This window comes from Anopheles stephensi, chromosome X (genome assembly GCF_013141755.1).
Source record: "Anopheles stephensi strain Indian chromosome X, UCI_ANSTEP_V1.0, whole genome shotgun sequence".
Classification (NCBI taxonomy): domain Eukaryota; kingdom Metazoa; phylum Arthropoda; class Insecta; order Diptera; family Culicidae; genus Anopheles; species Anopheles stephensi.
This window is the reverse complement of record NC_050201.1, coordinates 16,234,810-16,377,997: the sequence shown is the minus strand read 5'-3', so window position 1 is coordinate 16,377,997 and position 143,188 is coordinate 16,234,810. Positions and strand designations below refer to the sequence as shown.

The following is a 143,188-nucleotide window of genomic DNA, read 5'->3' as shown; positions in this document are numbered from 1 at the left end:
TTATCATAGGATCGAGCGTGCGGCACAGAACCTCGGGTTGGAGATTAACGAGGCGAAAACCAAAATGATGGTGGCACCACCAGCGGCCCTGCTAACAAACACTTATTTACGATTTTGTAGAAAAGAATTTTGGTAGATTGTGATCATGGACAACACCCATTTGTTTAATTATTACACGCTGTACATAATCACCTTTTGTTTTACTTTTTACATAATACCTTTTGTTTTACTTTTTTGTAGGGTGGACTTCTTTAATAAACCATCATCTAACCCACTACTCATTGTGTGACGAAGTATGCGGTACCGTGTTGCGCAAGGTTTCGTTTGATTCTTGCGTATTCTGGTTTATATTAGCTGTTTCTTAGTGAGTCATCGTTCATTTAATAATTCAGACTTCTGAGGTAAATCCACAGTTAACTAACGGTACCATCTCACAGCCCACTAAATCACTGATGAACGACCAGGCCGATTAGCTATGTTTCATACATGTTGTTTGACAGAAAATAAAACTAACGTAATTTTATTGTTTAATAGGAACTTTAAGCGTTTATGCATACAAATTTTATGCTACAAATAGCATATCTTTAACAGTATAGGTTCCTCTTTTCACTCCAATTCCCCTTTTATACCCTCAATCAAACAAACCACCTGGAAAGTTCCAAATAGTCCTTCTCGTTTTCCTCGGTTCCACTCACTCCATCTGCTGCGGACGCGACATAAGAAAGATAGGGAAAAGTAAGATGGGCATAAGGAACGAAAAAACATGCAAAGGAAACATAAATAAAAAACACAAAATCACTTCAAAACCGTAACCAGCGTAACAGCCTTTGAGAAGAAATTCGATATCTTATCCCTTATGCAAGAGAATCATGTCATGGCAAGGTAACAAACTATATGATTTAGATGTTCAGGAAAACTAGCATGCCAGCAATTACCATAAGACCCTAAAGGAAGACGAGGGAACCCAAAAGAAGGACACTTGAAATCGACGCCCAAAATTTAGATACAGTCGCCGCAAGATCATGTGGGTGACCTAAAACAAATGTTCAAGTACGAAAGGATTCTAGGAAAAAACAGGCCTTCAGCCAAGAAACTCGTAATTAAATATTTAGGCTATGAGCGTACGTGAATCAAGCCGGGTAAGGATGCGCTTTTTAAGAACATCTAAAGGACCAGGGTAAAATACAAAAGGCCAACATGTGGTAACACTTGAAGATAAACTACCTACAGTAAGAACTATTTTCAAAGAGTAGATAGAAAGAGTTCTATCTCTTTCGAACCTTTCTATCTCTTTCTAACATTCAAACTTACGAGGATATTTTAGTATATAAGAACAGAAAATTTTCAATAAACTCGACTTGTAATCTTCACTCCATACGAAGCAGACTTGTGCTTTGCGGCTTGTGCGGAAGCGATTGATATTCTCTTTTTCAAGAAAATATCAAAAGGTGTATGTTACTACCTTAAAAATTAACATTGGTGGATCCAGAACGGATTTGTAATCCGCACGTTACAAATTCTGAAACAAACCATGAAAGAATAATTTCAGCAAGGACACGGACCGAACCACGAGGAATTTTTTAATTCTAGGTTCGCGACCATTCATAATTTCGAACAACGACGGACCGAACCACGAGGAATTTTTTAATTCTAGGTTCGCGACCATTCATAATTTCGAACAACGACGGACCGAACCACGAGGAATTTTTAATTCTAGGTTCGCGATCAATATCGTCAATCTTAATTTGGCCGAAATCATACCTAACTGGTAGCCGTAACTTTGAGGACTCAAAATCAATGGTTTGTATCAAAAGTGATTGAACGTTGTGAGTGAAAATATTGGTTACAAGGTCATAAAAAGGGATCGCCTACTTGATCTTACGGTCCGCAAATATAAATCGATAAGCGAACGTTGCATCAATGTTCTGGATACGCCCGACACTGTTGTTTTATGTTACTTCAAGGTAAAAGAAGTTCTATCTCTTTCGAACCTTTTCTTTCATTCTAAAAACCTAAGTTTCGGGATTGTTTTAGTATATAAGACAGGATTTTTGAGAATAAAATTAACTTGTAATCTTCACTCCATACGAAGCAGACTTTTGCTTTACGGCTTGTGCGGAAACGATCGATATTCTCTTTTTCAAGAAAATATCAAAAGGTGTATGTTACTACCTTAAAAGTTAACACCATCATAACATCCTATCTGCACATATCCTTACCCTGACCACATGCATACAGGAACACCGGATGCAAGAAAGAACAAAGGATTACCCGGGCCAATCGTAAACAATTTGCGAGAATTGAGCTGTGTACGCTTCGGTCAAGGTGCGTAACTGTTCATGCCTTTGGAATTTTTGACTCTCCTTTGGATTGCGGACTCTATTGCACTCCTTCAACAATTTCCCTATGCAAAAAGGACCCTTATTAGCCAGTTGTGCTCTAACCTTCGTACGCTTAAGTTGTGCTCTAACCATAGTACAGATCAGTTGATGAACATATCTATCAGTTACGCGTCACACCAGTAAATAAAGTGTTTAATGAAAACCAACCCATATTGCTTCCTTCATCGTGTCGAAACAGGAACAACAGGTGTCTTGCATGCTATTTTTAGCATACGGCTTTCCGGATACTTTCTCATTTAGAAGAAGAAGAACGCTTTGAAAGTATTCATCATTAGCTAAATTATCGTTAAAAACTGCTAGCTCTGCTTCCGATGTGAGAAATGCTCCGGCCCCTGCATTGTACCTGCTCCATGAGTTGTTTTCTTATGGTGATCAGTCAAATAATTCAGCTCAGCCCAGATTGTTGCAACCGACTTATTCAATATACTTAGTTGCTCGCTGGTTTGATTTTCAAATGCTGAGCTTGTAGCTGGATTTGTCCAGCGCGGCATCCAGCATAGATTTTTGTGTACTGCTTGATGCTACAGACACTGTCTCAGGAGATGTATTTATGAGAATTTTTGGCCGGTACAATTTTCCCGTTTTCAAATTAAACACTTTTCTTTCTCTGAAGCTGCATCGATGAAGGAAGGTCCCGGCGTTTTGACGTTGGGTGTTGGTCGATATATTTCAACTGTATTGAGCAGCATATGATTGTACCGTGCGATTGTTGCTGGGACCGGTAAATATAAGTATGTGGTAAGTATTAGTTGGTATAGTTTTGATAAAAAATATTGAATTATATTATGTTTTATTGTTTTCACGTATACCTTTGGCTGGAGCTCCGTTAAAGCTGATAGGTGGAACAAATCGTGAAGGTGCTGTACTGGTTGTTGCTGAAACATAAATGAGAAGTATTAATTGGTATAGTTTTCATAAAACATATTGAATTATTTTGTGTTTTCATCTTTACAGGTATACCTTTGGTCGGTGCTGCAGTAACGTTGATCCTGGGTGATGTTGTGCTGGTTGGAGTTGTAACCGATGCTGCCTGTGGCACAATTTTGTTGGCCCTGATGGTGAGCTACGGCAGCCTGAACTTTAAAGCTGACAACGTGCAACTTTGTAACGATTGAAACGTGTTTGCCGCTTCCCGAAACATGTTTTCTACGAAAGATGAAGTATCGTTCACCATTTTATGTACGACGTAAAGCACCATTTTTCAACTCACCGTCCTGTTTTTTTTTTTCTCTCTCTCTCTCTCTCTCTCTAAAGGAACTCTGGCGCACACGAAGAGAACAACGTAACACTAGTTTGTATAATAAATCAAAATTCACGAGCGTAATATCACAAGGTAGTCTTAAACGTAATTGTTTGATTTTGTTTTGATTTGCGCTGTCATAGCGCCTTTGCCGTATGACAGCTTGGACTCGAAAAGGATGAAAAAATGCTTAAACCAAGTGTTTCAACTGTTATAATTGCCTAAATCTGGTGCATTTTTAGACAAAATTTAGTTTCGAGATTTGGGGAACGCTACTCGAAAGATGCTATTAATCTGCTATAAAATGTCAGTTGGGTAGTGTATTCGAGCAGTTTTGGCCCCTCAGACGTCTCGCATACATTTTAGGTACGTGTGAAGAATCATTTAAATTTTCGTGATGCATCCCGCACTTCCTCACTGTTTGGTCCTCAACCACATCCCGGCACAATCTTCATGCCCCCCACCTCAACCAACCCTCACCCCCGCTACTGATCATCCATCCGCCGTCACCAGACAAGTGCAACAACCAGTTCAACATATACCACCTCATTATTCCTTCGCCGCATGCACAAGATGATTCGAGTTTACACCACGCCATTGAACGCATCAACAGTGTCGGTGATCTGTATATACGACCACTTACACCTCCACAGCACCTGAAAACACTCAACTTACCACTATCACATCACAAATCAAACGCTGTTCATTTGCCCATACAAAAGTATGCTCAATGCCTAAAACACATCAAACTTCACGCACTACGCACACCATCCGGCACCCATTCTCCATTATTCGGCAAAAAAAAATCCCGATACGCCATTGCGAAGTTTAACTGGAGAGACCGAACTAATTTACCGCCTTATGACCAGCGCCTTCTATTGTTAGGACTAAAAACACTACAAAAACGACGAAATAAGGCGCAAGCGTCACATAATGCTACACGAAACTAGACATAACACGCGATATGGCGCAAACGGACCTTTGTGCACTATGACGCGTCGTTTCAACGATTTGGCAAGCCGCTTTAAGAACACGATGTGTTAGGAGACAGGAAAGATGAGCACCAAAATTAAGTATTTAAATTAATTATAAAATGGAAAATTGGTAAACTTGTTAATTATGTAACGCTCTCGTTAAGCTTACGCAACGCGATCGAAGCTTACGTACTTAACTCAACGAATTCTCTTTTGATGTTCTCGTACTTACCGAGACTTTGCTGAACGACACCCAACCCACTGCTCCCTTTTTTGATGAGAAATTTTCTTGCTTTCGCTATGGCTGATCCACTGTAAATAACTCGAGGTCTCGAGGCGATGGAGTAATTATTGCCAGTTCCTCTACACTGATATCCAGACGGGTATCTACTAGCATCACTTCGTTGGAGCATGTATGAGTTTGCATCGAGTACCTGAACACGTTGTATGTAAGCGCTGTGTATATGCTATCCGCTAATGCACAGTAGCGACACACCTACTAGTGATGGGAAAAGTACCGAAAAATAAGTAACGGACCTGTTTTGCCAGAAATAGTACCGATAACGAAAACCTGATTACTTGGGACCTGTGTGTTGAAAAAGGTGACATGCATTTTAGCGGGATTTATAGTGAAATTTTACAAGGTGAATGCGAAAGAAAACCAATTACTTGTGTTTGTACACAACCCTGACGTGTTGACAGTCGACGAAAGCACGATCGTACTTTCGTTAAGTTGGGTCACTCGCGTAGCCAGGATTCGTGTTGAGTGCAGGGGCGCTCACACGAATAAAAGTATTAAATATAAGTGCATTAGGAGAAATAAACCCTCTTACCTGCGAACTTCCAAGCAACACAAACGACGGTAAATATTCACCACTGCAGCAAAAAAACCACATCCGAAAAATCCCGCGAACGAACAACTTGTTTTTACTTTTTTCGAGAAATATAAAACCATTTCACTTTATAAGTACCATTGACTTATTTTGGCAAAAGATGTATAAGTAAGAGAGAAAAGGAACTTTTAAAATTCACCTGGCACAGACCTTGATAGTAGTAGCTGCACTCTCCCTCAAACCGTAACAATGAACACAAGTGAGTGTCGAACTGAGCTGAGTTCCAGAGGTAATGTGGATCTGAAAACACATGACTTTCAACTTGTATTTCACTTAGAGCTACAGAGGGTGTAAATCTGCAACTATTCATGATCTATGCACGAACCCATCACAAAACACTACTCCATACAGTTAAACAATTAAATCGAAGTTTTAGTTTAATTCACATCTACTTACCCCTATTTTTTTATTCATAAGAAACGGCCTGGCCGTATTGCTACTTAGCCCTATAAGTAGATCCAGATTTTTTGCAAAACACAATTCCATTACACCCCTACGCCGCACGCAATATCATTTTGAAAAAAAGGTTGCATTACTCTTTCTGGATGTTCCTCGTGTTAATCCCTGATTAATCAAATGGTCGTTTAGTTGTTGTATAATGATTAAAATATCTTGTCAAAAATTTCCCTAATTCAAGTGGTTTACTATACAAACACACCAACTACCATCATCACAACCACAAGCAGCAATAGACCCGGACCAAAACATCGAACTCCAACACAACCACCGCAATAGACCTTGACCCCCACACCGCAAGCTCCACTCATTCACAGCCGAGTATGCGCAAGATAAGGCAAAAAACAAGGAGGAAATGCCTTCTTAATTGTTGGTTTTTGTCATTTTCTTCTTGAATTTGAACATGCGGTGTTAACAATACGGCGCAAGCCATCTTGCTTGAATTATAAATAAAAAGGTAAAAAAAAACAAGCAGTTTACTTCTTCATTGCATGCATTTCACCAGATACAAATAACGATCCACGTTTTCATTCCCAGTACAAATAATTGGTCGTAGCCAGTGAATTTATTTTTCAAAATATCTAGTGTTTTTTTGTTCATGAAGGACGGTCTGGCGGTATTGCTAAAAATATCTAGTATTATTGAACCAGTATTATTGATTTTTATTAATAGTAAAAAATAAAAATGAAAAAATAAGATTTGTCCCAATATTCTAACACAATTTCTAAACTCTATTCAGGAACAGGGATAAATTTGTACCTGTTGTACACAGGTACTTTCTCTTCACTAACATCTACTATCGCTAAGTTTCGCGAAAGCCAGCTAACAAATTGGTTACCCTCGGTGTTGTTGCTACGGGAACAACAGTGGACGTAAAACGTCCCCGTTGGTGAACCGGCCACGCGAAGGTATGGCCGATTCGGAAAGGAAGTCGCGCACCTTCCTTGGGGCGTTGAATCAACGGATGCAACGTACCTCGCACAGGTCAGACAAGTGGCTTCATTCCCGGATTACCGGGCGATCTTCCAAAAGTGGACCTGATGGGAGGGGCGGTCGCGATTCTTCCAATTCCTCCGACGGAGCAGTTGGTACTACTAGAGCACCGGCCCGAATTCCGTAGGGAGGACGAGGTCGAATCTTCCGCTGACCAACGCTTGGACACTGGCTTCTCTCCTAGCTTCCGACGAAGTGGTAGACACCGCTGAGGTGTCGGATCCGGTCTTCGGAGGGAAGCAAGGGGAGATTTCCGGAGGCTTCTCACAGTCACGATTCCTATTAATTTCCGTTGGAGTGGTAGACACCGCTGAGGGGTCGAATCCGTTCTCCGGAGGGAAGGATTATTTCGGATCTCGTGCCTGGAAAGAACCCTGAAACTCTTACGACGCGTTCGGTTCGCCGGTTAAGAATTGTGTCCTCTTTATTGAATAAGTTGATTTCTTATATACTAATTTTGGGGTACCTTAGAATGAGACGAAAGATCATTCTTTCTTGTTTAACTATTTCCTTGTGTTTACTATTCCAGCTTGTGTTTACGTATCCTTTATGCTAACGCCGCATTATGCTAAAGTTTAACTCACTATCGTGGTCGCAAACCACCAGTTCAAACCCATGCTATAATGTTTGTTCATTGATCAGGAACACTTGCGTTTTACATAAGGTAAACATTCATCGCGCTGGACGCACTTGCCGTTTGTCACATGCTGTAATGTAAACGTTAATCGCGCTGAATGCGCATGTTGAGGCGCGCATTGTTCTATAAACATTTTCGATGCTCTAGCACCGCGCTAAAGGCGTTGTGTACGCCACACTGTATCATAAACATTGGTCACGCGCTGCTAATGCCTTATCCGCGCTGATTTGCTGCCTAAGCTGAAATCTTCTCGTTGCGTGGGACATTCTATCGAAAGAATTGTTTCTTTCATGCAACATGTTTAATCAAGATTTGGTTTGATTATGCCCAAGGTTACCTTCCTCTGTCCCTAGCGCTGTCGCGTTCGCAACATACCGCCCCTTGTAAAACTACAAGTTTTACCAAATAACGCGACTTATGATTTCTAGCGTGTAATAGCTATTATGACGTGCCTTGACGTGCATTATTATTACTATCGTTATTCTCTTTCAAATAGCTTAATTGAAATCATTTCACTCTCATCTTTATAACAAAATTATTTGTATCTTGCGCACGCAACTATACCACGATGAGTTATAGATGTCCAGACGCCTGATGAGTGGTCGCAGGTGAAATGTTGTCTTCGAGTCTCGCTTGGTCGAAGCGAGTTTGCCCATACTGTTCTTGAAGATCTATCTCGTGATGCAATTCAGGAAATATCTTCTTCGTCTTCTGGTTCGGTCTGCGCACTGGCTGTTTATTTTCGACTTCCGCCTGGCTGTCAATTACGGTATTGTCTTCCCCGCCGCTCGCCTTTCTGCTTTCTCTCATGTGGTTGCGATGAGATAGTAGATTCGTAAGCGAGTCCCAGAACGAGGCTAGTAGTTGCCAGCCGATGCCGTAGATATCATACAGTATTCTACCGTGTATGATGGTGTCTACTATGAACTTGAAGCTTCTGGCGATTATGTAGACACCCAAGGCTGTCGAGGTTATATTACCTAGCCATGTCGACCATGACACCAACTTGTTCCAGTATCTGTTAAAGGCACTATGGATAAGATTCTCCGACATTAGCGGTTCGAAGGAAAAGCCTTGCAGATTTGGGTGCTGGCCGGTTATCATCTTGTGTAACACCAAAGACGCGATTCTTTTGTCCTGCTGTTCGTAGACCATGTTCTTCATCTTCTGCAGGTTATCATAGTCGTAAACCCCACTTTCCATCAGGCTCGGTAAGGGTGTGTACGACCAACTCGTAACGATGTCTGATGTCAACTCTTGCGGGGGTGTCGTTTCTCGGAGTTTGTGGTCCGTGGTATACCATCTTCCACCGATAGCGAATTTGGCGGGCAGCAACGGTGTGCAATCGATTTGAGTACCTCTCAGCTGTAGTATTCTGGTAACCGGCGCCATGAACATGGATTGGTTGTTGTATTTCACCGGTATCTCTTGGTAGCAGTCGTGCTTGCTGTCGTAGGTGACGTAGACTGGTTTGCATTCTAGGATGTACAAAACCTCTGCAGCGACTACTGCGGTGTATCCGGGACGTTTGACCAAATTTGAGACGAACTCGCTAGGGTTGAGGCGTGCGAGTGTTAATTTGGTTTCCAATATGGCTTTATCGATCTTGCACATTTCGGTCATCACCGTTGTGTAGACGTCGTTTAGCTGTTGCCCCAGGTAACTTTCCACCAGCGTAATCTTGGAGTTAAAATAGGTGAATAAATCCAAGTTCCTCCCGTTCTCCGCCTTACGCTTGAACGGCGATTGATAACCGTTCAGCTCGAGTATGAAGATGCGTGGGTGGTCTGTGACGTAGCTGTCGAAACCGCAGATTTGTCTTGTGTCGCGTGCTCTTATGGAGAACATGTGTTCGGGTGTAACAAGAGTGTACACTGCGGTCATTGAACCTCTGACGTCGTCGCTGTCAAATGTCTTGTTGACCGTACCTTCGTAGATGATTTCAAAGTCGGTTCCTTCGCACGGCATTTGGTGATTTTTCTCCCACGTGAAGTAACCGAATTCTGCATCCAAGCACCATCCAACGCTATATGAGCATACGATCCCATTTCGTAAGGTGATTTGATCGCTCTCGATGTTCGTTGTTGTGAAGTAGTCGTACATGCTGATCTCGTATTCGTAGAAGACAAGCGCGTTTTCCCAGGCTTGGGATGAAGTCGCGTAGAGCCCTCCGACGCAGGCTGAACCCTTGATGCTGCCGGTGACAAGCGTCATTCCTCTGGTGGTATCATTGCGGCTTAATTCCCTAACCTTATAATTCATGGAGAGTGAAATTTCGCCTAACGTTTGAGCGGTTTTACATTCTTCTGGAGTGAATTCCTTCACAATATACGCGTAACCGTTTTCGTACTCAGAGGTGTGGGACCACGCGCCACAATGTTTTATCGAGCGTTTGATTACTACCTTGCATTGGTGAACATGAACGAATTTTTTAGGGCTTTGTTGCAATACTTGAATTCGCGACTCGTTAATGGTTATGTTCTTTGTCGGGGTTTCGCAAGAGGCTACATTTATGAGAGAGTAACTTGTGATATTGATGTTGTCATGCGCACAGTCATACGCGATCAAACCTTTCATCGCACTACCCATGGCTTGAGCTGAAATGAAGAGCAAAATCATTAGTACCAAGACATTGTGGTTGAGTAAATGCGCCCTTGAACCCTTCGATTGAGTTCGTGAGTGTATTTCTGCTGGCATATGCCCTCGTTTGGTCGCAGTGGCGATCTTCGAGTCAGCTGTTACAACATCAGTGTACCATGTACACGGATTTATTTTTCTTTTACGGTTCCCCCGTTTTGATGGTTTACCGTTTAAAATTTTATTGGTGGTGTTTTCTTCGTAATGCACACCCGTGAACGCTTGTTTTTCTAGCTTGTCTTCGGGGGAGACTTTATTAGTTCCCGTTGTAACTTCCGGATTGTGTTTGTTGTATACATCTAAAACAGCTACCCCGGTTACTGGGCGGTTATATGTGCCTTGTGCGGTTTTCACTTGAATGGACCTTATTTGTTTGTCCTGTCCCTTATGCACTTCTACCACTCGCCCCTTCAGCCATGTTCCCCAATTCGTGGCATAGTCAGTTATGACGACGATATCGTCGATTTTAATCGAGTCTGTTGACTTATTCCAGACGCTGGGCGATTAATGGAAGATATTGTTTCCTCCACTTATTCCAAAAGATTTTCCCATAATGTACCATCAGACGCCAGTGCTTTCGTTCCAACTGGTGTGTTTGGAATTCAAATGGAAGAGAATAATCCCCTGCTCTTCCAATCAACATATGGAACGGTGTCAGCGCTTCATCGTCTTCGTCATTCAAGGGAATATTTGTAAGCGGACGCGAATTTAAAATGAATTCCGCTTGTATTAGTGCTCCTCTCAATACTTCTATTGGAGGTGGGCGTTGTGGTCTACAGTGAATCATTTCATTGAGATTAGATTTAATTATTCGGATTAATCTTTCCCAAGTTCCCCCGAAATGAGGTGCCACGGGCGGATTGAAGTGCCATGAGAGGTTTAACTTCATGGCCTTTCCATTCTTCATTACAGAATTTATCTGTTTGATTAATTCCTTCAACTCGTTGTTTGCACCAACAAAATTCGTTCCATTATCGCTGTACATATGCGACACCGCCCCCCTTCTTCCCTGGAAGTTCATGAAACACAACAGAAACGAATCTGTGTCCAGCTTTTCAGCCAATTCAATATGGCTCGCTCGGGTTGTCATGCACGTAAAAATGACGCCCCATCGTTTTTCGACTGAACGTTTTACAGTTACCTCGAAAGGCCCGAAATAATCGACTCCTGTGTGCGTGAAGGGGAAAACGTATGCGTCTGTTCGGCAGGCAGGTAAGGGAGCCATTATAGGTGGTACTGGTTTCGCCCGGGCGTTCTTGCAATACTGGCATCTTGCCTTTACGTATCTAAATGCCACATTAAGTCCTGGAATGAAATACCTTTGTTGCAAGGCTGCCAGAACTATCTTATCCGATTGATGGTTGTACATTTCATGGTACCATTGGATAATTAAATGTGTTATGTGGTGGTGCTTCGGTAGTATTACCGGCACTCTAGCTGCCCTTGGGAGGTTTTGTGTGTATTCCAACCTACTCCTGAAACGCATTACGCCATTTTCGTCTAACATGGGCGTTAGTTTTGATAACGGTCCTATAGTTGTCAATTCTTTGTTTTCGGCCAGATCTTTCATCTCATCAGGGTATGCATCCGCTTGAGCCTTTCGGTACAGGATATTCTCTGCACGAATTCGGTCTTTTACCGTGTAATCCTTTGTAAATGAATTCCTTCTCAGCCCGTAGTCCACGAATTTCATTACCGTGCAGACTCTGCGTATTAGTTTCCACCAGTTCGAAAACTTATGTTCCTGTATGTAATCCTTTTCTTCTTGGTGGATATTTACCGAATGAATTTCTTCAGAGGTCTCCACGATCATTTTCGGAGGCCATTCATTTTCCGAGTGTTGCAAAAATTCCGGACCAGTCAACCATTTTGACGGTTTTGTGACTACCTTAGTCGCTTCGTCTGCCGGGTTTTGATCTGAAGGAACCCACCTCCATTGATCCGTGGTCGTGGCGTCTAATATTTCCCCGATTCGATGAGCCACGAATTGTTTATATTTTCTGTGAGACGAATTTATCCAGGCCAACACTGTTTTTGAATCACTCCAGAATGTTGAACTGGCGATCTTCATCCTCGTCTCTTTCCTGACCGTTTCCCATAATCTTACGCCGAGCAAGGCGGCTTGCAATTCCAATCGGGGAATTGATAGTGTTTTAATTGGGGCCACTCTAGTCTTAGCAACGAGGATTTGGACGTGTGGTTGTCCGTTGTTCTCGCTTCTCGCGTATATTATAGTTGCGAAAGCCATATCAGACGCATCCACGAAAATGTGTAGTTCCATTTCCGATTTCGGTGATTTTAACACCCACCTTGGAATTCGTATGTGGTTGACCAGTTCAACACGAATGAGCCAATCATTCCACATTTTGAACAGCTTATCTGAGATCGAGTTATCCCATTCGCTTGTTTCTTTGTGCAGTTCCTGCATCAATATTTTTCCTTGTATCGTAACATGGGATACTAACCCGAGTGGGTCAAAAACGCTCATGACAAACGATAACACTTGCCTTTTAGTTGGAGGCATTAATCTATTGAATATCTCCAGTGGTAGGTCCTTTAATTTTGCTTGGAATCCGATGTTGTCTTTTGTCGTGTTCCAGTAAATTCCCAAGATCTTTGAGGGTTCACCATCCTTGCTGTCCAAAATTTTAATCTTGTCAGCTTCGACCCTGTCCTTCGGTATTGTGCAAGAATTTCCTTGTCGTTGGAACAGAATTTGGTTATGAAGAACCCGCCCTCTTGATGCGCCCTAATCACTTGATCAATCGTTTCCTTGGCTTCTTCCAGGGAGTTAAAACTGTCGTTGTAATCGTCAACGTAGTGTTGATTGATTATGGGTGTCAAGGCTAAGGGATATTTTTCTTTCAATCTCTCGGCGTTACTATTCTTTGCGGCTTGCGCAAATGACGGTGAGCACGTTGACCCAAAGGTCATGACTTGCATGACGTACATATCAGGGTAACGATTCTCCTCACAATTTCGCCATATATAACGCTGCGCGTTTTGATCTTCTTTACGTATCCTCACCTGGTGAAACATTTCCTTGATGTCACCGCAAATGGCATACCTTCCTTCACGGAATTTGATGAGAATTCCAAACAAGGAGGTAGTGCTATCGGGTCCTGATAGTAATGCCGAGTTGAGAGATTGTCCCTTTGCCTTGGCGGCCGCATCGAAAACCAATCGAGGTTTAGGTGGGATGCAATTTTTATTTACGACAATAAAATGTGGCAGATAAAACAACCGAGGAACGTCTTTTATTATTTCCCAGGGTTCCAGTTTCCTAGCGTATCCCTTTTCGACGTAACTCTTGAACGTCTGTAATGCCCAATCTTTTAATGCCGGGTCTTTGTTTAGTTTTTTTTCTAAACTGACCAGCCTTGACATGGCGTTATCGAGACTTACGGGAAACTCGTGGTTATCGTTTTTCCACAATAAACCAACTTCATATCTTCCGTCCTTATATCTTAAGGTTTCCTTTAAGATGGCCTTCGCTCTGGCTTCATCTTTGGATTTCGGAAGTCGGGCAACTGGTTTGACCCCAAAGTCTTCCACTGAAAAGTACTGGGTCATCATTTTACGAAGGCCCTCTTCACCTTCGTTTATTACCATAGAATAGTCTGCCTCTTGATTCTGATTTTTCCCATAAACCAACCATCCTAACCGCGTCTTTACTGCGATTGGGTCACCTTGCTTTCCATATCTATGGTGGAATCCCATCAGCAAGTGATTGTGCCTGATGCCAATAATTATGGTGGGTTGAACCATATCATAGGATTGGATTGGTAAGCCTTTTAGGTAAGGGTGCCTGTTGCTCAGGTCCTCATAATCTAATGATTGAATAGGCAATCTTAGATTTTCAATTGTCCTAACATCTTTTAGGACGAAGCCCTTCCTAGTTGTGCCCTTTATCCTCAATTGTACACTTTGGCTTTTTTCATGGTTGACCTTCTTTCCTTGAGTCCAAACCAACTGTAATGGAATCTCCTGACCATGGAGTTCGAGATTCCTTGCAACCTTGGCATCTAACCGCGTCAAGGATGACCCAGGGTCCAAGAATGCATGAGTATTTACCCTTTTGTCGTTGTTTATTAACGTGACCGGTAATACTTGATAATGTGTCATTGGAGCCCTGTGATCTTCATGATGATTGTTCACACTTTCCCTTTCTGTCGCGGGTGGAGAGATTTTTACATGGAGCATTCTATGGTGCTTACCTTTGCACCCGTATATGCCGCATGGCCGTGTGGTCTTGCAATCTTCTATTTTGTGGTCATTCGCATTCAAACAACCATGGCATAAATGCTTGCTTTGAACGATCTTCAATCGTTCTGCTGGAGTTTTTGTGGTGAATGCATAGCACTTGACCGTAATGTGCTGTTTATTACATATCAAGCATCTCTTTGTACCTTTGGATTTCCTTTCGAAATCCTTACCCCCTTTTATTGGTTTCGATAAACCCTTTGATGAGGTTGGTTGCTCATGGAGATGGACCCCCCCTTTTTGAGTATGTGCTGACATTGTTTTCAGCATATTGGCCGTTTCTGCGTAAGGCTTCAGCCAGTCGCATAGATTGTCCACTGTTTGGACTTTCGAAAGTGACTCCGACTGAGTCATATATCTGGCTCTTTTATTTTGTAGGGGTTGTGGTAATTTCGCCACTAAGTCCATTACCAACGTATGGTCCCTGAGATAATCTGGTTCGTTTATCAGATTCACTATCTGAATGAAATTTTCCAGAGCGTTCACCATTTCCCCAACTATGCCTTTGGGGTCTCCTCGGATTTTATACAGGTTGTTTCGTAACTCAAGGTATACGAGGTCTGTTCTTCCGAAAGAGTTCTTTAGACGTGTCATAATTTCTGGCACGTTTTCTGCGTCCATCATTAACTGCTGGACACTCTTTAGCGCCTTTCCGTGTAGGGCTTGTCTTAGGCGGGAAAGATTTTCCAGATTAGAAAATTTTCCTTCCTCGTTTGTGGCGTCAAACGTCTGCTTGAAATTTGGCCACTCTACAGGATCGCCTCCGAATTTAGGCAACTGCATCAGTGATTGCCTTTTCAATAGAGTTTCCATGTGCGTGCCCTGTTTATTGTTTTCGACCAGTGTCGTTACAACCTGCAGGAAGGCTTGTAGTTGCTCTTGGGATTGCTTGGTGTGACCCACTATCAGTTCCTTGAAACTTGTCTCGAGTCCCTCTGTATCCTTTGTAACCTTGCCCTTATCTGTTCCTGATATTTCAAACGCCTTGAGACGATTGATCTCGTAAGCGATTTTCTGGCACTTCACACATAGCCAATGCTCGCTTGGCTCAGGTTTGCGCGTCAATTTTACGCAAACCAAATGGAAACTCCTATCACATTCGGAGCAGTCGACCATTATGTTGTCGGAAGTGTCTTCCCTCTCACACAACCGGCAACTGCCAAGTGGATTCATCACAAACGCGTAAGGCATTTTGAACGATTTGTATTTTCCCGGATTATAATAATGGAAAGGCCTTCACTTACCGCGATCCGATGTCGGGCTTCTAATACTTTTCCTATGTGGTTCCGGGATAACTACGACGATAACCGTTGTCTGCCTTCCTCGTGTGATGTTTCACTGCCCTTTACACTTCTGTCGGAACCAAACTTGTTCACGTTAATGCGCCTTGTTGCTGTGATATTCGATTTGAATCGTTCTGTCGAATAATTCCACGATATTCACCTTTCACTGCTGTTCTTTTAGGCGACAGCACGCCTCGACTGCGATATTCGATCGGGTGAAGTTACAACGCGCGCGATCACTGTAACCTCCTCTCTGGAGCCACCATGTTGTTGCTACGGGAACAACAGTGGACGTAAAACGTCCCCGTTGGTGAACCGGCCACGCGAAGGTATGGCCGATTCGGAAAGGAAGTCGCGCACCTTCCTTGGGGCGTTGAATCAACGGATGCAACGTACCTCGCACAGGTCAGACAAGTGGCTTCATTCCCGGATTACCGGGCGATCTTCCAAAAGTGGACCTGATGGGAGGGGCGGTCGCGATTCTTCCAATTCCTCCGACGGAGCAGTTGGTACTACTAGAGCACCGGCCCGAATTCCGTAGGGAGGACGAGGTCGAATCTTCCGCTGACCAACGCTTGGACACTGGCTTCTCTCCTAGCTTCCGACGAAGTGGTAGACACCGCTGAGGTGTCGGATCCGGTCTTCGGAGGGAAGCAAGGGGAGATTTCCGGAGGCTTCTCACAGTCACGATTCCTATTAATTTCCGTTGGAGTGGTAGACACCGCTGAGGGGTCGAATCCGTTCTCCGGAGGGAAGGATTATTTCGGATCTCGTGCCTGGAAAGAACCCTGAAACTCTTACGACGCGTTCAGTTCGCCGGTTAAGAATTGTGTCCTCTTTATTGAATAAGTTGATTTCTTATATACTAATTTTGGGGTACCTTAGAATGAGACGAAAGATCATTCTTTCTTGTTTAACTATTTCCTTGTGTTTACTATTCCAGCTTGTGTTTACGTATCCTTTATGCTAACGCCGCATTATGCTAAAGTTTAACTCACTATCGTGGTCGCAAACCACCAGTTCAAACCCATGCTATAATGTTTGTTCATTGATCAGGAACACTTGCGTTTTACATAAGGTAAACATTCATCGCGCTGGACGCACTTGCCGTTTGTCACATGCTGTAATGTAAACGTTAATCGCGCTGAATGCGCATGTTGAGGCGCGCATTGTTCTATAAACATTTTCGATGCTCTAGCACCGCGCTAAAGGCGTTGTGTACGCCACACTGTATCATAAACATTGGTCACGCGCTGCTAATGCCTTATCCGCGCTGATTTGCTGCCTAAGCTGAAATCTTCTCGTTGCGTGGGACATTCTATCGAAAGAATTGTTTCTTTCATGCAACATGTTTAATCAAGATTTGGTTTGATTATGCCCAAGGTTACCTTCCTCTGTCCCTAGCGCTGTCGCGTTCGCAACACTCGGGGACTTCAATCCACCTACCATCGAGTGGTTGTGTTCGCTTTCAACTCGGCATGTTCCGGCTCACCGTCACGCTCGCATTACAAATCTAGCACCACTTCTACAATCGGAGATTTCTTAATTCATACGCAACAGCTGTGACCGTATACAGGATCTTGTACTGTCTACTCTTTATGCTTCATCTTTATGCACTGTTGTACTAAGTACCAGCTCAACGCTTTTACCTACCCATCTGCATCATCCAGTGCGTAATTTTTCGTTGTTCATCTCTTCGACGCCTGCTGCTTCATTTAGTCAGACTCCTTCGTTCTTTCTTGACTTCAAAAGGACAAACTATAATAAACTGCAGGAGACGCTTGCCCGTTCTGATAGGTCTTTCCTTTCGGGTTGCTTTTCAGCAGACGAGGCAATTGAGTATTTCACAAACTAAGTTAATTCCGCTCTTCACCTATGTTGTCCCCGTTTTAAGCCACCATGGTCTGGACCTGGAAAACCTCCCCGTACGTAGGGCTGACTACTTTGCTACGAGTAAAATCAAGTCACAGAAAACCAGAAATGGTAGGCCGAGACCTCTCGAGGTTGAAGTGAAAGAAGAAGAAGCTTACAGTTTCTCCTGGGGCCGATGGTATTCCTGCCTTCGAACTGATAAATTACCTTGAAGTCCTTGTACCGCACCTTGGCACCTTGAAGTTCTGACGATTGTATTTAATTTATTTTTAGTGTCGCACACATCCCCGCTCCTTTCCCCTTATTTGTCAATGACGTCTCTTCCATTCTTCTCACTGACGGTCATCTGCTTTGTGCTGATGATCTCATAATGCGTCTCACTGCAAATCCGCATCAACTCTCAGCGATAAAATAAACTGTAAAAAAAATCTCAGCTCAAATTGAAAGATGACAGGGTTTACCTAGTGGCTTTACGATTTGAACGGTATACTTCGTTTGTCTTGATATGTATTTCCTTTTCTGTCACGTAATTCCATTCCATCCGAATCTATTTTATCTCTTTTATCCAAAAATTCTTGCTCTATGTAAAGAATGGCCATATTGTTTAATTTACATTATCCCATTGAATTCCGCCGGACTTGACAATCAGTTCGGTTCTAGAGCTCGTTCGACTTGTTTTACTTCGTACTCGTCAGAAAAAAATAAAAGTAAGAAAAAATACATTAAAACCAGTTCTTCTTCTTCTTTGGCCTAACGACCTCTTCGGTCATGCCTGCCATTTCTGTCTTACTAGACTTAAAGATACCACGTAGTTAGGTAGTCAGCCCTCACTACGGGGGAACGTTTCGGATGGGATTTGAACCCCGGTCCTGCCGTATGAAGTCCAGCGCCGTTGTCGCCTCCACCACCGGGTCGCCCCACCAGTTGAGTTAATCCAGATAATTAAAATTAAAACCATTAAATTAATTAATTAAAACCAGTTATAACCAGCGGATCGAAATGTCGGCGGAGAACGTGTCCACGATCAAGCTGGACCTGATAACCTGAGCACATCATCAACGTGTGCGCACGTTGAACTCAAGGATCCAACCGTAGCGTTGGAAATCGTCGAAAAAAACGACGGGTGGCATGTTATTGAGTGACGAGAAAAGAACTATCCGATCGCCATTTCTATGGATGATGGCTCAACCATCGTGAAGATCCATTTATCAAAGAAAGTGTCAAACGCCGATATTGAAAAATATTTGAGAGATTATGGATAAGTAGTGTATGTCACCGAAGGTGTATGGAGTACAACATTTGCAAGTGCTGACCTACTTAATGGATTTTGGTATGTAAGGATGATAGTAAAAAAAAATCAATCCCGTCGAATGTCCGTATAAACGGCGAAGCGACATACAGTCCAGCAAACGACATTCCGAAAATGCGAAAAGGCTGTACACCATGGCATGACTTGCGTACTGAATCGCAAACTAGTGTCACAAAAGACCAACATTAGTGATGGACTAAACACATATGCAAAAGTCGCACTAACACACATAGTGCAATAGAACCGTACACACATAGTGCAATAGAACCGTACCAGCACCTAAGCCAGCACCAGCACAGACAAGAAGCGGCTGTTAAGCATCCTCACAACCAGGCACATCCAAGTAACAAAACAACACGACAACAGCTATCACTCCATTGCTGTCAAGACACAGAAATAAAGAGCATACGAGACAGTGACGTTCACTATCTGCTAAAAAACAAGCTGACAAAAAGTTGACGGATCAAATCAAGTTAGCAAAAAAGGAAGAATGCGTTACACGAATATTTCGGCATCTGACGCAGAAAGTGAAAAAAGTAGGAGGGAAAGTTCCTAGGGGAACATTATTTTAAAACCATAAGCAGGTAAAATGAATCAGAATCACATGATATCTACATCATATCGAATCGCATCCATAAACATTGCTAACATCTCTAGTAGAACAAAAAGACTTTAGCCCAAAAAAGATGCCTTAGGAATCTTAAATCTCAGTAATGCACTCCAAACACGATATACCATTTACAGCTCGTAGACAGCTGGTATATTCTTAAAAAAGATGTCAAATTTACTCATGTTACATCTAACACAGCTTCCAGGATTGATCGATTATATATTCCCCAATACTTGAAGGAAGCACTTCGTACGGTAGTTTTTTAAACCGTGACTTTTAGTGATCACAGTTGACAACGCAAGAAATAATTGATGAATTTCGTGAAAACTGGATAAAATGGACAATACACAAAAAAATGGTAAATGGACAAAATGGTAGACAAAATTTGCAAAAACAAGGATTAAAAGCTTCTTTAAATGGAAAAATTGCCTTTACTATAAACAAAAAAATAGGGAATATTAACGTCTTCACTGACGTCTTCAAAGCTGAATTAATTAATTTTCAAAAATAGCAAACTGAGAATTATATGACAATAAGTAATTCATACATACTTACTTACTTACTTATTAGGCGCTACAACCGCTTTGCGGCCTTGGCCTGCTGCAACAATCCTGTATACCGCCCACGGTTTAGCGCCGTCGTCTGCCAATCCGTTATCCCAGCCGTTCTGGCGGACGCATCAACGCCATCACCCCATCTCAATTTGGGCCTACCATGCCTCCTCTGTCCGTGTGGACGGCCTAAAAGGACTTTACGGGCTGGGTCGTCCGGTGTCATTCTCATGACGTGACCAGCCCACCGGAGCCTGGCGAGTCTAATTAGCTGCACGATGGTAGGATCATCGTACAGCTCATAGAACTCGTCATTGTAGCGGTTCCTCCACACATACGGGGCCAAAAATCCTTTTGAGCATTTTAATCTTCACGCGGCTAAGAGGGCTTCGTCAGTTTTGGACAGAGTCCATGTCTCAGAGGCGTATGTGAGTATTGGGACTATAAATGTTCTGTAAAGTCCTAGCTTCGTCCGTCGCGACAGGTATTTAGAGTGGAGAAGTTTCCTCAGGCTGTAGTATTGGCCCAGGACCGGTTGGCAGCCAGCACCCCTGCGCGTAACTCAACATCAATGTTGTTGTCGGTGCTGACTTTTGACCCCAGAAAGGTGAAGTTTTGGACAACTTCGAAGGTGCGGTCACCTGTACATCTGTACATCACCCCTGCGTAAATCAGTGTTTGTTAGCAGAGTAGAGAGAACCTCAAACCAATGATGTTTATGTCATCAGCGTATGCTAGGATCTAGATTGACTTATAGAAGATGGTCCCCGAAGTTTCCACCTTCGAGTCGCGGATGGTTCTTTCTAGCGCCAGATTGAAAAGGAGACAGGCAAGCCCATCTCCCTGGCCATCTCTTGGTGGTAGCAAAGGGCCCTGAGAGTTTTCCATCCACCTTCACCTGGCATGTGATGTTGGCCATTGTCATTCTTACAAGCCTGGTAAGCTTGGCCGGGATTCCAAAAGAGCTCATTGCGTCGTACAGTTTTACCCTGGCTATGCTGTCATATGCGGCATTAAAATCAATGAAGAGATGGTAGGAGTGGAGCTGCTGCTCCGCCATCTTCTCCATGATTTGCCGCATCGTGAATATCTAGTCAGTGGTTGATTTTCCGTTTCGGAATCCTCTCTGATAGTCTCCAACTATCTCTTCAACGAATGAGACAAGTCGATCTCGTTAGATTAGAGAGAAAATCTTGTAGGGTGTGTTTAATACCACACCGTAATACCCCTGTAATTGCTGAACTCTAGCCTATCTCCCTTCTTGTATGAGGAATAATTTATTTATTTATTTATTTATTTATTTATTTATTTATTTATTTATTTATTTATTTATTTATTTATTTATTTATTTATTTATTTATTTATTCATTTACCTTTTTCTGCTACCTGGCTTAACTAAGATGAGTGAACCTAACCTAACAGCTAATAAATTGCACAATATTACAAAAAAAACAGGAAACAGAAAAAAAAACTACCGAAAGCTCAATGCTGGAGAGGAATAAAGGAAAGAAGGAGAGAAGGAGCGAACAGAAAAAAAACACTAAGGGACATGAAGAGAGGATAAAACACGAAACCAGAAGGAGCTTATACAGGTATTAAAATCGAAATGAACATAGAATCGATTAAACCATCGGAAACAAGAGAGGAGTGGGTCATTAAAACATTACAAAAACTGACGCGTTTCTAAAGATAAAGGATCGCGAGAACGGAGGGCACGGGAAGGATTTATATGCTCCTTAGACAAGGAAAAGCAGATCCGGAGCATCTGTAGACCCTCGAAGCATGGCGCCAACGAAACAAGCCTGAGCAATGTGGCGTCCCAGATTTAAGGAATCTAGTCCAAGGAGTCGATTCCGAGTTTCGTAGGAAGTTAATGATACATTACCATTGATCCGTCTGAGTGCATCTCTTGTAAAATATTTTTGAAAGCTCTCAATACGGTTGCAACCCTCAGAAGTACATGGGCTCCAAATAACGCAGGTATACTCTAAATGAGAGCGTACCAAGCTACAATAGAGTGTGCGCAAACAAATTGGATCGCTGAACTCTTCCGATAAACGAAGGATGAAACCAAGTGTGCGGTTAGCTTTTAACAATAGATTGTCGACATGCTCCTTAAAGTTCAACCTGCTGTCCAGTATAACCCCTAGGTCACAAATAGAGGATACACATGAAAGACGAGTATTAGACAAAGAGTAGTGAAAAGTAACAGGAATACAAGAGTGAGTAAAGGAGATAATAGAACATTTATCGGGACATAGACAGATAAATGTTGACGAACACCAATCAGAAAATAGATTTAAAGAATTCTGAAGAAGGAGACAATCAGCAGAGGAAGATATAGTACGAAATATTTTAATGTCGTCAGCGTACAGGAGACAGCCATCAGGGGATAAAATAGAACATACATAATTAACAAACAGAGCAAACAAGAGGGGACTAAGTACACTACCTTGAGGAACACCAGAGGAGCAGGGGAAACAACGAGAAACATGTGGACCAATTTTAACACAAAAAATGCGACCCTTAAGGTAATCAAACAACCAGTACAATATGGGGTTTCCAAAAACTATTTTATTCAATTTCGCTAGTAATTGCTCATGAGAAAGGCTGTCGAAAGCTGACCGAAAATCAGTGTAAATATAATCTATTTGACTGCCAGCTTCAAAGTTACAGAAAATAAAAGAAACAAAAGACATAAGGCTGGTTGGCGTAGAACGACCTGGCATAAAACTGTGTTGTTGAACACTAATAACCGACTTAGAGCTGTGAAAAAGGCTAGGGTAAATAGCTAATTCACGAGTTTTAGCCGTAGCACATGTCTTTGTTATCCCGCGATAATTTGATACGGATGTTCTGCAGCCTTTTTTTGTGAATTGGAAAAATCCAACATGATTTCCAGCATGAAGGGAAACAACCAGTAGAAAGCGATAAACTGAAGAGCTTAAGAAGAATTGACGCATGTGACCCACGACACATTTTCAACACTGAGGTAGGAATGCCATCGGGGCCAGGCGAAAAGGATGATTTTAGTGTTGAAAGAGCAAACTCGACCATTTCAAATGGTATATTAATGTTAGGCAAATCAACTAGATTTTCGAGTGTATACAAGAGTGCAGGTTTTCAAGAGTTAAAATCAATGACAGGATCAGTAAATACACTAGAAAAGTGATCGGCAAACAAATCACAAATATTCATTGGTGTGTTAGCTAAGCGCGAGTTACAAAATATTTCGTTAGGCAAAGCGTTCGACGACCTACGAGATTTAACGAATCACCAAAATGACAAAGGGTTAGAACGAAAACGCAACTGCAGCCTACTAATGTAAGAGTTGTAACGTGCACGGTTGTATAACCGATATGAGGAAGCTGCATATTTAAATAGACGACAAGTGTAAACACAAGGACGACGACGATAAGCACGACGATACCTTCTCCTGTCTTGTTTCAGACGATGTAAATGACGATCAGACCATAGAGGTTTAAGTGGGGGACGGAAGATGGGAGTGCAGGAACGGAGAGCAGAGGTAACTAGGTTATTAAAAAACAATACAGCCTCATCAACTGATGTACAAGCATAAAAAAACCAGTCAGTATGAGAGAAAATAGAGTTGAGCTTACGGTAGTCCGTACGACGATAATTGAAGTTATGCTTGTTAGATAGATCAATAGAAGACGATGTGTGAGCACCTACTCGGACAGAATTTGGGTTCTTTAACACAATCAGAACTTCTAAAGAAGGGTGATGAGTGTTTAAAGGCAGCAATGAGGTAATAGCCCGGGATACAGAATAGCAAGCAGCAGCATGCAAATTGGCAAGCGTCAAATCCAACAGATGATTCATTGTGTTAGTCACTCCATTCAGTTGATAAAGATCATGCAAATTAATCATGTCTAAAAATGATGATCTGGTCGTTGCAGGATTGTTAGCAGGATCGTAGTAATGCATGACAGGAAATGAATTTATACTGCCAAGAAAGTCCATCATGGTGTTGTGTTCAGTCACATTCCAAGTGATAGCTGCTTGATTAAGGTCGCCCAATATCCAAAAGATGATCATCTGGATTCATAAGCGATACAACATCACCAATGCACATGGGAAGATCATCCAGGAACAGTTGATTAGAGCTAACAGTTGGCGGCACATAAATAACTCCAATGATAAAACGAGATCCAGCCAGATCAACACGAATCCATACGGCTTCCAAAGTAGAGTGAGTGGTTGGTAGTAACGATGAATGGAAACAAAAAGCACAGGCTATGAGCACACCACCATCACGTGAACAGTTGCTATTCAGGATACTGCGATCACAACGAAAAACGTTGTAAACTTCGCTGTCAAAGATTATAATGATGATACCAAGATTCCAAGGCATCGATTCGCTATACCATCTTCTTCTTCTTCTTCCTTGGCACTACAACCTCGGGAGGTCTCGGCCTGCCATTTCTAGCTTTCTATGACTTGATTTTACCCGCAGCAAAGTAGTCAGCCCGGCGTACGGGGAGGCGGTCTGGATGGGATTTGAACCCCGGTCCTGCCGTGTGAAGACCGGCGCCATTTTCGCCTCGGCCACCCGACCGCCCCATACCTCAGTAATAATTTGATGAATTTCCTGTTCGAGTGCTGCACCACCGTTTTTGATCAGTTCGGCTACTATTCCGTCGGTGCCTGGTGCCTTGTTGTTCTTGAGCCGACGGATGGCCATTCGTGTTTCATCTATGCTAGGTGGCAGTAGCATGATATCATCTGCTAGTGGAGCCTCTAGCTGTTCGTTGAACCAATCATTTAGCAATTCGTCAAAGTACTGAGCCCACCGCGAGAGGACCTCTGGCTGGTATCTGACCAGATCCCCATCCTTATTCCGACAGCAGGTCACCTTTGGTCTGATGTTATTTCGGCGACCTGCTATCTCCTGGTAAAACTTTCTTCCTGGTCCGTAACTGTCATAGCTGTCAAATGACAGCAGGCAATAAAAGGCAGTCGGGGATTGAAGCGCAAGCAGAACACACGTGTGGATTCCTCTTGTTCCGAAATACAACAGTTGGCGACGAGGCTGAACCAGTTCATGGAAGAGGAAAAGAAAAAAAACAGTGTTTGTTCAAGTCTACCCGTAGAGGAAAAGTTTATCAAAATGAATAATCCGACTCATAATGTCTACATTGAACCATACAACAAAGAAGTGTTATCATGGAAGAGATGGGTAAAACGGTTGGAGACAGCAATGGAGATGATGGATTTGCAGCCGGAGAAAAAGAAACCAGTGCTCTTGCATTACATGGGTATGGAATGCTACAACACCCTGTGTGATTTAGCCTTACCCAAAGAACCGGAAGGTTTGACCTACCAGGAAGTAGTGGATAAATTAACTTCCCATTACGAACCCAGACCATTGGAAATGGTAGAATTGTTCAAATTTTGGCAACGAAAACAGCAAGAAGGTGAAACGGTTGCGGAATACGCCAAAGTGCTCCAGAAAGAAGCAAGATTTTGTGGGTTCGCCGAATACCTGAACAAGGCGTTAAGAAACCAATTTGTCTTCGGATTGGAAAACAAAGCCATGCAAACCAGGCTGTTGGAAGAGAAGGAGCTTACATGGGAAAAGGCAACCACATTGGCATCAGCTATGGAAGCAACGCAACAAGGAATAGGCATTGTGAGACATGAAGCAGCCGCAGCCGAAGTGAAGTTCGTAGAAAAATCTCAGAAGCCGGAGCTAAAACAAAAGAACTACAAGCCAGCATCGCTGAAATGCTATAGATGTGGTAGTGATGGGCACATGGCAAACATGTGCAGACATGCCACTACTACTTGTTTAAAGTGCAAAAAGGTTGGACATTTGCAGCGTGTGTGTCGAAACAACACGAAGAAAAAGGTTAATGTCGTCGAGGAAATTCACGACAGCGAGGAGGAAGAAGAAGAAGTAAATACAGTTGTAGTGAGTAACATAAAAAGTGAAGATTCTGTATATGCACCAAAAATATTTTTGGACTTACTAGTGAACAAACAAGTGATTAAATTCGAAATAGATACGGGATCCCCAGTTTCAATTATCAACCTTCAAGATAAACTTAAGTGGTTTAAAGATTATTTAATGTTGCCGTCAAAAATAAGATTGAGCAGTTATTGTGGAAAGGAAATTGAATTATACGGAACCATTTTGATCGAAGTAGGAATAGGAAACACAAAAACAAAACTCAGATTATTTGTTGTAAATTCTAATAGACGCCCTTTATTGGGACGAGAGTGGATGCAGTCCTTAAAGTTGAATTGGAATGAAATTTTACTCACCCGAAAGGTACTAGTGAAATCAATCGGCACACAATCGGAAGAAGTGAAAGAAAAGCTTATGGAAAAATTTCCAAGAGTATTTGAAGAAACAGTAGGCAGAATAACAAATATGCAAGCTTCACTTGTTTTAAAACAGAACGCTAGACCAGTTTTTCTTAAATCACGAACCTTACCTTTCGCGTTAAAGGAACTAGTAGAAACAGAAATAAATAAGCTAGTACAACAAGGAATATGGACAAAAGTAAATCAAAGTGAGTGGGCCACTCCTATTGTTCCAGTTAAGAAAACTGGAAATAAAATAAGACTATGTGGTGACTACAAACTAACGGTGAATAAACATTTGTAAGTAGATGAACACCCATTACCTACAATAGAAGAGCTGTTTGCAAACATGGCTGGTGGAAAAAAATTTACGAAGCTAGATCTAGCTCAAGCCTACTTGCAAATGGAAGTCCATCCACAAAGTCAGGAAATCCTAACATTAAATACGCATATGGGACTGTTCAAACCTAACAGATTGATGTATGGGGTTGCTTCGGCACCAGCTATTTTTCAAAGGCAAATCAGTTCAATACTCCAAGACATACCTGGAGTGTCTGTTTTTCTAGATGACGTAAAAATAACAGGATCCAACGACGAAATGCATATGCAAAGACTAACTGAAGTTTTAAAAAGATTTGACGAAAACAACATAAGAATAAATGTAAAAAAATGTTTCTTTTTTGCAGATAGTATAGAATACTGCGGGTATGTAATCGACAAACAAGGAATACATAAGATGGAATCAAAAATAGAAGCCATACAGAAGATGCCAAGGCCAAAAGATCAGGATCAAGTGCGTGCTTTTATGGGACTAGTGAACTATTATGGAAGATTTTTGCCGAACTTAAGTACTTACATGTATCCAATTAACAACCTACTAAAAAACAAGACAAATTTTAGGTGGAATACAGAGTGTGAAAAGGTCTTTAACTGGGTAAAGTCAGAAATACAGTCTGAGAGAGTATTGGTACACTACGATAGTACCCTTCTATTAATATTAGCTGTAGATGCTTCACCGTATGGAGTAGGTGCTGTTCTTAGCCATATCATGCCTGACAAGAAAGAACGTCCGATACAATATGCATCCCAAACACTCTCAAGCACACAACAAAAATATACTCAAGTGGATAAGGAAGCGTACGCCATAATATTTGGGGTAAAAAAATATTATAGATACTTGTACGGAAGAAAGTTCATATTAGAAACTGATAACAAACCAGTATCACAAATATTCTCACCAAACAAAGGTCTTCCTACGTTATCGGCATTACGAATGCAACACTACGCAGTGTTCTTACAATCTTTCGACTTCGAAATCAGACATAGACCTTCGCAAGATCATGCAAATGCGGACGCGATGTCACGACTTCCACTTTCAAACAAGGGAAATGACTTAACAAGCAAAGAAATAGATGAAATTGAAATTAATCAGATAGAAACATTACCAGTAACTTTGAAAGAATTGAAGGAATGTACAGAAAAAGACGACACAGTACAAATACTCATGGAAGGTTTAAGGACTGGCAGAACAGTAGAAAAGGAAAATCGTTTTGGAATAGATCAGGAAGAATTCACTTTACAAAGCGGATGTTTGATGAGAGGGTCAAGGGCATACGTAGCACCTTCCTTAAGAACAAAAGTATTACAAGATTTGCATACAGGACATTTTGGAATTTGTAGAATGAAATCAATGGCCAGAGCATATTGTTGGTGGCATAAAATAGATGAAGATATAGAAAAATTATCTAAACAATGCATTGGATGTGCGAAAGTTAGAAAAGATCCACCAAAAATTTCAACGCATATCTGGGAAAGACCAACAGTTCCATTTCATAGAGTTCATGCGGATTATGCAGGGCCGTTTCAAGGATGCTATTTCCTCATTTTAGTTGATGCGTTTAGTAAGTGGCCTGAGGTAAAAATAACTAAAGACATGAACACTGAAACAACAATAGAAAAAATGAGAGAAATTTTCTCTACATTTGGTTTGCCATCCACATTAGTAACAGATAGAGGAACACAATTTACATCTGAAAGCTTTCAATCATTTTTAAAAGCAAATGGGATTGTCCATAAAATGGGAGCGCCATATCATCCAGCAACAAATGGGCAGGCTGAAAGATATGTACAGACGATTAAAGAAAAGATTAAGGCTTTGAATTGCAAGACTTCTGAAATATCTAAGCAACTGCAAAATATACTTATGATATATAGAAAAACGGTGCATCCATCTACGGGAGAGAGTCCATCAATGTTGATGTTAGGAAGGCAGATCAGATCTCGTATAGATGTTATGTTACCGCCTAAGGAGAAAGAGTACTCCACGTATGAGGAAAAACCTACAAAAAGATCATTCAACCCACAAGATAGAGTAACTGCAAGAAATTTCGTACCGAATAAAGAGAGATGGGAATTCGGTACAATTAAAAGTAAAATTGGTAAATTACATTATGAAGTCGTATTAGATGATGGAAGAATTTGGAAAAGACATGTAAATCAATTAAGGCCAGGACCCGAAAAAAATCAATTCGAAACAAGATTTACATGCCCAGAAACAGAAGTAGAAGAACGAGAAAGCACGGATAGTGACATGGTATTACCAAATGATGATCATGGTAAGAACTCGTCCACAGATAATCACGAAGCAAGAGATAATACATTGCGAAGATCTATAAGAATAAGAACATTACCAGCTAAATTACGTTAAGTTTAAACTTTGTTTAAGAACCCATAAATAATTCTTTGTAAAGGGGAGGAAAGTTGTCATAGCTGTCAAATGACAGCAGGCAATAAAAGGCAGTCGGGGATTGAAGCGCAAGCAGAACACACGTGTGGATTCCTCTTGTTCCGAAATACAACAGTAACGCACTCTGATATGTTGAAGTTCCCGCACCCGCTGCTCATCTCAAAGTTTTTTTTCGGTGCGGTGAACTTTTTTCTCTTCTCTCCTGAACCGTGAGTATTCCTCTGCGCATGTCCGCGTTCTATGCCGCTGCTGCATTACTCGGCATGCGTAGTTTTTACGTTCGATCATTTGTCTACATATCCTCATACATAGTAGGAGAAAAATGTGTACGCTTCATTTACAGAAACAAAAAAAATGCGAATATTTGTGAGGAGAATAAGCGATAACGATAAATTTATAAGTGAAGAAAGTGAAATTCATAGATTCATTTACAATCATTTGCAAGAACTTTTTTCCAAGGAAGAGATTTAAAACAAACACTAATTAAGACTAGAACAAACTTTCTGATGGCTGTATCTTAAATAGAGATTTTTGTCAAGATATAGAAGCAAAAGAAATTTACGAAGCAATTAGAAACGCATCCAAAAATCGTATCCCTGGGTCAGACGGCTTACCTATGAATTTTATAGCACGTTTTTTGACGTTAAACACGAATAGTTAAATTTGATTTTAAACGAAATCTGCAATCTACAAATACCAGCAGAATTAGCAAACGGCGTAGTAGTCTTAGTTTACAAAAATAATAGAACAGATAACGACAACATAGATTCTCTGCGTCCATTACTGCGAACATTACTGAACTGTGACTATAAAATATTCTATAAAAATTTACTACAAAAATATTATATATATATAATATAAAATTATTAATATGAGTGTATAAATATTATAGAAAAGAACCACCTGCTCACCAACTCACAAAACTGTTCAAATAAATCTAAAAATATTTTTCAAGCTATTCTATCAATTAACGATAAAATAATGGATCTAAAACACAAACGAGCGATCCGGTGGCCGAGGCGATAGCGGCGCTGGTCTTCACACTGCAGGACCGGGGTTCAAATCCCATCCAGACCGCCTCCCCGTACGCCTAACGGCTAACTACTTTGCTATGAGTAAAATCAAGCCAAAGAAAGCCAGAAATAGCAGGCCGAGGCCTTTTGAGGTTGTAGGGCTCAGGAAGAAGAAGAAGTGCTTGATATTTGCCTACAGGTCAAAGGGATAATGGCGGCAGACTGTCGCATTCAAACGTATGGTGCTTAATGCAAAAAGGGGGGGGGGGGGGGAATCAGGTTTATGGAAGTGTGCGTAAACTTCGACTCATTTTGGGTTGTTAAGTGGGTTTTCGACTAATCCCGTGTAAACAGACCCATCCCAGGTGACGATAATAACTCAAAATTGTGGTATTATGAGCTTTAATATGCGTGATAATAACGCACGATTGGCTAGGGCACTAGGGCTAGCCTGGTGCGGCCGAAAATTAGTGCGTAGCCCCCGTAAGCCAAAATGAATTTTCAGAATTCAGAATGGTCAGGATAGGAGGGAAGGGGGTATTAATCGAATAATAAGCAAATTTTCATTCTGCTTTTTTCAACCATTTTTGACCATACTGAAAGCACACTGTGCACCTTTCGCGACGTGTACGGCGGATTGCATACATTTCGGCGTATATCCTATAGTTCCATTACTTGTCCTACAAACTGTGTTAAAAAATTCTCAGAATATTTTCTACATTTCATATTTCATATGCATGATTTCCTTTCTCACACTCCATTCATAAAACATTTCATTCATATCAAAAATGGGTTCGTTTCATTCTTTTTTATGAGTTTAAAAAATCTGAGCTCAAAAATGTCCACAGAACACCCCTTAAAATATGTACGACACTTTACGAAATGCGTCGATCACAGGTAATTAAAATCTTAGGTATTACTACACGTAAAAAAAAACTGTATTATTGCACGGGTGTGCGACGTGTTTAGCAACCCTTTGGATAAAAATGTGCACAGACTCGCATCTCTCGTGTGTGTATACCGTTACAGGTAAAACCCTAAGTTTATTGAGTTTCTTTTTGCTTTTCTTTTTTTTTAATTAGAGTTAAGGTGACCGGGTAAAGATTCAAAAAATATATTAAGAAACGGGTTGCTTTGTTCAACAATGCAACAAAACATTTGTTTCAATAAACACACACGAGAATGCATATTATATCAGATAAATAGCATCTTTTTTAAAAGAAAAAAGGGTTTATCTTGAGTTAGTGAAACTATTTATTACAACTTTGCTATTGTTCATGCCCGTGCTAGTTGTATGTTTGCTGCATCCATGCATGTTCATGTAGAATTGTTGATATATTTTTAAGAATCTATGGACTTAATTCCGATTGAAAATTAGATTGGCATGGTAGCCATTCAAATTTCCGGCGTTGTACCAACAAAATCAGTTATTATAAACGATAGGAATAATCAAGGATGAGCACTATGGTACAAGCTAGGGGCTTTTGTTTACGTTTGGGAGTTTGGATTGTTATTCGGTTTTTCTAAACTAAACTCCCGAAAACGACCGATGTCGATTTCGATTTTGTTTCGTGCTTGATATTTGCCAACAGGTCAAAGGGATAACGGCGGCAGGCTGTCGCATTCAAACGTATGGTGCTTAATGCAAAAGGGGGAATCAGGTTTATGGAAGTGTGCGTAGACTTCGGCTCATTTTCGGGTGGGAAACTGGGTTTTCGACTAATCCCGTGTACACATACCCAGTAAGATCAGTTTGGTTTGTTGGATTTTCTTTCATGCCTAAGATGGTTTAACCATTTTTATAGTGTTTTTGTATACGTATGTGGCCACCGCACCACGGCCTTACCACTGTTCGGATCTAACGTAACTAAACGTTGTAACGTGTAGAAGAACATCATCCTTGCGTTGTCCATGCACCAGAAGAATTACTCTCTTCAATTGCGTTCGTTTTTTCAGTTAGCAATATTACGCACATACTGGAACTTAAAACTGGACAGGTTACCTTTATTTCCTTACTTCTGTTTTATGACATTTATTTTTCAAATTGCAATACCCTTCTTGCTGTAAACACAATCAACGTTCTCTCTGCTACTCTTAAAATGCTTTTAAGCTCAAAATTCTTAATTGCTGCCCATGCTGCGGGCTTGGGCAAAACAGACGCCATCGATCGCCTTGTAGTTCTTATCGTTTTTCTGGTGTACATTTAGCCGACATTTCAGTTGGTTCCTCCTTGCCGGACGGCGCTAACGGTACCACGCTGCACATTGTAAAGGGTACCGAGGAGGGAAATACATTCGATCCCGTGTACATCGGGTGGGTGGTAATGCGAGGTCCTTTCTCCAAGGCACGTTGCTGCTGCTGAGTCGTCAAGGTTGCTGGTGGTGGTAGTAGATTGTGGTAGGGTGCCGTCATTAGTGTAGAGTGCAGTGCGCTTTGTGCAAACGCCAGTGATGACCGATGGGCAGGAAGGGTGCAGGGTAGACGGGACATCGCTTGAAACTGACCATCCAACGGGATGCTACCCATCTGCTGTGGCTGAAACAGCCACTGGGCGATAAGTTGCGCCTGCTGACGTTGTTCACGCTTGTTGCGCGAGTCTTGCTGCTTTTTAAACTTTGTACGTCGGTTTTGGAACCAGGTTTTGATCTGGGTTTCCGTTAGTCCGAGACATTGTGCCAATTCGAAGCGTTTGTTCACGTTCAGATAGATGTTGCGCTGGAACTCGTCCTCGAGACGTTCGAGCTGCATTGCACTGTACGCCTGTCGTGGTTTCCGTTCTCGGTTCTGCTTCCGGTATCGTTTCACCATAGATGAGGCTGCAAAATAGCAACATGCAGAGGATTTTTTATTATTCATGTGTTCTACCCGTAGACTTGTTAAACTTCAATACAAAATCGTATAAGGATCGTTATAACGAATTGTTAGAAGATGGCTTCAATGAAGACGAGTGTTGTGCAGGCTTTAATGTAACATTTTCTAGTCATTTACAAAGACCTAGACAGGGGGACGTATGGTAGGCCCAGAGTAAGTAAGTAAGAAATTATTTATTTTCAATTATGACGGCTTGAAGCCGTATGATCATAAGTAAGCAATGATCATACGTAGCAAATATACACGCTACGTACTAAGACGATTGAAAAGATCTCAATATACTTCTGCCGCATTGATCACGTTCCCTGCTACTACGCTTCGAAACATTAGATAGACGTAGAAGAAATGGACTATTTTGGAGTGCTTTGCCATTTGAGTTTATAATGTGTTGCACCTATATCGATGTCATAATCCCATCCGGGCTGTACCCCCGCTCTGAGGACTGGCTACGGTCAATTACGTGGTATCAATAATTTCTTATTTTTTATTTATTTAAATTTGTCTGACGCTAGACTTTAACAAAATTTGTTTTAATTTTTAATGAAGGAGGAGTTATATTTTGGATAGGATATAACAAAGGGAAGTTAAGACGAATTGAGAAGTCTTGAACGTTAGTGGGAGAGGGGGAGGTTGTAGTCAAAAAGATTGTGCTAATTTGTAAATGCCGTACATGTCTTAATGGCCATAAAACGATTGGTGGGAGGGGATAAAGATAGGAGGTCTATCACGAAGACGACGAGAAGGAACATAAAGGGGTATGGAAGACAAAAGAGACGGAGCATCGAATCCGGAGGGAAGGATACAAGCAGTGAAGTAGGACTGGGCGTGTGAATGATGGTATAAGTGTGCACAACGGTAGAGTTGCCATGGAGAAATCCACAAAAACCTCGTCTGGATACTTTCGATTCTCTGCATAGAGGTGACTCCATAGCTGGTGTCCACAGTTCGCTGGCATAGTTCAAGACGGACATAACGTTAAACCATTGACAGGCAAAAATGGCAACCATTACCAAAGCGAAGAAGTATCCTTAGGCCAAGAAGAAGAAGATAAAGAATTTGAATTCTAACTTAAATTAGATATCTATCAAACGGTCATATTGTACCTCGAGGAAAATGTTCCTCTAGAATACCAACCGCGACAGACGTAGCTAGGACTGTATATAACATTAAGTATGGTCCCAGTACGGGGCGGTCCGGTGATAGATGCGACAGCGGTCTTCACACGACAGGACCGATGTTCAAGTCTCATCTGGGCCGTTTCCTCATAGTGAAAACTGAATATCCAACTAAACAATACAAACAATAACTCTAGCAAGTCAATAATGGCAGGGATGGTGTTTTCACCATCGTGCAGCGAATTAGACTCACCAGGCTCCAGTGTGCGCTGGTCTTGTCATGAGAATGGCACCGGTCGATCCAACTCCTTTTTGTCCTTTCACGTGGTAGGAACAAATTGGAATGGATTGATGGCGGTGATGTGTACGAAAGAATGGCCGGAATTGGTAGACGACCATTTGGAGGCTTTCAGCACCAAAGCGCCTGATTAGTAAGAAAAGATAATTGAACATTGTCCAGCGATACAAAATTGGATACCCGAGAGAGCAAATTTATGACCCTTTCTATGCTCGTTACACTACTGCGTTAACCGGTGGTAGCACGATTCTCTCACTTCTGCCTATTATGACTAGAGAGCACTCTGCCAGACGTGTTTGATCAGCAATTATCTGTTTACACATTTCCCATTCAACTGTACGAACTGTTTCACGTTTAAACATCATTCGCTTCTTCCTTCTAAATTGTCCAACACTCTTTCAGCGTTGGTTGGCCTAAAATGAAAACAGGTAATAAAGTTAACAACAAGCCCGCAAACACAGAAGGATACTGGTGTGATTTTTACCACTTACGACATCGACAACGAGAGACACTGGGAAAGATGACACATCGTGACAATACTTCTGGCAGGCTGACTGGCACAGACCCTGCTGCCCTGGGACCACAACTAAACGGCAGTGTGTAATGAGATGGATGATGATGATCGTGTAGGGGTTCAACGGAGCCGAATGCAAACAACAGTGCGTACCCCCAACCAACTAATGTAGAAAAAGCACCGTAATTAACACCTTATAAAATTCCACACTACTCAATGAGCCGCGAGAAACAGTTGGTAAATAACACGAGGAGAGAAAGAGATCCTTCCACACACTGTGGTGCATAGGTACCCTTGATCATCACAGATCTCATACATCCATGCTTTCACTTCCACAGGGCAACAGAGCAGTGCAGTTTGTAACCGTGGCCGAAGATGTTTTGCTGAACAAACCTCCATCCAGGGCTACTAATAATCAGGCAGCAGGAAAAAAAGACGACGGTTCACACCACTGCTACAGGCATCATTAAACAGTTTTCAAATCCGTTGTTTGTCATTTACTTATCGCCGTCTCGGATGAGTTAGCCTCTCCATGCAGTTGATTGCTGCCTGTGCATGTGAACTGAGACGCCTAAACAGCGTTTATTGACAGTCAATAAACGAAAATTAATTTTCAGCAGAAGAGGCTCAAGCTCGCACTGTTTGCCCGGCGTGGCTTTTGTGTGTCGCGACGACCGGCGACGTCTTATTCAGGCTCATCATGTACCATCGATTAGAGCACGGCTGAACAGTGGATGTTAGGACGCTAACGAGGTAAGTAAATAGGATCGCGTATTGTGGTCTAGCTGTTGATTGTGCTTGATTTTTATCACATTTCGTCTATTGCTTGTTATGTTGCTTTGTCAACGGTCGCGTCACACATTGAACAACGGTCTGTTGCTGTGTGTACATCCTAATTGCTTGATGGAGTGGTACCCCAAGCCGTGAAACCTTCACGAACGCTAATATCAAGCTGCTAAAATAATATTATCTAGCCAAAGGCACACGCATCCAGGTGCGTGCCGTGAGTCTGGACCGGAAACACACAACAGCCATTAATTATGTTAATAGACACAGTTGCAATACTGTGGAACACACAGAAATAACACATGATCGTACACCATTAATCGACAAATAAAAATAATAATTTGCATTCGATTCACAAGACTATGCCGAATGTATTCTGGGAGCCAGAAAGGTGGTTGATACTATTATTATGAAGCACACCTGTTCTTATTCACACACAAAATAATCCCACATTTAGTTACAGTTAGCGTTCAATTAGCGAAATTATTCGAAATAAAAAAAGCTAGATAAAATCATTTGTCTACATTGATTAGTTGATTATAAAGGAAGCATTGTAGATCTCGATGAGACAGAATTCGAATGTCGGAATAATTCGTCTGAATTTAAATCGTCACGACTGATAGATATCCATCCTTACCATTCATTTCAGGAGCATTCGGAGTACCCAAGATATGGCCCCGAAGTTTTCAACATCCCCTATGTAGATATCTCTTCCAATTTTTCATCGTTTATTTACAGAGGCTTTGGATAAGATAACCATGTTATCAGATTCCTTCCTTACACCGTGTGATTTCTCTTTTTCCTTTCAGAGATGCGGTTTGAGGTGACCCTGATATGAACCTTTGAATAGAATTACATGAACATTGAAGTTCAATATTAGTCAAAAATTCAAACCTAGTTCTAATCATTCCTTTTGAGGAACGGAACGAAGCTGTCAGGTTTATTTTAGACCGCGCATCTCTATTGTGCCTCAAACTAGTTCAAAGTAAGATGGAATGGGTTCACAGCAAACTTCACATTTGGTAAGTCTTTTATCATTTTTGAGCGGAAGACGGTTTTGGAGCGGAAAACGGGTATTAAGACTTCAAAAACTCATCAGGAATCAACAAGTTCACGGAAATTGCATACTCAAGTTTAGATACAACAGTCGCTGGTAGTTGTACTAAGGTTGATGGTATCATTGCTCATTCGTACTAAATTCAGTTGTACGATTTTTTTTTGTAAGGGATTTGAGGAAAAAGGTTGGATGACGAGTTAGATGTCAAGATTAAACAATTTTGATTTTGGTCGCTCGACTTAGATGTGTACGGTTTGTGACACCAGGCTATGTATCAAAATGTGCATATTTTAGCGGCTTTCCAGGATCCCTAGGTCCCTAGCAATACGGCCAACGGGCGTCTTTGATAAATAAAAAAATAACACATGTCCCTATCAAAGAAGCAAAAACAAAACATTTTGAAAAACGGTCTTTTAATCCAACATGGAATGTGCAGTATGGGGTGCAGTCTGATCAAAATTTTACGCGTAAATAAACCAAAGAGGCGTATGAGATGTCTCAAAACCCAAGAGCCACTGCAAAAAAGCGACAAAAAAACGCCTAAATGGTCTGGTTGGGTAAATTTGGCCCAACGTGTCATACTTTCAAGATAGCGGTAGGCAAAGTGTGGATCCAGGAGTTTGCTAAAGTTTTGTAGTTTTGCGACATTTAGAAAGAGTTTGCTTTTTATTTCGATTATAAACAATTTTTATAATCAATTTTATTTTTATTCATGCATTTCAAAATATAAAATAAAATCAGATAGTTGAAGACAAACCGTTATAATTCGACGCGTCCACAAAAGTAAAAAAAAAATGAAACCAAAAATATTCAGGACACCGTCAAAAAGCTGCTACGGGACAGCGGATTTCGACAAAATCTTCGAGATACGCTATCGAGATACTCTTTACCAAAAATAATCGCTCGGCTGTTTTTCCTCAAGATTCATTTGCAAACGTTAACAATTTAAATGCTGTATAAAGCCGTTTTTGTAAATCACACAATTTAAAAACAGGGACCTGTTCTTATGATCGCTATTTAAGAATATATATTTGCTGTATTTCTAACAGGTGCTCTGATGTTAAGTTCGGCTGCTAAGTCAGCTTATGGTACCTGGCCCACAGATTAAAAAAGTGTGCCGACTAGAACTTTTCGTACTGAATAAGAGTGAGTGAATAAGCTAAATCCTGCTAGATAAATTATGGTCATATTAAATCAGCACGAAGATTCCATATGACTCTTTTCATTATTCACTATTTACTTTTTATAGCTCTATTTTTTTTTCTTATTTTATTGGAACCTAAATAACAGATTAAAATTCGATTCGAATTCGATAGGAATCCGAAGCCGATCCTGATAACATTGGCATCGATGGGATTGAGATTCGAATAGGATTTCATTGGGATTTCATTGCGAATCGATTGGGATTCGATTGGTATTCGATTGGGAGTCGATTTTGAAGCAAGGAATACACAATTTAAAAAAAATTAAATAAATTTGGCGAGGGTAAAGTGAAAGATTAGAATCCGAAAAAGGGAATAACTATTCGGCACAGAATGTGAGTGAATATAATCGAAAAAGAATGTATCGACACAGAGAATGAGTGAATAAGTGATTATAATCTAAAAAGAGCGAATCATTACTCGGCACAGAGAGTGAGTCATTATTTTTTGAATCTTTAAAAAGTAAGTTAAAGTTTCAAATAATTGTAACCACTTTCCTTGATGTGATTGCAATCACTATACGAATGATTGTTCTCATCTCTAATGCCTTCCACTCGGCTGTACGATTAATAAAATATTAAAATGCTGGAGAATGAGAATGCTCCCGCAATGAGAATGAAAATGAGTATGGAAAAAAAAGTTTGTTGTCCGATACGGCCCAAAAAGTAATCTCGCGATCGTCGAACGAGCGATCCTATTTACATTTTTTTTATACCCTTAAAGCATATGTCCATGCACCAAACGTTCTTTAAACGCACTTGAAGTATTATTGTGTGCGAGTCGTGCTAAAGAAGTTTTTACCTTGTTATCACCATCATTACGATTTTCGTGTGGAATTGCGTTAAAAAGGCACTCGTTTTACTTTTTCATGAACAGAATTGTACTAACCAAAATCGTGTTCCAGAGCAATACGGCCAGGCCGTTACTGTTGAATAAAACAAATCGTGTCCCAGTCGTTATCGTGGTTCGTACATTATGGAGTACGAAGCATCGGATACACAAAGTTATTGACATATTACTGTCGTGAACTGAGTGTGTTAGTATTTCTTATTTTCAAAAATGTTCAAGGTTCAATACACAATTTGTCCGCCTCTTCTTCTCTGGACAGTTTTAGCCACAAACGCCAGGAAGTCGTAAGGGTCTTTAGGTTTCCATATTTCTAGCTTTCTTTGAACAATCGAAGGAACCGTTCGGAAAATAGATGACACTCAGTTCCTGCTGTTTGGAATGCAGCTGCCACTACTATCACTACCATATCACTGAGCTGCGTCCTACCATATCCAATGTACAGTGACGGACAAAAGAATTACATCACCTACATTTTTTTTAAATTGTAAAATGTCAATATTATGATGCCGGCTTCAACGAATCAATTAAGTTTTTTGTAACAAAATTTAGCTGAAGGTCCTTTCATTGGATCATTGGCTTCAACGAATCAATTTAGTTTTTTTGTAACAAAATTTAGCTGAAGGTCCTTTCATTGGATCATTAAATTGTCTCTATGTTTCTTTTTGCCATTCTCATCAAAATATGGCCAAACATATTATTACACTGAGGTCAGTTTCTATAGCCGCACAAAATTTGTTTTTGTGTTTTCGTAGCTTTTTTGGTTTAAATATACCTTTAACATATTTTACTAAATTTTCATCCAAATACTGGTCACAACAGCTTACCAGTAGGACTTTTAATTAAAACAGTAAGAACTTCTTATTCTTCTTACTTGGCACTACAACCTCGAGAGGTTTCGGCCTGCCATTTTTTGGCTTTCTGTGACTTGATTATACCCGTAGCAAAGTAGTCAGCCTTACGTACGGGCAGGCGGTCTGGATGGGATTTGAACCCAGGCCCTACCGTGTGAAAATAAGCGCCGCTTTCGCCTCGGCCACCGGACCACCCCCAAAACAGTAGGAAAAGCTTAGTTAATGACAAAGGTAGTGGGCTTAGCTGGAGCTTAGTGGATATTAAACTTAAACGTTATTTATTCAGACTTTAGCCATTAGTGATAGGGTCTCAAATGGAACCATTTTAGTAAATTTTGTAAAAAATCAGAATTTATAATAGCCCCCTTACAGTTAGTGTATAGCCAAAATAGCACACAAATTGGTTCTGAATGTACCCATGTTATTTTGTAACATGGAATGGAATGTAAGGTTCAGTTTTTGAGTCTAAGGCCGATTTATGAACTGCATGCACTTATTTTTTACATTTTTCCAATCGGTCTTAACTGATTTATATTTTGAATTATTTCCAACAATATGTGTTAGCGAAGATCCTACTTTCGCATACACTTCCTTTCAGGAAGAAATGGGACGGTCCATTGGCCGAGACGATAACGGCGCCGGTCTTCATACAGCAGGGCCGGGGCTCAAAAACTCGCCAGACCACTTCGTCGTACGCAAGACTGGCAAAATCAAGTCACAGAAAGCCAGGAATGACGGGCCGAGACCTCACGAGGCTGTAGTGCCAAAGAAGAATAAGAAGAAGCTTTTAGGAAGTGATTCGATAAGTACGGCCATAGAAAATAGTTGCTCAGATGTAGAAAGAAAATATAAAAATGTCATGAAATTTGCAGAACTTGTTTGTTTAGTTATAAGAAAACCAAAGACAAAACAATTTGCACAAAAATAATATAAATTATAATTGTTAAAAAAACAAATGTAAAAAGAGATTGAGATGCGGCCATAGAAAGTGATATCAGTGTACAACCATAAATAAGTCTTACGACTAATCATAAAATTTAAAATTCGATCAAATTTGTTTTAATAGTTTTGGAATTTCATTTTTCTATATTTTGATTTTACAACAATCTAACTTTGCTGTTATATAAAAGTTAGAGTATTTAATGTCGATTTTTTCCGACTTGATTTATGGTTTTTTCTAATTAGTTTTACGCAATGTTTTGGAAAAGTAAAACTGATATAAAAATAGTTGATGATGCTTCTGCCAATTTTTGGTATAGTTATGCGAAGTATCAAATCTTATTGCTTGTGCGTCGCTGAATACTTCACATGTTTGTACAAATAACTCTTGCCCTGCAGCAATACGGCCAGGCCATGTTTTTGAAATAAAAAAAAGACTCTTACCTTGCAAATGAAAGTACGGATCGCTGGCATTCATGTTGAGCTTGGCGAGGTTCGCTTTATGCGTCGGACGGTCTTGCAGCAAATGGGCCGCCGACGGGGTCGCCCCCGATTCCGGTGGCCATTTTCCGTACGCTGCCACGAGATCCTGCGTGACACCGTGGGCGGACGACAGCATCTTCCGCTGTAAGCGGTTCAGGTTCACTTCCAGCGTTCTACCTTCCGGCCACGCTATGTACACGGCGTTTACCTTGCGCGTTCCTCCCGGTGGCATTGATTGTGGCTGTGACGTCGTTGTTTGATTGTAAACGATTGAAGCGATGGGACACGGCCGATTGTACGACGGTGATGGAACATCATCCAGGCGAACCTCCGGCAGTGGGGACACTAGGGAAGAGGACGCACCACACCATTCCCGTTCGCTGGTAATGGAGATAGCACTACCAGACGGTGGTGTCGAACAGAGACTTGCCGGTGTTCCATCGTTTGAGGTAGTGCGTTTTTTGCACCCACTCAGCTTGGACACGTTGGAAAACAATGTTTCCACCAGCGGATCCTCTTCCACCAAACCCGTATCGTTGGACGCAGGAAGTTCTACCGATCCACCGAAACCGAGCAACCGTTCGATGTAGAAGCTTGGAAGTGATTTTTGATGTGCCTCGGTAGACATATTAATGCAACGACTGTCCGAGAACTCGACAGTGCCAGGTGCTGATGACCAGTCGACATTTTTCTTTCTCAACTGCTGCAACCCCTTATCGATTGGCAAGTCCTTTGGAGACTCAGGCTCTTCATGATCGGAGGAATCCGACGATGTGATTAGTGTATTATTATGCAAGAGGGAATTACTATTCATTGCTATATTGTTTGCCCTCTTCACACAAACCCGCCCACAGGTTCGATTGATGAAGCACTACAATTGATTGTTTGAGTGTAATACGCACACACAGTGGTAATAAAGCTATAATTTCTTAACGCTCACAGAACTTCACTTTCCATAGGTCTCGTTTGGCAACCACGCAAAAATCTTCCCACACGCACAACACTTAATCCACCGCAGGTAGATCACTTCAAATCGACAAATAATCAACCGCAATCAATCGCCGTCAGCACGTTTTGCATAATGATCCAAACATCCAAACTCCAGACAGCTCATGTATCACCTCCTATCCAACCCGAACAAGGATGACATTATCGTATAATTACTACACTGCAACTGCTGCTCATCACTGAACCGTGGAACGGAATGATGTCCACGATTAGCCGGAACACACTGCTCTCGGTACTTTGCCGCCAAAAGGTGAGAAAAAGCGTGTCCTAAGAAGTAAACAGAAGAAACAGGAGGACCGATCCCGGCGATCGGAGAGCGCGAACGAGATGGATTATCCCCGAACAGCATCCAAAAGAAGCAAAGCAAACACAACCCAACGAAGCGTTTAGCCAGTGATCTCTTTCGCCATGACGGTGCAGCAGCAGAGCATCCACCGGGAGGAAAGACCAATCGTAGCACGATTCATTCATCATCCATCCATCCTTTACATTCCGCCCCGCAGAAGAAACGGTCGTTCGGGCCAGCCCATCGTCGGCCATGAAAATACGCGCGATGAAATATGAACACCTTTGGCACAGAGAGAGGGTCTCTCTGTCGCTAGTAGCGCGCACGCTATATAGGGATGGTCGTCTTCCCTATCTTCTGTTCAGTTTGATTCACCACACACACACACAAATGGAGGGCAGACCCAGACAAGCCGGTGCTTTTAATGCTTTCCAGGTGTGAGATTTCGTCCGCCGGACAAAACGTAGTAATTCGTGTCCGCATGCCCCAACTGGCCCTGCCCGTCCAACAACACGCAACACACCGTGTCGGGTGGTGCGCGCCTTAAGTTGATTCCCTTTGTTGTTGGAGGGAGCTGACGTGCGAGTTAGCACCCATTTACTGGCCCCGTGACTGCGAGATCCACGGGAGGTTCAACCAGTCAGTCTTAACTATCAACTTTGAGAAGTTGGTTCCCGGAACGCCGAGAGTGTCATAAAGGATGTCTCGCGCAAGAAAGCAACAAAAAAAAATCACACAGATCACCAACAAAACCTCAACCTAAAAGTTACATAAAAAATCACTACCCTAAATATTTTTCTGAGTGAAAATGCATCCTCCAGCGTTCCCTCCATCCACCTATTACATTATGGGTATTTAACAGTTGCGGTAACAAAATGCTTTCCGTCATTTTCACCCTCCAACATCCTCCAAAGAAAACTCCCCCATCCAGCAAAAATCCGTAACAGTAAAATTGGTCGACTCATGGTTCATAAACTGCTTTCCAAGGTAAAACTGCATAACGGAAGATAAAGAGCCTTTCGATACCTTTGGGTCGGCGGGGGTTCCTTACGTCGGGGTACGGGCGGGAGGGGCAGCAAATGTATTTGATTTATCCAATTTAGTTAAGCACCCAACCATGAATCTCACAAATATCCACAACAACACCAACAACCTAAAAAGCGAGCAAGAAAAATGGATTCTGTCACACAGTGAGCAGATTGATTACGGGTGTGCGCGCGCCTCGGAGAATAAAACTACGCGGGGGGGGGGGGGGGAGGACGGGGGGAAGGCAACGAGATGGTGGTACCGGCGTGTGAAAATTTGGTGGGAACGTGCACAAACGATGCGGCCTAATTGATGTTTACTAAGGAGAGATTCCTTTTCCCCTTTTGTTCCCAGCCAGGCGTTAGTCCTTCCTATGGCTCTCCTTCCTGGGGGAGCTGCCTTGGTGCTATAATCCATCGTAAATCAAGAAATGTATCCCTCCCTTTTCATCTCGACTCTACTGTGTACAGCAGCTTCTTATCCTTCGTGTTGGGGTGTACGAGCGTGCACGCGCGCGTGTACAAAGAACGTTTCCGCGTTCATTTACACACTCCTCCGCAGATCCCCAGAGGTAAGAACTACGGCACGTCGAATCGGTTGGTAGACTATGCTCAAAACGGAAATTGCTATAAACTATAACATCATCATGATGAAGGACGTTGTTCTACTTACGTACGAGGTAAAACTGGCTAATAGGACTGTTATTTATTTTAAAATCAATTTTGATAGATCGCGCTCATCAGCTGGCAGCGACAGCGATGGCAGAATTTGTAATATTATGCCTTCTAGTTGTTTCCCCCACCACAAGGATATAGTTCTGAGCACTTTCCATTCCCGAGCCCTATCAGAGCCGCGCTCATGCACTTTAATGCAAAGGAAGATATGTTTCTGGACGACTGCTTGTACCGTGCTAGCCAGGATACGCCGAAACTACAAAAAAAAGGATAGTAAAGCGAAATAAGATAATGAATGTGGACCAACGCACAGCCAATACTAACCTCCAAACACTGATCCAATATCCATGGATGCTGGTTAGCGTACGGGAAAATCGGTTCGCTTTGCACAGACATGCCTGCAGGCAGATATCTCGCCGCCGTTCCGTTCCACGCTTTGTGATGGTATCGATCGAATCAACTACGTACATTGCCAGCTGATTAAGTTCACGTGCCCTAGCCGACCCCTCCACGTGCAATGCACGCGCAAATCGGCGTCCCTCCTCCTCTTCCACCTCCACCTCCGAAGTGGTCGGCAGTATCATCATGCTCGAATCACTTTTCGTCATCGTGATGCACATGATCACCTGCAGTATAAACATCCCGAACGAAAGGTACGCGAGCGTTGTAAGCGCAATATCGAACAGATCCTTCAAACCGAGCAAACTCTTGTCGATCGGTTTTTCCTCGTACTCCACCACAGGGGCCGCATGGTGGTGGTGATGGTGGTAACCATAATCACCGCGTGAAGCTTCATAACCATCAGCTTCTTCGCCTTGCAGCAGACCCCGCTGGTACTTGGACTGTCTGAGTTGAAGATCGTGCTGACCACCACCGTACCGTTCGTAGTTCGAGGAGGAGGCACCACCCTGCTGCAGACTTCCAACATGATCCGGCTGCATCGCGAACCCGGTGATGATGCCTTCATCGAAGTACTCCTCCTGCCCTAGTCGAGGGTTCGAGGTGGGATGATGTGATTCGGACACCCGATGCAGAGTGGCATGATGAAGATTGCGATTTAGTGTATCATTTGCCAGCTTGCGCGTAGAGAGAAAATTTTCGTATATGTCATCCAGTGTAGAAGTCCTGTGTTTTCACGCAGAAAGGAAGAGGAGATATATAGCTGACGATAGACTGTAGTAGTGTCACACTACTTACTTTGTGAGCCATTCTTTGTATCCGGAAGAGCCAGGATCGTACAGCATGCCGTCCATAGTATCCTGCGGTCCGTTCATCACTAGCGAGGAGGTACTACTGTTCGGCATCGCCGAGCTCATACGCTTAAAGAGCTGCGATTGTGTCGGATACACGTTGATGATACGCTTGGCAAGGAAGCCCTTGCAACGATAAAGATTTATCATGGTACTGTGGGAGGAAAGAAAACCGTTCTGTAAGTTGTACACACAGGAAGAAACTTTCTTACCACAATTTTTACAATTACCGATGAAAATCTAGCATGGATAGGGCACTACTGTAACTTGCATCGGTACCAAGATCGTTCAATGGTAGCTCCCCTGCCTGGTCCGATTCGGTACGACTTTCAGCCCCCTTATCCTGCGCACAGCCGTCCTTCTGAGTACCCACTGCACAAGCACCATCCATCATCAAGTACGTTATCGGCATCAACTGCTCGTTCAAAATACCCTCAGCAGAAATCGTTAGGTCAGCTTCTATTCCGATATCACCACAACGCGCGACTAGTGCTCCCAGTAAATTCATCACCAACAACGACAACAAGCTAGCAGTAGTACCAGCCATCTTCCGATCACTAAAGAACATGTTTTGCTCACCACCGTCTGCTAACAACTGTCTCTCGACACCTTCTGACAACGTTTTTGTGTAGCCAGACACGAATTATGTCGCCAGAGATTTTGCATTGGATTTGTGCAACCTGTGCATCGATGCATTAATATGGAACCAACTGCCGTTTCCGGTAATGCATTTTTCTTTACTCTCTGTGTCTTGCATATCTGAGTCTCAGCATAGACGTTGGTTCCGTTGCCCTAATTGTGTGGGAAAAGTGTAAATAATTACATCCAATGCATGCATGCACATCGCTGTAGCTTTTTGCTCGGAAAACAGCAATATCGTGTAAGGTAGAGCAAATCCAAGGTAGTGTGTGGTCTTTGGCACCAGCACGTTAGGTACATTGCTTTCTTGCCCTAAATTTACTCGTAGCTCGATACTCAGTTCAGCCTACGAATGGACAGTCCGGATGTGATACGGTACCCGGCCCTGTCTTGTAAAAGATCGACGCCGCTATCAGTGTGCCACTGGACCTCTCCAACCGTCAAGTTAAACAAGTCAAAAAATTAAAGACGATTATGTAGAGCAGACACGTCAATCATACAGTCCCTTGTACGATAACAGCGATTACATTGATTTGTATAACCAAACTAGATTTAAGCAATACAGTTTCTTCTATTTTGATTTTGTTACCTCTAGCCCTTATGTCAATGACCGCCTACACGGGTAGGTTTTGCAATTTTATTTCCTAATATTTTTTGATAGGAAAGGTTTAGAAACATGAAATTCATAGAATGCCTAGAGAAATACAGGGCGTAACAGAACAATAGGGCAATTAGTTTTTTGTGAATAACTAGAAAAGTTGGAGACATAGTTAAAAATGATCTTCTGCAAAATTGTATAGAATAAAAAAAATGCGTTTTCTCCTATTTTTGCATATTTTTACGCACACTTATAGCTATTTCTTTTTTGTGTTGAAAATTGCTTCATGTATCATAACTATAGGGCCAATTACGAAAATCCATCGTTTATGATAGAAATCCACATTTTAAAATTCGGTAAAAATTACAGTTAGTAAGAATAGGTTCCAAATAATGCAAATACATTTATTAACAATGTTTTATAAAGTTAAGTGATCCCTGCAAACCCAAACTCCGAATTAATAGTTATATTAATACGTCGATATGACTCAGGGAAGTCAAAGACAAACAAGAGAGAGGCAAACCTCTGATTATGTAGAGATGGTTCTGCCACTAAACATAGGAGGATATGTATACCTCTCTCATATAGCGAAGAAGAAGTGATCCTTGAGATGCAATTATTGGAGTTTTTATGCAAAATGTCAGTTATTATGATTTATTTATTTTTTTAGTTTGGCTTTTTATGGTCCCATCTTTTTAATATAAAGCTACTAAAATTACTTTTCAAAATATGCATTAACATCCCAGGCACAGTTCTTATAACATAAGCGGGAGCTTAATAAATGTAGGGAAAAATGTGTGTTTTTGCGAGATGATGACTGCTTTAAGAGCGTCGTGAGTTTCGAAAACAAAAGATGAAATAATGCAAAAATTTGAACATAATGTGAAACACCAAAGAATATCAGAAATATTTTTTTCAGATTTTTACTGCGATCAACGGCTGCTGCGCACACCCCTCTTTTACTGCAAAAGAAGCGCGTTCAACTGTTTGCGAAAACTATCGATCCTCCTGCAATGTTTTTTTTTTATAGTTATCTCGTCTTTCTTATCCTCTTATCTCTATTTCTTTCTGTCATGCCCAAAACTATAAATAAAAAGTACAATTCAATACAAAGCAACCGATATTTTGATTTGAGAAGTGTAAGTTATTTAGCAAAACAGCCTAATGGTTTCATTTTTGTACATATGTGGCACATGTTAACAAATATTTCCAAAGCTCTGACTTCATATCCCAAATGTAATTCTTTCAATTGATGGTTAGTTTTCATGTTCTATTTATTTCAACCTTATACGGTATATGCCGTTGGTTTGACAAACACGTTCTTGGATTTGTTACATCAATACCATTGCATTGAATACATCAGCACTTGAATACATTGTCATCACAACAGAACAACACAATAATACGCAATCTGTCTGATTATTATAAATGATTATAAAGGTTAACATTCTCAGGAATATTCGCCAATATTCGCCAATATTCACATATTTGGATAAGATCCTGTAGACCTATAGCAGTTTAGTAGAAGCCATTAAACTGAAAACAATCTTAGATAAAGACTTTCACTATGCCTCGTGGTTCGTACTTAACAGAACAAGAACAAAGTACAATCTTGCCCATCGTTACACTGGACTTAGTATACGAAAGATGAGTCGTGTATTGTTAGAAGTCGAATCGCAAATTGACAGCAGCCTGCCAACCCACATACATACACACACACCACTGACAGAGCGCCCCAAAAATAACACAATGAAACAACCGGTTTTGTTTCGAACCGAACGCCAGGGAGATGGGCTTGCCAACCTGGCGCTAGAGAGAGCCATCTGCGACTTGTGGCAGATCTGCGGAAACTTCGGGGACCATCTTCTATAAGTCAATCTAGATCCTAGCATACGCTGATGACATAGACATCATTGGTTTGAGGTTCTCTCTGCTCTGCTAACAAACACTGATTTACGCAGGGGTGATGTACAGATGTATAGGTGATTGCACCTTCGAAGTCGTCCAAAACTTCACCTATCTGAGGTCAAAAGTCAGCACCGACAACAACATTGACGTTGAGTTACGCGCACGGGTGCTGGCTGCCAACCGGTCATACTACAGCCTGAGGAAACTTCTCCACTCAAAATACCTGTCGCGACGGACGAAGCTGGGACTGTACAGAACATTTATAGTCCCAGTACTCACATACGCCTCTGAGACATGGACTCTGTCCAAAACTAACCCTCTTACAGCCCTCTTAGCCGCGTTCGAGAGGAAGATGCTCAGAAGGATTTTTGGCCCCGTATGTGTGGAAGGACAATGGAGGAACCGCTACAATGACGAGTTCTACGAGCTGTACGATGATCTCACCATCGTGCAGCGAATTAGACTCGCCAGGCTCCGGTGGGTTGGTCACGTCATGAGAATGACACCGGACAACCCAGCCCGTAAAGTCCTTTTAGGCCGTCCACACGGACAGAGGAGACGAAATGAGATGGAGTGATGGCGTTGATGAGTCCGCCAGAACGGCCGAGATAACGGATTGGCAGACGACGGCGCTAAACCGTGAGCTGAATCGAGGATTGTTGCAGCAGGCCAAGACCGCAAAGCGGTTGTAACGCCTGATAAATAAGTAAGTAAGTAATCTCGGCCCGAAAGTTTCTTCGTTTGCCACAGCAACTTTTCCTGTCTCGCTGGCTGAGCATGTGGGAGGCGGACGAACTCGGGCGATTCCTTTTCTCGATCTCTCCGCAAGTGTCCCTGCGGCCTTGGTTCGGTGGGCTCTCTGTTGACCGGGCATTCATACGCATGATGTCTCGACTCATGTCGAATCATTTCGCGTTGAACGCTCATCTGCAGCGTATAACTCTGGCTCAGACGAAGGTGTGTGGCTGCGGTGACGGATTTCACGATGTGGATCACCTTCTGTGGTCCTGCGTGGAGTTTGAAACCGCAAGACCCTCCTTGTTGGGTGCAGTCGAGAGCATTGGCAGAGGATCGGGTATATAAATTAGAGAAGTGTTGGCGACCAGAGACCCCGCTTACATGAGGCCCATCTACCGATTCGCCAGAGACAACGGTCTTATCCTTTGATTCCGCATCCCTATTATCCTTCCAATCCCAAGACTTTTCCCTTCATTCCTTTTTTATTATTCGTTCGTTCGATCCGCTGACGGAGCAACAGAATCCGGGGTCAAAGTCGACACTGACGTTAAAAGGGAGGCAGGCTTTCCCGTAACAGTGTTCTTCATCTCTGCCCAGCTTTGATAGAATGAGTTCGGCCTCGTTGACGTTCGGTTCGGAGGAGGTCGGCGGGTCCAACTTCGTAATTAGCAGAGACCCTGCTATTATGGATTGGAACTTGCCAATAGTTTCTGAGTTTGGAGCTGGCCTGGTCTAGCTTGGAATATCCAAAGATACAACTTTTTTAATATTTAAATTTTTAGTATTTTTGATACGATACGGAATGAAAAGATTTTAACAGTTCGAAAAAGAACAGAACGAAATAAAGTGTTCGAACCGGAACGGCCAACACTAGGTTTGCTCCTCGGTCCTAGACGTTTCGCAACGTGCCCCGAGCCCGTTCTAGCCCGAATGAAAAAAATATATTAATAAAATTAATTCAGGCTGCTATAAATTATTCTATATCTTCATTTAGCAATTAAAATCATTCTTAGCAACACGACCAGGCTGTCCTTTATAAATAAGAAAAAATCATGATATGCTACACGTGACTTAAAACCCTATAAAAAATCGAAATCCGCGATTATCCCGAAAGTTTTTCTCAATAATTAGTTACATTAAATTGGAGGGTCTCATAGCAAGGGCACGGGAGAAGCAAAACAATGCGCTTCCTGCGAACATCGTTGATAGAGCTTTCATATCAATCTGTAGACTAACCATCCCTTTCTCGCAACATTGTTCAGTTTTGTTAAACAAGTTAGTGCTGTTTAATGACAATTTTTATAAATAAATAAGTAACAAGAGATCATAAGATAAAAGTTTTTTTTTTATTCATAAGGAACGGCCTGGCCGTATTGCTATAAGATAAAAGTATTGTAACTGACCAATCGCGAATGGGATCAATTTGTTCAAGCTTGTTCTATTAAAACTGGACGTGCGTTTAACAACGTGTAAATTTAAGTAAACAGCATTGTTGTTAAATGAATATGTGCCGATTTGGTTACAGAACGTAGTCTGTGGTAGTTTCGAATTCATTTTTGGGAACTTACGGTTGGCCTTTGGTCCAGACCGATTGTAATCCAAAATATGTACGACAAATATGTATGAAATCAAAAGATTACATGTAGTTTTAAAGTTTAACTTAAAATATTTATGATGGGTGTTGGTGTTGGGCGCTTGGAACCCGAACCACCTTGTTCCGATTCCGTAGGTGGAATCGATACCGATTCCCAGTTCGATTCGGAACCGGTTCTGAAATAGAATCTGGACCTACGGAAACGATTACGAGAAATTCGGAGCGCTCCGGAACCGATTCCGTCCAAACCACTTACTTACTTTCATTATTAGGCGCTACAACCGCTTTGCGGTCTTGGCCTGCTGCAACAATCCCCGATACCGCTCACTGTTTAGCGCCAAACCACAAAGGTAAAATATATCCATCACTAGATGCGTGGTTGGGCGCTGAAGGAGTAACACTATTTTACATGAAAATTGGAACATTTTAAATTCTAGAACCACACTCCTATGAGTGGCGCTTGCCGTGATAATTAAAATATAAATAAATAAAATAACACTCCTATTTATGAATATCTAATTGAATAGATTTTAGAAGAAAAAAAAAAGTATTTTCATCTGTAGTTCACCAGTCCACCACATGCATATTAACGATAAAGACTGTGTGTGTTTTACAAATGCCCAACATCCATAATTTCGAAGAGACAGAACCGCTGTAGGAACGCATAACGGTGTGACTGCAAGTTCACTAGAGCGTATCAAATCGTTCCATAGAAAACTTTTCTTATGACAGTAGTTATCATTGCACGTTTGCTGCTTTACTTCGTGAAGCACCAGTCGGTTGAGACTAATAGTTCTATCCACATCTACGAGTGAAACACAGGTTAAGCGATTGGCACCAGACGACGCCGTTGCTTTTCGGACAGTATTTTTCTTCTACTGTGCGCCCCAAGTCAAGTAAGTAATGGTGGTTTATAATATATCGCAATAATTCATCTTTAATCGAATGATAATACGTACTCTACGTTATAATTGAAAAACAAATAAAATATATCCTTACATAGCTCACATGCACTCCGGGGTCCCCTGCTCCCTTGCTGAAGCTTTCTTTCAACTCCGTTTTCCTTCTTCAGCCATAACACACACACCTGATTCGCGTCACAAACACCACTAGTACACACACTCATCATCATCACAATTGCGAGCAGAATGTTTGGATGGATAGCAGGTTAGCAGACTTGCAGTAACCACATTATCCGACCGGAAATCGTCACTCTTCGGCGTGCGGTAGATTGCGATTCGGAATGAAACCACCTAGCTCCCGGTCACCACCTAGGCTCTGTTCGTCATCACCACCACCCCTGCTGATCGTTGCCATCACGTACACGATGCACACAAAGCCCAACAGCCCCGTCGCAACCAGGAACCACGTCTTTCGCCAAACGGGCCGTACGGACGGTGCGTACAGCCGGCGGGACCAGCGGGAAAAGATTTCCTTCGGCGTGCGTCGCTTGTACTTGTTGTCGTCCCGATCCGATCCACCGATCGGTGGTTCCCGAGCGAGCAGTGTCGATCGACGGCTGTTTGCTGCAAAGTATCGGTATTGTGGGTGAGTAAGTGAGCGGACGGCGTGTGTGTGTGCGTGTGTCTGTGCTGATTCTTACCAATACTAACGTACGGATCGAGATTTAGCACCGAATGAGGTGTTTCGGGACGTTCTTTACCGGACGACGCATGATTCGTACTGCTACCGATGCTGCCACCCATTACCCGATTCTGAGCCATTGCCATCCCGCCGTGCACGTCACTGTATCCGGAAGTGGTCGTCATGGTGCCACCGTTCCGCTGATTTGCCATCAACTCCACTGACGGTTTCGATGTAGCATCCGGGTGCTTCTCATCCAGCATCTGAAATGCGCCAAAGTATCCGGAATGAATTTGTATCTCTACCTTCCGTTCTGTACGCTGGTGTCTGATGTCTACCAACGATAAGCCTAGCTCATTTCGGCCCCAGTTCACCTGGCCAAGCCGTACGCGCAGCACGTCCGCCACCGGCGACACCAGATTGCTGGGCGGAAACAATGGTTCACTGCAAATCGGACAGGTGTGGCCACCGGGGGCCGTATTTGGGGGTAGCATTTGCTGTCGGGCGTTAAGACATTTCCAGTGAAAGACATCTGTACGAACGAGAAATGCATTATGAAGGGGCAACCAAAAGGGGACTAGATAATAAAAGCTGATGGGAGAAAAATACGCACGGTAGCATATGAGCCGAACACAATCGTCACTGTCGCGTGGACTACCGCAAAGGGTACAGTTGGTGTCGAAATCGCTATCCTTCAACCACTGAATGTATGACTGTACGGTACACTGTCGAGGAAAAAGAGTGTACAAACGAAAGCATTAATGTTTGTGGGAGAACGAACGATTTCCTCCCGAGGAGCATATGCCGCTGCCGGACACAGTGTCAATGTTTACCTTCGTGTGGTTCACTACCATACAGTTTTCACATACGTTCACCCGATGCTCGAAGCAGAATTGCGTCGTTACCTGTCGCTTGGGACACTTGCAGAGACCCATATTTCGCTTTGCTAAACTCTGTTCGCTGTGATGCCTTTCAATGTAATTTCGGTTTGTTTCTGCGGCCTGATTGCCACTCAATTTTAATTCACATCAATACCGTATATTGCCTCTAGCCACGTCTCGTTCAATGTTTCTGCTACAGAGATTATCGTTCACCGTCATTGAGCGGTTGGATCATGTGTGATTTTGACAGCGAGCGCTGTCACTCGCGATGAAAAGAAAATTGTGTAAACATAACTGACAGCATCTGGAAGCCGGTTGCTTTTATGTAAATATTCTGGGGGCGTAAAAGTACACGCGTAATTTTACATACCATCATTTAAAGTGTAGAACACTGTGAAATGGCATTATATTAGGTAAAAATTTCGCAAGTGTTTTAAATAAAAGCATTTAAAATTTCGTCTTCATATCCGATTTGCCGCAGTTTGACAGATGATGGATTGGAGTGGTTACGCGGAGTTCACACTGCCACATTCGTTTTGCCAGTGCACAAAGCCGATCGAAGGGCGTGTCTGTATCTGTAAGGGCTTCCTACTTAGTTATTATTTAGCATTATTTTTTTTAACTGAAAAGTTTCATAAATGATACAGAACAACTAATTTTTATGCCTGCTTAGGTAGAAGTGTTTAATTTTAAAATTAATTTTGTTTTTAGTTTAGGGTAACTGTACCATTTTTTGGCAGAATATTACTGCTGATAGGCAAAAATTTAGAATAAACTAATAAATGTCCATAATTTTCGTTGGAAGTGCCATTATTTTGGTTGTTAAACTATCGGATAAATATTTTTTGGCATACATGGTTTAAATGATTTAATAAGTTTTCATATGTTCCTATTTTTTACAGCGCAAATACACGATTTATTTAAAAAAAACACTCTAAAAGATGTAATTAATCTAGGAAAAATATTTTATATATTTTTTCATTCTTACCTTACTAAAATTATTGATAGAAAGTAGTTGAAATTTATTTTACGTGGCCCATTTTGAATATCAAACTGCCAGATTTTAACGTCTTTCGAAAATCGCTTTGAAGTTGCACAGAATTGAGCTAGAAAAAAAAAGATTTACCTTGTAACTATATTTTCGGCAGCTTTTAAAAAGTGAAAAGTTAATCATTTATCGTATTTTAAAAACTCAATGAGATTTCAACAATTGTTAAAACAATTTTATGGTAAAGAAAATCTCGCAAACAACCGAGCATGCCCGGGGTAAGGCAAATAACAGGGAAGAAATGCTTTGTTAATTTTTGTGGATTTCTAATCGTCAACACTTGCGGTGTTGACAATACGACGTCAAGCCGTGATATTTAAAATATAAATAAATAAATAAATACAATCGCAACCCATTTTTTTAAGGCGTTAGTTTGTTAAATCATGAAACCAGCCCAACTATTGGCACTAAGCAAATCGATCGAAATGTTTTTAGCTTGGCACAAATATATCAATATTTCTATAAATATTGATGTAAATGAGCCATCCACTTCGTAAGAATAAACAATGAAGTTTGTTTTTAAAGTAGTCGAAAGAACATAACTTTTACAATTTTTTCCATTATTATGCTATTTTTGGGTACCTGTCGAAAATAGGTACACTGCCGAAAACTGGTACGGTTACTCTACTGATTTTCCTGTAAAATATAGTTGTAGTCTGAACAAAGTCTTCCCATCAACTCACGGGCACTCACTTTTCGCAACTGAGATACCTAAAATTTACGTATTGATTTAGCTCAAATGAAAAAAAAAATGTTTTAATAATAAATTATTCACATAATAATTATTAAATAGAAACAATAATAGTTAAACAGTCTGAAAAACCAAACCAATTTCCAAGTGGAGTGAGTGGACTTCTTTATTTAGGCTTAACCACGAAATATTTCCTAGGTTAACTCTTAACAAGTTTTGCGCAGGTCAGTGTAGAGCCGTATTCAGTAAAAATTAGCCTGAAACCCCCTTGAAATAATATCCCATAATCCAAATGGGGTTTTAAAGAAATATTCTAAAAATTGGAAGCATTGGCTTTGTTTTTATTTCCTACAGACTTAGTTCCCTCAATTTGGGGAGATGAAATTTTGACAAGCGAAATTCCGGAATTATTCCAACCAAATTATCACGTGTAATAGGCCTATAATAGAAGATAAACTTTCTACTATTACTTTGCTCAAGCTCAATATCAATAGTAATTAAATATTTTTTTTTTTAGTTGTCCATTTTGGGTTATCTGCTAGATCTTGTGACATAAGACAAATCACAGCTCGTATATCACATATAACACACATCATATCATATCATATCATATCATATCATACGATCATATATCACATCATACGATATAACACACGATGATATAACACACATCAAATATTTTCTTGAACTGTACTGTCGGCCTGTAGTATCGAACTATCGGCACAAAGCAAATCGATAAAATGTTTGACGACGACGAGTGCACTTAAGTTTTCATATTTTAGGCAAATTTTAAAGAAAAATGAGCCAAAAAATCGATTTTTAACAAGGAGCTTTTCTATAAAATTAGTTAAAAGAACATGTCTATTGCTATGTTTCATAAGTATGCTTGTTCTGCTCACCTGCCGAAAAAAAATGGGTACACTCTGTCAGAAACTGGAACACTTACCCTAGTTTGTTATTATTCGAATAGAATTAGAGCCATGGAAATTATTGCACTAATTTTATCGATTAATTTAATTTTATAATTTTGTTTAAACAGTTTTGTATAAAACATTCATTTTATCCGCATGTCATCTTATCTGTCCGTGGCCATGTAGAGTCACATACTTTAAATAGAAAGGCTTATAGAGGGAAAAGTTAAATGGGCTAGAAACCATTTAAAAAAAAAACTCTCACATAAAACAATCTTATTCAGTTCAGTGGGTTAGCTTTTATTCATACAATTTTCATGTAATCTTACTTGAAGGCAATTTAACAATGTATACACACATGTTTAACAGTTTGGAATGAACGTTAACTTAATATGGCTCAAATCAGCAATTTTTGCGATCACAAATTAACGGTATAGTTCTGTTTCTCTTTTGCGCATATCACTCTCTCTCTCTCTCTCTAAAATTCTTGTCAAAAATAAGGTAAACATTTGGATCTTAAAGCTAAAAACAATCAAAACGTTAAATTTCAAAAAAGTCCTAAGTTCTTCTTTTGCAATTCAATAAAGAAAAATATGCATTACCTTACCTTGTCCGTGAGGAAAATAACAATTGTGCTAAAGGCTACGCGTTTCAAAAAAATAAATCCCCACTAGGCAGAATGTCATCCTTATACTGGCTGTAGAGAATACTCGAATACCACAGTATTTGGCTAGCGAAATCGAACCCTCCAAACACATGGCCGATGAATGGGGAGTCGCGTGTTCTGTAAGGGGGGGGTTAGGTGGAGAGGTGTTTGGGCGAAAGAATAGTTTGGTTAAATTAACACATAATATGATATAATATGGGTTGATCCCAGCATACCTCTTCTTGAAGCTATGATCCACCAGCGTGATGGCCCACCGTAGGCTGGACCGATCACGCTTTGGCTCACACCCAATGTACGCCGTCATTTGGGTGAGATCAATCTTCATCACCTCCTCGTACCCTTTATCCTTCTTTTCCAGCTTTTTCAACACCACCAGGCCACGTCCGATCAGTTGTAGCTGATAGTTGCGCAGGGCTTTCGTCTTCCGCTCGGCAAACTTTAGTTCCATCGTGGGCGTAAGGACCGGTGCCTTCTGGATGGTACGATACACATCGTTGAACGTGGTCGTTGGTTTGAGCGTGAGGTAATTATTTTTCCGATCCGCTTCGTCCCAGTACGTCCATCTGTGTGGTGCGGAAGATATCCGTTAGTCTTTTGTTCAATACCAAAAAAAAAACAACACAAACAGCAAACTCCGACTGGGAGAACGTACCGAACAACAATCTCCAGCACTTTCTCGCTGTAGTGTATTGGGCGAACGAGCGCATCGTTCGCAATCACCTCGTACAGTGTAAGCTTATACCAGGGATGTTTGGTTTTTGCTGCCAGCTCCTTGCATATGTCGGCAGCAGTTTTCGTAGGATTGACGTCTACGTTCACTTGCGCTTTGTCCTGTCATAAAGAAAGGTAAGTTAAATTAAATTATGATTTTCAATAATTTCGGTTGCATCGATTTATAACGAAAAGCTCCTATCGGTGAGAATGCTTGTTGTGTCCCAAAGAGTAGAAAAGGGAAATGTGAAGACATCCCAGCTTTGTACAACGTAACATAAAATTAGAATAAATTGGTGCCATGGCAAAGCACTTGGAATCCCATCCGGATCATCTCTGACTATCCAGTAGAGATGTTCCAAATGAACAAGAGAACCGAGCAGTTCGTTCAATTATTTAATGTTAATAAGCGAAGTTTCGCTCTCCAAAAACCTCTTAATGAACTGCTTAGAATTCTGTTCAAAGCGCAAAGCATGGAAGAACCAAACGGATGAACTATCTAAGCTAAGGACGTGCTAGAAACCAAACAATCGTGATTCACGGCTTCTTCTTTGGCTTAACGACCTCTTACGACATGCCTGCCATTTCTGGCTTACTAGACTTTATGATACCACGTAGTTGGAATGTCAGTTCTCACTACGGGGAAACAGTCGAGATGGGATTTGAACGCCGGTCCTGTCGTGTGAAGATTGGTGCCGTTATCGCCTCGGCCACCGGACCGCCCCATTTGTCAACTTTAGGAATTGTTGGAATAAACCATTCGAGGTTGTAATCCAAAAAAAAAGAGAAATACAATATATTGAACGCCTAACGCATGGCTAACTTACCTCCTTTCCCACACCATGTTTTCTCCCAGCAGAACCATCACTACGCAGGCCTTCCTCCTCGGGCGCACTGTCGCAATCGATCGTGATCCATACCTTCAAATCACCCGAATGTTTAACAGTGTCCGAAAGATTTTCTGCCGCAGCATGATACTTCTTCAGCACCGACAGCATCAGCTGCTCGCGGTACAGCTCTTCGGCCCCGACCGGAAACAGGCTGCTGTATAGTCGGATCAGATCCGCCACCACGTCCGCATCCTGCTGGTGATACCCACCGCCACGCTCCTGTACGGTGTTCTGGCTCGCGTTGGCAAGCAACACGGATCCCCAGATCATCGCAAGGTTCGGCACACCCATCCGATTGTGCTGCTCGAGCGATGCTATGAACGCGAGATGGCCTAGCAACTTTTTCAACGTGCAGTACTCGATGCGGGGCAACCGATCGAGCAACTGCCGGTACGAATCAAGCTTGAGCTGCTGTTCGTCCTGCGCATCGCCGCTGAGCGTGCCGATCGCAACGAACGATGCCGCGTAATTGCCGAAAAATGAGGTCGGTAGCTCGCGAATGAATTTTTTCAACGCACCCGCCACATCGTACTCGTTGTACTCGCTCCGCGTCAGCTGGACGTTGAACGCGTCCTCGTTGAAGAGCTGCAGGATGCGCACTACGGATGACTGGGAGCCTGACTTCCGGTAGATACCCTCCGACATGGAGCCGTGCGCGTAGATGAAGTTAATGCATTTGTCTATCAGCACGGGCACGTCACCCCGCGTTAGCTGCTGGCTGTGCAGTGTAGGTCCGTTTTTGTGCGCCACCTGCCGGATCACCTTGTGCCAGATTTGTGTTTCACGCGGTGATCCCATCACGAAGTAAAGTGTCGTGTATGGCGGACAGTCGATGAACAGGCTGGGCCCGGACTCGACGTATAGATTGCCGATCGTGCTCGGTTCATTGTCAACCACCCCGATACACCGTGCCTTACGTAAATCGAGCTCTTCCAACCGATCCTCCGGAAAGCTGTACAGATACAGTTTACGTTTCGCTAGCAGCAACCACGCACCGGACCATGCCGCCGATACGGATTTCTTCACGTAACACCAACCCGCCCGTAGAAACTCACGCAATAAATCACACTCGCTCCCGAACACATCCGTTACCGATTGGAGAATTTTCGCCATCCACAGATTCCGATCGGAACGTTTGTGCGTGCCGAACATGTACGACTGACGTACGAGTTTCACGTTTGCTGATGTACCACTCGTAATCAATAACTCCGGATTGGTGGACATGGATGCGGCGGCCAGTGCCGATGAACCACTGCCAGCCGATCCACCAGTCGACGAGCTGACACCCTTCGGCACACCGAGCACCACCTCGAAACAGTGCAGATCGAGTCGTCCTTCGCCGGCAAACTTGTGCTGCAGGATGCTCTGTACCGAGAGGATGTGACGGAGATGGATCGCTTCCTTCGGCAGGGTTTGCTGTGGGTCGAGATAGGTTTGGAAGATACGCTCGCGCAACACTACCGACCGAGGAGACAGTTCGTTCAGTACGTCGCCGATCTTGCCGGAGGGAAATTTCAGCACGTGTCCTTTGTGTGAGATGAGCCGCTCGGTTAGCTTCGGCTTCGGGACCATCTCGAGTGTGGTTAGCACGGTGGAGGAGGAGGAGGAGGAATGTTCGCCAGTGCCACCCTTGTTAAAGCTGGGCTTCCGTTTTAATGCGTTCAACAGCTTTGTGGCAACGCTGGGGGACTTGATGGAGGCCGCAGCACCAGCGGGAGATCCAGCCAGACCACGCTCAAAGAGTGGATCCGTTCCACCGATTGCTTCGAAATAGGTGGGCAGATAGGACGTTCTTGGATCATCCACTGCCGTTGATGGCCCTCCACCTTCTTCCTGTGCCACAGGCGGATTCTTTGAAACCTTCGCGTTCGGATCGGCAGTCTCATTAATGGGAACAACAACACCGCGTTTCCGGAACCGATCGGCGTTGTTAGCCGCTACCTGACCTTGTGGAACTTGCCGTTGCTCCTCATCCGCAACGTACCAGCTCGTTTGTGGTTCTCGTGGATAGCTCAAATCAACCGGACCGTCTTCCTGCACATCAACATCAGAGCATACGGACGAAAGATGTGGTTCAATAAATCGTTCCTCCAGCTCGACCAGGTTTTCCACACTACCGGTGGGAAGGTTTAGATTTTGATGTATGATTTGACTAACAGTTTGCTCTGCAGTACTCGATCTGGTCTTTCGACGCGCCGGCTTAGCAGGAACAGCACGCTCTGGTGCTGCTGGTACTGCTGCTGCTGCTGCTGCTCTAGTTGCTGTTGCTCCTACGGAAGACGTTTCCGACACAAACAACGAATCGGAACGTTTTGGCGGTTTCGGACAACGATCCGCCATTGACACACGCTTCGGCATCCGACTGTACGATTCCTCGCCGAGCAGATTCTCGATCAGCGCCAAATTACCGCACGGTCGCTGGATGTTGCCTTCCATTGCCGTACGACTACCGCCAGCACCAGCCACCAATGGATCAAACTCGTCTATAATGTCCGCAATGGAAACCTCGTCGTAATCATGCCGCAGACGGTGGATGCTATCGTCCTCACCGATCGGTACCGGTTGCAGCATTTCGAGCTGGTCAGCTATTGGCAACAGCCGGTATGGTTCGACACTGTTCTCGTACACCGGTTCCGGTGTGCTTATGTGCGAAAGGCTGATCTCCTCCTCCTCCTCTTCTTCCTCTTCATCTCCCAAAACTCCTGCTGAACCTCCAGCATTGGTGCTTACGTCGTAAAAGTTCCATGATTCCGAGCGTAAATTCTGTTGCGGTTGCTGCTCCCCGACTGAAAGACGCCGTGAAAATATACGATGGCGCGACGGAGAAGATGCACCTGCAGCAGTGGGTGCAGTAGTTTTGGAGTTGGTAGTTTTTTCCCGTATCTGTATGTTTTCATGGATGGTCGTGTTGTCCTCTTCGGAGCCACCACCACCCGACACCGAGCTGCTGCTCGAGCTGGAAGAAATTGTTGGCCGAGATATAATGTTTAACTTCCCGTACAGCCCATCACTCGCTTCGGTCGCCTTCGGTGGTCCAACGTAAAATATTGACTCGTACAGGTTTGATTCGCTTTTGTTTTTGCTGGTACGTGTTAGTAGCCCTGGTGGAGGCATTACGGACTCATTATTGTTGATGCCCCGGTTCCGCTTCGGCACGATACGGCTATACAGACTTTGGCTAGCGGGAGCATTCCGTTCGAAGCGACCGCGAGCACTTTCCACCCCAGCACCACCTTCCGACGATGCTAAACTGCTGCTGCTAACACGCACGCTGCTATTACCACCGTTTGATGACTGTGCCGGGGAGGAAGATGCCGAATCGGGTGACCGTAGCACGAGGCCACTCTTCTTCGGTGTATCGTACGTAGCTTGCACGCGAGTGGCATTGTTCATCAGTGGACTATCGAAGCGAATCTTTCCCATTACACCATCCGGCGACGCTAGGGACCGTGGTCTTGTTTTCCCGGAGGCCTTCGGACTGCTTGCTTGCTGTTGCTGTTCCAATGATGATGCTCCTCCCGTCTGATGGTCTTCCGGACGTTCCGCCGGCTTCTCCGGCTTGCTACCAACACCTTTAAGTAGCTTCCCGGCAGCACTCTTGCGCGATTCCTGACCCCAAGCGACCAGGCTTGTGCCAGTGTTGCGCACGTTATGGGCAACCTTCTTCGTCTTGTGCGCAACCCGCTCACCAATCGATTCGGTTAGCATACGCGACGCGGTGCCGATCGTTTTGAACAGATCGCCCGGTGAAAGGGTTTTGTATTTTCCATCCCCACCGGCCGTTCGGTTTTCTTCTTCCGATTCACGAAGCTCACTATTAAGCTTCAAATCCCGCAGGTTGTCTGTGAGCAATATATCCGGCGCCGTACGGACGTTGGTATTCGCTTCATCCGAAGGACGATCTTTGTTTACCGGCTTATTGCTATTACCTTCACTGGCGGGTTTAACCGGGCTTGGTGGTGCCGGACGTATGATAACAACGTTCTGATAACGCTCATCATCACATTCCGCGGGCGTGCCATGCTTCGATTTATGCTGCTCCCCGTCGTCAAATATTACCACCTTCGACCGCTGTCTCGGGGCCGGTACGGGTGCGTTAATCGATGGAGGAATGTTCGGTTCTACTACGGCAACGTTGATATAGGCTGTCGTTTGCGTTGTTGCGTCTGCCGGTTCCAGCTGCTTCACATGCTGTCTTGGGCGCGGTAATGGTACCGGGGTTGGCTGAGCTGGTTTGCTCTCGCTTAAGTTGTTCTGTTGCTGTTGCTGCTCCATCATCCTCAACTCTAACGTCTAGACTAGCGCATGCGCGGCTGTGGCGGCGTCTTGTCTCGAGTGGCAGAGAGAATCTAGTGAAAGAGAAAACAAAAGAAATGAGTATGGATAGTAGAGAACGCATTACATACCATCTTGGCATGATAAGCTACTTGTGCACGATGAATCATCATCAGCTAGAGGAAATCATTTCATATATGACTATTCTGCTATGACAGGCCTGTGCGTGTGTGTCTGTGCGTTATGAAGGGAAAGAATGTTTGCCTTCAAAAGGTTCTACAAGCTGTGCTGGTAGCCGTTCAACTTTATCAACAATGCTTCTGGTTTACGGAAGTTTATTATAAACAGGATGCCTATGTTGTCCAATGCTAATGTTGATCATAAGGAATTCATACGACCCAATCTAGTGGCTTGCAGTAGTGAGTATCAAAATTGCTAGGAACTTCAGAGCCTGAGTATCGTCGGAACCGGAAACCTTCGGAAAGAATCGGAACCGTCTGGAATCGTAATCGACCAGAGTGAGATGACCTTAAACTGAAAATTGATATAAAAATATCAATATTCTTCCGTAGTGTAACCCGCCCAAATTATACAGCCATTTATAGTTCCCAACAGCTTGAAGGCTAGCTAGCTAGCTAAGCGTTATTAAAAGAATTGACTTATAAAACAATTTAAAATCGTCAACCCGCTTCCAAAAGCGGAAACCAAAAGAACGGTCCTCGTACTGATCGACTACCATTTTGAATGTTTCCTGCAGTCCCGGACGGATCTAGCAGATTCGCATGGTTATATCCCATCCCATCTTTTTTATCCTCTTGAGATTGTAGAGCCAAAGAAAATGATTCTAGTGGCTTGACGAAGTAGACAAGTGTTATTGATTTTTCCTGTGTGATCAAATATCTAATTCTACGAATTCTATCACACCTTGTGTGCTTCACGTCTGATACCACCGTTTGGTTGTGCGCTTCACATCGCTAAAAATTAGCTCTATCACGTCCAATTATCGCCAGCGTCGCTTTTTGGGGATAACAATCGTACTACAAACTTTTCGTTGAAAAGAAGGAGTTCAATACCACCAACCACTGTTTATTAAGTTATCGATGAGAACGTATGCCCGATATCGCCTGCTGGCTCTGTTCTTATCTATCATGATGATAACACGAACGAGGGTGTAGCGCGCGCAAAGAATCCATAAGAACTGAAAGCATTTTTTTATCGTTTTAATGAGAGAGGGTGATGACACCTTACATTCTTATGGATGTGTGATGTCGCTTATTAACAATTGCGACATTATTTGCTATGGAATCCAGAAAGGCACTGGAAAAGGAAGGGAAAAGCCAGGGGGTTCGTACGTAGTTTAGCACTGGTGTACTCCAGCAATTGTTCCTCTTTGGCACAACAAGACCCCAGAAGCTCTTGACCTGCCACAATTCCTGTCTTCCTTCAAACTCAAATTACCCATAGCTGGAATGTAAGTCCTACCCCCCCTACGGGAGAGCACATTCCAGATGGGATTCGATACCAGAACATATTGTGCTAGCTACTTGCACCGCTATTAACTACACCGGTCCCGCCCAGTGAGTGCCCTAAACACATTTCATAGGCTCTTAAATAAAAATAATTCAAATTTACTCCATTACTCTTATGAGTCACTTCATTACTTACCTTCTGTTATAATTTGCAAACACTTGAACCGATTTCGTTTTACAATTTTCACTATCCCACAACACACACAGCTATCGGTAGCCAGCAACAGCCGCACATTCTTAGTCCTTACACCTTCAATTCCCGCGAATTTTTCTCATTCCATCGGTGTTGGAGGAGCTTTTGTACACGCTATTCCCGTTTGTATCCAATGACCTAAAATGCTTTAGAAAAAAAAAAGTTACGATTTTGCTATTCGGTGGAAGCCTGGCCGGTGTTGGCAGGGGCGGGCCTCGCAGTTCACTTGATTGGAGCGGTAAAAAGCACATCCATTTTCGGATTAAAAAAATCACATAACAGGTGTGAGGTTTTTATTTAGGCAGTGGTGAAGCCTATTTCTTGCAATGGCTCTTGTGTTTGTTGTTTACGGGCCACAGCGGAACACGGAATACACTACACGCGCTGGCTGAACATTCGCGCTTTGAGGAACGTGCTTATGCAAATACGTTATTCAAAAATCACTTCCAGTATGACACATATCAGTCCTGCACGGCGCGTATTTGTGCATGTGTATGAGTATGTTTATACTAAGCACAGGAACAAGAGTAAACCAGTATTGAAGCTGTGAAGGCGTCGAATAGCAGGTTTATGATTCACCTATGTTTCCACATAAAAACCGTCCTGCTCGCGCACATTTCGTTTAATTTAATCCTATTGACAGTTAGTCACTCACTCACACACTTATTTTATTGCATACTTTATCCCACTCACTCCACCATTACGTTATCATGACAGGGGAACATATTTATATTAAACAAGCATATGTATTCCTTCACTAAACACTAATGCGCACTATCACCATTAGCTATCTATCACGCAAACACGATAAAACACCAGAAAAATCACATTACAGTCAATATTGCATTTTGTATGTACATTATACATCACCAATTCCTAGCATACATTAACTATGTCATGTAACACCACTTACACGGCAAAAACTGCACTCGGCTTACAGTAGCACTGGAGAAGAAGAAATCAGCACCGTGCACTTGATCTGCACTACACACACGGATTGATCGTGGAATGGACAAACGGTAATGCGTTCTTGTCGGCTCGGTACCTGCCACTGTAACTAACTCCTCTCGCCAGCCCCATCGCCGATGACTGTGCGCATGTGTGGCGTGCTAAAACTCCAGTTCTAAACAATAATGCACCCGCAGCTGCGCATGTGTACTTGCTCCAGCAAACAAGAAAACAAAGGCAATTCCTGGGAGTTGGTCAAATTTCACTCCCGTACAGGCGCACAACAAAGTGGTAGTGGTGTGCGTTTATGGCGAGAGCGATGGAATGAAAGCGAGGTCGGTACATCTTGCCGGCCGCCATGTTTAATTGTGGTGTGCTGTTCTTCATCTAAACTTAAACTTTTTTGAATAAAGATTTGAACAGATTTAAGTAGAAAACAGGCAAGCCCAATAGTAACTATATGAGACAGTCTATGCACTGTGGTATCAATAATTGGTCTGTAAATTTGGTAACAAAATCGTAATGCTTTCTCGCTCTTTCTAAGTAACAAGTAAACCTACCAAAGCAGGAAAGCATTACGATTTTGTTACCAGGGTCTAAACTGAAGATTTTTTTTATTTACGAAGGACGGCCTGACCGTATTGCTTAAAAACTAGAGTACAAAACGAAAATAATTCACAATGATTAAGATGTACAATGTATGCCGAATAATTTGAAATAAAAAATAATTATAAACTTGACAAATGTGCTTCACTTTTGATATTTGGTACGTGTAAACTCGGCTTGATCACGTTTGACAGCAGGCAGAAAAACATATGCATCTCATGTATATGTAGCCAGCAGTCGATCAGGTAGGACGGTGGGCTATCATAGTCGCGGAATAATTCCAGTCCCCTTTCCGCCCACCCGTCCCGGGGTAAGTTACCGGCAAAGGGTTACAGTAAAGATTGGTAAAATAAATCCACATCTAATCCGTATCTGTTTTCTTCGTGCAGTGAGTCAGCTGTGATCACAGCCCGGACATTTGGTTGCACCGTGGAACGGGGCAGATGAACCACGGATGAGCCCAAACGCGTTGACCACCACCTAGTGGCGATTGGTGCATTCAACAGAGCGAGAGGAACGAGCATTCCGTTCAACCATCACACTGGGGACAAGGGGAAAAAAATGGTGTGAAAGTGGGTAAGGCAAAAACACGGCTGGGTGAGTTTTATGTACTGTATCGCTTTGTTGTTGTTGTTTGCAGTTGAAGATAAGAGTATAGTTTCATAACGATCTATGTAAACAAACATTTCCGAAGCAATTTATTGCCGGACGGGTTCCACAACCATACGCTGTGAGCGTATCCGCCCAAACGCCCTAAGGGGTTGACAGAACAATCAACCTAGCATGTTGCAGCATGTTACTTCAACATTTGCTATTAATGTTCAGCATCAGCCATTAATGTAACGATGTTTTCTTTTTGTTATTTTAGGAAAGCTGCGCAATGCAAACCCACTACTAGTTTCATCCTATTTATGCTAAGCGCCCCTACATTCCAGTGGCCTAATTTGTCAGCCGTCTACATTTGGTTTTCTTTCTAATCGACCTACACCAACCAAGTCGAAAATTGATCGCACATCAGGATGCGTTTCAACAAACAGGAACTGATCACACTGGCTACGCAACCGAGCAACAAGTTCGAAAAGGAAGGTCCACTGCACGTCACGGAAAAGCAGGAAGGTTTCTTCCGCAAAACAGAAGGCAAGTTACACCGAGCACTGCAAACTACGGGGGTTTATGTGTTGTGAATGGAACTGTAACCGTCACCATTAATCATTTACTATGCTCTGTTTAGAATCTCGCGCTAATCTAGGTTTTATATGTGTGTTGGAACAAGTAAAGGGAAGGTCCCTTTACCGGTTGGGTAGGAACATCACATCGTTCATTTAAATGCACATTGCTCAGATTTGCGGATGACAAATCACACGTTCATCATGTTTCCATCTGTTTCATCCCCGTTTTCCACAGGCGATAAAATGGGCGCCTACCTCTCCCCTACTTGGAAGCGGAACATATTTTATGTGTGGTATCGATATTTACTGTTTCGTTATTTTTTTTATCGTTTTGGTGTCCATTCTTGTTTTTTCGGGAGCTGTTTGCTGATACTTTTATTTATTGTTTCTGTATTTCTCCTCGTTTTCCCTCTTTTTTCTCTCTCTCATTCGTACGTTCGCATACATCGCAATACATCTACAACAACACACGGCTCAAACAACTGCTGGTCGACGGATTCTTCAACAAAAATCTGGAAAATCTAACTGGAGCCTCTCCTCTCTTCCTTTCCACATTCATTTGGTCCCGTAAAATGTCCCGCACGCACGGTTGTTCTTGTGTTTTTAATTTAACTTGTTTTAACACATTATCTTTTCGGCATCCGGCAACTGGAAGCAATTGTTTTTGTTTCTCGGTCACATACCCTCTCTCTCTCTATATCTATACCCCCTTTCCCTCGTTTTTCAAATGTGGGGTTTGTGTTGAGGATTATGATTAATCCTCACAGATGAATCACAAAAGCTCACTGGCGATCGGCTAGTAGGTGGTCGTAAAGGTTTACTAAAACGTCAAAAGCCATTCAGTTGCATCGGTGGTGCATCGAATCAAGGTTCGTTTTGTTTGTTCTGTTAGAAAGACACCCATACGCACCCTGTTACTAAAAACTGTGTGTGTGTGTGTTTTTTTTACTGACAACGTCGTAGTTTTTGTTTTAACTTCACACTAACCAACTGGATTTTACACTGATTTCCCTTCTAATCGATTAAATCTTCAGCTTAATTCGGTGCGGTTTGTTGTCAATTTGAAAATTAAATTAAAGATAGTTTTGGAACAGGAAAAATGCCACGAATTATGTTGAACACCCCAAATACAGTGGCGGTTTGGTAGTTATTGCTTGGTAATTTTAACAAAGCGCTTAGCTGAAGTAATTTGTAATGGAAAAATTACATTTTGTCTGTGAATGGTTTTGTTTTTCGGCAGGATAATGAACTAATTGAAAATTTTCTTATTATTTTCTTCCACCATACTGTCGATCGCAGTAAGCCTCGAACGGTGGTGTCGACTGCGCGGTAATTTACTGTTCTACTTTAAATCTGGCGACCCATTTTCGGAGCCTCAAGGATGCATCGTGCTGGAAAAGTTCAAATGCATCACACCGACCAACAACGAACAGCAAGAGTACGATGGCTATGTATTTTATTTAGGTAAGTAAAGTAAACTGTAAGAAAAATGTATAGTAATTAATAACCAAACCAAGCGAAAATTCTGAAAATTTACCTTATAGCTAACGCAGTAGTTTTTTTTTATTCATAAAGAACGGCCTGGCCGTATTGCTTGCTAACGCAGTAGTTAGAGTTGTGGAAATTTCAAACACTATAATCTGTAACTACTGTGATTGTTACACTATTATCATACATTCATAGGCGTTACCAGTCATCGTAAAAACGATAATCCTATAATCACACTAACAATGAATGATCCCACTTTTTTTAACAGAATTTAATGACGGTTTGAGACAACGGTTCGCTGCCAATACACAACAAGAACGCTTCGAATGGATGCAAGCGATAGGGTTGGCGGAATATGACATTAAACGCGCCCAGCTCAAGTATCTTCGGGAACAGATCGATCGGCACCGTGGCACGATCCACGACGTGGACATCGATATGTTGCGTTTACAAACGGGGAAAGAAATCGGTAAGCTTGCGCGATCGATAACTTGTTTGCTTCATTTTTGTTTTTGTTAATCGAATCCACACTCTCTCGATTTGCAGATCTGAATGAAATCCCTATCTGTGAATCGGTCATCTCGTGCGACAATCTCCTTTGCGACGGTAACGGCAAACCACCGAACCCGTCTGTCGTGGTGCAGGTTACGTCGAACAATCGGGCGTCGGGATGGGTTAAGTATGGCCGGACGGAGGTGATTGAGCGTAGCTCCAATCCGCAGTTTATCTGTACTATCGCGTTTCGGGCGTGTGATGGGCTGCACGCAGAATCACTCATACGCTTTACCGCTTACGATGTGCGGGAGAAGGTCACGCAAACGGCAGTACCAATCGGGTGGGCTGAGATATCGCTCGGTGTGATAGCGGATACGTCGCGGTTGCGCATACCGTTGCGTACGCAGTCGTGCGGAGAAAATGCAGGCTTTCTGACGATCGCCACCTGTACACCGGATATGGAGCGGCGGAATAATCCTCGCTCACCGATGAAATCGGGTCTGTTTGGTGAGAATCAGCAGCAGCAGCAGCAGATGCAGCATCAGCAGCAACAACAGTTAGGTCATCGTCGCTCCCAATCACTACCGCCAAAGCTCGGCATTAAACTGTTTATTCCACCACCGTCGAAAATTGGACTCGTCTTTACCAATCCGACCATACACACGTACCGGTTGCATTCAGGACTCGGGGGTGACATTAGCGTGATGGAGGTAATGCTCGAAAGCTACCTCTGCTACCTGATCCCGCAGCAGCTCCTTTCCGTGTGGATCGCACGCGAAAAAGAACTTCTGCAGGAAATTTCCGGCATGGGCGAGCTGGGAGGCGAATGGCGTCAGAAGCAGATGGAACTGCTCGACAAGCATCTGAAGCTGCTGAAAGATTATTCGCAGGCAAAGCAGTATCTGCACGCACAGCAACAGCGTGGCCGATCGTTTAAGCCCAGTTGCCGTAAGGGTGACGAGACACTCGAATTCGCACCGGTAAATCTGCATCTACAGCGTATGTGGGCCCACAACGACACACTCAAGCGGGCCGGCATCCTGGACGTTATAACCGTCGGTGCGTTTACGCGTCATTCGGGCAAATCGAAGACCGGTGGCCTTATCAAGCTGCTGCACCAGGTGAAGGCTTCGCCGTCGAAGAGTGAAGCACAGCACAAGGTAACGGCAGCAAACGATGCGGTGCAGGCGATCAAGCAGTTGCGAAAGGAGATAGTGGAGATTATGTCACAGCTGCTGTATTTGGCGAAATCGAAAAACCCCAAAGGTATGCTACCACTTTGCAACGAAATGATGACGAAAACGCGCGCCTTACTAAACATCTGGGAACCGAGCCTGGTAGAGGAAGCGTTCGCTTTCATCGAGCGACACCGCATTATTGATGATCCCACGACCGGTGGCGAGGGTGGTGGTGGTGAATCTGGTGGTAGAGTCGGCGACGTTGGAACACTTTCCGTTGGTGGAAGTGGTGGTACCACGCTGTCCGCTATGTCACCGTTCCGGAAGATTACCCAGCAGCTGGGCGCCTTGGATCTGAAATCGCCCGAACTGGAAGATTTTTCTACCCCAATGGGACCGGCTCCGGATCTGTGGCCGCAGCAAGTCCAACGCACAACCAAATCCGGCACGCTCAGTGTGCTGCCACGTCCGGCCAAAGTGGTACCGTCACCGTCGTCCTCGTCTTCGTTCGATCTGAGCGACACGATCGCTACCATACAGAGCAGCTTTAATCAATTGCAGAAGCAGCACGAGGGTGAAAGTGAAGTGCGGCCTAGCATGACCTATTCCTTACCGAGTCCCTGCTATCTGCCGACCGAACAACCTTCCTCTTCCAAAGCAAACAAACCGTTCAGTGAAACGCATTTCGATGTCAATGGTGACGTAACGCTCACCCACGCACCGACGACACCGAGTGTAGTAGCTTCTTCCGGTACGACACTAACCGCGAATCAATTGTTGGAAAATAAGAACGAACTCCTCTCCAATGTGTACGATGAGCAGGGTTATCTGATAGAGAATACCGCTATTGTGCTCGGACATAATGGAGCCTTTCTCGACACGAAGGTGATGAGTTCGAGCCCGTCGGCAAATTACTATCGTCCGACGGAGGAACCGGAACCGCTTGATCTGACGCAGTTAAACATTGAAGCGAGCGTCATGTGTCTCGTGTCAAAGGTAAAGTTTCTTTGTGGACGATGTGGCAGCCCGGCGGTACGTCTGCGCCAACCGAAGTGTGGATCAATCGGTGCGCTACAGCGACCGTCCAGCATCGAGACGCTCCCAGCGTACACCGTGGTTACGAGTCAACCGCTATCGCTACCGCACGCCGCTGGCAACATTGCAGCCACGGAAGCTGCTGTTCCAGTTGTGCCGCAGTTGCCCGAAAGCGAACCGAGCCCAACAAAACCGTGTGCCATCGAGATGAAACCACAGACCACACCGCATCTGAACAACAGCAAGGACTTAAACTTAGCCCTTACGCAAGCAGTCGGCGAGGTCGCGCGAAAGGTGAAGAAGGGCAACAAGTTTACTGACGGGCTAGACCTTTCCGCTACTACCGATTGGGCGCTCGAGCTGCGTCCCTCGATGAAAAAACTGCGTCAAGCGATGGACGGTTTGTTAAAAACTGCACGACTTATGCACTCGGTCCAACGGCTCCAGCAGGACATGAAGAAAACGAGCGCCACACTTGCCATCATGTATCGACGCGACGTTTGCTTCTCCCAGGCGCTAACCTCCCTCGTCGCTGGACTGATGGCTAAGCTTTGGGGGCAAAATGTGACGGAAAACTTTATCAGCCTGTTAGTACATCTCGGTCCGCTCGCGTACTTCGAAGGGTTGCTTTCACTGTACGGCAACGAAACGGACATGTGGGGTGATATGAGCGTTGCGGTCGAAGACTTGGCGACGGTAGGCTTTACGCTCATACGCAGCAATCTGCACCGTGACACGAAGGGTGCGATACCGTTGCCGAGGGTGACCGGGTCCCGGCAAGCGCTGCGTGTACTGCTTCCCGTGCCGGAGTCAGTGTTTTGCCATCTGCCTACGAAGGAAGCGGTTAACTTCCGGGTAACGCCCGTGTTCTTTAACATCGGCATTAACGAGAAGGCGACGGTGGCAGAAACGCTAGGGTTTACGCGGGAACAGCATCGTTCGAACTGGGATAATTATGATCGGCTGAAGCAGTATCATAGCCGGTACCGGAAGGTACCGTTCAATTTCGTCAATCCCCACTGTTCCGCTAGCCAGGACACACCGACAAAGGTGGGTGCGTACACCACACCGCAGAAGGAGCTGCTCGTGCCGGACCATTCGGTGGTGAAGTTTTTGGACGATATGGAGGCGGAACTGCGTGCGAATCTGACGAAAAACTACTCCATACTGCAGCTGGCGGAGGAAGTGACGCGGGCGGTACAGGGTTTGCGGTTTACGTCGTGCAAGAGTGCCAAGGATCGGACGTCGATGGCAGTAACGCTCGAGCAGTGTCGTGTGTTGCAGCAGGAGTTTCATCTGTCACCGGGCAATGCACAAACCGTGCTTAATACTATGCGCAGGTAAGTGCACGAGCTAGAGGAAAGCATTGCAGGGTTTACGCGATCGTTCATGGTGGCACAGGGCATAGCAGTACAAAACGTTACATTTTTGTTAACGTATCGCTTTTCAAATGTTAAGAATTGTTTTCATTTGTTGAGAGGACTAGAGGAATCAACATTGTATAGATTTTGAACAATGATAGAACAATGATAGTAAGATTTTAGTATGGGGCAGTCCGGTGTCCGGGTCCAATTCCCATCCAGACCGCCTCCTCGTACGCAGGACTCATCAACGAACTACGGGTAAAATCAAGTCACAGAATGCCAGAATAGACAGGCCCGTGATTGAAAGTTCAGCATGTAGTGCTTGGAAAGAAGAAAAAGAGAAGTATGATCTTAAATTGATAAATATTTATGGCTCGTGCTCAGGCAAGTTTATCTAGACGAAATGGCGAAGCTGTTCTAAGCTTTTTAAGCAGCACTCAGAATTGGAGTAAATTTCATGATCGAATTAAAACTTCACCTTATAATATGCTGAGCCCAATTTATTTATTATATGCAATGTATGGCTCGAATGCAATCAATACTAATGATATTTATTAGTCTATTTTACAGCTAATACAGTTACAGTTACACATACCTAATGACCTTACAGGAGTACCCTATACTTGCTGCATTGATGGTTTGTTTAATTATAGAGACTCTTCCAACTTTGCTAGAGTATTGTTGTGAAGTTTGCGGGGAATTATTTTTCGGTGATTTGATAGTCCTCAAAAAAGTTCTAGAGATTGTTGCAAACCAACTATATGGTATAGACTGCGGATGGTTTGGCCAGCCTTCCGTCTATAGTCATTAATTCTGAACGAATCGATAGAGCCCGCCAAGTGCAATATCTGGGGGTATTACTGGACGAGAAATTGAAATATTGAAGAGAAAATTGAAAATAGCCAGATTGGCATCAGCGGTGCTGGCCAAATGCATGGGACAGTGTGTCCCGACTGTTGAAATAGTAGGATAAGATTGATTCTGAGTAGTACCCTGTGATGTCATCGTTTCCCGATTTTTTTATAGTGCATGCATGCATGATAAGAATTCACAACATCTTTAACGATAATTTAAGGTCTTTCTCAAAGCTATGATGGGTTATGAGGAGGGACTGATCTTCATCATAGTCCTAGTGCACCAAAACTTCATTTTGACTTAAGATAAATGGAATATTTTTCCAAATACATAACGTTTCACTTTATATGAGAATAATATATATTGTTTTCATTCTAGCGAGGGAACTCGATCGGATAATACGATGAAGAACGTTGGCACACGAAAGTACGCGTTCAACATGCCACAAGTACTGTCCCTGCCAGCAGTTTATCGACCTCCAGCGGGCACTTACGGAAAGGCACAAACTTAGTTTCTCCTTGGGTTTAAAGAGAGAGGGAGAGAGAGAGAGAGAGAGAGAGAGAGAGAGAGAGAGAGAGAGAGCTAAACAACCGTTTACTTACACTATTATAACTCTAGACGCGTCAAACGTATAAGTAACTAAGATTGTTGTTTCTTGAGAGTTTTGTTTTTTTTTCTTATTTAACAATTTACTTCAATTCAGTTTTTGTTACAATACACTAATTTGTTCGTTTTGATTATTTCTTGATAAATCGCGTAAAGAAGCTTTATGAATAAGAACACACATGGCTAAAAGCAGTAGTTTTGCTACATCGTTTTTTTAATTTTTATTATTAAAAGCATTATTATTTAGAAGAAATTATTAGTAGCCAGAACAATTGATGAAGCTCATTATTTAACAAAAAAAAAAAAAACATAATCCCCTTCATCAACATTATTAATTTCTTCAGTCAGCTACACATACAAGCAGCATTTATATATGAATTGTTTTTGTTTTAAAACGGGTTATTGTAGAAGAGGTCAATGTTTAATCAGTTGCAAACACGAACATTAAATTTTTATAACGTATAAGCATGAAAACAAAAATACCAGTCGGTTCGAGACCATTTGCACAATGAAGCAGAACGTTAGCGAACATTAAATACGATCAAAGGAATGAAAAAAAAACTGTTGCATTAGCAGTGGTATAAGTAAAAGATAAAGAACAGTAACCGGCCGGTAGCACATCTTTCATATTCAATACAATTATACTCGAGGTTAGAGTCGGCTGGTAAAAGTAATTCAAACAGCAGAAAGCTATCGTTGAGAACCATTCGCACGGCAAACAATCGGCATTTAAAGTCTCTCTTCCCGAATAAGAATTAGTATAACTCACAAAGGAGCATTACACGAATCCACAAAGCTTCCAGAGAGACCGATAGAAAGGGGGGTGGGGGGGGAGGGGGAAGAAACAGTACCCCAAGAGTAACGCTCGCTGTTCAGGATGTTACGTTATCCGTTACGTGTTATCTGCATATATACATTGTTCGTCTAACTGTCTAAATACTCGCAGCGATCGATTTATATAATCTACTGTCCGTTTGATACTCGATACACATCATGTTTCAATCACTTATTACTGCTTTTCATGTTCTGTCTTGTCTCTTTATTTTTTCACTCGTATTACTCCCTCCCTTTTTTCACTCTATAGTTAACAAGCTTTAACAGTATATATTTTGTCGGTTCGAATTTACCGGTACGGACACCACATCTAAGAAGCTAACTAATCACATAGAATAACTTACTACCCTTTGTTTTTGAAGTTCAGCAGTTTTAACCTTCATATTTACTATAAATATATATGAACATCCAAATTTAGCTTGTTCAAAACGTTTCAACGAACGAAGGTTTCCGTTTATACCGTAGTTACAACACGAAATATAGCAACGATAAAACAAACAAAACGGATTGGGAATAAGAGATGCGATAAATTCAAATCAATAATTGAGTTACGGTAGTGACACGTTTCATAAGATATACTAGACTAACACAAAATTCGAAACAAAACAAGTCTTTTATAGTATCACAGTCTAACGTTCCAAACACACCAACATAGTCCAACATATCTAGGAAAAATCTGTCAAACAAAAACAAAAAAAAAAGAATCAACTGTCAAAGTAGAATAGACTTAAATCATGCATTGAGGATGGACTTGGCAGGGTAAAAGGATGGGTGTCTCTTTCGGATGTCAAAACAAGCTGTCTGGCAAAGCATCCCCGTTTTTCGTACGTGTGTAGCATTGAACTTTGAAATCTTTAAACAAAATTACTCCTAAACAAAAAAAAAAAAACAAATCAGTGCCAATTTTGTTGTTGTAAAAGATAGGAAAGTAATCAAGTTACAACATTCGTACAACCCTAGGCGATTAATTATTCGAGAATTACAGGAAGCTTTTTTTGAAATGAAATTCGCGCATCTCCAGCACGCTCCCCAACCTCTGAGACTGTGAAAAAAGAAGAAAAATAAATAAATTGGGAGACGTTGCAGTGTTTTACTGATAGAAAAACCAAAAAGGCTCGGAAACAATGTCATTCGCACACATATTTATCACCTTTCGCATACTTAGGGTAGGCATACTAAAACTTTTTTTTTGACAAACTCGTTAACGGTACTGACGTAACAATTGAGTGAAAGAACCAGTGTACGCTAAATAAATTGTATGCTGTAAGTAATAAAACCAAAAAACGATCAATACTAACTCGGAAAATACAAAACCCATGTTTTTTCTCTGTGGACAGGCGTGTCAAACCTGTCATTTTAAGTTTAGTTTTTGTTCTATTTTTAAGAAGATCTACTTCGCTTCATTCCCGCAAAACAAAAAACAAACACGCATACACACGTTTTAGTATAGCAACATTGATAATGTTTATTTGTAAAAGTAACACACATATTCCCACCGAACGTTTTTGTTTTCTTTCGGAATCGAGTACGGTATATAACAAAATCAAACGTCTAGCAAAACACTACAAACTTCCAATACAGCAGTAACAGTAACCTGTCTGTGTGTTTTTGTTTTCCTATCGACTATGTTCGAAACCAACCAACACAACAGCTACGGTGTTGTGCGTACCGCTCACCCGTCTTATTATTGCAAGAATAGAACAATTCCCCTTGTTTTTTTTTCACTTAACACCATTACTAAACGCGACTAAAAATAGGTTAACTAGAACATCATATTGCCACTTAAATTGTCTTCTTTTTTCTTTCCATCATCTTTCGGCTTCTTGCTGTGCTTGAGCGTTTTCTCATGAGCTAGGGCTCTAGTAGTTCACTATGGTTGTGACTGGTTTCTATTATGTGTTATGTGTAAGCCATTGTTTCGCTAATGTTTCATGCTTATTTTTTTTAAAATGCGCTCTTCACTCATTTTCTCCATTTTTAGGAAAATTGGATACGAAAATCGTAAGACATATGGGGTATTGGTATTGGTGGAAACGCTCTAATTCGTCATTGGTTAGTGTATATACATGCAGATGTTTAAAGAAAAAAGGGCGGAAAGAAAGAACGAGAGAGAAAGATTAGGAGATCTATTGCTCTCATTTCGAAATGGTTCTAGCGTAAGCAACTGTTTGATAACTGTGTTTTTCTTCTAAAGAATGATGGAAAACATGTCAACCGCGTCTAGAAATGAGGATCTAAATCAACTAACCTAAACGTGGTCAAAATGGCTTTCGATCGTACACGATGGTGAAAAAAAGCAAAACGGGTGCCAAGCTTACCAAGCTTGGGAAAGGTGAAAACGGGGAAGGGAAATGGGAAGGAAACAAAATACTTAAGAAGTTATCTTAACGAACCATTTTGTTTCCTATACACAATAGTTCTACTACAGTTATCCGATAAATTCGTGATACTAGGGTATTAATTACAAAATACGCTGATACTGGGGACTTGCGTTGTAACTTTCGTTCAATCACTACCGTTTCACCATTGTTGTATAATTAACAAATGACCATTAGGCGAACTGTTAACTACAAGCACTAAATGTTCGCACTGCTTAATTATATACGCCTGTATTAGTACACACACCGCTTAGTAGTACACCGCACACTTCACGCGCTGTTTGGGACTTTACTCGTGTGAGTAAAACAGAACCCAGGGGACGTGGAGGACCGGATGGGAAAGGAAAAGGAACGGTATGTTCTATAAAAAAATGGTGCGTTTTGGAAAGGTAGTACACAAAAGGATAATGGAGACAACCAGTAATAATGTTGACTGTGGTAGTGTCTCTTAGTAACCCATACGCTTACTTAAAATAGAAACAAAAACAAATGGTATGAGTATGTGCCAGTGCCTGTGAAGTCCCCCTCTCTCTCGATCACAAACACACATATACATACACATACACACAAATCTTACACCTCACCTTCTTCCCTCCCTTTCTTTTTCCTTTTTGCTGAGCTTGGCTCATGGTCGTCTTCAGTGCACTATTGCTACCCCTCTATTGCTGTTCGGACACCTCTGGCAGCATTGAGCTTGATGGTTTTGTTGGTGACACACGCAAACATCCCGCACCAACAGTCTACTAAAACACGTCGCAATCGTGTACTAATTTTTCCGCTCGCTACTAGATATCGCGACTGGGCCTGAGACTATCGCCCTCGTGGCGTTCCGCACCTCCATCGATCCGGATCGTGATGATCATTTTACCGCGTCAGTAATGGCGATGTTCGCGCCGTCCATTACCACTGCCTAGTATGTTCGGTTCGCGGAAATCATTCCGGTGGCTGCTCTTGTGATGATGGTGATGGTGGCGCTTCTTTTCGCCCTTCACGCACACGTCCGACACAACCATCTCGGAGCCGTCGCGCAACGCCATACTGTCTCGGCCATAGTCACGGCTTCGTGCCGACGACAGGTTCTCCCGGGATCTGTCAGGAGGAAAAGTTGGTTTATGTAGTAATGTTTGCGAGGTGACTGTGTGTCTCTGCACGGTTACATACCTGTCCAGTTCGCGTGATCTGCTCACGTCTAGGTTTTCACGCGACCGGGATCTGTTCACCGGGGCGTCCATCGTTTCTTTGCGCTTCAACCCGGAATGGTTGTGGCTTTTTGAGGCCGATTCGTGCAGATTTTCCCACGCCTGCCGGTAGTAGCGATTCAGTCCGTTCCGCGACTCGGAGCTGGAGCTAGAAAAGGACGCGACCGTATTGCAGTCCGGTGAGGCACGATGCCGATAGTGTTGATTTGAGGTGCGATTTCTATTTCAGTAAATCGAACATTCAGAGAAAAGTGTATGAAAGAGCAAGAGAGAGAGAGAGAGAGAGAGAAGGAGAAAGAAGAAAAAGTGACATAAGTGACAGTTCTAGGGAGCGAATTAGTAAACTCTTGCACTTGTTGTATTTATGTTGCATTTTTAAAATTAGAATCCTAACAAACTGGGGAGTTTAAAAGAGAGAGAATCTTCGCGAGACATATCAATCGGTAAAATCGAATCTTCTTGACATTGCCAATATACGTTGCGAACTCTTTTCTTACCATCCTTTTCCAAGCAAATCTGGATTCTTATTAGATATGAACAGTAGAATCGGTAATAGCAGTAGTAGTAGTAGTTTGACTAGGGTGAACGGAGAGTAGTTTGACAGACTAAAACAAAAAGATCAGACAACCTATAACCCGATGCGGTAAACTAATATATATTATCACCTTTAGACAGTATTTAAAAATATCTTTATAAAGAGAGAACACAGCTACACAAGTAAAGAAAAAGGAGACTTCGTATTTAGAATCTGTTTCAGCGATAGAGAGTCGTACTATCGAATTGGGACCTAGTAATTAATCAAGTACACCATTCTCGGTAGATGGTGTACGTGTGTGTTTGCGTGTGTATGTGTGTGAGTGTGTACGTGTCTAAGATTATTACTCTACACCCCAAGCAAACTTGATGCACGCAACGCGAAAAAGAAATTCTATGAACATTTGTTAACTTATGACCATGACCACAATTACTAGAGGGTTTGTTGTTATTGCCTTCTACCACATAAAGCCTGTTACGTCTATCACAGCTCTGATGTAAAAGCAAACAGCTGGAGAATGATTCCCGGCAGATGTCAATTACACAGGTTGTTAGTGGCTGCATGCATAGCTATAAGTATCCACTTCCTCTCGAGATATTCCATGTACACTTCCCTGTTGAATTTTGAGTGACATCGCCCTATTTGTTCTTCGTACCGAGAAAATCGTACCGAGTTTGACACAAGTACCTCGACAAATTCCCTACCAATGTGCGTGTAAACCGAGAAACTGGAAACAGGTGCTTCACACCGACAGCAATATCCCAGGTGTACACCAAAGCCACAAGGATCAACACAGAATTGGAAACTGTCAGCGTTGGTGTGTGCACGACACAATCACACACACAAAATGGAAAAAGTAAGAACACTCACACATGAACAGAGGAAACTTTTTGGTCGTAATTACTAACGAAAGTGTCACGTGAAAACGATAGATGAAGCTGCTAAATGTATGGTGGTTGTGTAGAGTGTGATGGTTTTGTTGTGTGGAGAAAGTTAACGGAAAACGTCATTAGGACGCACACACTTGCCCTCTTGGTAATAGTGATTTAGGTAGTGGCGGTGAGATGGTGGTGGTGTTGGAGAAGGAAGCGTGAGAAGGGTGTGTCTGTATCACTTCTTCTTTTTCTTCTTGCAATTGGCACAAGGATGGAAGAAAATCGTTTGCAAACGTTGGCTTCTCTTGCAAGGCGGTGGTAACCACTCTGCACAAGAAGCAAGATGGCGGACAGATAATGCAAGGATGAAAACTAAACTAAGCAGAGTAGTGTAAAACAGTGATGTTTAAACGGTGTTACTAAAGCTAAACAATAAAGCCAAACAAATGACGAAAAAAAGAGCTCTTACATTTACGGGGATCTATGACATGTTGGTTGGTTGTTTTGTATTGTTGGTGGGTTGGATGTTGGTGGATAATAGTACGTTAGTTGGTAGATACGATGCGTTACACGGTTGTGGATGCGTTTTTGTTTTTGCTTTTTCTGTTTGTTCTATCTTGCGCACTTCGCGCAAACACTGGTTACTAGTTGGCCATATTGTATCATGTGGTTCTTGCAGAATTGCGCCATTTTGTTGTTGTTGTATTGTCATTTGCTAGTGGTTATGGCACTTTTAGCAGTGTTGGATTTGTAGTTGTTTGATTGAGTTGAGCTTGTTTTTCTTTATTTTAGTAGCAGGTGTTTGTTACTAATTGGTAGGCAATATATAGTACTGGCAGGTAGCAGTAATGGGTAGTACCGGTAGTAGTAGTGGTAGTAGTAGTACTAGTAGCGGCAGTAATAGTAAAAGTAATGATAATGGTAGTAGTAGTATATAAGTAATAATGCTAGTAGGTGGAGATAACTATCTGTCATAAGCCCAACGGCCGCCATTGTAGCATGCGGTTTGTAGTCATTGCGTTGCCGTATGAGAAAAAAAAAAACACTAGCGGCTCTTGACTGGCGTGCGGGGATTGTCTATTGATCCACCGTCATCTTTGCGTCAGCTGTCATTGCGGAACCACTACTATTGCTACCGAACCCAGGTGACGTGTCTGCATATCACTATCCCGAACCACCCGGTAGTTGAACGCACCGCTCCGACCAGACATCAGCAGACCATTCCGTACTATGCGTGCTCCACGTCCTGGGACACGTTTACAGTCAGTAGCTGTACCAACTCCTTCACGCATCCTCGAAGATCGATCGGTTTGGTGCTTGGTTTGGTGATTCAGTGTTTTACATCGTAGATGACACTTGTGACGATAGTTCAGCCGTGTGTCCGATGCGCCCGTTGTGTGTGTGTGTGAATGTGTTGACTATGAGGATTGAACATCTTTTTTTCCTAATTCCATCGGTAAGCTGATGTTGCTGTCGTTTTGACAGATTCAAAGAACCTAAAGACACTCACTGTACGATAAGTGTCACTCACTGCTTTATGTACTGGTGGCAGCGATCATAATTGGGAAAGAGGGGTAGAGGAGGGGGTACGCACCAAAACACAACCACAACCACCATCACCGGCACTTTCTCCTTCCCTCCGTGTCTCCTTATCGCCCCACTCCACCAGCGAACATTGATCGAACTACATTCTCGTGTCGTTACTCGCCCTTGCTGGAATTCAAGTAAGCGCCGAATAGCGTTCACACGCGTATACCTACTCTAACTGTCAGCTCAGAACTGTCTGCAAAAAAACTTATCTTGTTTGGTCCCCAAATGAAACTTTAAAGTGTAATGGAAACATACTACTGTGCAATACTTATTGTTGCGGCAACGCTCTCTGTTACTTCTAACTAACCTTCAAAAATGCTCTCGACCGCACATGCTAAACGCAGCTACCAAACGACTGCTTTAGTCATTTTCGCATACTCATCAAATGCCGATGACGTTTGCTATCTACAAATGATGTTAAGCTACCACACACCGGTAGCACAGTTGACAGGTTCACTTAGTGAGCGCGTTTGCCAGCGTCGCGTTAGTGTATTCTGTGTACGAAGCTGTCACAAATACGTTCTTCACGACGCATGATCTGTTTCATGGCGTATGTTTGGATTAGATTGTGTCTACTAGTAATGCATTCTTTACTCAATATAAATGTTAAGACATAACAAACGTTTTTTGTTTCTCCTGTAGCCCACGGAATAAATACTATGTTATTAGCTATACTTAGAAAGGAAAACAACCAAAACTAAGGAGGAAAAAAACAACCAATTAGCAAACAACGCTTAAGAATACGAGAATGTGTTCTTTTTGTGAACTCTAGCTGTAGTGTAGATGGTGTTCATTCTACACGCCGCACGTTTGACGTTTGTTGATGGATTGTATTCCGTGTGTATATGTTTTTTTTAAATTCGATGGTTTTAAAAAAAGGAGAGGAAGTTGGGGAGAAGACAAAATTCATGGAAAAAGAAAAGAAAAACATAATCATTGGGATGCGATATTAACTCTCCAGCGCCGGCTAGAGGCAGCGAAGCAAAACGGTTTAAAATAGTGTGAATAAATAGTGTTGTGTGTGTTTTTTTTGTTTTCGCCCGGATTAAGAACTTAAAACAGATTTTGGAATAGTTATTTCACGTGATTGTATTTAACAAACAGCAAACGATGCTGCTGTGCACATGCAATTGTCAAAAATCGAAAAATGCGGCTGTCTCGGTAATCTGTCATGTGTCAGTGAGAAGCGATAATATAGTATAAGCGTCTGTTTTGGTTTGATTGCTAGTAGTAAACACCCTGAGCACCTTAGAGGTAGTGCGCTACAACAAACGATTTTACCACCAAACTAAAAGCTACGAAATCCACCAAGTAATAAATCATCGAATGTCTAACACGCTACTAACAACTAACATCCACTAGTTAAAAGTCAACATAAATGTTAGGTTATGTAAGCATAATATAAGCTATTCTAATGAAACCATGGTACAGTACACACCGTCACCTCTTTTTGGGAAAAGGTTTTTTTACCCGATAAAGCAAGCGTACTTAATCTACAAACACACACTGATTGTCGAGTGGCGGGACTCTAATTTTTGGACTGCGTGCAGATAAATGCCCGTATGAGCCGAGTAGTGGTACAGGAGGGAGTAGTAATAATAGATAAATATGTTCCTTAAACCTTGTAGTGCGTATTACTTGAGGTATAGTTGGTTTTTGTAATCTTCGTTTTTTTTTTGGTAACTATTGTTTGTATGCGATCCATCCGGACGATTGAGAAGCTAGCTAGAAGCTAAAGAAAAATTTTAGCTGCGAAATGTTAGTACTATCTGTCAAATGTGTCAAGTTGTTGGAAACAACGAGAGCGTGCGGTGCAATGATAATTCTGCTGCTTTTGTTACAAAATGCAAATGTAAGTGAGTTGAAATGTGTGTGTGTCTTTATGTGTAATCAGTGTATAGAGGGTTCGTCGTACAAGTCCTTAAGTAGTCACAGGCAATGCAGTTAGGACACGCATTTCTTTGTATATGTGAGCATCTTCATAACACCTCGACATCGTACCTAAACAACGTGTGTGTTTATGTGTATGTGTGTGTAGGAAATTGCTTTTGTATATATATATATATATATATATATATATATATATATATATATATATATATATATATATATATATAGAAAGAGAGAGAGAGAGAGAGGAACCTAAACTTGATAGAGCACCACTATTTATATGTATATGTGTGTGTGTGTGTGTGTGTGGGTGTGTTTGTGTAATACAAAACAAAACGCAAAGCGCAAAGAGAAGCACTATGTGCAAGCATTTGTCTGCGCGTGGGCATCCACGATTAATCACCTTCGTACGACGATCACGATGGTCGTGATGACGGCGGCTAGGAAGACGAAACCACCGAACGCACCGAGCGCAACAATGGCGCCCAGATTCAGCTTGGCGTTCTTCGATTCCTTCCGGTCGCCCGTTGCAGACCCGCTACCGCCCGTACTGCCCAACCCACCGGCACCACCGTTCGCACCGCCGAAGCTCGTGATCAAACCGTCGCTGCCGCCATTGCCATCGGTACCGTCCGCCGGCACCAGATCGTCCACATTGTTCACCGCAAACGGTACGTTCACCTTCGGTGACTGATCCTGCCGGATATTGACACTGCCGGGGATTTCATTGTCCTGCGGATGGTGAGACAGCAGTACGTCCTGCTCGTGGTTCGGATGCTGGTTGCGGACACGTGTCGTCGTCGTGGCCGGCCGGCGTCCGGTTGTGCCAGCGGTTACCGGTCGGTACGTTTGGGCGGGCGGCGGGGTGACGCTTACCACCGCCGGTGGATTGGTTGGTTCGTAGATGGTGGGTTTGGCGGGGTTTGCCGGTTTACCGGCGGCCGGATCCTTCGGCAGTATCACGATGGACGGTTGCTGTGGACGGAACGGTCGAACCGCATCCTCACCCATCGATCCGGGGCGCACTTCTGAAGGGGGAGGAGGTGGAAGAGAGTAATCTTCGTTAGTGCCGATGAAGAAGCCCTCGAGGCTGTCAAAGTTATCGTCAAAGGTCGGTAGATGATCGTCGTCGTTGTCGTCGTTGTGGTTTGCGTTGTGGTCATTATCATCGTCGTTGTTGTGGTCGTCGTCCTCGTAGTCAGTTCCGATATCGGAATTGAGGCCGTCTTCAAGGTTAGGTTTGCGGTAGTAGTAGTCATCGTTACTGTTCATATGCTTTCGGTTAGGACCGCCATGCGGCAAGAAGCTAGTGTCATCGTCCGTACCATCATCGATCTCGATACTGAAGATAGGCGACTCCGTGGTACTGCTGCTGCTGCTGTGGCTCGGTTGCGCAGTCGTCGGTCGCGCCATATTGATCGTAATGGATGTAGTCGACTCTGCCGCAGATACGGTACTGCTCTGGGGGGGTGTCTGTGTAGAGTATCGCACAGTGCTGACCGGTCGTCGTCCACCCGTTGGTTGACGGCGCGAAGGAATGCCACCGATCGATGCAGGAGTAGTCGGCGAAACGATCAGTACTGGAGGAGCCCGAGATGAACTTGACGTAGTAGCCACTACGCTTGGGCGGACTGTTGCTGGACCTTCGTTCAATTCAATCGTATTGGGGACACACTTCGGCAGCGGCTGACTCCACTGACCGGTCGCTGTACAAACAATTTCGGGTTCACCGTCAGGGATGTAGCCACGATTGCAGTGTACTTCTGCGCGTGTACCATACACCGTCTGGTTGGAGGACACGATAACACCGTTCGGGAAAAGTGTTGGCAGAGGATCACACTCGATCAGCTCACAGCGTGGTGGTGGACCATTCCAACGCTCATCGATGTCACAGACCAGTACCGCACGGCCTACCATTTCGTACCCATCGGCACAACGATACATCACTGTACTTAAGTAGCCAACTGTGCCATTAATGAGGTCGTAGTTACCATGCGGTATCGATGCTGGCAATCCACACTCAATATCTAAAGGAAAGGATAAAACGACCAGGAACGAGAAATTACGATACGGTACAAAAATGGATCTGTTGAGAGAAGGCGGCATACATACATTTGCATACAGGTGGGAACTCGTTGTAGAATCCAGTCTCCAAACAGGTACGCTGCTGTGGTCCTACTAGCAGATGGCCTTCGTCGCAACTATACTCAACGACCGCACCCACATCAAAGCCTTTCGGTGCGATCATGGTTGAGTTTGGTGGCTGTTCCGGTCGGCCGCAAGCCTTGGGCTCTGTAACGAAAACACGACAATTCTCAGCATTTAGCTGCTGCATCAAAAAAAAACCTGCCGGGATACTTACGATGTTGACAGATAAAGTTAAGCTGAGTGTTACAGTTTGTGTCGCTCCACAACCATCCCTTCGAACCGTCGTACCGTGCACAGTCCTCATCACCACCGGGGAGATTCCAGAACGACACCGACACCTCCTCACCACCGATCCATTTCCACGTGTTGCGGTCCTGTGCATCACGCACCGCACCCATCCAGTACTGGGAGGACGTATCGCTGCGATGACGGCGCCACAGCTCCCAGCTAATGAATCCTTGCAGTGCCGGATTGCTTTCGTTGATCAGTGTACCACCGCGCGCACGACAGAATGCAAGTGCATCCCGCAACGTTGCTGGTTGTCTGCTGTAGAAGATGTAACACTTGCCGTTGTACGAAGCGGACGCACCGGGCGGTTGGTCACGGAATGCGGGACACCGTTCGATTGGCAGTGCCTGATCAGTGTACACAAACGCCTCGCAGATGGACAGCTGGCTCGGTGCATTTGTCTCCAGATGGACCGACACGAATGCTCCCGGCATTGGTGGATTGCAGGGCAGGAACAGGGGTTGTCCTTCCTCGAGCGTACCGGTGAACCGATTGCAGATAGGATTCGTACCCAAATCGGGACGATTGTTACCGACACGTACAACAATGGCTGCCGGTTTGCCTTTACCTAAGTTCCCAAAAAAAGAAAACACGCATGAGATGATGTTGAATCTAGGTGTCTAGGAAGCATTCTGACCGCAGAAGATACTTACCACAGCAAGACTTGCCGAAATCCAATCGCACCAGCTGCACCATGTACGGCTCTAGCAGATTGACGTACCACCAGGGTACGCGTTCCGGTTTGGTCAGTGAGCAAGTGTCCGGCGAGAAGAAAGCGGACGTCGATCCATCGATGGCTTTCTGTGGGATTCCCGATGCTTCGGTGGAGATTTGCATCGGTGCCTTTCCGGCTGCCACATTTATCACTGTTGAAGGGAAGAGTTGATGAACGTCAGACAGCCATATCCACATTAGACATTTCAATAGACCATCCCCGGACACGTTGTTTTGAGGGTTTTTGTAAACATAGCCAATCTAGGTCTGAAGAGAATCAATCGTTCACACTCTTTGACCCACAAAAACCCTTCCCCAGTTAAGTAGATCTACAGTACTACCCATCCCTGGGAACTATGTATCTTGTTTGAGATTTCGAATCATTCCAATTCGATTTTGAATAATCTGCTTGCCCTCCTCCCCACCTCCATCCCACGGTACCGTTTAACAGACGTTAAAATGGTATTGTATTGTTTTCCTTCTTCAAAACGGCACTATGTGGGTCACAACCCGTTTTGGTAAGAAAACAGCTTTTTAAAGGAATTCAATTTCGGAAGCGTCTCAATTAGGGCCGGTAGACGTAGCAACATCGATCCCGATACATTCCTGTTTTTTTTTTTGGCTTTCTTTCTTTACCTATCTGGGTTATTACTTCACGAGGGTCAATTGACCTGTTTCGCCTCTAACCCGTAGCCAAGTGCGGCTTTTCGAAAACCGCTTAGCAGGATATTGAATTCGAAAACACGCACTCCCAACCCCTCTACCCCTCCCACCCTCCCTTCATCCTGTGGTATGTGAAGATCTTAATGTTTGGATAGAGATGATAAATGGGTTGATAATGATAGCAAAACGATTAGAGTGATTAGAGTACTTCGACGACGCCCCATGTCTGGAGTCATTTACCGTACAAAGAGGATTTAAAGACGGTTTGATCTTCAGCTGCTTCATTAGTACTGTGTGCCGCCCTTAAAATTGGAGCAAAATCCATCGCAGAACTGAAGAGCATTTTAAATGCTCGTACTACTCAATATCTTCAACATTCTTGAATCGCTCAACCTGTCAAATTGCCACCAGTACACTCGATCTGCTTTGGAGCCCCGGCAATGAAGAAATTTAAAACCACCCAAACAAAACGCACGCCAGTGGTATGAAGCGGTTGTTTTTCGGTACGTTTTGGGCTGGCGTGTTTGAAATAAAGAAAGGAGGGAGTATCCATTATCCATTAATTATCCTCGCCCGGAACGTAACACCGTGCCATAATTGTTTGGAGCGTCCTCCACCTCCGGCACGGTCCGGTCAAGCATATTAACCGTCTGCTCAAGAACTGCTGCTGTGCTTTTCCCGCACGCCCAAAACCCAAAGCCCGCCAGGTGCGTATTCGAAACAAGACCGGGCATCAACGCCAATCTACCACACCAAGAAGGAACTGCTGAAGAAGATCCGGAGGAGATGTGTAGTACGGGGGGTTTTTCCCTGCACCTTTCTTAAGCTCTCTTTTAACGGTGTTATTTAGCACTTGAAACTGTGTTGGCCCCATCACAACAGGTTGCAAACAAAGCTTGGTGGTGCCAAGAAGAAATACGGGAGGATCGGTTTCGGTAGCGTTTATAAGGTGGGATCGAACGGAGGGGGAAGCAAAATTCGACAGAAACAAATCAGTAATCATTCATCCGGCTGTGTGCCGGGCTTGGTGGTGCTGGAATCTAGCGCGCGCAAACTAGATGCCGTTAATTTCCGTACCGACACATCGGTGCAAATAGGCCGCCGCGGCCGAGGGTGTAATGGTGGCGTGTGTAACAGCTACAGACGCCATAATTAAACCGAAAATAGGGAAACGAAAATCAATTATCAAGCAGCAGCAGCAGCAGCAGCAACAGATCTTTTGCTGATCTAATAGAGGTATAATTCCGCCCGTAGAAATAAAGAAAGGAAGAAAGGACCAGCGATGATTTCGTAAGGGGGTTTGCCAAGAGCGCTTTCCGGCTTTGCGCAAGTGGAGTATGAAATCACGATTATACAAGTTACGAGTATGCTAAATTGCAATCGTTTTGACCGAGTGACAACAATATTATTCGGTAGGAGACATTTTAATCGATCATCGTAATATCCGTGATTCAAACTACTGCACTCGATACTTCCAATATGCGTACGCAATTCTATTTTGGTTACCATTTATATTGTTTGATCCAATGATATCGCCGTTTTCCCAAGAATTTACACTTCTTCTTCTTTCTCGGCCTAACGACCTTTTAGGGTCATGCCTGTCATTTCTGACTTACTAGACTGAATGATACCGCATAGTTGGATAGTCTTTCCTCACAATGGGGGAACGTCCAAGATGAGATTTGAACCCCGGTCCTGCCGTGTGAAGATCGCCGTCATTGTTGCCCCTTCAACATTAAAGATCTTTAACTAAGAATTCAAAATTTTTTGGACCAATATCTTTTTCTTTGACACTAATATCTCTTGGGTTTTGGCCTGTCATTTTTGACCTTCTAGGCATGATTTTAACCGTAGGTTAAAAAGTTTGTTCTGCTTATGGGGTGACGTTACGAATTGTATTTAGTTTATGGTGGTCTTATTCTATTATCCGTCAGTGAAAGTATCTCCAGTATAAACCGATAACTCAAACTGGCGGCGGCCATTTTAAAGTCGTATCAGCAAAATTTCTTCAAGTTTCCTATACGCACGGATAATTTGCAAGCGTACAATCAGGATCACACACACACACATGCAAACGAGCATTAAAATGTGAATGGATCAGTAATCATCATATTCGCGTGCCTGGCAGCACTGCAGGCAACTTAGCAGGTCGACTCTCACAGGAAGGGCACAGGCCCAATGCCGTCATCGTGACACCGTTCATGTGTTCGCACACATCCGATCGAAAAGAATGTGGCTGGTGAAAGCGAAAGAAAGCGCGACAAATTTAGCACACACACGCTCGCGCTTCACGTACCAGACTCGTCGCAAGGTTTTGTAAGGCAATCGGAAAAGCATCATCATCATCATCATCAGTCACTTGCTCACTTAAGCATTGACACGACTACCTGCTCACTAAGTTGCACACACAAACGCATTTGGTGACAGCCACACACACATACAGTGGTAGAGAGGCGATGCGTGTAAAGCAGGAGAAATTCTTGGAGACATCGCCAACTTTCCAACCTGTGCAACCGCAGATGATGAACCCGCTCGCCTTGCCCGATCAACATACCGCCGTAGTACCGGGTCTAGCTGCTGGTGGTGACTCGTCAACCGCAAAACAAACTCAACAACAGAGTACACGAGCGGTACACCTTCAAAGTTCGCTATAGGGCAGTGCCCATTGAAGTTGGGCGAGAGCGAGCGAGTGTGGAGTTAAAGAAAAAAGAAAGTGGCCTCTTTTGTTCTGTTTCGTCCAAGCCATGTCGGGCCGCGGTGTGCGTGGAATCTTTCTTTCATTTATTTGTTTGCCCACCGTTTGTGGAGGGCCACAAATGCCATTGTAGCACATCCCTAACGAAGGGGAAAGTAGCAAAAGAAATTGTGTTCATTATATGAATGGCGTCTTAGAGTTAGACCTTTTTGAGGAGATGAAAATTAATTGTAAAAACGTTCCGGGAGTACGGGACGGGAACGTGTGAAGGCCCGGTAGTGCAGAATTCATTCAATGCCTGAACCCGCACCGAGTCAGCCGTAACGGATGTAGAAAGTGTATCGGGAGATATACCGGTGGTGGCGTTGGCGAGAACTGTCCAAATTCCTAATTAAATTCTCACTTGACTGGCTACTCCAGTATCCGTCATCTACAGCTTCACCAATCAAGTCAGTAACATCAACTTCACTACTTACCGCAGAAGGGAATACCCTCAGGTATCCACTGGGCATCGATACAGACACGTCGGGATGGTCCGAGCAGCTCGAAACCCCTCTCACAGTAGTACGTGGCAACGGTGTTGTTTGACAGTGAGTCATCGGAGAAGTGTACACTTCCATGGGCCGGTGCGCCTGGAAACGGGCAAACCTTTGTCACTGTGCCGGAACCGGGCTGAACCAGGCTGGCCGATGTGAAACTTTCCTCTGGAAATGGGAAAAAAGTGAGTGAAAGGAACTCATTAGCTTTATCATACTTTATCGAAACAATTAAATGGTGAACGCATCTGACAGAGTAGATGAAGGTGATGGAGCACCTGTAATGGTAGATGACGAATTTTTCATTCCTTTCTTTTGCCGCGTCCAAGATTATCTTAAAAATACCGATGGAGCACAGCGTGAAGATACAAATAACACAATAATTAGTTCATACAATAGATTCAATCGTAAATATGCGCTGTTCGATCCTAAATTGTTGTTAACCGTTACCGAAATGTACCGTTTACTTCAACCGAACCAATAACAGTTGTTCTCGCTCTCTAATCATCATTCTTCTCCTGTCGTGTGTTGATTATTGCATTGTCCGTTACGTCTATTACATCGAACAAACAAACAAAAAAAGGCGAAGAAGGAATCTTCTATTTGTGTAATATTTCACGCGCCAAGCGCTCGTACAAGCGCATCCAGCTATAACAGAACCAAAACCTGACAGTGGACGCGCGCGCGCTCTCGTGAAGTAAGCCAACCGCTAATATATGTATTTGATTGAAGATCATGCGGTCTGTCAGAAACTGCATACGTCCCGGGGGTCCGAAACGCGCTAAGAGATTATAACAAGCGGCATCAAATCAACAATCCACCGCCATAGTCGGCAGGCAGTACCTGTGCTGACCTACATACCAACGTGCGCAACGTGTTAGTTCTGTGTGTATGTTTCCTTTGAGGCGTACCCGAATCGAACCGCAAGATCAGGTGGAAATCCGGTTCTCCAACGCCAATCAAAATAAATACGACTGCGCCTAGGTGAAAGAGGACATCACCCTCCACACTGACCACACACACGCACATGCCAGGGGAAGAAGTCAAGCAGTTTTGATCTTGTTTGTGAAAGCGTAGCGACTACAGGTGGAAACAGTATTGAATAGAAAGAGAAAGAGAGATAGAGAGAGAGACCAGAAACCAACTGAACCGACTGAACTACCTTATGAAACCTGTTCTACACTTCAGATGATGAGCCTGATTCATGATGATGATCGAGCAGCTCTTAATGGAGGAGCTCGTGAACGGGAATAAGCGTTTTATACGAATTTGGATTGCGTTCGTTTTTGAAGCGGACCTTGATTAAAGGCATTAAATCGAGGCAACTGGGTAAAGATAACAAGAGGAAGCAGCGGAAGAGAAGAAGCAAAGCACATAAAACCGAAGGACGCAACGAGAAGATTGATTGAACTGGATTTTATAAGAGCTATTGCTACCACCGCCAAAGGTATCTAACTTGGTGCTTTTAATAAGATTTGAGTTGACGCTACAAATCGGGGAAACTCACTAGTATATGTGGATCTTAGCATCAATAAAACGAACAAAATAGCTATTGCATACTTTACGGCGTAGCGCACCTCAAAATACAGCACAAAAAACCCCGCTTGTATAAATGTCAGCCAGCCATTTAGAGCACACGTAGCGTCCTCGTACAATAGTGGATTGCTCAATTTTGCTTTGTCCATTCGCCGTTGCGCATTGCACAAACGAGAGATGTGTGAAATATTTACAAACAGAACTTAGAAAATGAAACACCGGAATCCACCCGCTAAAGCACACCACAATCGCCACTCGTAAAAGGAGCCGCCATTGATCGGCAAGGCGCACGCCCATAATGGAGATCAGTTGTGAAGCTCAGTTGTGTACACGCTGGTGAAAGAAGCAGGTTAGGCGCAATATTTCTACCATTATACCTTCAGGAATGCTTTTGGGCGAATGCCCCTTTGCGCTTGAAGATTCCGGGGGTGAATCACTTTCGCTCAAAGTCCGTGTCCTCTAGCTTTCAAAAATTTCATTGTCCACCAAACCATATTTGGTTTGGTTGTGTCAATTCCGGAGGGGGTGAAAGTGAAGTTGCCCAAAATGCTGTGTTTACGGACCACCCTTTATTTGCGCAGTTCTTGTTGCTTTTTATTTTATCCCCAGTTTTAATGGGAGGAAGTTTGTGTGGGAACACAGATGAGGGAGAGATCGGTTGGCTCATCGTTGGTGCGTTTTGCAAGAGGCTAGTTAGACGGTGTGACGCAGAAATTATGCGCAGGAATAAAATAAAACAGAAATTGAATCTAAACTGCGTCTTGTACTCCAATAAAGGCATCAGCTATAATTTAGTAGACCTACTTGCAAGTACTGCAAAAAAAACGCAGAAAACAAATCAATTACACACCCCAGAGCCACAGTGGGAAACAACAGGCATGTGAGCACAGCAAAGTGCAGAGAGCAGAAGACTGTGTTAAGAGGGAGCCTCCTCTAACACGATTAGCAACAGCAATGGTTAACTGCTCCAATCACTGGATAGGGCCCGTCTTTATTTTCCGACCTGCCGTCACCTTTCGGGCCGTTTCTCCAAGATCTCCGCAAAGCAAGCGGCTAACGAGTAGGTGTGCCCTGTGCGAGTGATGATCACGATGATTTCGCTCATTCCCTTTGCGAACCTTCTACTTTTCATTCCGACTTTCCACACAACAAGCGGAACCACAACAATGGCATCGTGAAGAGTGCTCTGTGTGTGGAAAGGGAAACTTTTGGGCAAAGTCCGCCAGTACCCGGCTGCGTCCGGGCCTGGGAATGTAGGCTGCTGAACCCGGCTCGCCATCTGAGAAAGTGATATCGCCACTTTGGTGTCGTAATGGCGGCTTTCCTTACCCTGTGCCCCTGCCCAACTGCACTAAACTCCAAAACTCCCATTGTTGTTGTCGTTGCATACAAAAGGAAAAGTTAGCGAGTCTAGGGTAGCTGGGCCAAGGGTGTGAGGAAGATATTGGGGAGGTGCGGAAATAGATGGAAAGAAACAACAGTGCCAGAGAAGGAGATCAATTACAGTGGTGGAAAATGCGGGAGAATCGAAGCGTACGGCGAAGTACACAGCAAAAAAGGGAGGTAAAAAGTCACACGACGCCAGAAAGTGAGAGTGGAATCCGAGAACGACGAAGATGGAACGTAGTTTAAAAGTTCAAGCTACGTAAGGTACGGGCAAAAGAACAGGGAAAGAAAACAATAGAAGGAAAGAAAGGAGGAAAAAGCACAATGAACGAACGAACGATGGAAACGGAGGAAAAGCTCAAGAGAGAGAGAGAGAGAGAGAGAGAGAGAGAGAGAGAGAATCAAAATAAAGCCGAGTAACAAAAACGCCAAGCATTCCAACCCCGGTTGAACTTGAATCGTCGCCCTTTGGCGTGTTGGAGTTCACCATTGGAGAGACCACCGCTCACACACCGCTGGAGAACCAAGGGAATGTGAAAGTTTATTTAAATGGTTTTACATGAACTACCGGCAACCGTCGTTCTCTCTTTCTCTCTTGTTCTCTCTCTCTATCTATCTTTCTTCGCGGAAAGACAGTGGAACGTGAAAGCAGGGAAAGCTGCAATATCTGCATTCAATCCTGGGAATATAGAAACATCAGGCACAACAGACAGAGGGAGAGGGAGAGAGAGAAAAAAGAAGAAGAAAAATGGCCGACTGGTGGTTACAACTTGCGTGTGTGTCAGCAGTTGTAACCGAATGCCCTGGGACATCAAGTTGGCGGTGTCAATTTGCCTGATGTTCTACAAACCCGTTAAAGTGCATGTGGTGTCATGTTTTGCAGCTGCCAGCTGACCAGACCCTACAAAGTAGCAAAGCATGGGAGAGCTGTGAAATTTGCAATGCTTGGAATGATTCCTCCTGTATGTTCCTACATGTACATCAGTTATATAGTCAACATCAATCGAAATATTTATCAAATCGACAAGATTTTGCACTAGCTATCATCGTCCAGTGTTATCCGGTGATCTATATCAGTATGGATTCTGAGACTTTGCTAGTAAACTGGCTTTTTATTAATGAAAATATGGCCTGGTCCTATTGTTGATAGACTATTTTGGAAAATTTTCCCAAAGTCTCAAAATCAAATCCTTGAAGGTTAAAGTTAGAGTTGATGGAGATATAATACCACAAAGTAGGCAAGATATAGCTTAGAGCTATTGAGTCTCCTCAAACGTAAATTGTTGTAGATGATGCTAAAACACTACTTAGTAACGAAGAATTTAACTACTGGCGTCATACTACTCTCTCAGTAAATTCATTTAGTGAAGCTTGTATTGTATGCACCTTAATAGTAGGTAAACCTCAATAGTAGCTAATGGTAATATCTGGGCAATGTCTATCAGACGACCAGTAGAAGAGTCCCAACATCTTGTAATAGACTGCATCTTTGATGACTTAGTTAATGCTATTCCCTAAACTAGTTCTACCAACTTAACCAACCACTTTCCAGACGAACCCCGTAATACATCTGGTAGCTTAAATACACGCTCCAGTTACACTAAGGAGTCTTGTCAGTAATGTCCTACATCATACTAACTACAGACACTTGTTGACATCGTACATCCAGACCTCCCCCAATGTTGATGTCAATATCATCCAAGCAGCAGTCACGTGTTTTTTTTTGTCGGAATGCAATGCCCTGATTCAGCTGTTACGGTTGCGTGAAGAAGTAAAGCGCCATCTTATGGATATAGGCATGCAACTTTAAATCCCATCTCCCTTCCCCCCTAAGTCTCGGGCCCGCTGATTGATGTAACAACAGCTCGACAGCAACTCCAAGAATCATTCCATCAAACCGCTACTGTCAGCTAATGACAGCAACAAACCAACAGGCAAAAGAAAATCATTGTCGACACAGAAACAAATGGGTACAGTGCGGAATCCACAACCGCTTGGCGAACCGATCGCAATTTACCGTAAGTTTGGGTAAGGTGCACCGGCTTCATCAGAGGGCTACGCTGCATGGTTGGGAAATAAATGTTGCGAAACCTCAGACGCGCCACGCTTTACGGTACCGGGAAAGCCTTAATAGTCCTGTGGTTTACTGATTCGCGGGCACTACTGCCACAAGTGTATGTTGTAGCTTTCCTGTTGTGTTGTTTCGCTACATATGCCGTCATTCATCTCCTTTTCGCTAGTGTCGAGCGAACCTTGAGCGAGACGCTAAAATTAGCAGTAGGCAATGAACTATTAATTAGCAAAAACTCGTCTGAAATCCCTTGGCTCCAGTGGTATTCCCCTCGGAGCGTAACCAACATGGTCAGGCGGAGTCACCATCCCTTCGGCGGTATTTCGCCTGCATTCGTTGATTGCATTAAAAACTGACCAAAAATTGTGTTAAACAAAACACAACCACACATCTGTGTTCCCCCTTCCATCATTCGTATGCAGAGTTCGAAACAGTTGCGCAGTTTATCTTGTTGGTCATGGAAATTAAAGCAGAACCCAGAGGAACTCGTAGTAAACCACCTGTTTAACGTTACCGGCTTGATATTGGTGTGTGTGTGTGTGTGCGCGCAAAAGAGAGTGTATATTAGCATCGCCTGTGGTAGCATTACAGTTATTTCCAATTTAAAGCTTTCTTTCTCTCTCTCTCTCTCTCTCTCTCTCGCTCTTTCACGAAACCATCTGTCAGGAGGGAAGTTTACGGGGCAAAAAAAAATAAAATAAACGGACCAAAGTGAAATTGCCTGTCGAACCGTATCGTACAAAACGGGGCCGACAAAATAGTGAAGGAAACACAAACATCAAAACAAAATATAAAGCAAACACTATCAACACCGTCGTTGCTCTAGATCCGCATAATGCATTATTGTAAAAGAGATGATAAAAATTGGAGAATTTTGTCCGTTGGACAAAATGGAGCCAACATAAAGCTGGTATGCTGTTCTTGTAGTATGAAATAATGTGTGTATTGACACAATATCAAAAGCTCAATGGCCGTGGCTACTTTGACAGGTAACGTAATTGATGTGGTTATACACAATCTATTTTTTATGGCTGAAAGTTACGGCACAGCTATCAATGTGTGGAAAACATAGTGCAACTGGGGTTTCAATAGAGACTGTGGCACTGAAAGCTATTTCAGAATATTTTTTAGCCCATCAAATGAAGTATTAAGTAGGGAAAGTCCCTGGCAGAACATGCATCAAGGTTTAACAACACATATCCAGTTATTTAAATCCAGCATCCAGTATCGTTTAGTATACTAAACGTATATACTATAATGAGTTATAAAGCGCCATCTATCTTATATTTAATTATCAGTCTAGGGATACAAAAAAACGGAGAGAGATTATCTCTATGCCATTACAGTCAATCCTCAATTAACTGCTCCATTCTAACAGGGTCGCACAAACCAAGTGTGATGGATGAATAGATAAAGCGGAAACCATTTTCGAGCAATAGACGAGAAAGTTGAATGATAATCATCACACCCCAAAAACCCGGAACCAACCATGCCTGTGATTCATCGTGTATCTGTTTTGTTAATGAACGTATAAATTCATATGAAATATACGTGCGGTATGAATTTATTTCCTTTATAACGGGTGTAACATTGGTTACACACCTTGTTGCTCATTGGTGGGCTGATTCGAGACACTCGCTCTGAACTGAGCATGCTCGCTAAACTGACCCGTTATAGAGAGTTCACGCATCGTTTACCTGCGTCAAAGTGACAGCTGATAAGGGATAAGACACTGGTCGAGCGAGAGTTTGCAGCGTATAGAACGGTTCTACACCACCTCATGTCTGAGACTGCGAATGGTGGGCGTGTTGTTTTTTTTTATATAGGTCAAGGCCTTGGAATCCAGAAGTATAAGAACAGGCGAAGGGTACGAAAGAAGTGCGCTAGTTTTCATAGGCACATTCTCGCGTGCCCTGTACCGGTGCTGAATGACCAGGAACGAATGGAATGGATCAGCGAAAACCAGTACAACCTGTTGTGCATCCATGCTAGTTATTATAGCGGTATCCGTGGTGCGGCAGTAGTGCTATGCGGGTAAAGTGTGCGGAACCGTACAGGAACTACCGTGCCAGTGTTCCCCATCCAGTGCAGCAGGAGCTTACGGGACCTGAATCGATTCCCTTTTTGTTGGCAAGCGTTATCTGTTTTGCTTTTCTCCTTCTTCGGTGGTAGACGTTGGTGTGAAATCAGGGCTGTGGATGGTGGATGCAAGCTCCAGATACCTAGATACCTGGAGACTTGCCACAGCCAGTGAAGGTGTAGCATTCGAATGCAACTGATTTGGAGCAAACTTTTACTGCAGCGTGCAGCGGGGTTCGGGAGCATCACCGTCACCATCGTCCGACTTACCTTCATCGGCGTATGTGCAGGAGACCAGGATGCAGCTGAACAGAAGCAACAAAATCTGCCTGTTACACCTTCGCTGCTGGCAACGAAGCATTTTTGTATGTGTTCTGAGGCTATTCCGGTCGCTAAGTTAAAGATCTCGGATCCTTTGACAGTGTCCAAAGGAACTCGACAGCTTCTTCAAGTCTCCGGGATGCCGGAGAGCTAGACCACGGACCACCTTCTAATCGGACCTTTGGCTGGGTCGGGCGTTGCTTGTTAAGTTGTTGGTTGGTTGATGTGGAATTAATAAGTTGCTTGCAGAAACATTGAGGCCTAACTACTGACGACAAACTTCCTGCGTCCAAGCAGTGTCTTCTGTTCTTGTTACCAGATACGTTTCTTAAGGGCGAAGCAAACACTTTTCAATTTGTAATTTAGCACATTACACTAAGACACTTGATCTAGCTTGCGTGTGCAAGAATTTCACAGCACTCTTTCTTCACATTAATTCCCGCTTTTTGCTATTTAATATACTTAGACACATGCACACTCAAACATACGGACCAATATCACTAGCTGATACAGCTTTTTAAAATTTGCAAAACAAATTTCACACTGACACTGACAACCCGGCAGCACGTATTGAGTGTGTGTACGCCACACGACGTACCAGGATGTTCGCGATCCTGGTCTTGGTCGAACACTTTCACACGAGCACGTATGCCAGAAACCCTTTCTATTGATCGGCTGATCCCCCTGTTTTCCTGAGCTGTCTCAACGTTACTCAAGTCCCGATATCAACACCACAACTCGATGCGAAGTACTGGTGCTGGCACCTTTCGTTGCACAGTACCAACGAACTGTGGATGCGTCCTGTTGGAGTCGCTGTAGCAAACCTACTGAAAGCTGGTAGCTGGCTTTGCGCCCGACGTACCTGTTCCGCGGTTTGTAGGTTATGTTTCTCCGACTCCTTCCCACCGTTTTTTTTTTCTTCATTCGTACTTCCGATAGTTCCCGGCAGCGTTGCGCCATTCCACCGGGGCCGGGTGATCCGTTAGCTTAGCCAACAAAACGTATCGAATCGGTACGCATACGAATCGGCCGACAGGGAGTGAGAGAATACCAACCGATTCCTCCATTTCTTCCGCCCGGTTTCCTTCACGGAACGCGTGCGCTCTCTCTCTGTGTATTCCGGTTTCTTGAGCTTTTCTTCACTACTCACCGCCGAGCACAGGTGGGCTTGCGTTGCGCACAAACCCCTTCGCTGCCAGAGCCCACAAACCGGCAGCAACTTTCTTTTATGACGAAGAGGTAGTAAAAGAAAAGGGAAAGACAGCTACAAACCAATAAACGCTACAGTGTGGCGTGTAGGCATTGGAAGGAGAGCAAGTGAGCACGAACAGGAACGAACGGCCGTAGTAGTAAAAACGAAGGCAGTCGTACAGCTCAAGAGAAGGCAACGCATGCAAAGTGAGCTGTGAGCAGTATACGCGTACATCCCTCACCGGACGTGCGCAGGTGAGTTGCGGTTTTTGCGAGACGGCTCACGCCCCAAGGTTTTGGGCTACGGGTTTTGCAGCGATGCTGATGCATATCGGATTCACGCGTGCGAGCCAAGATGAACATAGTATACCCCCTTGGTAGAAGAGAAAACGGTAGTTGAATGAGCAATATCACACCCAGCCTAGGTGAGAGGGGGGGACTCATTGCAATGCTGGATCTTTACTTTGTCTTTTCCCTGCGTTTGCATCTCCTTTGCGCTACGTTGGATGCTTGATGCTCGCCTGCTCACTCCTTCCCATCTGTATGCTCCGACAACTTCTGGCTAGCTTTCATCTGGATCATTTTTTTTCGCGCACACTCACAGACTGGTCGTACGCCGTACTACTTTCTCCATCCCGAGCCGTTTGGGAAGGTGACTTGGTGGAAGGTTAAAGCTGAAGAAACTCGAGCACATCGACGGGTTTGCGTATCGTAATGCGCGAGTTTTAAATTTCACTGCAATGCTCATGAGTGTGAGTTGTACTTCACCTTCAGCCGAGGCTTTTAAAACTATGCAAAAAAGCTGGAAAGGGTATGGAGCTATTAGGAATGTTAATAATACTACCTTCATTTGGCTTCCATACTTCGTCCCCGGTTTTGGAGCATGCTGTGGAGCAAACGTCAACAGGCAGAACACGGAGTTCACTGTAGAATTTCCCACCGCTGGTGGACCACACACTGCCAGCTGACAATGAGTACGCAGTAATGCGCAAGGCACCATCTTGCATGTAAGAACATCTGTCAAGGTGAAGAATGGATGGTAACTCTTACGAAAGAGAACCATTGACGAAGTGTAAAACGTGTACTCAAAAGAAGGGACGGACGCTTGGATGAAGTTCGTAATTATGGTTGTGCGGTACGCTTTACTATCGTCTGCTGCAAAAACCAGTTGCGATCGTTTGTTCCTGCAATCTTGGTGAAGGTCTTCGAGAGGCTATATCGTCTGGTGGGACTCTGGTGGGTTTGAACACTGGACGAACGGATAGTCGCTTAAGGATGTTTTGGGATAGACAGTAGAATTTGTAATATACGTAGTCTTTATTAACCCTCACCTTCACACGGCAAGAACGAGGATTCCCCGTAGCGATAACTGATTATCCAACTATGTAGTATCAATAAGCCTTCTTCTTCTTCTTTCTTGACCTAACGATCTCTTAAGGTCATGCCAACCATTTTTTATTTATATACAGCAGCAAATATATACATATATACAAATAAGCCAATTCATATTAATCTACTTACACTTCTGAAATCCATATCTACCTAACTCTACCATCACACCATCGGCTTGCCATTTCTGGGTTTCTGTGACTTGATTGTACCCTATATCAGTACTACGTACGGAGGTGCTGTCCGGACGGAATTCAATACCCGGACTTGCCGTGTGAAGTTGTTTCTAGTAATCAATGTTTGGTACATTCTGGTTTTTGCTCAACTGCAGCAAAGCTGTACATACATGCGACTTTGTAAAGAACCTCAACAGAATTTCGTTCCGTACATAAACAAAACCTTTTTTCTTGTCGAACATAAACTGTCCTGACATACCACACATTCTTGCTCGAACCTCGAAGCTTTCTCCCGTTTTGTGTATTTGACAGTGTTTGTTGGTGTATGTGTGCAAGTCTCTGGAGAAAGAGCATGAATCAGCCGTAACCTCACATCCGGAACGAAGCGAGAGTTGGAAGGATTTCCCTAAGTTGCAAGAGATCATCGGAAGTGGAAGTAACAACAAAAAAATGGCACGCGTCACAATGCCGAACCGTCGGTGTGACTCTCAAAACACCCTTCCTGGACCTCAAGTGGAACAGGACCCGGAGCCGGTGATGACGGTGTTGGGCACGAGAGAAATGGTGAAGGTGAGTAACCGGATAATATTGAAACACGATGAGCTCATCTCTCTGTCTCCCTGCTGTGACGTTATACATTCCGATACCAGCAATCTCTTAATGGAATATAAGAAATAAAGCTAAGTAAACAGGCAGTTCCTAATTTGTCTGGGTCACCAACCGTCACGTCTTAAGGTTGCGTTTGTGTGTGTGTGTGCGTACACATACTCCCCATTTACGCTCCCGTGCTCATCGCAGTCAATCAAATGCGTGCGCATTCTTTTCGCCATTAAAGACAAACATTTTCATTTTTAACTTCAAAAGGCAAATGGGCTGTGATTTCTTGGGACGAGCGCAGGGAATACATCTACACACACACACACACACACACACACACACACCAATGTGACGCACTGGTGACACACTTTATTGGAACGAAGTGGAGAAAGTTTTTCCTGCGCGTGTCGCGCTGCTCAGGTTGCGCGTGCTCGTGTGTGCCACGGAGCGTATACCAGCGGTATATACCAACCTAGCCCTAGGACTGAGCGTCTAGGCACCATTACGGGCAACGGTTAGTTGCGCTTCGACAAAAGCGAGAATTAGTCACCACGTCTACAATCACCAATCTCGTCCCGAAAGGGTGGTTTCGGCCACGGCATGAGACCAACTGGACCGGGAAGTCTTAGGACTTGGGTGTAAACGAATGCTTTTCGGTTCATTTTCTGTCCCCCCCCCCCCCCCCCAGATACTGTTGTTAATATAATTAAAATGTATCTTTCGCCTACCGCTGCTTCACCTGCTCGCGTCTAGCATGGAGCCTTTTGCTTTGTTTTATCCGGATTCCGAAACCGGTATGGAATTTTGGGACCGGACAAGATGAGCGAAATGTTGTTTCGATGCTCATTTCTTCCACTAACGATGCCGAGGCCACTCTTCCGTTAGCGCGGTTTTTGAAGATGTTTGTATTCACACGGGCTTAGCGCACGGGCGAGGCTTACGTGAGTGTGGTATGCGGACACGGTAATGAGATTTCATACGCGGAACAGGCACGGTACGAATCGAGGCCGAGATATGTAGGTCTATTTTGCATGAGAGTTGAGCACTGTGTACGACCATCGTGTCTTGAGCGAGATACCCAAGGACAATAGCGCACAGACCTATCTCGACCGATAAATACCAAAGATCTCTTTACATGCCAATACTTACCCTTTGATAAAGCGATAACAGTCCTCCATTACTCATGTTCACTGTCAGACGTGTACAAAAATGACAGCTACAGATGACCTCACGGATCTCCGTGGTAGATCCTCCAGGCTTCTAATACAATGACCGCATACTTTAATTAAAAACCCACTACTTAACCTTTTCGACCGAACAATGCCAGGTATCGTAGCCAGGTGGTGGCTATCAGTACCACAGGCAGGTATCGTGGTGCCGGGGCAGGTCGTTAAAATTTCCCTGCGATATCCGGAAAACCCCGTTATAAGGTTTTTTTTCGGTGTCGGACTTTTCACGCCAGCAAAATACTTCGTAGTAGCCGCACCATTCCACGGCCCTCACTATCTTGCGCTCCGTGCCTGTGTATATGTATCAACAAAACGGTATAGTCTTTTCTGTACGAAATATGTTCGGTGTAATTAGGCTCTCCTTGGGGCTGATAGTACCGTTCCGAATCGTTACGGTAACGCTTCGCTAGATCGCCGCTGTGATAATAATGACGCTGGATGGTGCTTGGCTTACATATTAAGCGTGTGTTGTTGTGTTTGCCTTCTGCTTCTACTACTACTTTATCTCCACACAACGGTTGGCGCTGTTGCGTTCCGGCTGCGAATGCGAACACCCCCGGACCGATGGATAATAATTATGAAATTGATGATTTTACTTAATGAATTTTCTTACCGGTAATGCATGCGGAGTGCTCTCCAATGCAATCGAGATTTTATATACTTGCTGAAGGGGCAGGAAAGCCAACCCATATTCTCGCCGCAGAGTGTACTACTAATGTGCATGTATGTTACGAGTGTGTTATATTTTTTTGTGTTTGGGTTTTGTGTGCATTAAGAAGTTGGATGTCAAATTTGAACAATTTACTTGGCAGTCCAGTTAGCAATACAAAAATTTAACTTTCTACTAGTCACTTTCTCAAAGAGATACTTCTTGTAAAAGAAGGTGATACCCATAACTTGATACATATCTTATTTAATAATATTATTAGTATTTCTATTTATTATTATTTGTAATATTTCTACCCGTATTACACCATCTCAGTATTGCTTACCCTAATGTAGTGCAAACATAATTTTGCTATCTTGTTCATGTCATCTGTCATCTCTCAGGCTGACTACTTTACTTTACGGGTAAAATTAAGTCACAGAAAGCCAGAAATAGCAGGCCGAGATCTCTCTAGGTTGTAGTGCCAAGGAAGAAGAAGAAAACAATAGAAATAGAAATCTTTATGTATATTGAGAGAAAGGGAGGGAGAGAGTTTCCATGCGGTCATGGTAATCATGAAGAGCAGAGATGGTATTTTACACGCGAATTTACGGTATTTTTATTCTTCTTCGTCTTGGATTTACAACTTCGGGATGATATGTCGTGTCATGTTCAACTCAGATGCTGATCATGGCCATCATTTGACGAATTTTTATTCGCCCTTATTGTCACATGGTGATGTTTGTGATTAAAAAACGTGCTGGTGAGTCCTTGCACATTGCACATGTTTCAAATGAGTTGGGTCTCATATTTTCTTGGTTCTACTGTTGAGGAGGTCTGGTGGCCTAGGCGATAGTGGCGTCGATCTTCACGGCAGAATCGGGGTTTCAAAACCCATCTGGATCGCAGGATCGACTATCCAGCTACGGGTAAAAGCAAGTCATAGTGACTCAGAAATTGCAGACCGAGAACTTTCGAGGTACTAGTGCCAAGGAAGAAGATTGTTTGAGTATTCCCGCGAAGTTTTTAGCTGTGGATTCTTAACGAATACTTGCTACTCAAGTTTTATTTGAAGATTCATTAGACGCTACGACTGCTTAAAGGCCAGCAGAGATCCAAGATACCGCCTTTAAGCAGAGCAGAGGTCCAAGATAAGTTTTAACGTCATCGTTTGCCAATCCTACGCCATCACTCCATATTTTGCCTACTAAATCTACCTTGTCCACATCTTCTTGTTCTTCTTGTCTCTTAGATCATGCCTGCTCTTTTTGGTTCACTTATTGATACCAAGTAATTGGTTAGGAGGGGCGGCTTGGTGATAGATGCCACAGCGGCGCCGGTCTTCACACGGCAGGAACGCGGTTCAATCCCATCTGGGCCGTTCCCCCATTGGTCCAACCAACTATTTAAGGACCAACTATTTGGTAATAATAAGTCTAGTAAGCCAAAAAAATGGCAGGCATGACCAAAGAGTTCATTAGGCAAAAAAAGAAGAAGAAGAAGTTGGTAAGGTCCTCTGAACGGGGGACGGTTCGGTTTGGATGTTATCCCCGATATTGCTGTGTTAAGACCGACACCGCAGTCGCCTGTACCAACGGGTCATCCCTCTGTTCACGAAGAGGGCCTTAAAAGACTATACGGACTGAGTAGGAGATATTTTTATGACATGACCAGAGCTTACTCAATCTGGACGTATGGCGAGTCTAGTTTCTGGCCGATAGTCAGATAATCTCATAGCTCATAAAGCTCATCGATGGTGCGACTCCTTGACGAACCTTTAACGTTGGCCGTCTTTCTCTCTCTCTCTCTCTCCCTCTCTCTCTCTCTCTCTGCCTCTGTCTCTCTCTCGGTGAGTACTCGGACTGCAGTAGAATGTTCTATATAATCCCAGCCTCGTCCGTCGCGGCAGGAATTTTAACTGAAGAAGCTCCCATAGGCTGAGACTCACTGCTAAATTCATATTAATATGTCTTATTTTTAGAATTTTTGCAACGTCACTCACACAAGCTGTCATCAAAACTAAGCGACAAAAGCACCATATATTTTTACAGATTTGGTTTTTATTTTTTGAAATGAATTTCATCGCATGGAGGCTATACTCAGTGTTAGTAGCTTCTAAGCGGTGTAACAAAAACTTATTCAACCCAGTTCTTCAATTATTGCTATGATATAATCAGGTATTTAGTACTTTCTAGAATTTAACAAAGGCAAGGTTCGATATTATTCAGTCTATCAATATTATTTGATGCTAAGCTTGACTCGTTCCCATTTGCTCGTTCGTTCGTTCGGTACGTGATTTGAATATTCGATTAGAGAAGATCCTCCATTGGTATCATTGAAGCTGCAATATTTTTTTGCTATATATAAGCAGCACCCACCACCAACGAATCGATGTCACCGAAAGCGGGAGTGTTCTAGTGTCAGCCGTCATATTAATCACGACGCTCCGAAACCCAAACCCCATCGTTACTAAACAGGCGAAGAGAAGAAAGTTTAACCTTTCTGTTGTTTTCGTTTTTGGAAATTCATCCTCAAGCACCTGCCCAACCGCGCAGTTAAGCTAGCGGTACGCAGTGATCGGTGAAGAAATAGAGGGTCGAAAGAAAAGAAAAAAAAAACAACAACCCCCTACACCTATGTGCCAATTTCTCTCTCGCTCCTTAACGCGCCTTAATGTGGGACGGCAGCCAAACTTAACGCACGGGGCGTACCAAAACCGGCCAACAGGCACGGCATACCCGGAGGAATATATGTGAAAATGCTTTGCATTTTATCATGCGCCAAACAAAATAGATTGATTTTTTTTCTTCTGCCCCTTCTGCCCGGTTTGGAGATGCTTCTCATTCACGCTTCTGCCACAAACAGAGCTGTCAGTCTGGGGAAGTCTGAAACGGTTCCCATACATTTGCGTGTTGCGATCGGGTCTTGGATAAACGGGGGGAAAGGTCTAGTATTTGTGCAACGGGTGTTGCGTATCTTAATCTCTGTTAACACTCACAGTGCAAGATGTAGTAAAGTTACCAATTTTGACGGATCAGGGTAGAACGCGTACGTCTTCCACGTCCTGTGAAGCTCGCCAGTCTGTGGAGTGTTTGCTTTCTCGGTGTTTTGGGCTCTGATTCAGACTGATTCGACAATCTTAGGCCACATCCAAACATGCCGGTGCCGTTTCGTTATAATTGACAGTTACATCCGACTCACTAACCTACAAACGCATACAGCCAGAAAAAAGTAACTAAATAGATTCCAGCCGCACAACCTCCCAGGCAGACACGGTTCGTACGGCTCCGAGCTCCCAACATCCAGTTGCAGGAACCAGTGCGAGGAAATGTTTGCGGACTACGGTTGCGCTTCATGTTGATTGGTTCGAGCAGCAACAACAGTTAAAAAAACCCACACACACACTTAGATATATACCTCAAGCAATAATGATTTTTACCATCGGCTACAATTTTTTTCCTCCTTATTTTTTATTCCCATTTTTCTCTATTTCTTCCAATGCCCATATCTTTCATCTTCTCTTACTGCGGTGGGCTGGCTGGCTGTCCAATAGTGCGCTTACGATCGCGCCATGTGCAACTTCAATTGTTGTTCCATTTTTTTCTCTTCTGTTTACTATAATTTCATCGAGTGTTGGCGATGAGTGGTTCGGCGGTGTTGGGTGGATTATGCTGCTTAGAGTGTACTTTGCAGCGTTATGTATACAACATTTGAAGCAATCTAATTAAAGTTCAAGTTTTTGGGGGAATTGTGGAATTTCGATGCTTCACATGAGGCTTTGTTTTTGCAGTTTGCTTACATGGATTTAAATTCTTTCCTGCAAGTATCTCTGAAAAGCGTGAGATTGTTCCTAGGCAAAAGAAGCAATAAAAAAGACAACGAAACAGGAATGATTCACGCAAGGCTAACAAAACTTGTGATATTGAAAAGATTCAAAAATTTCATCGTAATGGTTATCATTATCAGTATAGGTTGTATGAATATTGAAAACTAAAAATAGAAGAATCGGTAAGTAAATGTTCAAAATATCGCCGAACAACATGGTGGTGCTATTCTTATTTCATGCAGTGTATTTGCTGTATATATTATTGCTTTAGAAAACTTATTTGAAAATCAATCAAGCAATCGATTCTGATTTTCTTTTTGCAGCTCGGATGAAAATGTCGTTAAAAAGAGCCAGACAACAAAGAACGCCTTCTTCAAGGTTTTGATGTCAGCATTTTCTGTACTTCGAAGTTGAGATAATAAATGGTGTTTGCTGATAGCCCAATGATCAATTCGACAGTGGCGCCGGTTCTCACTAGTGTTGACAGATTCTGGATTTGGAATTCAATCCCTTTAAAGATATGGTTCGGATTTAATTGGGAGTCAATTGGGATTCAATAGGAACTCGATAGGGATTCAATTGGAATTCTATAGGAATTTTATTGAGATTCTATAGAGATTATATAGGGGCGGTCTAGTGGCCGAGGCGCCAACGGGTAAAATCACTACCTTGCTACGGGTAAAATCAAATCACAGAAAGCCAGAAATGGCAGGCCGAGACCTCTCGAGATTGTAATGCCACCGAAGAAGAAGAAGAAGATAGAGATCATATGGATGGTTGATGCGACAACGGCACCGGTCTTCATACGACAGGACAGGGAATCAAATCCAATCCAGACCGTTCCCCCATAGTGGGGACTGACTATTCAACCACGTGGTATCATAAAGTCTAGTAAGCCAGAAATAGCATGCATGATCTAACAAAGGATGTTAGGAGAGAGAGAGATTCTATATAGATTTGATTGGGATTGGATAGGGATTTTAAAAAGATACGATAGTGATACGATAGGGATTCAATTGGGATTCTATATGGATTTTATATGAATCCTGGAGAGGTTTTATAAGGATTCAATTGGGATTCGATAGGGATTCAATGGGTGCTTGATAGAGATTTGATTAGTATTCCAAGAATAGTCATAACATCCCTCCCCCCGTCCCCTCTCCCACTGCCGTAGTTTATGGACGACGAATTCTACAAAGATGACGGATGATGAATTCGGATTTGGATTCTCGGATTCGAATCTCTGTCAGGATTGGAGTTCAAAGATCCGAATCCCCATTAGTATTAACATTTTCCCTAAGTAATCAGGTTGTGGTGTAGTGTTATTTCTTCTTCCGGCTTTTGCATAGTCAAAACTACTTTAGTAGAAAGAAACATAACGTATGAAACGATCCTAATTAAATGCAATTAGACAGTATATATCTAAAAAAAGCAGACAAATGTGAGCTGAAGGAAGGAGTAAAAGCAAAACACAATAAATGTAGTGAAAAATAGCGGGTAAATAATAAAAAATATGTATAAATGTTTAAAATCACAAAGGCTGAAACATAGCAACACTATCCTAACCATCCATTCAAACAAAACCCAAAGCAATCATGGAAAACATCGGTTAGGAGCGATAGCAGAGCAACAACAACAACAAAAAAGCATAAAGCCCATGTGCAACATAGTAATGGAATGCTAACTACTGCACGCATGCAGAAAACAACAACCAACCACCCGGATTATTAACCTTTCGGGCATCCGCATATCAGTGGCGGGAACTGCAACACTTCCTTACATCACGTATCAGGTGCACATGGTGATGAGCATCGGTGATGTTGAAGTTGCGCGAACTTAGCACGGTGGTTAGCGTATGCAGTAGCTGTTAACTTTAGTTGTAGCTTTTGCTTTTATGTGGTGTATCTGTACACCTCCGCGTGCGCATCCTATTGCCACCCTGTTCCATGTGCAGCGGGCAAGTGCATCGGAAAGTTTCCGAGGGTTTTTTTAATGCGTGAATTTACCGGACCTGTCGGATATCGGTATTTCAAACCTTTACGGCTGATAATTACCGGGGAAATGGTGCTCTGTGCGTTCGGTGAATGGTGGATGATATATTCGGAGGTGTTTTATCGGCGATAGGCGGTAGTTACGGCCCGAAGCCTTGTCCGACCGGCGTGAAGCGAGGAAGTTTGTTTGTATGTCGGGTCTTTGGATAACATTAACTACAACTGATTGATTAAGAATCGTACAACTTTAATGCGATGCAATGTTTGCATTCCACATTTGAAGCATAGCCGAACCTCCAAAGTTTCACCTTACATGCGGCTAATTTAATGTAACGCGAATGCGAGCTAATGGTTTTGTTTTCGGGGGTTTCTTGTTTTTTTTTTTTCTTTTTTTTTGCGGGAATGCGAGAAGTGGCCAATATTTCTCTTTTCTCCCTCTCCTATGCCCCCTTTCTCACCCCCTCACCATCCTCTTCTCCCACCTCTTGCGATGTGTGCGCTCTGACGTAGTTTGTGCTCCTTTGCGGTTGTTGCACTCGTGGGCCAACGAAATTCATTGAAAACCCATCGAACCGAAGCACTGAAGGTACCAGGCGGAAAAGCGACTGCGGTTCGGCGCGGTGGGGGCAAAGCGGTAGTGGGAAAATAACAACAATCCGCACGGAAAAACGGAACCAACGCGGGCGCGCGCGCGCTCATACACAACTGTTCGGTCTTACAATCTTATGCTCCCCTTACGGGTCTCGTTGTGCTGCGTCCATGTTGCATCATCATCATCATCTATTTGATTGTATCCATACTCTGTAGATATCGCAAAACGTAATGATTTCAGGTACATTATTGGAAAATTTCTAACCAAATTATGGCTTTATGATGGATGCCTTACAACGTGAAAAACAGCACGCACACACACACACACTCCATTAAACTTTTTGGAGTGGTGTGGGCATTTGAAGCGATTTCTTTAAACGTTAAAAGCTTCCAAAGCTACAAGCGCTTGACAGCAGTTAACGGACGCAATCATCAGCAAGACGTGAATCTTACTTTTTCATTGGCTCTACTGCCTCGAGAGGTGTCTGCCTGTCATTTCTTATAGCCTTGACTAAGTTTTCCCCTAGCTGGATAGTGCTACGTACGGGGACAAGATCAGGACTTGATTTGAAAACAAGTCTGCATCTGGTGGAAATGGGCCAAATGGTCAAGAAAACTTACGAAAGGCGAACGGACTCTCCTGTTGACTGTTCAACATCGCTCTTTAAGGTGTCATGCAAAGCGCGGATTTCGACATCAGAGGCACGATTTTCACACGACTAAAACGCGAGGCCGATAGGATTGGATTGAGGATCGATGCGACGAAGATAAAGTATCTGCATGGCGTAGGTTCTGACCGTGATAGAGCACTACTCTGAAGCATAATGTTGGTTGACGGCGACAATCTTGAGGTAGTAGAGGAGTTCTTCTAGCTTGGCACGGTCGTAACTTCGGGCAACAACGTAAGCAGCGAAATTCGAAGGCGAATGGTTTAGAAGAATCGTGCCTACTGCGGGCTTCAGAAACTCTTGAGATGCTGAAGACTCCTACAACGCACGAAAAACGTCATAAATCGCACACTGATACGGTCGATAGTCCTCCACGGGCACGAGTCCTGGACTATGCTGGCGGAGGACACCAATGCCATCTTTACGCGGCAAGAGCAACGGACTATCTTTGGCGTTGTGTGCGAACAGGGCGTGTGGAGAAGGAGAATGAACCACAAAACAGCTGTCTGGTGATGTAGACATCTTGACGGTTGCCAAAGCTGATAGGATGCGATGGTTGGGGCGAGTGATGAGGATGCCCTACCAGGAAGGTGCTTGCCAGCGACACGCTCGGTACGAGGCGAAGAGGAGCACAGCGAGCTCGTTGACTGGATCAAGTGAAGTCAGATCTGAGGAAGATCGGATGCAGCCGGGGGTGGAGGAGTGCAGCTCTGGACCGAGTGTCCTGGAAACGGATTGGACACCAGGCCATGTCTACCAGGAAGGTGCTTGCCAGCGACACGCTCGGTACGAGGCGAAGAGGAGCACAGCGAGCTCGTTGACTGGATCAAGTGAAGTCAGATCTCAGGAAGATCGGATGCAGCCGGGGGTGGAGGAGTGCAGCTCTGGACCGAGTCTCCTGGAAACGGATTGGACACCAGGCCATGTCTTTTAGAGTGCTCCATAGGAGCAGGCCAAATAAGAAAAGAAAAAAAAACAGAATAAGGCCTTCAGGCCGACAGGGTTTGAAAGTGTGGATGCCATCCTTCGTAACATTCCCAGGGATTTAGAACTTTAGTCAAAAGTTAACTTTGAATCGAACCAAACCCAAAAATCTTTTAACAAATGTGTGAGAGCTAAATGAATTTAAATCATGGTATAGCTAAATAGTATAGGAGATCTAGGATAGCCAAAAATTTAGATATAGCATTTTTCGTTAAAGTGCTTACTTACTTACTTATTCGGCGACGGCTTATTCGCTGTTTTGGCCTGCTGCAACAATCCTCCAAATCGCCCATGGTTCAACGCCTTCGTCTGCCAATCGATTATTCTGGCCGTTCTGGGGGACACATCAACGCCATCACTTCATCTCAGTTTGGGTCTACCACACCTCCTCTGTTCGTTTGGGCGGCCTAAAAGGACTTTACGGGTTGAGTCGTACGGTGTCATTATCGTGACATGACAAGCCCACCGGATCCTGGCGAGTCTACATCGCATGCAACTGGCTGGTAACTGACCAGTAACTCATTGTAGCGACTCCTCCATTGTCTTTCCACACATACAGGGCCAAACATCCTTCTGATCATCTTCGTCTAGAACGCGGCTAAGAGGGTTTCGTCAGTTTTGGACAGAGTCCATGTCTCAAAGGCGTATGTGACTATAAATGTTCTGTACAGTCCCAGCTTTGTCCGTCGCGACAGGTATTTAAAGTGGAGAAATTTCCTTATGCTCTGCAGTATGACCGATTGGTAGCCAGCACACTTACGCGTAACACATCAGTTTTGTTTTCGGTGCTGACTTTTGACCCCAGATAGGTGAAGTTTTGGACGAATTTGAAGGTGCGATCACCTATCTGTACCCCTGGGTAAATCAGTTAGCATGGCCGCTGGCGGTGCCACCGTCATTTTGGGTTTTCGCCTCGTTAATCTCCAACCCGAGGTTTTGAGCCGCTCGCTCGATCCTTTGGTAAGCTTCTGCTACAACACAGAGCAGTGTTCATTAAACAAAAACCAAGAAATAAAATTTTCAAGATCAGTCTGCAAAGAGAAACAGTCGTTAGAGGAAATTGAGAAAAATATCTTGCAATAGTCCACATACTTTTTCTTCCTTGGCACTACAAACTTCAAAGGTGTCGGCCTGCCATATATGGCTTTCTGTGACTTGATTTTACCTGTAGGAAAGTAGTCAGCCGTAAGAACGAGGAGGCGGTCTGGATGGGATTTGAGCCCCGGTCCTGCCGAGTGAAGACCGGTACCGCTGTCGCCTCGGCCACCGGACCGCTCCGATCATCCACATAACCTCAAAATATATTTGCAGAAATAACATGACTTAGGTCATCAATGAAGAATATGAAAAGAAGTGGACTTAAAACGCTATCCTTCGTTATAGAGCTAGTCACGAGCCAGGCTTATAAGTATCACAATTTTCCTGTGAATCGTGTATCTGATCGTACTTCTTCGCTTCTTCTCCCGCTTCTTGAATTGGTTCTACAAAAAAAAAAGATTTCAATTTCTCTATCACAGCACCACTCAGCCTCAACCTCATGCATCCGGCAAAGTTGCCGGAATCCCGGAAGTGAACATCGAAAGCAATCACAACTCGTGCTAGCTTCAGGTTTGTATACCAAACGCACTGGTATGGTAGAATTTGTCGGACAGTCGGCGAAATGCAGCGCACGTACACGACCTAACCACACCAATTCGTGAAAGGGATCAGTCAGTTGCACCCTGAATACAAAATGCGATGAACAACGGTATATTCTAGCTGGTTGTAGGCTAACAGCAGGGAAAGCAACGAGCAACATTTGGTTATTTGGGTTATGCGTAGGTGAAAGTGCACATACCAACACAAACACACACGTGCCTTACATTTGTCGCCAATTTCACTGCCCAAAATGCAGATTGACACGATTTGATTTGTTTGTTGCGCCTGTTACTGACAAGATTTGCAAGCGTACCCGGGCTGGATACAGAGTGGAACTAATGTCACACACGCACACATACGCACACGCTGTAATAACTCTGTTCAAGCACGCGCACGTGCGCTCACACTATGACAGCGAGATCGTACCGACAGATCACTTCCGCTACCATCACACTAAGAAGCACGATCACGGCAAGTGCACGATGAAGGAAATCCAAATCATGTCAGTGCTGCCGCTGATAAGTACCCCGTTTAACCGCACTTTTGTTACGCAGTTTTGCATCCGCACAAGGCGGTTAAGGCACCAGTTCCATCAGGTAGACGACGCTCGCAACAGAGCCACGGAGGGTAGTTTTGCAAATGATACCGTACACGGTACACGATTCCGTAACCTATTAACCTAACCGAACCCGCATACCCGGTAGATTATCTCGGTGGCCATTAATCGAGCGTTGATAGCAGCAATTTCTGCTAACTTTGTTTGATTGTCAGTGTTTTGTGTGCGTAATTGGATATTCCTGTACCTAATTTATATGCCTTTAAATCAATCATTTGTCTTATTTCCTATTAGTGCACGGTAATTGCTATACTTCCAAATGGGGGTAGTGGGTCAAAAACTGTCCAGAATTATTAGAATGACCTTTAAAATAGCGTTGTTCAGACGATATTGACAGAGCTGTTCTTAATTTTTCTTTTAAGCAATTATTAAAAGATCTTTTTAAAAACCTCTTGCTTGCTTCAATAATCCTAGATATTGTCAGGTCTAGTTCCGTCGTCTGTCTATCTAATATCCCGGTTATTCTGGTGGACGCATTAACGCCTTCACTCCATGTGGACGACCTAAACCTCCATGTGGACGCTTCCGGTGCCATTCTGATGACGCTAGATTGAAATTAAGACAGACAATAAGATCTCCCTGGCGTAGACTCTTATTGGGAAAAAGGAGTCCCTGAGAGTTTTCAAATCACCTTCCCATTGGCCATTGTCATTCCTGGTGAGCTTGACCAGTATTCCAAGCTGGGATTGCTGTTATATGCAGCTTTAAAATCAATGAAAACGTGATAGGAGTATAGCTGCTGTTCTGTTAATTTCTGCAAGATTTGCCGCATGGTGTAGATCTAGTCAGTGGTTGATTTGAAGTGGTTGAAGAAGCTTGTTGCTTTTTTGTTCCTGAGCCTGATAGACTTTTGTGTTTCTTCAATGCTAGTTGGCAGAAGAATATCATCTGCTAGTATAGCCTCTAGCTCTTCGATGAACTGATCGTTTCATCAACAATACAACAACTGGCTGGTAACTGACCAGTAACTCATCCTTATTTCAACAGCAGATCACCTCAGGTCTGAACTTATTTCGGTGACCTGCTATCTCCTGGTAGAACTTTATTCCAGGGCCATAAACAGATACGCTGGAATACGGGGTTGTTGCGATGTTGAATATTGCGTAGAATATTGTCTGTCTGATGCTACAATATCGACTTGTCCCATTCGCCAAAAAAAAAAACGTTTTGGAAAGATCAGAGAGAATTCTGAAATGTTCCAGAATCAACCACTTACCAGATCTGCAGCATACGTTTGATCTTGGAGAAGTCAGCAGAGAGCAACTGTAAGAGTGTTTACCATTTCATCATTGATTTTAAAGCGCCATTTTTACATTATATTCCATTTTTACCATTCGCAGAACTTAATATCCTGCCATTTATATACTGTAGACAAGGAAACTAACAATAAAAGACCAATACCTCCCGATATAGTAACATTTATAGGTACTAGTTTAGGAAATTTGCTAAACACTTTGAAGGGTGCAGTCCGGTGGCAAAAGCAATAGCGGTGCCGGTCTTCATGCAACAGGAACGGGGATCAGTTTCAATTCCACACCGTCTCCGAGTCATGTCAAGGAAAACCAGAACTGGCAAAGAGCCTTCAAGATTGTAGTGCAACCCGTGTTGTAGTGTAAAGAAAATGAATATGTGCAAAAACAATTGCATTCATATAATGGAATCTTGCATATCTTCTTCTTCCTTAGCACTACAACCTTGAAAGGTCTCGGCCTGCCATTTCTGGCTTTCTGTGACTTGATTTTACCCGCAGCAAGGTAGTCAGCCCTGCGTACGGGGAGGCGGTCTTGGATGGGATTTGAGCACCGGCCCTGCCATGTGAAGACCGGTGCCGCTGTCACCTCGGCTACCGGACCGCCCCTTGCATATAGCTAAGTAAAATTAAAAATGCAACTGTGGAATTGCACTTAAACAAGTCTGTTTAAAGTACAGGCTAAAGAATTCGTTATACAACTACCGGAGCAATCCGATAATGGATGCGGTAGCGGCGCAAGTCTCCTTACGGCCGGACCGGAGATCTATACAGGGCTACGATTTATATAATCGAAGTTTTGAATCACTTACGGGATGTTTCTTACAAAAAGTGAAATATAGCAAGTCTTGTAAAGAACTTTGCAATCAGTTAGTGGAATCTTGCATACGGTAAGATGTTGTTTAAATATTAAAGATGCTTTGAACAACTTGGGTCTCTTTCGTCGCTTTGTAACATTACGGATGGTGAAGGAATATGGATGAAGGATAGTTTGGGGGGATTGATGAAATGTTGAGGTGTCTCTCTCTTTTCAACTTTAGAATTGGCAGATTATTTGAAGTAGTTGAATCTTTTGCTAAGTAAGTTGTTGATTTGTTTTTTAGTTGAACTTTCGTTTTTTCTATTTTATACCCTTAAAATAATCTAGTTTTCTTATCAAATAGGTTAAACTTTTTGGGTTTCAAATTTTTATGACTTTGTTCAAGTTTTTTTCTTTCTCAATTAATTATAATTTTTTTAAACGAAATGGAAATAAAGAGTTAAGATGTTGAGGATCCTCTTGCCAAAGTTTTGTTTGAATTTGACCTTGTACAAATGCCGAAAGCAGTTGTTTCAAATCGGGTATAAAATTGGTCTTATTCTATTGTCCGTTACTGTAAGTGATTTTATAGGACTAGTAGCTAGTAGTACAGGTATAATCAAGTCACAGAAAGCCAAAAAATGGCAGGCCAAGACTTCTCGAGGTTATAGTGCCAAGGAAGAAGAAGAAGAAGTAGTGCATACGGTTAGATGACATTTGCCATTCAACAGTGGAATTTTGAAACCTATTGTATATAATATAATACATATGTATTATACACAGGGGGCGGCTCGGTGGTAAATGCGCCGATCTTCAGAAGGCAGAACCGGGGTTCAAATCTCATCTGGCCCCATTCTCCCATAGTGAGGACTGAGTGAGGTATGGCCTATGAGATCGTTAGGCCAAAAAAGTAGAAGAGTTATATCATACGGTTTTTTAAATCTTTTCTGCTCAGTAAAATATCTCATGTTCGCTATTAAAAAAAAAAAAAACAACAAATCCCTTTTTTACTTCTGCCATTCTCAAATATTTCAGAAACCCTTTCTATATGAAGTCCTTAACATCTTCGCCCTATTGAAAATATCAACTAATAAATCAGTAATATTTTTGCTACCATTACCCATCACAAACTCGCAACAAAATAAGTTTGCTATGACAGTTGCTCCTTACCAATACTTCTCCACCATACCAATACTTTTACATCGCCTCTCGTGCAATAATCAATTTTATGGTAAAATTTCATTATGGTTAAATAATTATAGCGCATGCCTGATAAGAATTGGCAGTTAGCACCGTACCGATTACAACTGTAGCAGTAAACGAGCATCTTTACGTGAACAATTTCTACGCAATCAATTAAAAATCGTGATATCTTTATTTAAATCCTCACTTTCGGCTTCTTTCCACAATAAACAGAGCGTCAACGTCGAAGGCTGGTCAGAATTTCGATACGCTCAACGATTGTAACTGCCATCATGGCACATCTTGCAAGCAACGGCTGCTCGAAAACGCTACTGAGCATGTGCGCTATCTGTCACGCGTGTGTTTATATGCCTGCAAACGCGAGAACGAAATGCTCCCTTACGATCCCTAAACCTCCACCGACCCCATGCCCTAACCACCCGACCACCACCGCTCCACCGCCACAAACCCATTCAGATAGTCGTTTTCCCTGCATCATCATCGTGCGTGCTGTCGCATTTTCATTGGACTGCTGGATAGTGCTGGAAGACGACGACGAAAGTGTCGGCGGTGTACACCCGCCGTAAACCGAATCCCGTCATCCCGGAGAGGTTAGATCAATTGCAGCTTTCCTGCAGTACGGTCCATTTGCGTTTTCCCCCGTTTGTTGGTGGTGGTGTTGTGGTTGTTGTTGTTATCGTTGTTGTCACTGATTCGGGTGTATGCAGAATGTGAAGAGGAAGGTGCGCGAAAGGCAAAAATCAATTCACTGTCGAAAAACGGACGCTGCCCGACGTGACACGGTGCTGTAGTGCGAAAGAACACACGGTGTCACGGATGGAATAGCAGATCCTCAGCGCAGTAGTCCTCACAGCGAGTGGTGTATCAATGGTTGGATAAACATATGTGGGTGGGCCTGTTTTGATTGGAGCTTTTTGGCGAAAGGGCCAACGTTAGCTACAAGTTCTCATGAAACGGCCCGAACGCCCCGTGCGAACGTGTGTTAACTTTAACCTTAAATTAAAGGCTCCGGATTCTTACCGTGTTCTACAAGTGCAACGAAAGCAGCGAAAAAGTGAAGCATCGTCAAATGTCAAAAACACCTCCACAACATTCTTTCCTGGTATCCGCTCGCTTCTTCATTTCTAAATCCTGCTTGATTATGTCCACCTGATGAAGGGAACATAATGCTTTTCATCTCTAAACTTCTTGCACCCATGCTCACCCACTACTCACCATCACAAAAACACACACACACACACACACACACACACACACACACACACACACACATAACACAACTGTTCCTCCAGTTTCCCAGTGCATCTCTTTTTCTCGCTACTATCTCTCTCCCTCTCTTTCTCTCTTTCTCTATCTCTCTCTGTCGTCAAGAAAAGTCCCACATCAAACACACGTGCCACAGCCACAGTTTCAATCGCGGCAATCGTGGGATCTCGCGGCAGGTTGGGCAACGAAACATTTGCATATCGGAAAATGTACCCTTCCCCGGAGCAGCTCGTGCTGCTAATTTCGTAACAGTTTCCACACCACCGAAAAGTGGCAGTTTTGAATTTATCCATGCCCGCTTCACTCTCGCTTTTCGCTACCTTCGTTCCTTCGCCGCAAGTGTTGCCGCATCTTGGCTTTGCACGCGAAAGTGCTTACCGTGTTGCTAGCAAAGTGACCAGCAGTGACACTCTCGCCCAAAGCATGTCAGCAAGTGTCAGAACGGAAGCAGTGCCAGGTGCTTAGTGGGTCAGTGTAAAGTTTGGATCTAGGGGCAATCTCAAACCAATGGCAGACTCTCGCTATCAACAGTCGTTGGTGTGATTCGCAGGCGTGAATCCTAACCCATTTCAGCAATCAACACAAAAATCAACTCGTTATCAATTGCCAGAAGCAGACAGGAAAGGTGTCGGCCGTTGCCGACACACACACACATCACGCCGCCACACCGCCACATGCTCCGGTAGTGTGCACCGGCAGGCCCAAGATGGAAGCGTTCGAAACGGTGCGAATGACAGCCGAACGATTTTCGCAACCAGTGCAAGACACCGCCGGCTTCTTAGCATCCGGTCCTTAGGCACCAGTGTACGAAGAAAGGAAATTCTCGGAACAGTGAATGTCAAAGAAAGTGTGGGTTGGTGGTGTTGGTGTGTGTTGTGGGTGTTGCGGGGCGGTTCAGCATCATTAACGTTGTAGGGCTTCGTCCAACCGTTCGCACCTCCTCGGTGTAACGTTAATATCGACGAATATTTTAAACCCCTTTCGCAGAACCAGGACTGAAAGCGTGATTGCAAGCGACTTTTTTATTGAGAGTGTGTGTGTGTTTGTTGTGCCATCTCTGATAAGTAAACAGTGGTCACATCGCAAAAGGCAAACAGTTTAGCAGCTAACCGTCAGCAGCTTATTACAGCAGAGTAGGACCACCTCTTGCAATAAACTCTCTGGACATCACGGGCGGCCTGAGCTAGCGGCGAGGGTAAGTACGCTTCTGGTAGAGTTTTGTGTGTCTTTGTAGGGCCTTTCGCCGTGGGGATCCTGATTGAACCAATCACTTAAAAGGGGCAAATTGTTTGTCGCCATTTTATACCGCACCTCTCAAGAATGGCGCTAGTTAAACCTCGTTGGATATTGGGATACATCAAATGCTTTGCTTCCATTTCTTTCTCCACCTTGAAACACGATGGAGTACTGATGTTCTCAATCGAAACTTGAAGACGATGATATATACAGTAAACGTATCAACTACTCGATCCCGACAGGTCTGCGATTATGTACCTCCGAAAGGCCCAAATTCAACGGTTTCCAACGCAGCAACAGCAGCAGGAACCCAAACAGCAGAAGCATCCAAAACCTCGACAAACAGCAAGCGTAGTAGCGAAGGTAGCAGTAGTTGGATGCTAGTGAGATGGTGCTCAGCACGGAGTGGTCTCAGGTTGAGATTATAGATCTGATAAACGATGGTAACGGACTCGGGTTTATGCTTGTCGGTGGACGCAGTACGGGCGTGGTGATAAAGGCGCTCATACCCGGCTCCGTCGCTGAACGGGACGGTCGGCTACAGAGCGGCGACCACGTACTACAGATCGGTGACGTTAACCTGCGTGGATTCAGCTCGGAACAGGTCGCAACCGTGCTGCGCCAATCTGGACAGCAGGTGCGCCTGATCGTAGCACGCCCCGTCGAACCAACCTCGCCCGACTATCAGGCCCTCGCCAGCCATGCACCGATCATCCCGACCAAGATGCTCACCGATCCGGACGAGCTCGACCGCACGTTACTCCAAACGGCCGGCTATACATCTGGTGCCTTCCTGCAGCCGAGTGCAACGGGACTGGGCACGCTGGCACCGGCTGCGCTCGGATTGTTGGCTGCAACCAACACAACCACAACCACCGCCGGAGATCCTGCGGTCGGTGGTGTCCTCTGTCCGACGCACATCGAAGTCGTCGCCGTGAACAACAGTCTGAACAGTAACGGGACGGTCGGTTCGCTGGAATCGACGAACGGTGGCACGATGGCCCTCATTTCACCCACCTCCATTGCGCTGCCCGCTATGCCACCGCACCAGCTACACTGTCAAGCGATATCAAGCGTCACCTCGCTGCTGGCGGATAATGGCGGCGACAGTGTGCCGGGTGAACTGCTCGGAACGCCTCAGTCGCCGCAGTACAGTGAGCTCGACGGAGTTCCGCCCGACACGCCCGAGACCGAAACGTACGAGGTAGAGTTGCGCAAGAACGTGTACGGACTAGGCATCACCGTGGCGGGCTACGTTTGCGAAGAGGAGGACCTGTCCGGCATCTTTGTGAAAAGTATTATTGAGGGTAGTGCGGCGGAGATGAGTGGCAAGATAGCGATAAACGATCGGATCGTTGCCGTCGACAACCGATCTTTGGCCGGTGTGACCAACCACCAAGCGGTTGAGATTCTACGCAACACCGACATTGCGGTGCGGTTAACGCTGGAGCGGTTTCTACGTGGCCGCAAGTACGAACATCTGCAGGTGGCCCTCATCGATCCCATGGTACCGACGGCTTCGGCACAGAACAGTACCACGGCAAACGTTTCAACCTCCTGTCACGCTGGTCACGCCGCTGGTGCTGGCGAACGGGGGCGAAGCAATGGGACAATACACACAACTTCGCATCCCAGTAGAGTCAGTAGTGGTGGCGATCTAGTGGGCATGGTACTATCGCATTCGCAGACACTTTCACATTGTGCTTCGCAGTGTCAATCACAGCGCTGCTCGATTGTACAGTCACCTTCGGCAACGACACTTTCCATCTGTCCTGCCCGCTCGGACGCAGACTCTATACTGACAGAGTGCGGTGTGTACGAGTGTGGAGCTATCGAGCCAGAGCTCGAATCAGGCACAACGTTCGACTCGAGCGTGTTCGCCCTGGAGAACGGTACCGAGGCACCATCCGGTGACGAACTGCTGCTAGACGTGGACGATGAACGGAACGGATCGGGCGAGGACGAACAGCGAGCACTGTACGCGAACGGGTCGGTGCTGGCGATGGCAGTGTCCGCTACCACACCACAACTAACAACCGCCGACAGTGACAGCTGTGATACACGAACGGCACGCGGCCACAGCGATGGCAACGAGCCCGATCCGGTAGTGCAGCGTTGGTCACGGGAAGTTCCCCACAGCCAGATAGTGGTCGCCGACATCCGCAAGCTCGCCGGTCTCGGGATAAGTCTCGAGGGTACGGTCGAGGTGGAGGGTGGAGTAGAGGTGCGGCCCCATCACTATATCCGCTCGATCCTGGAAGATGGGCCAGTGGGGCGGGACGGGCAGCTAAAACCGGGCGACGAACTGCTGCAGGTGAACGAACACAGACTCCAAGGTCTGAAGCACATCGAGGTCGTGAAGATACTGAAGGAGCTACCGGCACAGGTGCGCGTGATCTGTGCACGCGGCAGCTCACCCCCCACTGTGATCAACACATCCCGCAATGCGGAAGCGTTCGAGGCGCGCAGCATACTAGTGGGCGGTCTGCAAAGCCTCCAGAGCCTGCAAGGCATCCTGACGAAAGCACAGTCGGAAAGCTCGCTCTACACGTCCAGCACGGCAACCCTCACCGACCAGCAGCGTTCCAAGTCGGTGGAGCAGGTGTCGGGGCTGGCACTTTGGACCAACGAGGTGCTTTACTGTGACATCGAAAAAACGGAGCGTGGCTTCGGATTTTCCATACTCGACTACCAGGATCCGCTCGATACGGACGGTACGGTGATTGTGGTGCGCGGACTCATCCCGGGCGGTTCCGCCGAAACGACCAACTTCATCTTTCCCGGCGATCGGCTCGTGTCCGTGAACGGTCATAGTCTGCAGAACGCGACACTGGACCAGGCGGTAAGCATACTGAAGGGCATTCCGCTGGGGCCGGCCCGGATCGGTTTGTGCCGGCCGCTGTCGACGTCCGACAACAACCTGTCGTCGACGCCGGAAACGCCCACCACCTAGCCAGTCCGGGTGCGAGACGTACGTGGACGCAAATATCCAACGCCCTCTCCAACATTCTTCCATTGAGCACGTATTCTGGAGCTGTATGTTGTCAGGTGCGCTTGCAGTGCATGTGTAGTTCGTAGGGGTTAGGGCATGAGTTCAAAGTTCAATCAAGCGAGTCATTATTGAAATCCATTTAAGTTACCTTCCGATTACCTCCATGCAGATCCTTCATTAGTGAAACGCTACCCGAGCAAGCCTCTTCTATACATGCATTTAAATGTCCGTACAGCGTGATACAAAGTACTGCACTGACCTCTTCCTGCCTTCCATTGCTTTATTGCGCCAACCAAACGCCGCATCTTCTCAACTTAGAAAGGATGTGCCCCCTGTTATAGATGCTAATTTATGTCTCCATCAATATTCATTTTCCCGCTGTACAACCGCCTGCCCATCCACGGTGATCCATGGTTTCGCCCGGTTTGATTGGTATGATTTATGCGCGTAGCGTCATGACTCTTACGCCGAGTGCAAATTTTACCTTCTTAGTCGTCGGTCGTCGGGGCTGTTTAAAAGGTCGACTGTACTAAATTCACCAAGTCTCAGCGCACGATTGGGTAAAGTTGTAAATACAGTGGACTGCAAGACTGTAGTCATTAAACTACAGTCCAAGGGTTTCCACTCAACAAAGGCTGGACAAATGTGAAGAATTCTGTTGTCTTAACGGGCATGTCGTAAAATAATCGAAGTACAAGCTATCCGGATCCTTACCCAATAACCCATGCCCGATCCGCCCGGTCGCCCTGTTTGTCTATCTCCTCGGGGCAAAAGTTCACCCCAAACAACAGTACAACCTGCACGCTATCAAAGTCGTCCAAAAACCTTCTATGCCCACGGACTACCCGATTATAAATCAAGTGGATGCTTCCACTTTTCTTCGGGGATCTGTCGTTTAGAGCACCGAAAATTTTGTTGACACAAAACCGAGGGAGCGAGGAGAGGAGATACGTTTGGTGGGGAGACTCGTTTGAAAGTATACAGAAAAAAAGGCTAGTCCACCGTCCATACCCGTGACCCGTGGCTGAGTTTGGTTATTTTGGCGACTGCGAAGGTCCCGCAACGTTACAGGGGCTGTACTATTACTCTCTGCTTCCACGGTGCCAGTAACCGTAACCGAGAGAGGTCATTAATTTAAGCGGTATTAAATTTACAGCCCGTATCTTGGACCGTCGTTGCAGCGCCAACGGTGTGACATCCGGACGTCCGGTGAGCGATAAATCGAAGCGTCGCAATACACGTCGCTATCAAACTACAAATTTTGCTCTCCAGAGCAAAAAAAAAACAACCAAAATTCGATTTCTTGCAGCATCCACAACCGCGTGGCAGATTGTTTTTCACCGCCAGTGGAAAATGAAATTCAATTATCATCTAATGTCAACAATAAATAACCCTACACTATCTAATGACGCGCTTTCACCTTCGTGCTCAGTGGGAAGTCACCATTCCGCCGCGCTAGGGCATCGGTTGCTCACCAAGCTTCATTGGAGATACCAACCACCCGGGCGAGAACCGGCAAAACTATTGTGTACGACCGCTTTTGCACTCCCCAACTCCCATTGCGACTTCGCTTCTGATGTTGATTGTATGTGTGTATGTATGTATGTATGTATACTCTACATTACCAAATCCTCTTACCCGAAAACCTATCTCGCTGATAACTCTGGTGCTAACGGTGAGGACAGCTATTGTGACGCGCTTTAATGCCTCGGGTCATCGATGAAGATAAACATCAAGCCGGATTGCGGCGTTCAACGTTTTCATCGCGGAAACCCGAGCCCGGGAGGCTTTTGCGGAACGTTCCTGCCACTCATTATCGGCGTCATGCTATCGCTGCATTAACGCTGGCAGAACCCGTGAGCATGCCCGCTCAATCATCGCTCCCATCCCATCCATCAATGCGAGCGCTGGTGCCTTGTTGTGCTTGCTTATGGTCCGCAAGTCGTCGTCCTTTGGCTGCTTCTTCGGGTTCGTCGGGTGTCGGATGACACCTCATCGAGAGCGATGAGTGATGAGCGTGTGCCGGTTGGGAAATTAGATATCAGGATGATCAGATAGTGGGATCCAGATTCTTCGGTGCAAAACTTCTGACAGCTTCACCTCGTTCTGGACGTTGCTGGATGGGCAGTAAGGTACGGTCAGTTTCCGGGCTTGAGGCTGTCGTCATCCTGCCAGTTTCCCCTACACTTCGTTTGATAAAACCCCTTTGCTCGAGCATTTGTGCCGGCACGTAGGCATCTCGGGCCACACACACACATACACCTCCACTGCGGATGGTAGTAAATTAAGTCATATTGCACGTACTTGTACTGCTTCAGTGGAGTGGTCCGGGGCGGGTAAGCTTTTCTCTACAACCGGTAGCGCTACTAGAGCTCATGGCTGTGATGAAGCATACTGCCCTGTGTGCTGATCGATGAGTGTTCTCGAGGTGACGGAAATTCGTTACGCAAACGGGTAATGCCGGCGTTGCCGGACTTGCGTGCTTGCATAACGTGCTCAAGAATGGAACGTTCGACGTGCTAAAGATTGGCTCAACCAACGAATACTCGAAACGCGGGTGTGCTGGAGCACAAGTTAAGAAGCATCCTTCTGTACCGCTCTACGGTGCTCTACGGTTGAGAGTTGCCCTTATCACTTTTCCTCAGCCATCGCTATCTTTGCCCATTTTTTTAGCAAGAATTCACCAACAACACCAAGCAACAGCAACAAAAATCCTTGGTCAATAAAAAATCTAAAAACACACATACACATAAAAACAGCAACAAAAACCCTCCCCCCCCCCCCCCCCCCTTTGAATTACTACACGGACCAACTGCCAACAAAGCGTGTGTCATTTGACAGCTGAGAGATGGCACACAAAGCGCAAAATTATATCGCATGCATGCATATCTTCATAGCCGCTCTCGGAAGACTTGTCTCCTGTGCGTATTAAAACTCGCAACACACACACACACACCCAAGGGAGAAAAGAAAACTGGTTACTATACTAGCCAGGAAGTGGTTGTGTTTGCATAAATTCCTCAGCGATTTCCGTTGCGTGAGCGGAAGAGGTGAGCAGAATTTTGCGGCAAAGGGCGGGAGGAAGCGCGCGCGAGAGGAATTAGGCTCCGTCCGTTTGGTAATAACGCCGGACCCATAAAATGGGGCCCGGTACGAAGTGAAGGCAAACTACCCCGCCCGAAAATGAACGTTTTCAGCCCATTAGTGGAAGTGAAAGTGTAGAAGACCCTTTTTGGTGTTGTTGTTGTTGTTGTTGTTGTTGGTGCCCTCCTCTTTATCGGACTCTCGCCACTCACTTACGGAACCCACACCGCACTCGGATGTGTGCGAAAGAAGGCGAGGAAGAAGAAGAAAAACACAGCAAGATGGCTTCCCGTTGGCTGCTCCTTCCCGAGAACAAGTCGGATGCCGATGCCTAAGAATGTTCGGTCTCTCAGAATCTATCCCCGTGCCGGGGAAGTGAATAAAAGGTACGCCGTCAAAGTTGGATGATGAAGAAAACGGGGAACGGAGGGAAAGACCAAAATCTTCTCCTCCTCAAACCTCATCTCACCGCGCTTATCCTTTTGCATCACAAACTGTGTCGCCGGACGAACGAAATTGCTCCGACGAGCGCTTCGTTTCCGATTCCAGCAACACGCAAAGTTACAGGCAATGTGGTTTACTTTTTTTTGCGTCGGGTGAGGCAAGAAGGGCCAAAAGTTTGCACAAAACTTTGCAACCGATACACGAACAACCTACCTCGTCGATTCGCCGGACAAACTTTTCTGCGGAGTGCGGAATGGACGGCGAGTCTAAAGCAAATGTGTCCGCGTAAGCTCATCAGTGTAAGTCCTCATCAGATCAGACTTCAGACTCAAACTCGACACGACACATCCGCACGGCAAATGACAAGTTGATGTTATGCTTGTGGAACTGTGAACACGTATACCGATGGCGGTGCGTCCATTCGGCAGTTTAGACACACCAAGCTCTGAACCTGTCAATGTGAATGGATTTATTTCACGACAATTTTTTACTCTCCGACGAGTTATTTTGTTTTCGAATCGTACGGCATCAGTACATTGTGCAACAGAATGTCGTGAAACTTTAGGACCAATTTACCATTACGAAGCGGGTGTTGAGTATCCTTCGTTTAGGTGATGCGGTTAAAGCTTTTGCTCTGCATGAAACCACTTAAAGTAGCTTCCATATATGTGTGTGCGTGTGTGTCCCTTTGGGTACGCAGTGACATGCTCACCTAGTGTGTTCCAAGTCGACAGTGTCCTAGCTACTGGAACCCCCGAATCACCAACCCCCAGCGGTATCTTCGCTCCAAGAAAAATAACTCCAGTTGCGAGAAAAGTTTACAGGCAAAACTGACAAAAGGGCCACCGGGAGCAAATAAGCAAACAGTCGTAAGTCGTGTCCCTTTTAAGCTGGAAAGGGTCGGGGTACATTGAATATGGGTTACTGCTCGGTATTCCCACACAGCTGCCTCCCAAACAACAACACCCGGAGGCGTTTGCTGTGGTGGCGGCTAGTCTGTAAACAAATGTTTAGTAACACTTTTGCCATTTTCTACAGCGCTGGAACTCATTCGGACTTTAATGGACACGGAGATTTTTCTCTTTTTTTTTTGTTGGCAGGAAAATGCCTGCACGAGAGGTTAATGAAAAAATATTCACCCTGATAGTCAAGAAATTCGCGCCTCGTTTTCCAGAATCATTGAAAGCTAAAAACTTTAAGCAACTTAAGACGGAAATCAGGAACCATATCAGGTTGCACAGACTCCCGGTAGCCTTCGGTGTTGCTCGCTTTAAGATGGCTTTTGATACTAGCTCCAGGAATTTGAAGGTTTAGCTAAAAGCGACAAGCCCAAAAGTATGGTTTGACTCTGTGGGGTGTACTGTGCATGATGAGTAGGAAGTATTAGCGTACTTGCGGTGTTTGGAGCGCACCATACATTCGCTGACTCTGAAGGATTATTTATGTCCACCAAAAAACCCGGCACAGCACGCCCGGTGGCATGTCACCGATGTGCGGGGAATTGACATATTTATTTAATACTCCAAACTTTGCTCCTGCCGCTTGGCGCCTGGAGGAATCTGATGATGATGATGGTGATGGTGGTGGTGGCGGAGGAGGTAAAACATGTACCGCGCGGTATTACGCAACAGTTTACACTAACTTTTCATTTGGCAGATACCGGCAGACGTTACACCTCGGTGAAGTTGTCTTGTCACACCGCCAGCGGGACTGTTATTCTTGTTTTGCGTTCGTTCGCGGTCGTTTGTTTGAATTTTCGGGCAGGTTTTCCGAGGGTTCGACGGAGGGTTTACGCTCCCGTATCAGGAAGCCTACACTCCAATGTTGACCTCGTGCTGTTCTTGGCTGCTTCAATATTCTGGTACGGTACAGAGCAGTCGGTAAAGCAACTTGTTGGACGTACCGACGGATCCTGTACCACGGGCTGCAGGAATCGCAGGGACGACCATCAACGCAACAAGGCAGCAATTTTGCGGCAAGTCAGCATTTGTTCTGGAGCAATAAATTTTCCTGCCAGGCAGGCGCGAATTTCATGACCTCGATTCGGACAAGGGCAAACGAAGCGTAATGGCTGGCGGATGCTGTGCATGTGTGTTTTTAACGATTGAATTGGCCAAGCTGTTCCCAAATCGCGTTACGTAGAATTGCGGGAGCGATCGCAGCCAGCGGGAAAATTGCGTACATGAGAGTCCATCCATTTTAAAATAGTTTCGCGGCCCAGACGCCATCTTGCCCATTCCCCCCCCCCCCCCCCCCCCTCACTGGGCCCGAGCTGTCGACGGTTTATGCTTCCACCCTCAAAAAATGTTCCTTGCTCCCAGATGTATTGTATCAATTATTTCACAGTGCTTTCGCACTGGATGGAATGATTACGAAAAACGAAGGGAAGCAAAAAAACAGCCTACCAGGATTCCAATTCCACATGGAATACTGCGGCAAGCAGGGAAATGGCAAGCACCCAGGGATAGAATGGAAAGAAACAAATACCCACACACATAAACACACACACACATGAGATGAAATCGTTCCAATAGAGAATGCCTCTGTTTGCGTTGTAGCATCAGGAACAATGTCCCATCCAATATGGCGCCCCGCCGTGGCTACCGGCCTGATTAGTGAAGTTGAGCCAGACGTTGAAGAAACTTCAACCGCCCGTGACATAATATAATCTCCATACAAAAGCACACATACACTCGCTTGCTCACATACAAACCTGCTTCATCATTTGCGGTGAAGGTGTTAAAAATTCAACAGACCTTCTGAAAAGCGGTCCAAAAAATGAAACACCTCCCTACGAATCCCAAACTCTCCATGAACTTCGGGATGGGTAAAAATAACAGCAACAAACACATGCGTCAATCGCAGTGAGTCCATTTTATTATAACAACGGGAGCAACAAATCTGACTTAGTATATCAACGCCCTCCTTGATCTGATCGTGCGAGCATCGCGAGGTACAAAGTTGTGTTGTTCTTTGTGTGGATCTGCTTTTAGATTAGATTAGGCAATACGAAACAATCGCAAAATGCGTACCACCAGGTCCCGTGTTGCTGGGTTTTCCTGGGCTGAAAAGCGGTTTTACGCTTTTGTCCTGTCTTGTTTGCTGTAATTCGCAATAGACTTTATTTTGTACCAGTAACGAAGCCCAAGTGTCCTGTCATGTTCAGCGAAACGCACACAAAAAAAGAAACCCCCAGAAATAAAAATGGCGAAAGTCCAGAACAAAAGCACACCCAATCCATGACCAGCGCAAATAGCGGTGTTGTTTCGCAAACAATCGTTTTGTGGTAAAGATTGGTGTGCGTCTGGCTGTGTTTTCTCACTCTCTCTCTCTCTCTCTCTGTTTTCTCTCTCTATTTGCTAATATAACGTCACATATCCACGCCACGAAGCGGTTTGCTGTGCCTACATGACAGAGAAAGCCCTGAAGGAGCTACTACCGCTGGCATGACTTGGAACAATGGTCACGTTGGATAATCCACTCCCGCCAGTCGCCTTTTTCGGACACGGATGGGTGAAGAAGACTGATTCATACTCATTCATGTAGAGCGGTAGAGGTTTTGTTTTCCTTCTAAGAGATGGACCACTCGGACCGGATGCTTCACCAGGATCCAGGGTGTCTGCCGCGTCACGGGTAGTGTCCCGCTGTGAGTGGAAGCTTGCACAATGCCTGCCGGGAATGGCGTTCACTGTTCCAACAAAAATGGAAAGGGGATGTTTGTCTCAGCAAGTACACCTACATCTTCTCGCTTAATGTGAAAGACAAACGTCTGCGGAGGTTTTTGGGTCGCCCAGCGAACCTCGGCAGAACCAAAAGCATACTTCAGCGATTACGGCTCGTTTGTTTCCTGTCATCTGTTACGGAATGACGTTTCAATGTGCAGCAGAGTGCAGTGGAATCCATCAAATTGTGCCATGCATGCATGTTTAATTGAATTGCGCTAGTGCTCGACGGAAGCGCTTCACACATTCTAAGTAATTGGAGGGTTAGAGTTTGTTTCTCACCCAACACCGACACCGATTGCTGGCATTTGTGGGGGGGGGGGGGTTCGCTTGCTGACGTCATTCGAATCGGAGCATCGGAGGGATAGAAATAGGCATTCCGAAAAACAGGCAGTACCGGGAATACCAGCACCAGGTTCCATATTACTCTCTGATTGGATTGGAAAACTGGGAATCGCTTGAAATTCCCACTCCGGCGCCATTTGTGGGCCACATTCGAATGCGGGTGGGCAGAATTTGGACAAGTTCTGCGACTCACTGACAGAAAAAATGCAGAAAGAGATGCTAATTTGAATAAAAATCCTGAACGTCCCTGGTAGAAATGATACTATTCACCACCGGTAGAAACGTTTGGCAACACTGCACAGTGAGAGATAGAGGAAAAACGAGGTCGTCAGGGAGAGAGACAGAGAGAGAGAAAGAGAGAGAGAGAGAGAGAAGTAGAGAGTCTTTTGTTTTTTTTTCCCTCGCAATGCTACGCTACATCGCACGCACGCAACTAACGCAGCTGTAATACGGATTGCCGCGTTTCAGGCGTGTTCTGCTTGTTTTGGTTTTTTGCGTGTGTCTATCGCTGCTTCGCTTCCCCCGTAGCGCTTCTGCTAGTTTGATATTGATCAATCAGAAAGCATCTGGTCGATTTGCGAAAACAAGGAGCTAAATGGAACCGTGGGATGGAAACATCGTTTTTTTTTCAACGTCCGCTCCGTTTATCCTAAGCTCTGTCGTACGGTAAGCCTACCTTTCCGGCGCCCGGATGTGCTGGATGTCCCGATTTGCTGCTACTAATTTTACCTGCCACGAAGTAATCGATACGCGAATTGTTTATTCGCGATTTTATTATCATGATGCGCCATTGTTTCGCTTGGCTAATTTCCCCTTTCGTGATCACTTTGAGTGATGAGGCCTAGCGACATTAAGCATAAAAGTTACTGTCTCATCGTAGCATTAGTAACTGACGGTACATCGATACACTCAACGCTACATTTGGTTTTATTACGCTCGAAACACCACGAGACATGTTTATGATTTTCGTCAACAGAAAAAAACAAGAACTCCATAACACTAAACTTCAGCAGGTCGGACAAATGGGCAACAATGTTCGGGAGCCTTTTTTTTAAATGTTTTAATGGGAAATAAAAAGATTTACCCAAGCTTATTTTTATGTCATCGTTCACGGGTTTACACACACACCTACATAGCCTACCATAATTTATCCGTTGAGGCATGAAATCGAAAATGGCTCCGGCTATACAATTATTCTCCTGCAGGCGCACACCTTTCCTGCTCCGGCCACGGGTGGTTGCCGTATTTTTTGTTTTCCACCTCATCGAAATGAAATTATTTTCGCCGTTTTTTTCTTTCTCTGTAATTTTCCATTTTCCCGCTTGTATTGTGTTTTTTTTTTTTTGCTATCGACTCAGTTTTCTTGCTAAATGCTTGCAATTAACATTTTTATCGATTTTCGTGATTGTAACCTGATCCTTGACATTCATGATATTGGCAACGAATGGTCCGGATATGATGGGAAAATGCTAGCAGCAAGCAAGTTTGCTAGAAAAGGGGTGGTTTATGTGGTTGTGAATTTGACGGCAATTTTCCCTTCACTTTTTGGCTAGATTCGCCTGTCTCCCTTTATTCTTTCTGGCCTACTTTTTTACATTTTTATAAACTCGCTGATTGAACTTATTAAACGCTTAATAAAGCGATAGGTCGAATAAAAGTTTTTGAAAGAACAATAACATATAGAGCCTTTTCATCAAAAACAAAATGGCTACAAATCACGCTAGAAAAACTTCATCAAACACAATGATAAATAACAACGCGAAAACAGAAACCAAAACAAAGCAAAATGAGAATGAACGCAAAACAAACGCATAAAAAGCAGAGAGAGAGACAGAGAGCAGAGTAAAAATTTAACGAAATAAAGACGAAACAAGCAGAAAAAAATAAAAACAACCAACATACAACGTTTTCCACCATTTCTAGGAATAATGAAACAAAACCCCCCCTCCCCCTAAAAAAGGCGTACTTAGATGTAAAACGCGTCCCCTTTTTCATAATATTATATTTATATCTTCCTAAAAACGAGACTAGCAGTGGCCTTTGGCAAAAAAAATAAACAAAAATCTAAGCAAAAAAATGGACGGAAAGGATGATGGGAACTTGAAGCTCCGAAGAGCATGATAGAGCGAGGGGGGAAGGAATGACGAGAGGCTAGCCAGGACATGAAGCTGGCGAACGCAAAGAGCACGGTTATGCTCGGGCGCACGGGCACAAAATGGAGGTACGGTACTGCGCATAGATATTTCTATATTATCCCAACTACACACACTGTGACGATCTAAGTAAGTAGGACTAACTAAGAATTGCAAGCTAAAAATTTACGACGAAGAATTGTAAGTAACTATTTTATCGAAATTATTAGGAAACGAATAGAGGAGAGCGTGAGTGTGAGGGTGCTAAATGGTACGAATAAGAAAATCGATAGCTCAGCGAATAAAAGCCTAGTGGTCTGGATGGTACCTTAAAAGCAGACAAACAAGCCCGTTGTTACGGTCAAAGCATCATAAATGACAGGGTAAGCTGGGACAAACCAGCCCGAGCTGCATCGTGCCCTGTGGATTGCATAATTTTGGGGGGTTGTTTTCAGTAAAAGGAACTCCAACAATGTATACAATCCGCTTGGCGAAGGGATGTTCTTTTAGCTTGTTATCGCTTTAATCAAGGTATGTTTGTCTGCTATGACGGTGATGTTTGCACCATGAGATGTACTCCGCGGCACAATACAAAACGTACTAATGCTTAGACAAAGAAAAAAACATAAACTACAGAAACAGACGGTCCGATGTGACCGATTAGTTAGCACGATGAATACACACAAACACACACACACACATCCACACTTAGCTGCTTTCAGCCTATTACGCACATAAGAAAGGGGTACGAACCAATGAACCAAGGTATATTTATATATTTACAAACATGCTGCCGTTATCATTGCTGTTTTTTGTATGTATGCAAATTACTAGCCTAATTCTGTTTAAGTTAGGTTTAAACGAAAACCCCCCGAACAATCTAACAGTTTCAGCTCAGTATCAAAACTACCAGAACAGCTATTTCTTATCCCACTAACATATACACACACTTACATGTAAAATTTTATCTTTACATATCTTATTTTATCTCACCGTCGAGAAGATTAGAACGCTCCGAATTGGTCTAAAAATATCATTAACGTAATTTTATAAAATTGCTTAGCAGTGTTTTGAAGGATATAATTGACAAGTTCGCAAGGAAAGCCCGGTGGTAGAAGTGACAACGGCACCGGTTTTCATACGGCATGACCGTGGTTCAAATCTCATCTGGACCGTTCCCCCATTGTTGTGAGGACTGTCTATCCAATTGCATGGTATTATTAAGTCTCTTCTTCTTCTTCTTCTTCTTTGGCACTACAACCTCCAGAGGTCTCGTCGGCCTGCCATTTCTGGTTTTCTGTGACTTAATTTTACCCGTAGCAATGTAGTCAGCCCTGCTTACGGGGAGGCATAGGATTTGATAGGATTTGAACCCTGATCCTACCGTGTGAAGACCGGCGCCGCTGTCGTCTCTGCCACCGAACCGCCACAAAGTCTAGTCAACCGCCAAAAATTAAGTCTAGTAGGCCAGAAATGGTAGGCATGACCTGAAGGGGTCGTTAAGCCAACAAAAGAGATAGAGAAAAGTGAAAAGTTTCTTGGGATATTATTAAGTTCTTCAGGCACATTATTGACCCATTCAGCGAGATGTTCTAATGTTCATATGTTGGTGACTTGTTCGATTGCGCCGTTGAACCAAGGTTTCAATTTTCATTTCAAAACTTTCTTTACCAAAAATTTACCATTTATGTCTCTCTATCTCTGATCTACCGGGTCCAGTGACACATTTCCAACACTATAAGAAATCGTTTGTCTTGCCTGGGCATTTTACACCGTCGGCTTCCTGAACCGAAAACGATTTTTTCTTTAAAATGTTTCTTTGACTCTTCAACTGCCTAAAGAGGTCTTCTCCGTTGTTTATCCGAAGTTGGGTAATAGGGAAAGAGATTCGAATTCCGGTCCTGCCGTATGAAGACTATCACCGAACCGGCCCAATTTTACAACAATGTCGAATAAACAAATATTCGAACAAGTCAACATCACCCTGAAAATTGTTAAACAAGCGACTAATTAAAGCCGGACAGCAGGAGCTGTGAGTTATTCACTCCTTCAATTATGCCTCCTACGATTGAATACCACTAGTTGAATGAATCTTCTTCTTCTTCCTTGGTACTACAACCTTGAAAGGTCTCGACCTGCCAATTTCTGGCTTTCCGTGACTTGATTTTACCCGTAGCAAGGTAGTCAGCCCTGCGTACGGGGAGGCGGTCTGGATGGAATTTGAACCCCGGCCCTGCCGTGTGAAGACCGGCGCCGCTGTCGCCACGGCCACCGGACCGCCCCAGTTAAATTGAATTGAATTGAGTTGAATGAATATCATCAATAAATATCAGTGATTTGCAATCGAAGCAGGCGTTATTTTTAATCGGAAGTACGGAATTTTCAATCGGTTCTATGGAGCGTCCGTAGCGCTCGAATCGTGGCGAGCAAAGTCCGTGCTGAGGACGAATATCTTGTGATCCTTGTCAATTACATTATCGAAGCTCCTGTATATTGTTTTTCTCTCACTTCTCTCGTTTTAAATCGATTAAATCGATCGATTTAAATCGACGAAGACTTCAAAAATTTCAACAGTCAAGCAATTGCATACTGGCAGGCGTTTTAACGAGCAAACATAATGCTGAGTGAATTCTTTTCGGAAAATAGTGAGACTCACGTCAGGCCTTTTTGCAGGTCGATCTTGCTTTCAAACTTTGCTTTCCTTTTATCTTGGTAAGCTGGATGACGGGGGGCCTGGATATAAGTGAAAATGCTGTAGGTATGATGTTTTACGCATTTGGTAGCAGTTAATAAAGGAAACATGAGAAACAATATCATTAAGATGGAATCTGGGCAAAGTGAGACAGATAGTACAGATAGTAGCTAAGCAAACACGCACACACACATACAGACACGCAAAACAATTAGAAAAGAGTGAAACAGTAGAAGCGAACCCGGTGATCATTAGACGTGTATCCCGTCGGCACAGGAATTATCCGTTTTTAAGAGCAGTATCGCTTCTAGTCAATGTTTACCTAGACGCAAAACTAACACATACTAACTCAGCGCAACGTATTCCGAGACCAGCGCGCCAGTGAACAACACAACAATCTTGTGATAATCAGTGAGTGTTCGTTATTCGTTTTCTTTAAGAGCAGCCGTCGCTACCGTGCGTATGGGTAAGGCTTGGGGGAGCGATGGAGGCCGCTTATCGAAAAAAATAAGATAAAACACAACTAACATAGCTTTTCGGTATTGCGTTAGTGTAAAACTATGCTTTAAATTTGGTTGTTTTAGGTATATGAGGTGACGCGAATGGGTGAGGCGTGGGAGGCTCGTTTGTTTGTAGTTTTAAGATCCACACACACAGAGACACACACACATGTTAAGACGATAGTGGAATATGGTATGTGATGCTAGTGTTTGTACTCTTATCAATGCACCAACTCCTAATAAGTGTTTGGTCCTCAAGAAGGATCTCAAGGACCCCTTAGTATATTGTTGCTACTGTTGTGACTGCTGACAGAAGCCGTAACGAAGGAAGAGCTCCAGGTATGATTGAAGACGGGATGGTGTTGCGAGCGAACCCGGATTGACATATCACATCTAATTCAAAAGAGAGAGAGAGAAAAATAGAGAGAGAGAGAAATAAACACAAATCAACAACTACAAGAAACTCTATTGCGACAGAGTGAGAATTACAATTGACAGGAAAGAAAAGACGAGTGCAAGAAGTGCAAAAAATGAAACTTATTCACGAAAAACGCATAAAAACGCAAGTACAGTTTCCGCATAAACACGCCTACCTAACAATAAGAGGAAACATACGTGAAAGAGAATCAACTATGAGCACAATATAGAGGACAATTAAAAATGAAAACAAAAAAACAGAAGAAACAAACTACAAAAATGAACCCAATAAGCGGCGTTCTGGAGCACCATTTTTAATTTTTATTTATCAAAGCATTACTTACATACAAATGACGGAAGAAGTTAAGGAAAAGGAAAAGTACTGACTCTTTTTTCCATTGAGTTGATTTTACCACTGGTCCCTGAGTTTGGATTCGATCCTGGTCCCTTCGTATCAACAACTGGCACCGCTACCAACAGTATCATCGGACCGCCCCAAAACAACAACCGTTCAGTCGCTATTTAAAGAGAACGCAAAACAGCCACGCAAATCGTAGTAGGGCTTACTTTTATTTGCCTTGTTCGTGACTGCATAACCGCGGAACTGCTAAATGCTATGAACTGAAAACCAATTATTAGGTTATCTGTTGTAAATTCCCAACTAGCACGTACGATGAATGTTACTGTTTCCATTTGCTAGTCCAAGAACTGTAGCTATTAAAGCTATTCTCTTTGTTTATCAAAAATTCAAACATTGTTTGCTAAGCAAGAAAAAAAACGATACAAATCAAAGTGGAACAAAATGCTGTTGCCATTGCGCGGCTCAATCACAGCAGCCCTAGCATCAGCTCACAAGATATTCCTAATATTGTGTAATCCTTACTCATACGATGTAAAATAATAGACACAGAAGACGGCCGGTTAAAACGCTCATCAGATGTAAAAGCAAAAGAAAAAAAATAAACAAGAAATAAAAGAAGGAAATACCGAAAAGAAGGAAGGAAAATCAACATGATAAAATCTCAATGTTCAAAGCGAGAGAACAAAAAAAAAACACCCAACCGAATACAAAATGTTAGAAGTTCTCGATCTTGTTGCTTAGTTAGGAATTTGTTTGTTTCCTATTTTCTGTTTTTTGTTTAGTTTATGATGCAACGTTTTTTGCAAAAGAAAATATATACATATATCTATATACAATGTTACTTCCTTTTCCTTCCACCCACCAGCTGGGGGCAGGTGGCATCTGGGCAGGGTGTGTATCTGTAAGCGAACGAAACAAAAACGAATTAACCTCTCAAGCGGTACAGGCGTATCGCGTTGCCGAGTTTTAGCACCAATCCATTCGAACCAAATAGTCGTCGCCAGAACCAATAGAGTGGTTGGGAGCAGCAATCATTTGAAAACAAAACGGCAAAAAAAACAAGACACAAAAATAGTGTAGATAATACACGTAAAAGTATATCACGTGCATGCATTACATTACTGGCGGTTTGAAGCGTGCAAAAAAAAAAGAGCAAGAAACACTAAAACGAACCAAAACTTCTTAAACTAAAATCTTAAAACAATGCAAGAAAACATTAGATATAAAAACGGTGTGATAGGAAAGGAAAGCATAAAAGAAAAAAAGACAAAAAAACAAAACACTCAATCGCTTAATCAATGGCAGCACACACCTACACGAAGAAAGAGAAGAATAAAGTTGATAACGAGAGTTGATAATCACGGCATAGATAAACTGTTAGCAACTTTAAGGAGAGAGAGAGAGAGAGAGAGAGATAGAAAGAGAGAGAGCAAGTTAGGACGGAGAGAGAGAGAGAACGAGAAACAGAATGCTTAACAGAACAGTTAGAACGGTGAATAGTGTGTTAAACACTTCATTAAATTCTACTCATCTCTAATACCCCCTCACAAACGCCCAACACTAAGATGTACACCTCTCGTTCTCTTTCGCTCTACTGATATATTGCATATATAAATATATACATACCTAAACACACACACGTACACACCGTTCACCAATATATTCCCACACACAGCCGCACACCGAAATGATGTAACAGTTGAACTCTATCCCTCAAACCAAACAGCAGCATCAGCAAACGTAAAAATAACAAACACACACACATACACACAAAACTAAAAAGACAAAATGAGGAAAAACAATTCTAAGCGCAACAATTTTGTCCTAAAACACTCACCCATACACACACACACAGGCAAAAAAAAAAACAACACGTCATAAATGGGCGCAGCTGACGAAGATGCAGGACGCAAGTGGAAAAATTATAAAAGTTAGAGAAAAAACTAAAAATTTAATTAAATGGATCAAAACAAATCAGAATGAGAAATAATGATTTTTAAAGAGTTTTCTTCTCTTGTTTATTTTGGTCTCTTTTTTTTGTGTCCGAAAAATATAAATATATTTTTAACACACTTGCTACGACACACTGGAGCATCCGAACACACTGGATGCTGGAAAAGGACACTGCCATTTTGGAGGTTTTCGGATGATGTATGAGTGAGCGAATCCGCTCATGCAGTGTGGTTCCCACGCTTATCAGTCCGATTGAGGGGTTTCACTGTTTGCTTTTATGTTCGGACGCTTTTGATGGTGTGTGGTGGGACAGAGGTAAAAAAAAAACAGCGCCCACTTTGTAAAACGACGTAATGAAAGGAAATGTGTCCATTGATGTAATGATGCAGGGAATGGTAAGAATGGGAATGAATGCGTCACTAGCACTAACAAGCTGGAAGTAGCGATGGTCCTCTAAATGTCGCAGATGGCTGCGAAGTGGGTCATACATGTCGACTGTACTATGCCGTCGAGATATTTAAAGTCCACCAAATTCATGTTTCCGATGCACTCCGTACGGCTTACGACTTCAAATAAGTAGCCTTAAACTAGCCTGAATCTAGCCGTAAACCGTAGCCAGATGGTAAGTAAGCGCTGTAGCTTTAACGTAATAAGCTATAAACCCCAACCCCCCCTTTTTATCGACCACTCGGTACTCGGTTCATCCCACTAAAAACCGGAAGAAAAAAACATTTTACAGTCTCCCAAATATTGGGAGTGTTAAATTATCTTTTATGACGCTTCCGCTTCGTCACCATTGTACGCCCAGCACAGTAGGCAAATAGGTGGAGTACTGTGACCGCCAGCACCATCCGCAACCACTCTGTTTATTTTGCTTCACTTCCTCGACCGTCTCACAGCAGGGAGAGTGTTTAATCGCATCCTTATCGCATCCAACCAGAAGGTGTAGCTGGAAAGGTGACTACAGCTTACCACAACGGATACGGACCAATCAGGTGAGTTTTTTTTTTTTTTGGGCACCCGTTCAAAATATGTCTTTCGAGAAAAGATGGAAAGAAATGACAAATTGCGACGGAAGTAACATGTAAAGCGAAACAACAGAAATTGAGAGAAAGAAAACAAGCATTAAATATAGATTTGGAAGCGCGGGGACAAAAACATGGTGGAAATCCCTGTAAACATGGAACCGTATGATTAGTGAGGATTAGCAAGGTAAAAGTGACACTGCTTCAACTTTTATTTGTGTTGGTTTTAAAGAGAGTTTAAAGCGTGACTTTAATCCACTTCAGATTGGCGGTTTGAAGTTTTGCATCCTTCATTAATGGTGTTGCTGCTGTTAAAGGGTTTGGTGTGTTATGCGGTTTGCATACTTTGCTACGAGTAGTAGTGGTCGTACCGATTCGCTTAACACGTCCACACACTTTAACAGGTTTCCGTGAGATTTGAACAACAGCCCCTACTCCTTCTTCCCTTTGGTATGCTCCTTCTCCAGATTCTCGTTCAAACCAACCGCACTAAAGGTAGCTCGATACAACCGTTCGGCTAGTTCGTCATCTTTGGCCAGCTCGGACACTTCCACTCGTTCGCAATCACTATTAAAAAGCATAGAATATAGTTTACTCGCCGTTTAAAAAGAAGCAGTACATCGCCCTCAAAAACACTTACTTGAAGAAGTCTCCACTGCAGCTGGCCAACTCCGGGTCTGTTACAAGCCGGATTATGGTATGCGCTCCCTGTGCCGGACTCTTCATGAACAACCACATCCACGGGAAGGTGAGTACCTTCGCAAACAGTGCCTTCATTATAGGTGAGTGACGCAGATGTCCCGTACCACGGACCAACCCAGGCGAGCAGCAGTTGACGGTGGTACGGTGACCGTCCGCTTTAAGCTTCCTTGCCAGCACTTTGCTCGCCAACACGATTGCCAGTTTCGAATGAGCAAACGCATCCCGTCCACTTTGGGTAAGCTGGCGCAGGTTGAGCGGATCCGCACGATCGACGATCTTGGCCGCGGTATATCCATGGGCGGACACGTTCACAACCCTGCCACCGTGCTGCGAACGAGCCAGCTGTGGTAGGAGCAGTTGCGTCAGCAGAAAATGGGACAGAAAGTTACACTGGAGATGCTGTTCGTACCCATCCACCGTGCGTCCGCCCGGTTGGAAGATAACACCGGCACAGTTCACCAGGGCATCCACCGTCGGATGGTTTGCCTGGACCTGTCGCACGAAACGACGCACACTATCAAAGGAGCGAAGATCTAGTACCAGCACCTCAACTGTACATTCTGTCCCTTCGCGGCGTAATAATTCGCGCAACGTGTCACCCTGCTCCGTGGTACGGCACGCCAACACCAAGCATCCCGCCTTCCGGCGTGTCAACTCCCGGCACACCTCACGCCCAATACCACCAGCAGCACCAGTTACCACGATTACCCGATCCGGGATAGTGTTCCCGTTCGGGCAGGGTTGACCACCCATGTACGTTCTACGCACATTCACGTGTAAAGAAATGGGGCGGATGTTAGGTAAGGTTGATTGAAGGATAGACCGCGTGAACAGCTCACTCACCTGACCGTGCCAATCACGAACACGATTCCGGCCAGAATAAATGGCCACCAACTAGCAAAGGGATCTGCCTCGGTTAGTGCCTTTTTTATTTCATCCATACCCGTCCAAAGATGCACGAGCTACACAAACTATTTCTTAATGTTCCAAAACGAAGCCGAAACGGTACACGCGTTTCACGTTCAACAATTGAATGAATCGTGAAACAAGAACCGAAACTGTTGCAGACGATTTTTTTTTAGTTTGTTTCGGGGGAAAGGTTTCAATTGTCCCTCCCGGAAGTGATTAATTTGCAACGCATACTCATACAACAGATCCAAACAGTGCCAGTGCCCCAGACACCATAACACCGGAGTCAATGACCGTAATGCATAGTTTAGCAGGCGAACAGACATTTACAGAGCCCGAGTCCCGAGAGGTCTGCGTCATGAAATTCAGGAAGACTAATGTTGGTTCCTTATGTATTCTCTAAGGGGGGTTCTTCTATAAAAACTACGTAAAACGAAGAGAGTGCCTGCAATATTTTGCGCAAATTTGTATGCTACCATGACAACGGCCGGCGACTAACGAATAGAAAAAGCCCATAAGTTGCATTAAACACACTCGTACGCAAGCTTGCGTGGAAGGGCACCGTAGAATGAGAACATGACGAAATAGGACAAAAGGATTTAATTTATACTCACAGTAAGTTGTGTACATAAATTATGTAAAGCATTTTCATTACACGTGGTAAAACATAGTTCTTCTTCTTCTTTGGCCTAACGACCTCTTGGGTCATGCCTAAAATTTCTGGCTTACTAGACCGAATGATATCACGTAATTGGATAATCAGTCCTCACTACGGGGGAACGGCCCGTATAGGATTTGAACCCGGTCCTGCCATGTGAAAACCGGCGCCATCTCACCACCGGGCCGCTCCATAGTACAATGAAATCATTTAATTGATAATCAATATAAGCTAAGAATAACGGTAGAAACCACTTCGGGCAATATATCACTTATATCAGCATATCATCCAGGATCAAACAAAGAAAGTCTTTGCAAATGATGTTAGTAAATTAAAAAAATGAAATATTGCTTATTATTCAATTAACTCCTCCTTCAATCCCAGCCCCCTCCTTCTAATCCTGAGCATTCATTTTAGCTTAAGGGGGATATGTACTTGTTCTCGGTCGCACATTACTTGCACGGCTTTCTGTCGCCAGACAATCTGACCTATAACTTGCACGGCTTTCTCAGACGGTAACGGAACATTGATTCGATGCATACTTGTTACCCGGCATAGATATTCGGTATAGGAGGAATATTAAAAATGACAGCATTTCAAATCAATTGTTACAATGTACATTATCATGTTCTACACGCTGTCTAGTACAGTATTAAAGAACAATGCACAATGTTCAATATCAAACAATTTTTGACCACATGGAAATCATTCTGTGCTACAAAAATGACAGGTCACAGTGCTGAACACAAAAGATTCTAGGGGGGCCCTTCTCGAGTCTTTTACCCAAATTGTAATTGAACTTATTAGAACCATTGAAAAAGTTAATAAAAACTGATAAAATGTATAATGAATACTTTAACAAACTTTCATGTCAACTTATGATAACTTTTAATATATTTTTTTAACTAAATTAACGGTTCATTTAAAAATTACTTTTATGTCATAAATACTTATGCACACATTTCACCGTGAACTTTCATACAACTTGCTTACAGTTGCAACTTATGAGCCTCAATTACAAACAATCATACGCAAGCTTGCGTGGATGGGTACAGTGCGATGAGAACATGACAAGATTGAACAAAATAATATAATTTAAAGTTTCTGTAAATTTTGTGTATGAATTATATTAATTATTCTTATTTGTGAAATGTTTACGTCAAAAATATCTAAAAAGTTAAAAGGAGCGTGGAACTTGATGAAACTATGAAGCTTTTCTACTTGCATTTGGAACTTCGATGGAACTATGAGGCTTGTTTATAAACCACGCATAGCATTCATCCGAACTATGGGGTTTGTTAAGAAGCATGTGGTACTTCATGGAACTTTATGCTCATTTAACAGTGAAAGATGGCCCTTCAAGTTGTTTGTTTACAAGATTATGTCAATAGAACATTGCTATCTGCCATTAAGCGTCGTCAGAAAAACATTATGTGAAAATAAGTATTCAGAGTGTGTAAAAAAATGGTAGGATTTTATAGAAAGCGTGTTAAAATTATGTGTGAAATATTTGCTAACAAAACCGACTACTTGATAATCGATACTCCAATCGAAAACCCGACAGTTCTATTTCGGAAGATGATCAGCAGAATGAAATCCTCAAACAGATGCCTTGCATGAAAATGAATAGCGCATAAAAACTTTCTTTAACAGCTCGATATACGATAAAATGCTTAATGTCCGGTTAAAAGTACGACGAACTATGACGCTGCTTATCTACTGCAAAAGACGTATTAGTTCAGCGATCTTTAGCGTACTGAAATTGGCTGCTTAAGATTATTTGGCTATTTGCGTAAACCATTTAGCTTTTAGCAAATATAGTTGAACGTATTCAAAACATTAAACAAGTTAATAAAAACTAACAAAATATCTATTGATACCTCTAACAAGATTTCATGACGATTTAGAATAATTTTCAATACATTATATTTATGTCATTAACGTATAGTTTAAATATTACTTTTATGTCCTATTTGCTCATGCACACATTTCACCGTGAACCTCCACACAACTTGCATGCACTTGCGGCTCGTACAATTTGTGGGCCTATTTTATTCCTAAGCATCACGGCGTTAAAGCTTCCCATAAATGTAATACAGTTTCGAATTCTATACCAAATTCTACGAGGAAAAGCTTTTTTGGGGTTTTAGGCAATTTGAATTGTATTACAAAATGTATTAAAAAATTAATCAATCAAACG

The 143,188-nt window shown here is 43.6% G+C and overlaps 8 protein-coding genes and 1 long non-coding RNA gene across 24 annotated transcripts; 2 read left to right on the top strand and 7 right to left on the bottom strand.

Annotated features, from left to right (window-relative positions):
* Positions 1 to 1,248: 1,248 nt before the first annotated feature.
* LOC118512042 lies at positions 1,249 to 5,028 on the bottom strand. Of its 2 annotated transcripts, XR_004906223.1 has the most exons (5): positions 3,613 to 5,028; positions 3,363 to 3,548; positions 3,212 to 3,277; positions 2,173 to 3,114; positions 1,249 to 1,462 (listed from the first exon to the last, which is right to left on the bottom strand). It is a non-coding gene; the product is annotated as an uncharacterized LOC118512042 (long non-coding RNA). The 2 variants fall into 2 exon arrangements; XR_004906222.1 differs by having other exon boundaries at positions 3,363 to 5,028.
* A 27,154-nt stretch (positions 5,029 to 32,182) lies between these two features.
* On the bottom strand, positions 32,183 to 42,466 carry LOC118511684 (homeobox protein GHOX-7-like). The gene is made up of 2 exons (XM_036055069.1): positions 41,136 to 42,466; positions 32,183 to 33,025 (listed from the first exon to the last, which is right to left on the bottom strand). The coding sequence occupies exons 1-2, from the start codon at positions 41,986 to 41,988 to the stop codon at positions 32,391 to 32,393; spliced, it is 1,488 nt and encodes a 495-aa protein (XP_035910962.1). The 5' UTR covers positions 41,989 to 42,466; the 3' UTR covers positions 32,183 to 32,390.
* A 1,621-nt stretch (positions 42,467 to 44,087) lies between these two features.
* On the bottom strand, positions 44,088 to 46,777 carry LOC118511681. The gene is made up of 4 exons (XM_036055055.1): positions 45,649 to 46,777; positions 45,366 to 45,572; positions 44,493 to 45,293; positions 44,088 to 44,424 (listed from the first exon to the last, which is right to left on the bottom strand). Exons 1-4 carry the CDS (start codon positions 45,984 to 45,986, stop codon positions 44,280 to 44,282), a joined length of 1,491 nt encoding a protein of 496 aa, XP_035910948.1. The 5' UTR covers positions 45,987 to 46,777; the 3' UTR covers positions 44,088 to 44,279.
* Positions 46,778 to 51,805: 5,028 nt separating this feature from the next.
* LOC118511800 (zinc finger protein-like 1 homolog) lies at positions 51,806 to 53,604 on the bottom strand. Of its 2 annotated transcripts, XM_036055344.1 has the most exons (5): positions 53,313 to 53,601; positions 53,093 to 53,204; positions 52,818 to 53,011; positions 52,499 to 52,742; positions 51,806 to 52,421 (listed from the first exon to the last, which is right to left on the bottom strand). In XM_036055344.1, exons 1-5 carry the CDS (start codon positions 53,412 to 53,414, stop codon positions 52,105 to 52,107), a joined length of 969 nt encoding a protein of 322 aa, XP_035911237.1. In that variant the 5' UTR covers positions 53,415 to 53,601; the 3' UTR covers positions 51,806 to 52,104. The 2 variants fall into 2 exon arrangements, with proteins under 2 accessions (XP_035911237.1, XP_035911228.1); XM_036055335.1 differs by having other exon boundaries at positions 52,499 to 53,011; positions 53,313 to 53,604.
* A 2,682-nt stretch (positions 53,605 to 56,286) lies between these two features.
* Positions 56,287 to 65,514, bottom strand: LOC118511409. Of its 2 annotated transcripts, none has more exons than XM_036054478.1 (6): positions 65,189 to 65,514; positions 64,219 to 64,421; positions 58,216 to 62,627; positions 57,330 to 57,508; positions 56,893 to 57,240; positions 56,287 to 56,794 (listed from the first exon to the last, which is right to left on the bottom strand). In XM_036054478.1, exons 3-6 carry the CDS (start codon positions 62,554 to 62,556, stop codon positions 56,662 to 56,664), a joined length of 5,001 nt encoding a protein of 1,666 aa, XP_035910371.1. In that variant the 5' UTR covers positions 62,557 to 62,627; positions 64,219 to 64,421; positions 65,189 to 65,514; the 3' UTR covers positions 56,287 to 56,661. The 2 variants fall into 2 exon arrangements, with proteins under 2 accessions (XP_035910371.1, XP_035910362.1); XM_036054469.1 differs by having other exon boundaries at positions 56,293 to 56,794; positions 64,219 to 64,413.
* Positions 65,515 to 66,036: 522 nt separating this feature from the next.
* On the top strand, positions 66,037 to 75,772 carry LOC118511427 (inositol polyphosphate-4-phosphatase type I A). 4 transcript variants are annotated; one of them, XM_036054520.1, is made up of 8 exons: positions 66,037 to 66,139; positions 66,219 to 66,405; positions 66,698 to 66,966; positions 67,766 to 67,867; positions 68,298 to 68,462; positions 68,755 to 68,955; positions 69,033 to 72,534; positions 73,792 to 75,772. In XM_036054520.1, the coding sequence occupies exons 3-8, from the start codon at positions 66,849 to 66,851 to the stop codon at positions 73,922 to 73,924; spliced, it is 4,221 nt and encodes a 1,406-aa protein (XP_035910413.1). In that variant the 5' UTR covers positions 66,037 to 66,139; positions 66,219 to 66,405; positions 66,698 to 66,848; the 3' UTR covers positions 73,925 to 75,772. The 4 variants fall into 4 exon arrangements, with proteins under 4 accessions (XP_035910413.1, XP_035910430.1, XP_035910421.1 ...); XM_036054537.1 differs by having other exon boundaries at positions 66,470 to 66,966; XM_036054528.1 differs by having other exon boundaries at positions 66,219 to 66,426.
* Positions 75,773 to 76,292: 520 nt separating this feature from the next.
* On the bottom strand, positions 76,293 to 98,761 carry LOC118511472. Of its 2 annotated transcripts, none has more exons than XM_036054603.1 (9): positions 97,707 to 98,759; positions 90,305 to 90,532; positions 86,410 to 86,622; positions 85,683 to 86,324; positions 85,433 to 85,612; positions 84,646 to 85,347; positions 83,724 to 84,348; positions 78,393 to 78,650; positions 76,293 to 78,320 (listed from the first exon to the last, which is right to left on the bottom strand). In XM_036054603.1, the coding sequence occupies exons 1-9, from the start codon at positions 97,795 to 97,797 to the stop codon at positions 78,104 to 78,106; spliced, it is 3,156 nt and encodes a 1,051-aa protein (XP_035910496.1). In that variant the 5' UTR covers positions 97,798 to 98,759; the 3' UTR covers positions 76,293 to 78,103. The 2 variants fall into 2 exon arrangements, 1 of the variants encoding a protein (XP_035910496.1); XR_004906154.1 differs by lacking the exon at positions 76,293 to 78,320 and adding an exon at positions 80,310 to 82,225 and having other exon boundaries at positions 78,533 to 78,650; positions 97,707 to 98,761.
* A 17,975-nt stretch (positions 98,762 to 116,736) lies between these two features.
* Positions 116,737 to 137,609, top strand: LOC118511488 (patj homolog). Of its 9 annotated transcripts, none has more exons than XM_036054705.1 (4): positions 116,737 to 117,140; positions 118,157 to 118,284; positions 118,804 to 119,011; positions 119,295 to 137,609. In XM_036054705.1, the coding sequence occupies exon 4, from the start codon at positions 119,441 to 119,443 to the stop codon at positions 122,003 to 122,005; it is 2,565 nt and encodes an 854-aa protein (XP_035910598.1). In that variant the 5' UTR covers positions 116,737 to 117,140; positions 118,157 to 118,284; positions 118,804 to 119,011; positions 119,295 to 119,440; the 3' UTR covers positions 122,006 to 137,609. The 9 variants fall into 9 exon arrangements, with proteins under 9 accessions (XP_035910598.1, XP_035910545.1, XP_035910571.1 ...); XM_036054686.1 differs by lacking the exon at positions 116,737 to 117,140 and adding an exon at positions 117,147 to 117,272 and having other exon boundaries at positions 118,157 to 118,273; XM_036054670.1 differs by lacking the exon at positions 116,737 to 117,140 and adding an exon at positions 117,147 to 117,272.
* A 1,085-nt stretch (positions 137,610 to 138,694) lies between these two features.
* On the bottom strand, positions 138,695 to 140,496 carry LOC118511791 (retinol dehydrogenase 13). The gene is made up of 3 exons (XM_036055323.1): positions 140,265 to 140,496; positions 139,360 to 140,181; positions 138,695 to 139,286 (listed from the first exon to the last, which is right to left on the bottom strand). Exons 1-3 carry the CDS (start codon positions 140,360 to 140,362, stop codon positions 139,151 to 139,153), a joined length of 1,056 nt encoding a protein of 351 aa, XP_035911216.1. The 5' UTR covers positions 140,363 to 140,496; the 3' UTR covers positions 138,695 to 139,150.
* Between the last annotated feature and the right edge of the window lie 2,692 nt (positions 140,497 to 143,188).

Bases quoted from the DNA above. Each gene is read 5' to 3' on its own strand.
- LOC118511684 (XM_036055069.1), bottom strand. From the start codon at position 41,988: ATGAATAGTAATTCCCTCTTGCATAATAATACACTAATCACATCGTCG. The intron at 33,026-41,135 runs GTAAGAGTCTTT...GCTATTTTGCAG, and splicing joins TCCGTACTTTCATTTGCAAG to CCTCATCTATGGTGAAACGA.
- LOC118511681 (XM_036055055.1), bottom strand. From the start codon at position 45,986: ATGTTCTTTAGTGATCGGAAGATGGCTGGTACTACTGCTAGCTTGTTG. The intron at 45,294-45,365 runs GTAAGTAGTGTG...GTGAAAACACAG, and splicing joins TACAAAGAATGGCTCACAAA to GACTTCTACACTGGATGACA. The intron at 44,425-44,492 runs GTTAGTATTGGC...TTTTTTTTGTAG, and splicing joins TATTGGATCAGTGTTTGGAG to TTTCGGCGTATCCTGGCTAG.
- LOC118511800 (XM_036055335.1), bottom strand. From the start codon at position 53,414: ATGGGTCTCTGCAAGTGTCCCAAGCGACAGGTAACGACGCAATTCTGC. The intron at 53,205-53,312 runs GTAAACATTGAC...TTTCCTCGACAG, and splicing joins TGGTAGTGAACCACACGAAG to TGTACCGTACAGTCATACAT. The intron at 53,012-53,092 runs GTGCGTATTTTT...TCGTTCGTACAG, and splicing joins TGTTCGGCTCATATGCTACC to ATGTCTTTCACTGGAAATGT.
- LOC118511409 (XM_036054478.1), bottom strand. From the start codon at position 62,556: ATGATGGAGCAGCAACAGCAACAGAACAACTTAAGCGAGAGCAAACCA. The intron at 57,509-58,215 runs GTAAGTTAGCCA...TCTTTATGACAG, and splicing joins AACATGGTGTGGGAAAGGAG to GACAAAGCGCAAGTGAACGT. The intron at 56,795-56,892 runs GTATGCTGGGAT...CCCCCCTTACAG, and splicing joins GATCATAGCTTCAAGAAGAG to AACACGCGACTCCCCATTCA.
- LOC118511427 (XM_036054520.1), top strand. From the start codon at position 66,849: ATGCGTTTCAACAAACAGGAACTGATCACACTGGCTACGCAACCGAGC. The intron at 68,463-68,754 runs GTAAGTAAAGTA...TTTTTTTAACAG, and splicing joins TGGCTATGTATTTTATTTAG to AATTTAATGACGGTTTGAGA. The intron at 72,535-73,791 runs GTAAGTGCACGA...TTTTCATTCTAG, and splicing joins GTGCTTAATACTATGCGCAG to CGAGGGAACTCGATCGGATA.
- LOC118511472 (XM_036054603.1), bottom strand. From the start codon at position 97,797: ATGCTTCGTTGCCAGCAGCGAAGGTGTAACAGGCAGATTTTGTTGCTT. The intron at 86,623-90,304 runs GTAAGTAGTGAA...TCCCTTCAACAG, and splicing joins TGAGGGTATTCCCTTCTGCG to TGATAAATGTGGCAGCCGGA. The intron at 86,325-86,409 runs GTAAGTATCTTC...TTGGGAACTTAG, and splicing joins TTTCGGCAAGTCTTGCTGTG to GTAAAGGCAAACCGGCAGCC.
- LOC118511488 (XM_036054652.1), top strand. From the start codon at position 119,441: ATGGTGCTCAGCACGGAGTGGTCTCAGGTTGAGATTATAGATCTGATA.
- LOC118511791 (XM_036055323.1), bottom strand. From the start codon at position 140,362: ATGGATGAAATAAAAAAGGCACTAACCGAGGCAGATCCCTTTGCTAGT. The intron at 140,182-140,264 runs GTGAGTGAGCTG...GAATGTGCGTAG, and splicing joins TTCGTGATTGGCACGGTCAG to AACGTACATGGGTGGTCAAC. The intron at 139,287-139,359 runs GTAAGTGTTTTT...GCTTTTTAATAG, and splicing joins TGCAGTGGAGACTTCTTCAA to TGATTGCGAACGAGTGGAAG.